This window comes from Adiantum capillus-veneris, chromosome 30 (assembly GCF_014529385.1).
Source record: "Adiantum capillus-veneris isolate H3 chromosome 30, ASM1452938v2, whole genome shotgun sequence".
NCBI lineage: Eukaryota > Viridiplantae > Streptophyta > Polypodiopsida > Polypodiales > Pteridaceae > Adiantum > Adiantum capillus-veneris.
In genome coordinates this window covers 82,942,612-83,086,790 of record NC_140960.1, presented here as the reverse complement: position 1 = coordinate 83,086,790, position 144,179 = coordinate 82,942,612, and the positions used below count along the sequence as shown (strand labels likewise).

The 144,179-nt window shown below is 44.8% G+C and overlaps 1 protein-coding gene and 2 pseudogenes across 1 annotated transcript; 1 reads left to right on the top strand and 2 right to left on the bottom strand.

The window, feature by feature from the left end:
* The first annotated feature begins 51,051 nt into the window (after positions 1-51,051).
* Positions 51,052-52,650, top strand: LOC147418309 (uncharacterized; annotated as a pseudogene).
* Positions 52,651-52,849: 199 nt separating this feature from the next.
* On the bottom strand, positions 52,850-123,450 carry POD1 (POLLEN DEFECTIVE IN GUIDANCE-like protein). Its single transcript, XM_086506841.1, has 12 exons — positions 123,052-123,450; positions 122,523-122,717; positions 56,613-56,767; positions 56,421-56,527; positions 56,216-56,304; positions 55,241-55,314; positions 55,012-55,162; positions 54,758-54,925; positions 54,583-54,680; positions 54,309-54,431; positions 54,161-54,229; positions 52,850-53,301 (listed from the first exon to the last, which is right to left on the bottom strand). The coding sequence occupies exons 1-12, from the start codon at positions 123,194-123,196 to the stop codon at positions 53,098-53,100; spliced, it is 1,578 nt and encodes a 525-aa protein (XP_086362967.1). The 5' UTR covers positions 123,197-123,450; the 3' UTR covers positions 52,850-53,097.
* Positions 123,451-126,636: 3,186 nt separating this feature from the next.
* Positions 126,637-139,227, bottom strand: LOC147418307 (polyphenol oxidase, chloroplastic-like; annotated as a pseudogene).
* Positions 139,228-144,179: the final 4,952 nt, after the last annotated feature.

The following is a 144,179-nucleotide window of genomic DNA, read 5'->3' as shown; positions in this document are numbered from 1 at the left end:
GAAGATGATTTCAGGCCTTGTGAGAGAGCAAGGGTCTGCAATATTCAAAATTTTTATTAAGGCATTGATTACTTATGGTAGTATGTAGCACAACATTTGGCCTGTCTAGCTAAAAAAGGTGTAGTTCTAACAACTAAGGCTTGTTCTGGAGTATGGTCCTTTAGGTAAAACCTAATCTGCTCTAAAATCCTTGTATGCTTCTATGGGTCGTAATTTACTGTCATGCGAGCTACCATTTTAAATTTTTTGTAATTCTGAAAGAAAATATATGTATATACACAATTAGTCTTGCGGGTTGGGCCGGCAATCCTTAAATCGGCAAAGTCAGAGACTATGACAGCCGTGAGCAAGTAACTAGAACCAATCAAGGAATTACAGAGTGTGGGTCCAACTTAGAACTAAGATTCAAACTAGTTTCTAAAGCCAGCGTCCTGGTTTATCCAAAAGGTATGGAAAAAACCTTATATATAGGATGTGTGTGTAGCTATTTTTACTTAAATAATAAGACATGCTTGAACTTTAACATTCAAAAGACATTTGCCTTTAGAGAAAAGGCAATGATAAGTACAAAACCAACTCAATGTTAAAATTATCTTTGTACATAGCTTATGAGAATGAAGCCTCATTCCAATATAAACTGATAGTAGAAGTACTTCCCAAGCAGTAGGAGCGAGTGTAATCATGGATGAACATTTTCTTTAAGCCAAAAAAATTCCAAGAAAGGATTGAGTCCTCACTTGCATCCATCCAAACAAGACAACACATACGTTAGCCTTGGATGTGTTTTACAGGTGTCAATGGACTATATCAGTTGTTATCCATGTCCAACTTACAACTTTTTTAACTTAAAACCAATGTCTAGAGTGTTTCAAGGTATTCCAGATTGTTTGTAAAAAAGTTTTATTTATCCCAAAATTATATTATAAGTATTGTTCCTGTCTTTTAATTGTACCTTAAACCAACCATATTATCATAAGGTCACCAACCTTTCCAATCCAAGTGTCTTATTTTCTATAGCAACTCACTATTCAATATCATAATTTGTCAAATTTGTCAAGCACTAATTCCTTTAGTTTTTTTAAGTACTATGAAGCTATAAAGTAACCAAAAAAAGATCCTTAAAACACCTCTTATCAACCCAAACTTCTCCTTGGTAGTAAAAGATAACCGACACAGCCATGTTTTTCAAACTCAAAAAATATATGAGTCCACTTGGGCTAATTTTATCACTCTTCTTAAGTTTGTATGTCCCAAGCTATTTTTATATTTATACCAATCTTTCCACCAAGTATATCGCATCAACCTATTGAACGAGGTGTCAAACCTTCCAAAAAACAAAAACCAGCATAGTACCCCATCCTTCTATGTCAAAAACGAGCCAGAACTAAGATGTGTGCAGTTGGCCTCGTTATATGAGACTTTTTTATGCCCACATTTAGGCTTATTTGACTTCTTCCTTAGGGGTATCATCCCACGGTGGGATTATCCAAGGGTAGCCAAGAGGGAAACAGGCACCATAACTATTCTTGTTTAGCTAGTTGTTCGCGTGTAGGATGTTACTAACCCCAGTCATAGCATGGGTGGGTGCCCATAGAAAAATAAGGATTAATATGGGGGGGGGGGGGGGGGGGGGGGGGGGGGGGGGGGGGGTTTAATGCCAAGTTATATGTGAGCAAGCCTAGGGGTTTCTTTTATAAAAAATTAAACATAGTTGTTAGGTAACAAAAAAATGTTAGCTACATAAGTAACCATGTGTGTGTGTGTGTGTGTGTGTGTGTGTGTGTGTGTGTGTGTGTGTGTGTGTGTGTGTGTGTGTGTGTTGTGTGTGTGTGTGTGTGTGTGTGTGTGTGTGTGTACCAATAAGTAAATTTTCTAGTAGTTTATGACTGCCAAAAAGCAAGTTAAAGCACTCACAAAAAAGTGTAAGGTTGTATCTAGTCGAGAAATACATTATGGAAGAGATAGTGCATGTAAATAAAGTCTTGGCCTGGAGCCTTTTTGTCGAGGAACCTCCTTCCACATGGGCTCGCAACAACCTGCATGTTTATCAAGGATTACATTTCAAGAAAGTTCCTGATTGGGGAGTTTCTGCCTCTTCCCCTAGTGTAGCTACGAGACTTCCCTCAATTAGAGGAAGAGCTAGGTGTCAAAAAATAAGTAAAAGAGTTGGAAGTAGCAAGAGAATTGGGTCTTTTCAAAGAAGGGGAATCATCTTCATCAATACATAGTTTGAGTAAGCTAGTGATGATCTTTACTCCTCTGTAATTAGCATAAGTGGTTAAATAGGTCCCGGGTTCATCAAATTTTAGATCCTTCAAGATATCCAGCATTAGTCCACGAAAGATGTTAAAGGCAATCTGAGCAATTACTATCTAATTTGCTTGGCCGCCCAACCAAGAACAAATAAGGGAAAGGTGAAAGTCCACGGGTTTTTAGGGAAAAGTAGGTCAAGATGGTTGAGAATATACCAAATGGCACGATCAAACCACATGATTCTGGATTGCAAGAGGCTTTAGGGTCAAGAAATTTGCAGGCACATTTAACATAGGGTCAAAAAACATTCCAAATAGATTTTGTGTAGAAATATGGGTTGCTTTTGGCAAACTCCATGTAACACCATATTAGAGAGTTTGAAACTTTACAGACAATTTGGGAGTCACCAATATCTTGAAGATTTGGCCATATGGACAAATCTCCAAATCCTTCCACAAGGTAGTACTTGAGAAGATATTTTGAGCCATGCTCTCAAAAAATTGGCTAACATTTGACCATGTGGTTGAATCTTAAGCTCCTTTTACAAGTGGGAATTGGGAAGTTCCCAAATTGACTAATATGGTGCTATGTTACCCTTTGTACGGATGTAGAGGTCAGTATTGGAAGAAAACCATATTACAGAGTCTGAGACTTTAGAGCCAATTTGGGAACCAACAATGTCTTGAAGATTTGTCCATATGGATAAATCTCAAACTATATTTTAAGGCCAAAGACTTCCACAAGATAGTACTTGAAAAGCTCTTATGAGCCATGCTCTCAAAACTTTGGCTAAGATTTGGCCATATGGTCAAATCTTAAGCTTGTTTTGAAAGTGGGAAGTGGGAAATTCCCAAATTCACTAATAAGGTGTTGAAGGGCATTTGGAATGGTTGATGAGATTGAGGTTGAAGGGGGCTTTTGTGAGTTCCCCTTTGTTGAGGAATTGTCTACCTTTCAGGATCTTAAGTTTGCAGTCTTCGATAGTAGAGGCAGGGAGATTAGCAAGGTACCCAGGTTTCACTTAGAATTGGTGCTAAAAATGCTTTGTTAGGTAAGACCCAAAGCTGATGGTCTACCCCAAAAGATTCAACTGCAATCTGCCTAACAGGTAGGAAAGGAAATACTTTAGAGATTTTTGGTACCATTTCTAAGAGGTTAGAGTCATTGAGGGAGCAAAGATTACTCTGACGTATTCTAGAGTTGCACTATCCCTACAAAATATGCCACCAATTTGAGGGATAGAAGGGGTAGCCGGGGTACTAATAAAAGATGGATTGAGGACACATAGTTTTTTCAAAAAGTTATAGAGGTCAGTCCCAAAAGAAGAGAATAGGGCAAGCTCCTGTTGGTATTGTATAGAGAGTATGGGAAGCTGGGCTATGTATTGGGAAATCAAATTCACACCCTCCTTGGAATCCTTGTCTAAGGTAGCCAAAACTTTGACCCAATCATTAAAAGATAACATGTGTAAGATACACATTTTTTTTTCTAAGGTAAGAGCCAAGTCATAGATTAGTTGAGATGCATCCAGGCTGCTAATAAATCTGAGGACAAGAGATGTTGCCACAGAGAGGGGTTCAGAGGTCAATTCCAATCCTTGTGAGAGAGCAAGGGTCTCCAATATACAGAAAAAGTTAGTGAGGTTATGACTAATTTTGTAGTAAGTAATACAATATTTGGCCTTCCTAGCCAGGAAAGGTCGGGTTCTAATTGCCAAGGCTATTTCTGGGTTATGGTCTTTAAGCTACAACTTAACCTACTCTAGAATCAATGTATGATTCTTAGGGTTGTGTTTTACTCTCATGCGGGCTGTCAATCTAAAGTGTTTGTGGTCCTGAAAGGAAATATATAAATATAAATAGGATTAGTTACTATAGATTGGGCATGCAATCCTTAAACCAACAAAGTCAAAGACTATAATAGCCGTGAGCAGGAGACCAAAAAAATAGTCTATGAAGGACCACCTTACACTAGTCAACCAAACAAGGGATTATAGACTGTGGGTCCATCTTAGAACTAAGTTTCAGAATTAGTTTCCAAAGCCAGCATCCTGGTTTCTCCATAAGAATGGAAAAACCTTTTGTTTAGGACGTGTGTGTAGCTGTTTTATCATAATAATAAGACATAATTGAACTTTTACATTCAAAAGACAGCAGGCTTTAGAGAAAGGAAAATGATAAGTACAAAAACAACTCAATCTTAGAATTATCTTTGTACAATGCTTGTATGGATGAAGCCTCATTCCAGTATACAGATATCAGAAGTACTTTACTTTGCAATAGGTGTATGTGTAATTCTGTATTGGAGAATTGCTAAAAGCCAAAAAAAAAACCTTCCAAGATAAGATAGAGTCCTTACCTGCATCCATCCAAACAAGCCAACAGATATGTTAGTCTTGGATGTGTTTTACAGGTATTAATGGACTATACTAGTTGTTATCCATGTCCATCTTTTAACATTTTTTTAAAACATTTCAGCTTAGTCCAAAGTAATTATGTTGTTTTCATATAAGGTTTTATTAACCCAAAGTTTTATTTAGTATTTTAGTCTTAGCTTAGAGAGCCATACCCCTACTACTTCAAATGGTAAGTTCCCCAACACAAACTTCATTGAGTAAATTAATGGGGCTCCGACTGTAAAGAAGTTTTAACATACTATAAACGAGTATAAGCCTGATATAGAATATATTCAGAACTGATACAATTAAAGTGGAATCCGATCCTTCCTACTTTCTATAAGTCACAAACTCCTAGCAAGCCAAGTGGTAGAGGCTTTTTGTGGTAACTTTAGCCTGTGCGACTCTCAAACCAAAAAAACCTGGTTAAGTGGTGAATGCAAATAGAGTATTGCATTATCCTGTCCAAGGTCGCCCAAATATGCAACAGCATCGTGTTTTAACAAGCAGAGGAGGGCCAAAAAGATTCCCTAAGTACACCCATCCAGATGTGTTTATACCAATTTTCACAAGTGACAGTTTTATCATGTCAACAAATTATAGTGACAGTACCAAGCATAGAAGCCAATAATCATCCGGGGAACACCCCCATCCCAAAGCTTCTTAGTGTATCGATAGCGACACTTCCATATGCAAGAACTAAAACCCATCTGGGTGTACCTTTCCAACCAAAGCTCCATTGTGCATAGACAGGATACTTACCTTTACAGTGGGGGCAAGGACTTTAACAAACCAGTGAGCCAATTATCACAGAGCAATAGAATAACTTTTAGTGTAAAGTGGTACCAATTTCCAGCCAGAACCTCATCATTAAGTACATGCTTATTTAAACTAATGTGTGTCATCTGTAAAAACCCGAAACCCATCTAAGTCTAGTAGGACTAACTTCTCCAGTCAAAGAGGACTAGACAAGGTCAGTTAAGCAACTAAGTAAAGCTGATAGAACAAGATATGGGTTTTTTGGAAAAATGGAGATGTGATTTAGTCCTTTAGCTAAAATTTTCCGAAATATGGTATCTTTAACTAAATCAAGTTCACAAGTGCAGACATGCTTGCCATAAATATCAAAATCTTTACAAGAAGAGGCATATTTATCACAAGCACGCTCTGAAGCAGAGTTGTGTTATAAAAAATCATTACTGTAGACAAGATTCTTAATAGGTTGTTTATACTTCCAGCCAATGGGCACATTATCAAGTATTTCATGATTGCCAAAGAGTAAGTCAAAACACTCACAGAATATTGTTTTTGGGTGCACACAATCCAAAAGTTCACTTTGGAAAAGACAATGTACATAGATATACTCCTTGCAAAATGTCTTCCTAGTAAGATGCATCCTTTCATACGGGCCAAAAGTAACCTGCAAAGTATCAGTGATCATAAGTCAAGGAGGTGCCGAATAGGAGTGTTTCTTCCCCTTCCCCTAGTAAAGCTACAAGACTTTCCTCTACTAAAATTAGAGGAAGGTAAGAAAGGAAAAACTTTTGACACTTTGGGTACCATTTCCAAAATATTAAAGTCGCTAAGGGAGAAAAGATTTTTTTGAAACTCCTTGATAGCTTCAAACACCGCACTGTCTTTGCAAAATATGCCATTATTTTACGGGATAATCGGAGTAGCAGGGGTACTGATGAAGGATGGATTGAGGCCACATAGTTTTTTGAGAAAGTTAGATAGCTCAGCTCTCAAAGGAGAAAATAGGGCTAGCTCTTGTTGATATTGTAAAGAAAGTATAGGTAAATGGGGTATGTAATGGGAAATTAGAGACACCCAATCTTTGGAGTCCTTGTCCAAGGTAGCCAAAATCTTGACCCAATCATTGAAAGAAAACATGTGTAAGACAGATAACTTTTTATCCGTGGCAAGGGCTGAATCATAGATTAATTGATAAGCATCCAAACTGCAAATACATCCAAACTACAAATACATCTGAGGACAAGAGGGGTAGCCACAGAAAGGGGCTCAGAAGATAATTCTAGCCCTTGCAAAAGGGAAAGGGTCTGCAATAGACAAAAATTTTAGTAAGCACGGGATTACTTAGGGTAAGAGATAACATGGGTTTTCATTCATCGAGCCAGAAAAGGTCTAGTCCTAAGAGCCAAGGCTTTTTTTGGATAATGGTCCTTTAGGTAAAACCTAATTTGTTCTAAAATCCTTGTATGCTTCTTTGGGTCGTGGATCATTCTCATGCGAGCAGTCATTTATAATGTATGTGATCATGAAAGTTAATAGAGAATTATGATTAGTATTGTAGGTTGGACCTGCACTCCTTAAACCATCAAAGCGGATACTATAATAGCCGTAAAAAGGTAACCAAAATAATAGCCTAAGAGGGACCACCAAAATCCATCCAGCCCAAAAAAGAATTATACACAGTGGGTCCATCCTTTCCAAAGCCAGTGTCTTGGTTTTCCCAAAGAGTTCCTTATGTATAGGACATGTGTCTAGCTCTTTTACTTATATAAATGGACATAAATGAACGTTTACACTCAAAATACAGTTGGCTTTAGAAAAGTCACAATGATTAGTACAAAAACAACCCGGCCTGAGAATTATCTTTGTACACACGAATGAATCTCATTCTAATGGAGAATTACAATAATTGATCAAAGAAGTAATCCCCAAACATTAGTAGGAGCCAGTGAAGTCACGAACAGACATTTTCTTCAAGCCAAAAAAAAATCAAGAAAGGATAGAGTCCTCATTTGCATCCATGCAAACAAGACAACACATATGTTAGCCTTGGATGTGTTTTACAGGTGTCAATGGACTATATCAGTTGTTATCCATGTCCAACTATCAATTTTTTCAACTTAAAACTACTATCCAAAGTGTTTAAGTATTTCAGTTCTCTATTGTTTTGAGAAGCTCGTTAAAATAAGAAAGTGGTATTGGTTTCTAACTAACCCCATTTTTTTTAAAAATTTAAGGTAATAGCATACATATGATTCTTGATCAGAAGGCCACTACCCCTTCTGATTCAGGTGTCAATCCCCAAAGAAATCCATAGGTCAATTTTTTACATTTTTCAAATTATATTGCCAGATTTTTAACCTAACTTTTGTTTTGTTTCTCCAAGCACCATAAGTCATAAAAACGTCTCCGAATCCACATCTTTAGAACCAAAAAATATACCATTGATAGCTTCAAGGCAGCCAATTTGGCTAGGCAAAGCCAAATCCTATATGGAATCTACCATACCACAATCAGTAAGCCAATCTAATCAAGTTATCCTTATGTTAAAAACGCTAAAATATCAAAAGTAATCCCATTACCACACTAGTAGCTTGGTAAGAGCTTCGGTTTTTAGAAAAACAAGAGTAGCATCACGGTATGCAATCAATCAGACAATCAGTCACCCCTTGGTGTTTAGTAGTACAAAAACCACCATCTACTTTTCATGGGTAAAGTACACCACCCACCAGTTTTACGACAGCGTAAAGCATGGAAAGAGAGTATTTGGCAAAAAACCAAAAAAACATATAGCGCCAAGAGGGATAGTACAATAATATCCTTAACCATGAGCCAAAACATCATTAATGTGGGATTTTAATCAAGCCAAAAGGTGAAAAAAAATTGCAAGTGAGATAGTAATCAGTGGTGCAAACCCATGTCAAAGAGATGACGCAGACAAACTGCTAATCCAAATAGTAAACGAACATAACCACCATTAACCTACTGATTTCAAGCATGCTTTGTAGAGTATTGCAGAAAAATCATAGCCTTTTAACCAACCTGAGATGTGCCTTGTGTTCCACCATCTCCATTGCAACACATGACACATTAGTTCAAGCACTCAGAAGAGCTCACTTTTTATGCATCCACACAAAGAAAACACAAGCGCCAAGGCTAAGTGAGGGGTAAACCCTCACCTGGTTTATAAATACTGATTTTGGTACATGTTTTGAGGAGTAATATTCACTACAAATTGCAGCCACTATGTTATCATGAGAGGATGCTCCAATGATAGCCTCCACATTAACCCAAGGGGTGGGGGGGGGGGGATGGTCGTGAGCAGAGTGTGGTGACATATATGGGTATTACGCAAAGAGTGGGGGAGGAGGATTTATTGCATGGTATGTTCCCAAGGAGGAGAAAAATTCCACACCTCCCTAAGAGGGGAATTGTATGAGGACCAGAATCCCAAGGCCAACTACCAGTTTAAGGAGAACATCCCACAAAAGGAGTGGAGATTCCTAGCCAATTGAAGTGTCTGGACAAAACCAGGAAGTTATACATGTACCTGTGTGTGTGTGTGTGTGTGTGTGTGTGTGTGTGTGTGTGTGTGTGTGTGTGTGTGTGTGTGTGTGTGTGTGTGTGTGTGTGTGTGTGTGTGTGTGTGTGTGTGTGTGTGTGTGTGTGTGTGTGTGTGTGTGTGTGTGTGTGTGTGTGTGTGTGAGAGAGAGAGAGAGAGAGTGTGTGTTTATTACTAGTAAAACCTTACCAAGTGAAGGAGAGGAGCACAGCGGAAGCGAAAGAAGAATACGCACACACATTCATTCAAACACCACCATATCCACACACACACAGGTTGAATGGGGAGAGCCAACACACACTGTCTGCTCCCTTTCTTTCTTCTCTATCTTATGCACTAAGGCACAATACACATCGTACTTAGTGTCAATGGCTCACACAAGTGTATAGTTGTACACTTAGGGTTAGTAGTAGTTAGTGAAGGGTGGTCAGCCACATGGCCATTAAACCTAACATTCTCCCACTTGATGGCCAATGTGGGAGACCATAAGACTGGAAGGGAACCACTCTTCGTCCAATGCCCATCAAATCACGACAGTGCTAAAACTGATGGCTGGAGAGACTTTTAGTGAGTGTATCCACTGGGTTCTCTGATGTTGGAATATTCACTAAACCAAGGCTTTTGTTTGCCAAGCATTCATGATTGAAGTGATAAGGCACATCAATGTGTTTCGTTCTCGAATGAAACACTGGATTGTTAGCCAAGGCAATAGCACTCTGACTGTCACAATGAAGAAATGGTGTACACTGCTTCAATCCAAGATCTTTCACTAGGCGAGCAAGCCAAATAGCTTCTTTGCATGCCTCACTCAATGCAACATACTCTATCTCTGTGGTAGAAATGGATGTATAGTCTTGAAGAACAGAGTTCCAAGAAATAGCAGAACCAGAAAATGTGTAAATCCAACATGTTTTTGATTTACGACTGTCAATACAACCTGCATAATCACTTTCTATAAATCCCTGAATTGATGACTCTCCACGAACATAGCATAATTGTCCATCTATAATGCCACTCAAGTATCTGAGAATCGACTTGACAGCATCCCAATGCTTTTTACCAGGGTTAGACATAAATCTGCTGACAACTCCCACTGCATGTGCAATGTCAGGTCTTGTAGCCACCATGGCATACATGAGACTACCACAAGTTGAAGCATAAGGAACCTTAGTAATTGCAGCTTTTTCCTCAACAATTTTGGGACAGTCGTTCTTGCTAAGTTTCAAATATGCAGGCAATGTAGTACTCAAAGCCTTCCCCTTCTGCATGTTGAAACAATCAAGAACCTTGTGCAAGTACTCTTTTTGAGAAAGGTACAACAGCCTCTTCTTACGGTCACGAGTAATGCGCTTACCCAAAATGTGATTGGCTTCACCCAAATCTTTCATGTCAAATTGACTTTTCAGCTTGGTTTCAAGTCAGCAATGTCCTTCTTGGAATGACCAGCAATAAGCATGTCATCTACATAAAAGATAAGCATAATAAGTTGTCCATTGGGTTGTCTTTTCACGTAAATACATGGATCCTCATTACTGTGCTTATAGCCTAGGGAACTTATAACTGCATCAAAATTTTAATACCATTGTCTGGATGATTGCTTCAAGCCATAGAGACTTTGAGAAGCTTACAGACCAAATGTTCCTTGCCTTTTAGCACAAACCCTTCAGGTTGCTGCATATGAATCTCTTTCTCAAGATCACCATGTAAGAAAGCTGTAATGACATCCATTTGATCAAGCTCCATATCTTCAGTGGAAACCAAAGCAAGCAACATTCTTAGTGTGTGAACATTGGAGAAAAGATTTGTTGGAAATCAACACCATATCCCTTAGAATACGCTCGCTGTTGTTGCACGCTCCCCCCCCCCCCCCCCCCCCCCTTGCGTCATCGCTGCCCCTCACCCCCCTTCTCTCTATCGCCCTCGCGCCGCCCCCCCCCCCCCCCCCCCCCCCCCCCCCCCCTCCCCCGCGCTGCCCCCCCTCGCCCTCGCGCTGCATCCCCTGCCCCCTCTCGACCTCGTGTTGTTTCCCTCGCCCATCCCAGCCTGCCACCACTGCCCCCTGCTGCTCGCCGCCCTTGCCCCTAGCTGCCCCCTAGCCCGCCCGCTGCCCCCCATTCCTTGGCTGTTTTTTGGCGAAACATCTTGATCTCCCCCCCCCCCCCCCCCCCCCAGCCTTTTGTACCCTCGCTCACCACTTTATCCTTCCCTCCATCCCCCCCCCTTTTCCTCATTGTCCCGGAAGGTTTTCTGCGCCTGGCTCTGCAACACTTTTTCTTCAGACAAGTGTTCGGCGCACTCGGTTGTAGTTTTATCTTCACCGTCCACTTCTTCAACTCAGCAATAGACACAGATGGAGGCTCCAGCTCCGCCACAGAGGGACTCGCCTGAAGCCCCCTCCCCCGACCCCGTTGAGCCCACCATTTGACTTGCTCTTTTGCCGACAGAGCAAGCGAGCCTTGCCGCAGAGGTAGAGCTCTTACAGGCGACTTCTGTCATCTGCAAGGTTCTCGGCACCCGTCCTAGCAGAGGAGAGCTGCGAGACCTTCTCCAGGCCCGCCTTCTCGCAGAGGTAGGCAAGATTTTGGATGTCCAGATCCTCGGACGGGGGTACTACCAGATCGAGTTCGAGACTTCCGAGATGGCCTCCTAGGTCATAGCTATGAGTCCACTGGCCATCCGAGCATCACGCGCCCACTTTCGACAGTGGAGACATGGTTTTGACCCGACTTCGGATGTGCTAGTAGAGGAGGCAGACATCCCCATCTCAGTCTGCTTTCCGGGTTTACGGAGGGAGTACCTTCCACTTCTCTCCAGGATTGGCTCCGCCATCAGGACTATTCTGGAGACACCTCGTACGGCAGCATCAATAGCTGCCAAGGCGGCCGGCATCCCTTCAGTTCGAGTTTTGGTCAGAGATACCCACACGCTCCCGAATGTAATCCTTCTGCCTCCGGTGAGTGGGGGTTGGTTTAGACAGAGTGTGGAGTACTCGGGTCTCCCGAACCAGTGCTTCATTTGCAGACAGATGGGCCACCTAGCGAAGGCCTGTCCACGGAGGAGGCCTCGACCTGCACCTGAGCCTCAGCCCCAACCTGCCAAGGCTAGGCCGCAGCCACAGCCAGCAGCACAGTGCACAGATTCAGAGCCGCCCTCCGAGCCTGGGGCTCCAATGAAGGAGGGGTGGCAGCACACCCGTGGCCGTCGACGCCACGAGCCACAGCGACATCCTAGCACTCAGAGTGGCCCTCAGGTGCCTACTCAGCAGCAGTGGGTTCCCATGGGGAACCGCTTTGGTCCTCTTGAGTAGGAGGAGCCCCCTACGCCAGCCTCCACTTCTGCTTCACCCTCGCCAGCCACCCCACCTTCAGATTTCCCCTCTTCCTCCCCATCCCCTCCCCCGCCCTCTGCTCCCACCCACTCCCCACCTCGCCCCCTTGTCTCTGTCGCCCCACCATGCTTCTCTTCTCCTCCGCCCCCCCCAGTTCCTTCTCCCCCTCCTCCTGCTCCAGTACCACAGTCGACTCAGGAGACCGGTCCCTCGCCGGCGGCTAGGAGATCTCTTGGCAGCGCTTTTGCCACGAGTCGCCTAGCGAGAGAGGGTCAGCCCTTCTTGCGGCCCCCTCTGCAGATTCAGACATCTTCCCTTGCAGCTATCCCTCGTGGTCTGACGAGCATTGACCTCCGACGCCATTCGGATTTCTTCAATTACGGATTCACTCGCTTTCTCGGCGATTCCGCAGCAGACCACGAGGCAGCCTGCTTTAGGGTCCATGCTCTGTTCCTCACCGCTAGGGGGACAGAGGCCTTGGACTCAGCAGTTGGTTTCTCCTTTCCCCTCTGTGGTAGGACCGAGACAGAGTGGTCCCTCGACTCAATGGTGGGATGGTTGCATACACAGGTTCTCGCGTTCTCTCACCACATGGGAGAACTTGGAGTTACAGATTTGCTGCAGACTTTGTGGCCACTGGCCAAGGTTGCGGTGACACCCCCAGACTCAGTAGGATGTAGGCACATTGTGGTGTACTTTTTTGCTGATATGCAATGTTTGCCTTGCTATGTATACATACATGAGGACTCCTGGACATAGGAGGTTGCTTTACGCACGGCTCGCTCTGCTTGGGCTTGGGCTAGGCAGTCACTATAGGCTCGCCTATCTAGAGGACGCTCGGATGCGGATTACTCCCCATCCAAGCCTGCCTCGAAGATAGCCCGTCTTGCTACTATGGCAGCATCTGTTCTCTCTCGCTCCCCATGAGGATCGTCTCGTGGAACGTGCAGGGATTAGGTGGGCCCCAGTTTCAGCGACAACGGGGCCGATTGCGTCAGGAGCTTCAGCGTTGCCTTGTGGGAGGAGAGATTGATCTCCTTATGCTTCAGGAGCACCATTTGTCAGAGAGCCGCATTCGGCGATGTGGTCAGATTTTGCGTGAACGTTATGATACCTTTTGGTCAGCTGCTTTTGGACCTGGAGGCATCCAGGGTGGGGTATGTATGACTATTGCGGACTCATTGCAGCAGGCCATTGTGGGCAGAGGGATTATTGTGCCAGGCAGGGCTCAGTGGATTACTTTGAAGGTTCAGGGTGGCCTTGTGGGCTTCTTGAACATCTATGCGCCCAATGTGGCGGGTGCTCGTGCAGAGTTCTGGTCACAGATTGTTGAGTCTTTGCCATAGGTTGACCATTGGTGTGTAGGAGGGGACTTCAACATGTTGGAGGACCCCTCTGACAGGAATGGAGACAGCCATGCTACTGTGCATGGAGTCGAGTTAGCAACTTGGGAGAGGTTGTGTATGACTTTGAGGGTCTCGGATACATGGCAGCATTCTGGCTTTGTGAGGCCTCCAGAGAGTCTTGCCTTCTCTAGATCGGACCGCAGAGTGGGAGGAGCGAATCTATCGTGGATAGATCGCTTCTACACTAGTGACCACTTCAGTGACTTGGGGGGATCAGTGGGCATCCTGGCAGGGACATCCTTCGCGGACCATGCACCAGTAATCCTCACAGTGGCAGACAGGCAGAGGAGTGGGAGCACGATGCTTCACATCCCAGAGCGGGTCTTGTTGGACTCAGCACTCAGAGAGAGGGTAGAGGCTCTCTAAGCAGAGGGCATGGACAGCCAGGCTCTACCTGCAAACAGAGTGGCCTTAGGCCTAGCTCAGCTTAGCCACTTTTTTCTACAGGAGTCTCTGGCTCGACGGCCTGCAGCGAGAGAGGAGGAGCAGCGTCTCAGATGAGGCATTGCTTCACTACAGAGGATGCAGGAGCAGCATCCAGACAGTCCATGGTTGGGGGAGCAATTACAACAGGCTCGACAGGAGCTTGCTTGCGAAGAGGAGAGGTGAGGCGCGTTTGCCTTTCACCGACAGGCATCTCAGTCAACTCAGGTGGGTGACAGAGTGACAGGTGCTTTTTTTGAGACAGTGGGACCTCGGCACTCGCATGCCAAGGTCAATCAGTTGAGGAGACCAGATGGGTCAGTTGTTTGTGAGCCCGAGGATATGCGTGCAGTTGCTACTGACTTTTACCGTGAGTTACTGTCGGCTGAGCCCCAGTCAAAGAGACAAGATGCATGTAGGGAGCAGGTTTGGGAACAGATGCCTTGTCTTGTGACTGAGGAGATGCGCCAGAGGCTAGAGATACCTCTTCAGCTTGAGGAGTGCACACGGCTCTTAGGGCCCTCCCTCGTCGTAGCTGTCCAGGTGAGGATGGGCTGACTCCCATGGGCTGACTCCCAGCTTCTTCTTGGAGTACTGGGACCTGCTTCGCCCAGATCTTTGTAGTGCCTTTCAGTACATTCTGCACACAGGAGTGATGCCGGATAGCATGAGTGAGGGCCTGATTTACCTCATTCCAAAGGAGGGTGGCTCCTTGGATGAGATTCGACAGTGGCGCCCCATCACCATCCTCAACTCAGCCTACAAAATTCTTGCCAAGGCTCTGAGTTTGAGGATTCTGCCACTTTTGGAGAGCCTTATACATGGGACTCAGACAGGTTTTGTCAAGGAATGCAGTATCCTTGACAACATCTTCACTTTCTGGGAGGCTTCTACCCTAGCACGTCTCCGTGGAGAGGACCTTGTGATTCTTCTTCTCGATTTTGAGAAGGCATACGACAGAGTTGACTGGGACTTTCTAGAGGGCACGCTTCACATGATGGGCTTTTCAGATGCTTGGATCAGAGGGGTGTCAGCTTTGTATAGATAGGCTCACAGTTAGGTGCTTTTGGCAGGAGGTAGAGGTGAGCGCTTCATGCTCACACGATCAGTCAGACAGGGTTGTCCTCTTGCCCCCTTTCTCTTTCTGTTCTATGCGGAGGCGATGAGCAGATTTTTGGTGTCACAGCAGGTTGGTTTGAGGGGCTTAGCACTCCCTATATGGGGAGATGAGCTTCTGGACGCTGAGTTTGCCGACAACTCGGCCTTGTACTTAGAGGGCCAGGAGGCCAATTTACACAGATGTGGGCGGGCTTTGGAGACCTTCTGCTGTGCATCGGGCGCACTGATCAACTGGAGAAAGACAGTGGCTTTCTCGGTTGGCAGTGCTCCTGTGCCAGATTGGATGCCAGGAGAGGGTTTCAGGTGGATTCCTCCAGGGACTGCAGATCGATACTTTGGTTGTCAGGTTGGTTTGGATTTGTCCCCCGAGCAACAGATTGCTCCTCTTCTCCTGTCCATCAGGAGAAAGCTGTTACATTGGAGCTCAGCACGACTTTCGTTGGCTGGTAGAGTAGTAGTTGCCACCCAGGTGTTGTTGGCGACTATTTGGTACATCACTTCCTGCTGGATCTTCTCGAGTTCTTGTATCAGCCAGGTAGAGAGGGTGATCAGGAACATCCTTTGGTCAGGTCACGACACTCAGATTTCCCAAGCCAAGGTGGCTTGATCGGTCATCACACTTCCTTGTTCTCAGGGAGGGCTTGGGATCATTGATCAAGCTCAATAGAGCAGAGCCCTTCTTGGGAAGTTCGTCGTCAGAGGACTTCTTCCAGGCGAGGAGCCCTGGAAGGAGTTCTTGCTGCAGAGGCTTCGTGCCAGGGTGCCTCAGTCAGGAGGCCCTTGGCAACCTTTGACCAGATGGATCTTTACAGAGTTGTGCTGAGTTGGTTTGAGCAGGAGACTTGAGGACCGATTTGCTGTGAGTTTGCTTCGTTCTTGCGAGCTCTTACGGCATGGCCTAGAGCAGAGACAGCCGACGTGCACGGAGGAGCACCTACGGCAGCCCCTCGTCTGGAACCCCATGGTTAGCACTCAGAGAGGCCACTTGGTTGGGAGTAGGCCTCATGTTTCCTGGGGTCCCATGGCAGCAGGTCCAGCGCGCTCTCTAGGTGACTGGCTAGAGTTCACAGGTTTGTCAGAGAAGGTGCAGGTTGTCCAGCTACAGGGCATGAGAGGGGTTCAGTGCATGTGTCAGGACATCTTAGAGTCAGTTCCAGCTGAGTGGCTCACGCCTCTCGAGCCAGTAGCACCCCGATGGATGGGAGCCTTCACACGATTGGAGGTTCTCATTTCAGTTAGGGCTTGTTCAGAGACTATCTCAGCCCTGTTCTTCGAGCTTCAGGGTGGGGGACGATTACAGTGAGTTACAGTAGAGGCCCTGCAGGTAGCAAAGTGCTGTTTCCAAAGGATCCGAGTTGTGGGCATCTGTGGGAGGACTTGCTTCATAGACCCTGACCCAGCAGCTCTTGAGACAGGACACTGGAGGCTATGGGCTTGGGAGTGCTGTCCACTGGCACGAGTATAGTGGGATCCTGGTGAGTGGCTATGGAGGGACCCTTTCTCTTCTGCAAACCTCCCAGGAGTCCCTTTCTTTCAGTACACTGTTCGGCTTGGACGTCATATACTTGCAGCACAGAGAGAGGCCCGCCCCGCTGCAGCACGTCATTGGCAGGAGGAGGGCTTCACAGTCGAGTTCTTGGCAGCTTTTTGGCAGAGGCTATGGGATTCCAGACAGCCGAGGTGCGTCACTTTGTTCCAGTGATTTGTTGCACACAGAGCCACAGCAGTAGGGAGCTGGCTTGTGCATAGTGGTCTCTCGGCCGCATGTACAGCCTGTGACCAGTTGGTGGAGAGTCAGCGTCACTATCTTTGGGACTGTCACTCGGCCCAGCAGGTGTGGCTACGAGTTCTTCGGTTGATGCCTGCCCTCTCCACGGCTCGATAGTACACTTGGGGGGCAGCGGCTTGGTCCACCCTCACGGGCCGGCACTTCAGTTTGAGCTATCTTCCACCAGCAGGATGATAGTGATACAGGGGCGGCGACCTACACTCCAGCCTGCTACAGATCTTACTCCACAGGAGTGGTGCAGTGAGAGAGAGGAGTGTTGGGAGCTCATCAGCGGCCTAGCTCTCTGGTTCATCTGGCGGGCCCGCTGTTTTCGCATCTTTGAGGCTTGCCCTGTGCCACCAGCAGAGACTGTTCGTGACTTTTGGCTAGAGCTGATCCATACTCTTAGAGGACAGCTTGAGGGACTACAGGGCAGCTCCGACCGCATGCGGGAGCGCCGCGAGGCTTTTCTTTGACTCTGGCACCCTGGGCCTTTCTACACCATGGTCCAGGGGGTGCTCAGATGGCACTATTGTCCACCTGTGTGGCTCTTCCCTCCTCCCATCTCTTGATTTAGCCCCATTGTATATATGTTGTTTTTTCATTGGGAGAGTCTCCCCATCATGCTTGTTGTAGCCCTCTCCTGCAGAGGTGGATGTAGCCCTATGGGCAATTTTCATTAACTAATAGAAGGATCTTTTTCTCGGAAAAAAAAAATCAACACCATATTCTTGCTTGAAACCTTTGGCCACTAAACCAGCTTTGTAATTGTCAATCTTCTTCTTGTAAACCCATTTACAAGGCAATGCTTTCCTACCTTTTGGCAATGGAACAAGTTCCCATGTTTTGTTCTTTGTAATACTGGAGAGTTCCCTCTTCATAGCATGTTCCCATTGAACCTTATCATTGGCTAGCATAGCCTCTTTGTAACAAGAAGGCTCACCACTATCTGTCAACAAACCAAAATCCACACGTGGAACAAAACTTTTTGGCGGATGGAGACTCTTTTAAATATCCATGGCTAATCAGAACTCGTACTAGCCTATGTAGTAAGTGGCTCGGGAGATGTCTGGACAGGAGATGATACATTGAAAAACATCACTTTCCAGAATTCAACCTCTTTCACTAGTTGTCTGTGCATCTTAGTCTCATTAAAGACAACATCACTACTATGGATCACTGATCGACTTTACGAATCCCATAAACGATAGCCAAATTGACCATCTACACCGTAGCCAATGAAGATGCATTTCCTGGACTTAGGATCTAGCTTAGCATACAACTCCTTGGGTACATGTGCATAAGCTTCACAACCAAATGTGTGGAGTTTTTCATAAGACAATTTATGTCTTGACCATAACTCCAAAGGTACACAAAACTGTAATGAAGCATGTGGTGATCTATTGATCAAGTACACGACGGTGTACAATGCTTCAGCCCAAAGCGCTTGCGGCAAATTAGCCTATGATAGCATACACATAATGTGCTCTTGGATGGGCCTATTTATTTGTTCCACAACACCATTTTGTGCAGGGGTATAAGGATTTGTAAACTCACGCTTAATTCCCCTACTTGAACAGAAGTCTGTAAACACTTTGGAGACATATTCGCCACCATTGTCTGAGCGCAAAGCTTTCAACTTATGTTCAGACTGAGTTTCAACACTAGATAAGAACTTCTTAAAGCAAGAAAAGGTTTCATCTTTAGATTTCATGGCGTAGACCCAAACATGCCATATTGTATCGTCAATGAATGTAACATAATAGGACGCACCACCATGGGATTTACTAAGGCATAGGCCCACATAAATCACTGTGCACAAACTCTAAGGGTTTTCTTTCTTTGTCAAAAGAATGTGTACGATGTGTCCGTGTTTTCTTTCCATATTGACAGTGCTCACAAAAGGGAGTCATCAAGACGTCTAGCTGAAAATTAGTGCCATCAAAGTTCTTTATGTCATAAATGTCTCGGTCTTTGCTAGTAGACATGGTGACAAAACTACCAAAAGATTCTGGGAAAATTTTGGCAGAGTCTCCTTTGTATTTGGAACTATGTCAACCAAAATACAAGACAAAATGACCAAGTATGTCACTCTCAAAGCATATAAGAGGGCAATGCCTCTCAAAAGCACAATGTATAGAGATCAATCAAGGCGCATAAACTATCAAACTGCGCCAACTTGGCGTCAAAAGCACCTATACCACTCTACACATGTCATATGGTGAGGCCTCGTAAGGGACGCTCCAGCTACCTGTATCACCGAAGGTATCTCTACATTTGAGAATACCCCAGCTCAATAAAAAACTCACGCTATCGACCCTCAACAACGTAGGTTATGCAAAAAAACGTATAGCCAAGTCTCAGAAATGGCTATCATCTAGACCAAGTCTCAAAAATGGCTGGGAAGGCTGCACTAGCCAAAAGATGGCTCCACAAAAGCGTACAATGGTAGTATCCACAAAGACATACAAGTCTGTCATGACGCTCAAACAGGCACCAAACGCATGTGCATGCAAAGAAATATCCCTGCGAGGAGTCGAACTGCTCTCAAAAGAGCTCAAACACTATCAAAAGTTCCAACATATGCGTGTACGCATAAAAAATTGCTCCCACTGGAACCAGAATATTGCAAGCACTAAAACTTGTAGCCTGTGAGTTGATGCCGGTGTTGTAGCCAAAGCCAAGATCGAGGCCGAGAAGTGTAGAGGAAGCTAACCAAGCCGCTCTATGTACATGTACCTGTATCTGTACCTGTAGCCAAAGAAGACAATGCCCTCAAACTCCCACTCTATGTGTGTGTATGAGGCCAGTCCAAAAGAGGCTACACACTCCCGAATGATCCATGGGCTCTCGAAGATGGAAGGACTGCGACAAAGGTACTTGTAATTGCTATAGAAGCTCTGCAGTACAAACTATCAAAAGAGGGCTGAAAAATTCAGCTCCTGAATCGTAGCTCGAATGAGGTTTTTGATGGCACGAATGGCTCCAAAAGGGGGTAAAATCTCAAGGCGCCTCCTGGGAACGCTCTCGAAATGCTGAATTTGTCGATGCCAAAGTCGGAACCCTGTTTGCACTCTTGAAAGTGTGTACGCATGCGAAAGCGATTTTGGGAATGGTCACTCTGATACCAGATGAAGGAGAGGAGCCGAGAGCACAGCGGAGGCGAAAGAAGAATACGCACACACACCACCAAAGCCACGCACACAGGTTGAAGGGGAGAGCGACCAACAATTGTGTGCCCCCTTTCTTTGTTCTCTATCTTAAGCTTAAAAAGGTGCATATAGGGAGTTCACCCAGAGGGGGAACATTTTAGCTCTAATAGTCCCTAATGTAGTGTTTTAATGGCCAACCATCCTCGACATGGCATAAAAGAGTAGTAGTTTTTAAAGGGTAAAGTGTTTATGGTTGTAAAGGGAGGTTCTTTAATGCACAAGCTATGGTAATAGAAAAAAATTGAGATGTATATTTTTTCTTCAATTTGTAGGACAAGTCAAAAACATTTATAACAGATTGACAATGATAAGTGTGTGTGTGTGTGTGTGTGTGTGTGTGTGTGTGTGTGTGTGTGTGTGTGTGTGTGTGTGTGTGTGTGTGTCCTCGCCCTTTCCCAAGCACCATACTCAATGAGTTGACAGGAAGCACATTGAGTGTGGACATACTGCCTAATTAATGTGATGAGATTAGTTCAATTAATTCTCAATTCAGGCCAGTCATTACATGAAATAGCTTTTGTGATAGTATTAATTAGGTCATCTCTTTAAAAACCATTAAGGCAATATTTACTAATGAAGCGATTCATATCCTCCCAAGCTATGAAGCTATCAGAAGAGGAATACTTATACAAGAATTTAGTGCAGCTTTATGTGGTCGATTACTTCTCTTTTTTATAAACTCTGCAGTGGATATTCTTAGGTTATCGCTTTTCCAATTGAAACAGATGTTAAAGTTGCCATTGTAGGGGCTGTGTAGCAAAATTGAGAAGTTCAAAAATTGTAAAGATAGATTGATGTGATTTCATTGTGAAAAGATATATTAGTATGCTAATAATATCATCCATATACCTATAGGTGTTCTTTAATGGGATCTTTGTGCATCTTTGATTCATTGACAATCACATGTGAGATGCAAATGATTTTGTAGGATTTTTGGGTGCCAGAGATAATCTTCCCCAACATCAGTGTCCGCTTTACACATGTAACAATACTGCAATGGGGCCGAGTGAACTGTGGTGTCATATCTATGATCAATTATAAACCTGTTTCCTAGGGGATGTGCTCGACCAGTTACAAGATCCACTCGAATGACAGAATCTTGGAACTGCAAGTAGACATGGTTTTTAGACCAGTCATGCACCATTTTTGCTTCCCTCATGAAAGGACGTCCTAAGATCATCTCATATGCCATAGTGTGCTTGGAGAAATCCATAACAATGAAGGTAACTCTTATTTCATGTCCAAAGACCTTGATCTTGAGATATTCTATCATCCCAATAGGTTTAACAATAGACCCATTGCCCATCTTCACTACTATGGTTGTGGTTGCAAGGTGAGGTCTTCCCATATTTTCCCATCAATTTTTAGTCACAATGATAACCCCAAGGCCACCATCAAGGATTTCCTTCACAGTTAATCCCTTAGTAGTGATTGGGATGGAAGCATGGGATTCATCACCCTCAAAGTATATGTCCCAACTTGTTAACACGTATTTCTACCACAAGGTTCTCATCTCGGTTGGGTTGTGGATCTAAGTGTTCCTCCTCTATTGGCATCTTCCCAGCTTCATCCATCTATAAAAATTGTGGTAGCCCAAACTTTAGTTCTTCATTGAGGAAGGCTCGAAGAGCTGAGACTAGCTCAGGGTCTTTATATAGTTTGGACATGATGGTGGTTCTAACTTCCAAACACATGAAATCCATCAATTTGGCAATGTTTAATGGCACCTTTTGCACTTCAGTCCCTTGATGTGGGGAAGATGGGATCTCCATTTCTTCGATAGGATCAGGTAGTCCTTCTGTAAACATTCTTTCCATCAAGAAGTGAGTACGCTCACTTTCCCATGACTTTAAGTCACTTTCTTCTTGGATGACACTAGGTATGGCTAAGGGTCTGGCTAAGGGTCTATGGACTTGGTGAGGTTTTTGTTGCATAGGAAACACGGTGTCTGTAATCTGGATCTGCCTAGGTGCTGGTTCTAGATCCCTTTGGGTATCTTCTACCAAAATCCTTAATTGTTGGACTCGCTTGATCTCCTCTGTAGGGTTTGTATAAGTTCTTATCTTCTTCTTGGATCTTGGCCATTGTGGCTCATGAAGATCTTCCTTGTTGGTTTCTATCTTAGTGGTCATTTTGGTCTCCATGGTTTCACCTGAATCAGAATCCTCTTCAGCGTCGTTTATAAATACGGGGTCGTCACCAATCCCTATGTTGGTCTTTGAACTAGGGTCTAACTTCGCTGCTCTTTGCGATCTCTTTCTTTGTGTTTTCTTCTTTATCTAAGATTGGCCAATTGATGCCGTGTCTCTACCCTCAAGAATATAATTTTGTTTTTGGAGCATCGATCGTGTGAGTATGTTTATTGGTACCACAGGTGTACTTTGTGATGACTCCTCGGTAACCTCAATCAAGTTTAATGGCGTGATCTTCGGTGCATTTGGATTATTTGGACATTGGGCAATCAAATGATCTATGCCACATCGATTACACATGAGTATCGGCATTGTAGACGTGCTCGCTTGATTGGTTTGCATTATTGTGGTGTTCTTTTGTAGACTAATAGGACACTCGGTCACACGATGTGGACCTCCACACTCATAGCATTGAAGAGGTGGTCTCTTAGCAGTGTAATTGATACTTTAGTCTCTTGCAACAAGAGAAGATACTTGATAGACAGGTTTGACTTGTCCCCAATAGTCCTCCATGTAGTATTGTAGACTTTCTTCAAGTGCATCCATCCCATAGGCAATATTAGGGTCTATATCTTCCTCACAGTCTTACAAACAAGCAATGGATGACTCACAACCCACTTGATTCACAGAAGTGATTCTTGGATGTGGTGGTTGAAGTCCTAGCACTGGAGGTGGTAAGGGTGTTGTTTGAACAACATTTTGGGTCCTAGGGACCATGTGTTGTGACGTTTGTTCAAGAGGTGGGGCCGGCATCAATGCATAGGCACTCGAGGTGTGTCTGTCCATGCTAAGGTTGGTCTAATAGCCATCGCGCGCTTAAATACTATGCAATCCTTAGCTTGATGACCATACCTCCCACAAGCATTACAGTTCCCATTGAATTTTACTCTAAAAGTAGGAAATTCACTGGTACTATGCGGTCCATAGCATATTGAGCACCTTTGCTCCCTTCTTGGATACGTTGATTGTTTTGTGGAGCACGATTGTCTCTAAGACTCTCTTGAATGGCCTTGGTGAGATCTGCTAAAGTCATCTCAGATATCTTTGGCTCCTTAGCAATAGGCTTTAGGGTCATTGGTTGATGCCCCGATGCTTGCGAGCTAATAGATTTAGGCTCAATAGACACTCTTTCTCCTTAAATCATTAAATTATCCTCCAATTGGATCGCATTGGTGGTTACTGCTTCCCAAGTGGTGATACCTCTAATGACTAGGCCATTGTAGATATCTTCATGTCGTAATCCCCTAATGAATCTATCAGGCAATTTATTATTATTAAAGCGCTCATTTGGATTACAACGAGAATTCAAATGCTTCAAGCAACTAATAAAGTCTCTCACCGACTCTCCTTCCTCTTGTTGGGCTTTCTAGAGCTGAGAGGCTACACCCCAAAGCACTCCCTCTTGTATGTATTCTTTCAAGAGCAATCTCCTAAGAGTAGGGTAAATCGTTTTTTCTTCCACCCTTAGGGTTCTATACCAATCCCCAGCCTTTCCACTTAAGGTTAGGCTTAAAGAATTACTCTTATGCAGGTCATTGTGTTCTCCTAGAGAATCACATATTTGTTCAAACACTTCGATATGCTTTCTCACATCCCCATCTCCACTAAATTTTTGTGTGAGCTTGGCTATTTGTACTGCCTTACTTCTAGGTTCTCTATCAGGTGTGTTACGCAAATTCGCAGCAATAGATCGATCGATAGCTTGAGCAAATGTTGCCAAGTCACCTAAGTGAGCAGGCACCGTGGGTGAAGGCGCTCTAGAGACTACATGTGGAGTAGGTATTGGCATTGGGCTTGGCGCATAGGAAGCCCTTGGATTCCACGTTTGGTACGGTGTTGTGCCATGTGGCGGTCCAAAGTTCATATGTGTGGCCCTAGGCATAGCAGACGTCGGATGTGACATGCTAATGCTAGCCGGTATCGTCCCATGGAAATAAGAGCTTGGGTATTGTGGTTGTGGAGCATAGGTAGTTGAAACAATGGGAGGGTTAGGGACTACATGAGTACGAGGACCTATAGGTATATACGATTGGTACACACTTGTAGGTACTGTTGCAGGCATTGAGCTACCATGTAGTGGTGCTTTACTAACAAATGAGGTCCATGGCATGTTTCTTGGCATGCGCATCATTGGGGTAGGCATGGTAGTCGTGACATCATCAAGGGAAAGATGAGCTAGACTTGGAAAAGTAAAGCTATCACTGGTGGGCTCATATTGCACTGAGACCCCTGGCAAAACAACATATGGGGGATCCATCGGACTTACCGAGGGAGTCTCCATTTGCGATAAGGTTAGTTGTTCACCCTCCCTTGTATCCAAGAATCTCATGAGACCCGTTGAAGGCATGTGGATCCCCTCGTTCTGTCTTTCTAGCTCAATAACCCTATGGATGACCTCACAAACTCTTTGTTGTTGATCCTCCACACTAGTAGCACCTGTTGTGGATTGTAGGATATCTAGCCAACCCACATGATAGGTGTGACCTATGTATAGGTCGGTTAAAGTTTCCATTTGTAGTTCGTACTCCCAGTTCTCATTTAGGAACGCTCCATCTAGGCTTGAGGTGTTAGGGGTGTCCTTTGAACTAGATGCAATGTGGCTCTCTATGGGTTGACCATTAGTGGTTGCTAATTCAAGAGCACGCGATTGCTCTCCTAGCAATGATATTGACATAGGAGCTTTCGCTTTTAACTAGCTTCGTTGCTCCGCCTTACGTAAGCTCTCAATTTCCTTTTCTCTAGCCTCAATGATATATTGTTCAACCTCTTGCACTTCGGCAAGGCTTCTACCATCAGGTAATATGACCTCGGAGGAAAATAACTCTCAAGAGTCAGGGGGTGCAGTGAATGGAGTATTCACGTGCACACTCTCTAAGAGCATAGGGTCTACGTTGGTCATGAATGGAGAATTTACTTTCCCACCCCCCTCATTTACATCGTTAGCTCCATGTTCGAAGCGAGTGGCTCTACTAAAGGTTTCCTTCAAGCGGCTAAGCATGCTCGGCCCGGACCGTGGACCCATGGCATGCATGTCTTGGCTTGAGCTATCGGGATTAGGCATTGGGAAACCATCCATGACATCCTAGTCAGAGGAAGAGTCACTAGCCGCTATGTTTGGGTCTTGGTTTGTGGGTCTTGGTTTGTACTACCTTGGGTCCCCGTCGAGGGCCCAGAACCTAAGGTAGGTGGATATTGAGAACTCGCGTAAGTCAAAATGCTCTCTAGCACACGACCAGAGCGCAGATGCATTTGCCTTTGGCACCCTACAAGAGTCAGCAAATAACCTCGAAGGTTAACCGCTTACTTTTTTAGGCGTTTGTTTTCACTCATTTTTTTTATGTTTTTTAATGATCGGTTTTTGGATTAGAGTGTGTGATAGCTCGAAACAAGTGTATTGCTTAGGGGGTCGTGGTGTGCTTTACAGCACAACATTCGGTTATCTGAAGCTCCGTTAGTCCTCAAAAGGTTCAATTTTTACCTACCTATGAGGCTAAACTACGTAATTTTAAAGGGGGACTGAGGCATGAGCCTGAGCATGGGCTTTGGGTATGGGCTTGGGTCTGGGAATATTCTCGATCCCGGTCCTACCTTTAAAATTTTAAAAAAAAAATCTTATTTTTATTTTTTTGGGATAAGGTCGCTGCGGCCGCGTTGTGCGCGCGAGAGCACACACACCTAACCTATCTACTTACAACTAATATAGCTATTGTTACACACTAACACACTACTACAGTAATTCATTAGCTAACATAACTACTTACTGTACTTTACACAGAACTAATATTATGGATCTACTACCTTAATCCTAACACCTTATCACAGAGAAGACACCTTATGAACAGAAACAACACAGTACCTTTCAATACCTTATTAACAAAACAATACACAGCAGCAAAACAAACTCCTTCTCAACACACCCACCTTCCTTCTCTACCTTTCCTACATTTCAAAATGCACCACAAAGTAGCATAGAGTGCTACTCAAGCTTAATGCAGGGCATTCCCCTGGTAGCGGTGCCAAAAATGTGCGCGTCTGTCGCACGTGTCAATGCAAGGGACTTGCCGATACACTGTGTGCGAGCCGCAAATGGCTCCAAGCACACAACTAGACTAATCTAGCAATCTCAAGAGAGCAAGGGTGTGTCACTCACCGCCCTATGCTTGCCTTCGTGGAGGATTCCTCGTCGCAAAGAAGAAGGAGCTGCCGCTACATCGCCCTCAACCGCTTCACCGCCACCGTGCCGTCATCGCAATGCTCGATCGCATACTCTCTCTCTCTCTCTCTCTCTCTCTCTCTCTCTCTCTCTCTCTCTCTCTCTCTCTCTCACACACACACACACACACACACACACACACACACACACACACACACACACACACACACACAAGGAGATGAAGAAGAAGAAGATGGAGATGGAGCAAGAGAACTCTTCAATTGCACAAATGAGAGAATGAATGATTTTTAGGTTTAGGTGACTTTTATATGAGCTCGGCCCATTCACACTTGGGCGCCCATACTTAGGCAACTAACCCTTGAATGTTCTTGTTAGAGTGCGCCTCTCATCCGCGATCACCCTTACCCTTTTCCTATTGGACCGACAAGCCCGGTCCCTGACTCTACTAAATAAATGTTACGGTGTCTATCGTAGGTGATAGGGTGTCCGTGAGCCGTGAGGGTTCACATGTAAAAAACATTGTTTAACCAAATTGGTTAAGTCTAATAGGATTGTCTTCTCCATTTGGAGAGTATTGACTAGATCAATCAAACAGCTAAGTAAAGCTGAAAGGGAAAGGACCGATAGGAAAGGGAAAACTTTAAAGACTTTTGGAACCATCTCTAAAAGGGTAGAGCCACTATGGGTGTACATATTATTTTGAAATTCCTTAACAGCTTTAAGAGTAGCATTGTCTCTACAAAAGAGGCCGCCGGTTTGTGGAACAATAGGAGTAGTAGGAGTACTAATGAAAGCAGGATTAAGGCCACACTAATTTTGAGAAAATTGGCAAGTTTAGCACCAGAGGAAGAAAATTGAGCAAGATCTTGATTGTATTGAAGGGTTAATATAGGAAATTGAGAGATATATTGAGAAATTATAGCCACTCCATCATTAGTATCTTTGTCCAAAGTAGCAAAAATTTTGACCCAATCATTGAAGGAAAGCATATGTAGGATAGATGACTTTTTGTCACCTGCTAGGGTAGAATTATAAATAAGTTGTGATGCATCCAGGTTACTTATACATCGCAAAGGACAAGGGATCTAGCCACAGAAAGAGGTTTTGACCTTGGGAAAGGATAAGGCTTGTAAGAAAAGTTTGAAATATTAGGATGTGTTTACTTTGGATAAGAGATCACTTTACTTTTTGCTTTTCTAGTAAGAAACAGTCTAGTTCTAGATGGCTGGGCTTTTTAGGGGGGGGATCATTTAAGAATTGTGTAATTTGTTCCATCATCTTTGCACATTTCATTGGATCAAAGATGAGTCTCATGTGAGCAGTCATCTTGTAATTAATGTGTACCAAAAATACCAATCAGAGCCAAGGTAAGTAAGCATGGATTAACCTGCAAACCTAAAACTAGCAAAATCTCAAGACTATGATAGCCATGAGCACAAATCCATAACTATATTCTAAGATGACACCCTAACACTAGTCAACCTAAATAGAAATTATAGACAGTGGGTCTATCATAGCTCTGTAGTCCTATAAATTTCTAAAGCCAATGTCCTAGTCTTCCAAAATTTTGAGAGAACATTGTGTTTGGGTCGTGTGTGTTGTTGTTTTTTAACTAATATATATATATATATGTACATACATACACACACACACACACACACATATATATATATATATATATATATATATATATATATATATATATATATATATATAGAGAGAGAGAGAGAGAGAGAGAGAGAGAGAGAGAGAGGGGGGGGGGGGGGGGGGGGGGCCAACAAGAAAAAGAGCCAAGCTAGTGGGAAAAAAGGGCATGGTTGAATAAAGCATGACATTCGTTGGGCGATGCAAACAATTTTCAAAAGATCATCAACACAGGTCTTGTGTAAGTCAAAAATTGTCAGAAGGTTTCTCATTTCCTTCAATTTTACCCTTCACTTTTGCATTTTATTAGATGTTTGAAAGTTTTTTATTTTTTTGAAGTGAGCCAATGTGTGTGTGTGTGTGTGTGTGTGTGTGTGTGTGTGTGTGTGTGTGTGTGTGTGTGTGTGTGTGAGAGAGAGAGAGAGAGAGAGAGAGAGAGAGAGAGAGGAATCCCAAGCTCCGAGCGAACTTTTTCGCGCGATAATAAAATCGAGCGAGTTAATGAGAGACACTTTATCGAAACACATATAGCCAAGAGTTCTTGTAAGTCACTCATTTATATAAATCACCGATTTCTTCACTTGAGAGACTAAATAAATTGGTCCTATACCTTCCTAAAGATGGCGGTCAAATATAAGAATGGATATGCTAAGCAGGAGTTAGGTGCTAGCAAGCCCCTTACTAGAGAGGTAAGGCAAGATTGTTGTTGTGTGTGTAACACTGTTAGGCCTTGCTAGTCGTGGGCTACTATTGGTGAAAGACCATGTGAGAATCAAAATTTATAATCACAAATTTTTATTGACAATAGATGCAATTGTTTAGTCTAAATCTCTCTCTCTCTCTCTCTCTCTCTCTCTCTCTCTCTCTCTCTCTCTCTCACACACACACACACACACTCACACACACACACACACATTGTATAGTAAAACAAATTCCCTTGAAGGATCATAACTGACGCAGAATCTTTGAGGGAATTAATTTTTTATAACACACGGAAGAGCTTTGAAAAAGAAAAGTGTACTCTTTTTTGCATTTTAGTACAAAGAGAGAGAGATAGTTAAAAGAAACTCTATTGGGTCTACTCGCTCCACTCACTCTTGCTAAACAAAATCTCACCAGATTCCTTCTAGCACTGGCCTCTCTCAGAGCTACATCAAAGCTCCCATACATGCACGGCAATTTGAGTTGAAGATGTCCCACTTAGACTCTAAGTTATTGCCATGAGCCAGCTCACCGCAACGGGCTTTGTGTTGACTATATGATAAATTGTATTAAAAAAGAAAAAACTCATCGCAGTTTCAGCCATTTCATTTCCATTGGGTGGAATCTCCACCAAATTCCATCTCTATTTCCCGTGATGGAGCGCAAATCCTTAATGAATAACTTAAATACTGAATTCAAACCCTCCTCCATTGAGAGAAAGGCTCTATCCTCTAACCAAATCACCAATCGCTTCAATCTCTCCACAATATACAAGCAAATATATGTTTTAAAAAATTGCCCTCTCCTCTCGCCTGTCTCGCATCCACATCTCGCGACCCTCCTGTGTCACTTGGTGCCTCCGCTTGCCTTATGACATCTAGCAAGGGTAGCAAAGCAAGTGCATGCACTTAATGTGTTTCCCCCTCATGCCTTGTGTAGCCACCTATACCTATCACTCTCTCCCCTCCTCACCTCGCCCACCATTTGGCATCTCCCACTTTCTTATACATTCACAAGATTGGTATCTCCTGAGATTCGCAACAATGAAAACATTGTGTGACCCCACTTACTTTATATTCACTATACAAGAAAGGGAAGAAAGTTTTTTTAAAACTCTAAAAGAAATCCTCGTTGAAGTCCTAAAGGACTTAGAAAGGAGAGTGTTTAAAAAAAACAAAAAGCTTCCCTCAAGGATCTGTGCGCCGGCGCAGATCCTTTAGAGAAGGTTTTGTTTTTTTTTAAACTCTCTTGTTGTAGTCCTTTTAGAGAGGCTTTCTTTTTTTTTTTTAAATGTCTTGTCATTGAGGAAAAAAAAACTATGTTTTCTCATTGAGTACACAACAAAAAAACTCAACCTCTCTATGGTCGTCCCCCTTTCTCTTTCCTCGTTACCCATACCCACCTCCCTTCACTCCTATTTGTAGCTCTTGCAAGGCAAGACACCATGCAACTCTAGCTGATAGTGCACCATCATCATTACTAGAGTCGAACTGCCATCTTGGAGGTGGCTTCGATCCTCTTGAGCTTTTCAACGATGTCATCACTGGTGCTCGTAATGAACATTAATGCGAACCAAAGTTGGATCGTGCTAGCTCTGACGATCATCAACGAGCAGCCATGCACACTTTGAGCTCCGACAGCTTTCCTCACTGACCATTTCACACGACCCTCGAGCCCCCCTTGTCTTGCCCACTTCACCATCACCTCCTTTTCATGTGAGTTATCTACATGCAAGCCAAAACACACACACACACACACACATGTGATCCAAGCTTTGGTAAATCCCTCTCGCGTGCAGCAAACACAAATATCTGTGAGTCCAAAAATCTGCCAAGATTCTTCAAAATCAAATACTTCAATTTCTCTCCCACGGCTACACTAAACAGAACAAAAAGAACTTGCCTTTTACTTTTCCCTCTACTTCCTTTCCCTGCCTACACGTGCCGAGTCCCTCCTTTTTCCCTTCAAAGCTATGGAAGCATCTCCCAAGATTTTGGTTGAAACAAATGAATGCAAAATTGGCACCACCTATTTTGTATAGTGAAGTAGGTGTGCCAAACGAGCTCACGAAGGGTATCTTAATCGATACCATTTGGAAAAAAAGTAAAAGCAAAGGGACCAATTGAAACCAAAAAGTTACTAAACTTGCAAATTTCTCATTTTTCTTAAAGGCTAGTTCAAAATCTAGCCGTGAGAATTTATAATTTCAATCGGTTAAAATACATTGGACCCTTGTTAGAGTCCGACTTGTTTATTTTTAATTTCTATACACATCCAGAGTTTTAGAAAAAGGATCCATTCACTTTCGTATTTTAGAATGGTTTCTACGTCCCTTGTCACACTACGGCACCTATCCCACTCTCCTTTTGCAAATGGCCATTAACACTGTTGTCACACTGGATTTGAAAACAAAAGCTTTGCATTTTTTGCGGTGAATGGGATTAGCCAAGGTGGTTAAACCTACAGCTTAGACGCGGTCTGTCACGGTTCGACGCATCTGAAATGAACTCCCACGTGCACTTTTTGTAGTTGGCTATTGTTGGAGAACTTGGTCAAGGATGCAAGGCCGTCCCTCTAACAAGGGTTGGAAGCAAACTTTTTGACAATTAGGCTTTCGACAATTTTAAGATTCTTAGAGATGGATAGACACCATCTCAAGGAATGTTACCCTTTTGTGAATTTTAAAATATAATATTGCTAAAAAATTAGGCATCTGACACATGGTGCTTCTCAAACCCTCATTCTCCCTTTTCTCAACGCCCTCATTATCTGTCTCTCTTAATTACAAGAGCTTGATACTATACAAATTATAAAGATTCTCTCTCCCTCATTTTTTTGCCTAACTAATAACCCTCACCCACACGTACGCCTTATCTAGCCTATGCTTCACTGCACCCTGGGGTTTGCCCTACTCCTCTATTAGCTTCCACCTTAGCCTACATTCACGAGCGCATGTGCAATATGAGAGAGAGAGAGAGAGAGAGAGAGAGAGAGAGAGAGACGATCTTGTGTGCTATGGTCAAAGAGAGAATAGAGCACATATGTAGCAAGAGAGAAAGAGTGAGGGGATGCAATAGGAGAGACAAAGAGTATGTGGCATGTCTGTGCCCTAAAACTCTAAGAGCTCATGAGTCGTGTTTCTTGAATAAGGGCGTGCATACAAGAATTGGCACACATAGATCATTGCTCTATCAGGCTTTGAAGGTAGTTCTCCATATGTTATGGGAAAAAGAGAGAGAGAGAATATAGAACAAAATTATAGGCATGGTTCCTAGGTGGCTTGCCCCCCTCTACTTTGTCCTTGATGTTTGACGATGGGGTTGGAATCGCACCACATAGGACAACATGGGCCCATGTTGTCCTTGATGTTTGAGGATGGGATTCAAATTGCACCACATAGAACAACAAGGGCCATGCTATAAAAATATTCTCTCAAATTTTTGTTTGCTTGTAAAATGTGGCTCGGTGTATGGTAAGACTCTGTGTGTGTGTGTGTGTGTGTGTGTGTGTGTGTGTGTGTGTGTGAGAGAGAGAGAGAGAGAGAGAGAGAGAGAGAGAGACGCATGAAAGTGTTGATCTCTCAACATTTTCTCAAGCTCTTTCATAAAGAGTATAGAAAAGGTGTCAAAATTTTGGTAAATTTTCTAAAGAGCATGAATTTCAAAGGAAGAAAAGTTATTGCTTTCAAAAAAAGTGCTCCTTGGAACAAGGATAGTATCAAAAAATCTTTTTGAGGACTAGTTTTATAAAAAGAAAAGGTATTGTTGTCAAAGAAAGTATTTCTTGGAAGAAAGATAGTCTTTTCGAGGACTCGATCTTTCAATCAAACAAGGTGAAGGTTCACTTAGTCATCTAAAGTTGTGAAATGAAAAGACCCATTGACAAACTAAGCAAAAAAAGAATTCAATTGTTCACATAAAAAGGCATGTCCAATCAATAGTGACAACAAGGTGAAAGATCAATTTGGCCTGTTAGGAAGTACAATGCAACAGTAGACAAAGGTTGTGTTTGTAGAAGTTATTTTTTTGGTTTTCTAAAAGAAGCCTTAGAAGAGAGTTGAGTTGAGTTAGGCATACTTTCAATGTTTTCAGTGATGACTGAGGCTTACCTTAAATGTTATTTTGATTTTAGTATAATAAATCTATCTTTTTGTTTCATCTTTCAATGTTTTCAATGATGATGGAGACTTTCCTTAAATGTTATTTCGATTTTAAAATATCAAATAGATCTTTTTGGCATACTAAAAGGCCTTAGTATCCATATGGGTGAAGGTTGTTCAATTCTAGTTGTAAGACATGTATTCCTCAAAAGAGCCTTAAAATTTTGAAAAAAAAAGAATCATGTCCTTTCAAATGCAGTTTCCAAAGCTACATTAACTGGCTTTCTAAAAAGAAGCTTCAGAGGAGAGTTGAGTTAAACATACTTTCAATGTTTTTTGTGATGATTGAGACTTAACTTAAATGTTCTTTTGATTTTAGTATATTAAATGGGTCTTTTTATTTCCCTTTTATTTCAAAGCTTACATCATTGTTTGATCTTTTTTGCATTCTATTATTTTAGAATGCCAAAGTGAAGGTTTACCTTGTATATATATATCTATATGTATATGTATATGTATATGTGTGTGTATATATATATGTATATGTGTGTGTGTGTATATATATATATATATATAGAGAGAGAGAGAGAGAGAGATGTATATATATGTGTGTGTGTGTGTGTGTGTGTATATATATATATATATATATATATATATATATATATATATATATATATATATATATATCGTACACACACATATGCATTTATGTTTGTATACCTTTCTTGCATTCTATTATTTTATAATATCAAATTGAAGGTTTACCTTATATAATTCCATTTAAATTCAACCACGTTCTTTTAAAACAAACGAGAAGAAGAGAGTTGGGTGTACATTTGAAATTTTATTATTTTCTCTACTGATTAGACCTACTTTCATGAAAACAATAAAAATCTTCTTTTCTTTTTTATTACATAAGGCCTTAGTAAAAGGTTGCATTTTGGGTACATTGCAACTGTGGACCATTGGATAAAGGTTGATAATTAGTGTCACATGGCAATAAGCTTTCTTTCTTACTGCTTCTCAATTTGTTACCATGATTCCAAGTATTTTTTTAGTAATTATTTTTGTGCTTTTGGAATATATTGTAATCTAAATAGTTCATTGTTATATTTGCTTTCAAAAAAATTAATGTGATAACAAATATTTTAAAATATTAATGTCGCTTTGTTGTTTTCTCTCTCTCAAAGAAGCTTCTTATTATTAAATTCCTCTCTATAGCCTTACGCAAGCCATAGTGAGCTTTCTCCTTGTTATTTCACCTTCCACGTCACATTCTCACATGGGTTTATTTCTCTTGCATTCTATTCTTTTAGAATGCTAAAGTAAAGCTTCACTTTGCATAATTCTAGTAAATTCTACACACACACACACATATCCACACACACACATATATTCCATACTATATATAATCAAGCTTAAAATTTTCAACGGAGAAGACATCCACGTGTCATACTCTGATTGACTTCAAAAAAAACCCTAAAAAACTTATAATCTAAAATGTAAAAGTGAACAACAAGAAGATTTAAAATACAAAAATGAAGGGTAACATTGCAAAAATGAAAGGCTTTTTGGTAATGGAAAGTCAAAAGACATTCTACTTTACATAAAGTAAATGTAGTAGTTTAATTATAAAGTAAATATAGCAGTTTAAGTACACGTGACCCAAAAAAAGACAATTTTGGTGCAAATTTTGTTATTTAATGAAAATTTGAGTTTTCAAGATGCATTTGGCTTTGTCTTTTGAAGGGGCTTTTTTTAGACCAATATTGATATAGTTTTAAAACAAATTTGTGAAAAAATTATTGACCATTAGGTCTCTATGCTACTATCCCAATTTATCAATTATTGTAGTGAGTGCGTGTATGTACGTGCATGCACATGATAGAGACACTAACAAAAACTCAAACATTGAATATTTTTCTATGAAGATGGGGGATCTTTCTCGCTTACGGCAAAGCTGGGCCATCCACATGCTAACTCTAGATGCAGCTCAAGTATGTCACGGGGAGGGGGGGGAGGGGGGGGGAGAGAGAGAGAGAGAGAGAGAGAGAGAGAGATGAAATGAAATGAAATGTTGTATTAACGTCTTCAAGAGGCCAAAATGACCTATGAGACCAAAAAGTTACAATTGGTGAATCTGATACCATGTCTGGGTACGAAAATTACACGGTTACAAAGAAATAACACTAAACACTAAAACACTAAGGAAAAAGGATGGGAGGGGTGGGTTGGTGGGTTCAGATGAAATCTCTCATTGGTCGCTAGCGGATCTCATCGACCTCCTCCATGGTTAGTATTTTGGTTGGGCGTTTTGCATGTCAGGCTAGGTTAATCTGTATCTTTTGTTGCAGCCTTCGGTAGTGGGAGACCCCCGGAGGTCTTGGGCGTCTGGATCTGCCAAGCTCAGTGGCTCGGTCAAGCAGCGAACCTCTAGTATGAGTAGGCTCTGAGATCTGTTGTAATGACTGCTTTATTGGCTCTCCATTGACTGCTGTAAAGAAATCTGTGATTTGTCTCTGAGACTATCTTTCCCCTGATGTCCTCAGCAAGCTCTCCCTAAGTCTTCGTAGCTCTAGCACGAACAATCCGAGACATCTCTAATCCTTGTATCTCATGACTCTAGAAAAAGGTCTGAAACCTTCTCTGAACACGCAGTGGAAGCAGCCGCGTATTTCATAGTATGTCGGGCAGTGACATGTGTAGTTCAGCTCTGTCTCTGGCTCTAGGTTACATAGGTGACATATCCTGGCCCCTACTAGCACCCCTCAAAATCGGCCACTCTTGATCTGGAGCTGATGTGAGGATGGGCGTATCTGCCCAATAGCGCATCTTATCCCATGAGATAAGTGTGTATCGATGTATGCATGCCTAGTCACAAATCCGTCCTCCGTGAGTTGGGGAAGATGCTTTCTGTAGAAGTCCATCTTCGTGCCCAACTCCTGTGTCGGTTGTATCCATGTGTTCCTGGTATCTAGTTGAATCAAATCCTAGCGTGTAAGTCTGGTGATCTCTGTCCGTGTGAGAGACAGGGAGGGTGCATCCACGGAGTATTGAAAGGGAGGTAATCTATCTATGTTGAGACCATGCAACTGAAACAATGATGTCATATGTCCATACCAACATGATGTATCGCCTTGTAGAGCTAGTTGTCGAGATGACTCCAAGGCAAGCCGAGGGTATCTGTTCCTGGGGAGAGATCCCATAGGCCGTGCATAAAGGACACTGATCTAGTCAATGCCTCCACCACGGGGGGGGGGGGGGGGGGTGAGGGGGGTTAGCTTGGCTCGGATAATCACATGTGGCACTGAGGCCTTAGCTCAAATCATCCGAGCGATCATATAGACCAAAGGTCTCTCCATACATCTTTATCCATCTATGTTGCCATATCTCCCATGGTGGTCTACTGAGGGTCCCCATACCTAAACTCCATAGAGCATAGCTGGAGTCACTAGTGTCAAAAAGCCAGAGCTTTGTTTGCGGTTCCTGAAACTGAACTTGCAAACACATTCTCTCCAATCCTCCCAAAGCTGCATATGCTCTCGTCAGTCTAGTCTCTGATGCTCTCCTTAGTGAAAACACCGGTCCACCGAAGACTACCCCAAGATAAGTATATACTCCACAGTCTCCTAGCCATACGTAAACGTGGGTGCTGACCTCCTGACCCACTATGGTGTTGTAAGAAATGAAAAATACAATAAGGATCTAGTAACAAGGAGAGTAGAGAGAGAAACGATGCAAAGTAGATTAGTGGCAAATCAAAAACTTTAGATTAGCACACTATTACAAAGTGATGCCGTCATCCACCCATGCGCTCTCAAGGTAGATCTTAGATGGCGATTTAAACAACTAGAGCAAGTAGGAATACAAGGGGCTAACAATCCTTACACAAGGATGTGTTGTGTGCCTCAAGTGTGCACACCATTCTACTAAATTACTCATGAGAAGGCCTCCTTATATAGATGTAAGGGAGCCTCTAAACGCCCATGTGCAACCACCCTTAGATAGACAAGTCCAAGTAGGACTTTCCCATGTGCCCATGTGTAGCCGCTTTTGGGTAGACAAGTCCTCCTAGAAATCAACCACCGGCCAAGGAAATCTGGCCACCGACCAAAGACCGCCGCTCGCCGACTACCGGCCAAAGACCACGGACAACCGGCCACCGATCACCGGACGGCCATTTTTCGATTGTCTTTTGGCCGTCGTCCGGCCAAGATATTCTGGCTAAAATAAAAAGTCTCAGGCTTGAATTTGCTCCGTACCATCCACGATCACAAATAGAGATCTCATCAACGTGCAAAGCTGGAATCCACCAAATATATGTGCACAATTGGCTTCTCCTCATATGGAGGCCTTACAAATTGTGCAACATATATTATGGTGGCAAAACTGACAGGTGTGGGCATTGCAAGTATACCAACACCCCCCCCCCTCAATGAACACCCAAAGATGCTCTATGTTGGCCGTGTGCCAACTCCAAGTTGATGAAAATTTTGAAGTAGTTGGTCTTTCCCTAGAGCTTTGGTGAAGATATCTGCACAATTATCTTCAGTAGGACAACACTTTAGCTCCACAATTTCATGCTCTCGAGCATAATGATACTGAACCTCAATATGCTTTATGCATGCATGGAAGAAGGGGTTCTTGAAAATCGCCATGCAACTCTAATTGTCGCATTGAAGTGTTGTTGTTGAATGAAGAGAAACACCTAAGTCCATGAGGACTCACCTTAGCCAAACTGCTTCACAAGGTGCAAAACAAGCATCTTTATACTCTACTTCCGTTGAAGAAAGAGCGACGGTTGGTTGCTTCTTGCTGATCCAAGAAAACGCTCCGAAACCAAGTGAGAAAAAAAATCCAGAAACTCACTTTCTAGAGCCACAATCTCCTGCCCAATCGGACTCACAATACCCACTAAGAGTGTTTGTGCCTATGCCATAGGCAATGCCATGGCCCAAAGTACCTTTGATGCACTTAAGAACTTGCATAGTTGCCTTCCAATGAGATTCTCTTGGTGGGTTGGAAAACCTACTTAAAACACCTTCTGCAAAAGAAGTATCCGGCCTAGTGTTGCACAAGAAAATTAAGCTTCCCACAAGTTTTATGTACTTTTTAATGTTGACTAAGGGAGAAGAATCTTCCATGGAGAGTTTTGCATTTACCTCCATTGGAGTGCTCACAGGTTTGCAATCCATCATGCCATTTAGGACCTCTGTTGCATACTTTTGTTGAGAGATGAAGATGCCTTTTGAGGATTGCCAAACCTCAATCCCCCAAACCGTAATGCAAAAAACCTAAGTCTGTCATTTTGAATTCAAAACTCAAACTCTCATGAGTTTGTTGGATGAGTTCTTTGTGGTCACCTGTGATTATCAAGTCATCGACATACAAGATAATAATGATTTGTTTTCCATTCTCTATAAGCACATATAAATTCGCTTCAAAAGCACTTCTTCTAAAGCCAAGTTTTTAAAAAACTTATCAATTCTGACATACCATGCTCTTGGAGACTGTTTCAGGCCATATAAAGCCATCTTCAATCTACAAACCTTCTGTTTTGAATGAGGTGTCTCAAACCCTAGTGGTTGCTCAATATACACCTCCTCCTTGAGAAGTCCATTCAAAAATGCATCAATTTGATAAACAACCCATAAATAGATAATAGCAAGAGCAAGCACAAGACAAATAGTTGTCATTTGAGTTGTGGGAGCAAAGGTGTCACTAACATCAAACCCTTTGACTTTAGAGAATCCTTGTGCTACTAACCTAGCTTTGTACTTTTGCAAAGAAACATCAGCTTTATGCTTGAGCTTGTACACCCATTTTGTGTTGATGACTTTCTTCTTTGGAGGCCGATCCACTACTTCCCAAGTGTCATTCTTTGTGATGCTGTCGTATTCAGACTGCATCGCTTCCTTTTCCACTTTGGATCAGCCATGGCATCGTCGATGGAGGCTAGCTCCTTCACAGAGCCCACAATTTCTATCATGAGAGCCATGTTGACGATGTGTTCGGAGTCTCTCCTTTGCTCCTCTATTCTCTTTGACCGTCGCAAACCCCCCTCCTCTTCATGAGGATTGTGAACTTGAGGGTTTCGAGCGTCAAAAAGCTGTTGAGCCCACTGTGGTAGTGGCTTTTCTTGTGATGCTGCAACAAGTTGGTTAGATTTATTTGAGTTGTCCTCATCGAACAACTCCTCCTCTTGATGTTTTACCTGACTTTGGTTTGGCACATGGTGAGTTATCTCTTCATTTGATGAGAAAGTGGACGAACCTGGTTTCTCCACCATATGTGGCCCTTCTTCAAATACCACATCTGGACTGGTGAGTATTTTCTTTGCCTCTGGATCATAGAGTCTATAAGCCTTACTCTTCACTATATCTGAGAAATACACACTTCTTGCTTTTGGCTTCTAGCTTTGTTCTTTGTGAATCAGGAATATGTGCATACCAGAAACACCCAAATGTTTTGAAATGCAAGACTGAAGGTTTCTTACCAGAATAGGCTTCTTGAGGCATTTTCCCTTTCAAAGCCTTTGTGTAGCTTTGATTGAGAATGTACAGTGCTGTACTTACTATTCGGTCCAAAAGGAATCTAGCATACCCTTGGCTTTTAGCATACATCTTGCCATTTCTTACCACCATCCGATTGCGAAGCTCCACAACTCCATTTTGTTGTGGTGTGTAAGTTGTAGTAAGGTGTCGTTTTATACCATGCTCATTGCAGTAGTTGTTGAATTTATTTGAGATGAATTCTCCTCCTCGATCTGTGCGAAGCTTCTTCACCTTCTTTCTTGTTTCATGTTCAACAAGATTTTGCCACATTTTAAAATTTCCAAAAGCTTCAGCCTTCTCATGAATAAAATACACCCACATCTTTCTACTAAATTCATCGACTAACAGCAAAAAGTAGAAAGATCCACCCAAAGCGGATGTACCAAAGCGGATGTAGACATTTTTCCATAGAGATCTGCATGTACCAACTCTAGAGGAGACTAAGCTCGATTACTACTCTCTTGTGGAAATTCCTTTCTTTGTTGCTTGCCCATCATGAAAGCTTCACAAACTTCATTCATATCTGAAATTTGAGGCATATGTGCCACCATCCCAGATTTTTGCATCTCTTTTAGCACAGCAATGCTTAAGTGACAGCACATCTCTTTTAACACAGCAATGCTTAAGTGACCAAATCTCTCATGCCATAATTGAGTTGTACCTTTTTCTGTAGTGATCGTAAGTGCAGAAAGGACCGTGATTGCAGCAATGGACAACAAATTCTTCTTGATTTGAGACACGTACAACACATTAGAGAGATCCTTAGTTTCACTTGTAGCTGCGAAAAAAGAAATTGTCCCAGATCCTTCGGTTATACATTTGGCATTATTCCCAACAATTACACTTATGGGTTCCTGTAGAGGCTTCCAGGAACTATACCAATCTTTCTTACTAGTCATATGTCGGGATGCACCACTATGTAGAATACCATCAACAAGCGGAGTTTGTGCTGATGAGCATACCTCTTCTATGACGGCCCATAGTTCAAGGTCTGTTTCAACATTGTTAGAGGATTCTCTTTCCTTCCAAGAAGCTTTCATGGTGTCATTCTTCTCATCTGCTTTCTTCTTTCTGCAGTCTTTAACAGCATGACCCTTCTTGTCACAGTAAAAATAGCTACCTGAAAATTTTCTCTTCTTGGGCTTGTTCTTAGAAGCATTTGACGTAGTCCCCTTGCCTTTTGCATTGACTGTGAAGGCAGCATCACCTCCACCATCCCTGGTCCTGAGTCGCAGCTCCTCTTCAAGAAACATTGCACTCAATTCTTCAAACATAAGACAGGTTGGACAAACTTGAGTGTTGAGTGCCGTAACGAGACCATCATATCTTGCCGGAAGTATGTGAATGCAGCCCCGAGCTAAATCTTTTGGAGAAATACCCACACCAATGGCAGCTAATTGATATTGGAGGTCCTTAATCCGCTTGATAAAGGCCTCCACTTTGCCTACATCATTTGGCCCCAACACGGTATCCAGCAATTCATATGAATCCAGAATTGTAAAAATTTTGAATTTCCACAATGTGTAGTTGGTTCCATCAAGCTTTCCTTCGGTGAATGCTGGTGGACGAATGCGAAGCGGAGTAGCACCGACAGCAGCACTTCAAGACGTCGACATAATTGATTTTGCAAAGTAATACAAGTACGTCTCATACTTTCATAGCTACGAGCACCTAGTGCTCTAATACCATGTAAGAAATGAGGAATACAATAAGGATCTAGTAGCAAGGAGAGTAGAGAGAAATACGATGCAAAGTAGATTAGTGAAAAATCAAAAAATTTAAATAAGCACACTATTACAAAGTGATGGCGTCATCCACCCATGCGCTCTCAAGGTAGAGCTTAGGTGGCGATTTAGACAACTAGAGCAAGTAGGAATACAAGGGGCTAACAATCCTTACACAAGGATGTGTTATGTGCATCAAGTGTGCACACCATTCTATTGAATTACTCATGAGAAGGCCTCCTTATATAGATGTAACAGAGCCTCTAAACGCCCATGTGCAGCCGCCCTTAGATAGCGAAGTCCAAGTAGGACTCTCCCATGTGCCCATGTGTAGCCGCTTTTGGGTAGACAAGTCCTCCTAGAAATCGGCCACCGGCCAAGGAAATCCGGCCACCGGCCAAAGACCACCGCTTGTCGACTACCGGCCAAAGACCACGGACAACCGGCCACGAGACGGCCATTTTTCGATTGTCTTCCGACCGTCATCCAACCAAGGTATTCCGACGAAAAAGAATATTCCGACGAAAGGATTAAAAAGGCGGGCTTGAATTTGCTCCATACCATCCACGATCACAAATAGAGATCTCATCAGCGTACAAAGCTGGAATCCACCAAATATATGTGTACCATTGGCTTCTCCTCATACGGGGGCCTTACAAATTGTCAACATATATTATGGTGGAAAAACTGAGAGAGGTGGGCATTGCAAGTATACCAACAGGTGTGGTGTTGAACACCATAACCTTGGTTTTTCCCAGATTGATCGACAATCCACTGTCACAAGCAACTGTATGCAGAGCATCCAAATGACGTTGCATCCCCTCTGGAGAGTCAAAAATCAGCACAATGTCATCAGCATATAGTAACAACGGAATCCATGTCCCTGCTAGCTGAGCCCCCCTGTCTCCTTTACGCTCTACATAGTCCGAAAACTCATCCACATACATCCCAAAAAGAGTCGAGGATAGGTGGCATCCCTGCTTTACTCCAAAAGTTGAGTGGACCATGTCAAACATTCCCTCAGTGGTGCATACCCGCCCCATCACTGTCCTGTATAGAGCCAGAATACCCCATATCAGGCACACCCATGTCCTGTAGTCTGCGTATAAGTCTAGCTCTCGGCACTGTGTCAAAAGCTTTGCAAAAATCCACAAAGCTGAGAGAGAGAGAGAGAGAGAGAGAGAGAGAGAGAGAGAGAGAGAGATGGCAATGAGAGGAGGTTTGTGCAGATAGTCCACTGCCAAATTTGGTAGGAGCACATCTGCTTACGTGAATCACATTTTGGGTTGGTTTGAAAAGAAATTCTTGAAGTTCTTGAATGAAAAGATGAATACAGTCCAAACCAAGCAATTGAAAAGGCTTAGGTCCTTAAATGAAGGGATCCATTTACAAAGTAAACAAAGACAAAAGAAAAAGAAAGTCAAGAGAGACTTAAACGAAGAGACAAAGTTACATCGAGAGAAAGACCCTTTTAGAATTTCGAAGGAAGATATAACGTTTACAAAAATTTCCTTTTCAACCAAAGAGAACCCTATCCACCATCAGCACGCTTTGTATCAACGCCTCAAAGTTTGCACTTTTTCTCAACCTTCCCCTATGGCCTTCTGCAGACCAATAATAAAATTGCAAATGTCCACCTAATTGTCTTCTCCTCTTAAGAATTATTTTAGAAAGCCAAAAATCAATGCTTTACATGAAAAAGTCAAATGTATGCTTTACTCCCTCCTTCACTAAAGTTGGGTCCAAATGTTGCGGTGGAAATCACATGCAGAGGGATGTCAAACCATTGTGGCTAGAGGGATGTCAAACCATTGTGGCTAGACCTGGTTTGTTGCAGGCAAGCTTTCTCTTCCTCCAGGCCCACCATAGCTCTTTCGACCTCCCTTGCCCCCCAAGACTGCATGCCTCTCTCAACCTCCCCCTCTTTTTTACTTTGCCTCCTCCAAGTTCAGACAAGGCGACAAGAGGCTTGCAGCTCGCTTTTCTTCCTACGAGCTCATAAACCAGTTTAAGGCTTCTTTTAGAAATCCAACTAGTGTGACTTTTTGAGATAACTTACCACATAAAAATCTACAAGCTGAGAATGAGAATAACTTGGTATTGACAATGATTGAGGTTTTTTTCATACAATGAGAGAGAGAGAGAGAGAGAGAGAGAGAGAGAGAGAGAGAGAGAGAGACAGGGAGGGAGAGAGGGAGAGAGAGTAGTGTGTGAGCAGAGAACATTATGTACCTCAACAATTACAAGCGGGCATTCAAAATAACAATTTATTGACTGTAAATACAATCGATTGATTGCGAGAGAGACAGAGAGAGAGAGAGAGAGAGAGTAATGTGAAAACGAAGCACAGACAGATCCTCAAAACTTCCAAAATGAATTCTTGCACTGTAAGGAAATAAGTCAAAAGAGGATATACATTACCTACTATATTTTTTTGTGATACTTCAAAAAATAGTACTTTGGACAATTAGGAGGATGGCCTATCAAATTATTATATCCCTCTATTGAAGTTGCTTGCTGAGCTATGATCTCCTTTTGTTCTAATGCTAGAGCTACACTTTTGCTTCCTGCCACGTGGGTAGCTTCTCGTTCTACTTTGCAGTGTAAGCATCTTACACTGAAAAGGGTAAAAAGACACCTTGAATCTTCTCTAACGTGTTTTTCCATTGATGTCAATGATCAATATCATAAACGCCATAAACTTCGTGCAAGGTATACAAGGTACAAACGTATATATTTTCAAGAATGTAAACTTGCAACTTGTAAGGTCTACTAGATGTCTTTACCGTAATCATCTTCTACGTTGAAGGCCTTTTGTTAGTGTGTTGAGTGTTGAATCAAGATTTTCTTCTTGTAGTATACCTAAAATATGACTCATAACAAAAATGTAGATTATTTAAAACTTCAAAAGCTTATTTATAAATCTTTATGTTGGCTTTTTGCTTTGGGTTTTTTTTTTGGGTGGTGGCTAAAAGAAAGAGGAGAGGGGGGGGGGGGGGGGGGGGGGGGGGGGGGGGGGGGGGGGGGGGGGGGGGGGGGGGGGGGGGGGGGGGGCGTAGATTGTATAATAGTCCTTAAAGTTTAACTATGACCTATTGGATGACATGAAACATGTCACATGCTCTACGTTTAGCTTATCAATCTCTATATACTCAAGGACTATGGATATGAGCCTGGTCACCAAGAGTCCACAAAGTGGCTGGGGCAGAAAGGTATGTTGGAAGTGGTCCACGCTAAACATGTGATGGAAGCAATCCGGAATGTGATCCACAATTGAGCACTCAAGTAGGGTGTGAAGCTCACATCTCGAACTTGCAAGGGGCGTAGTGTGGATACAAGGACTCTTCCCCAGTGCCTCAACACCTTGTCTCCAATTGAAGGGAGAGGGAGCTAAGCCGGATCGATGCTATGGTTCAAAAATGGATAGGCTCAATCATGTACAAGTGTGTGTGTTCTCAAAAGAATATGCTTTTGTAATTGGGGGCAACGTGAGTGGTGTAATGCATAAAGTGTGAACCTTTGCACTTTTCCCTCGCTTTGATAAATCGGCATAATAGGAAAGCCTCATTATTGTAGGGTCTAGTGACGCATCATCAAGTGAGAGTGTTGCAATCCCTCGACCCACTTTCGAATGTCTTACATCCATCCCAAGCTCAAAATTTTGCTTTTATGAGAGAGAAGAAGAAGAAGAAGAGAGTTTTAACGTCGTCGGAAACTATCCCAAGAGACCTTAAAGATCTAGCCAACGAGGAGAGTTGAACTCAAGACCTGTTATTCAAGAGGGAAATGGTATAACCAATCTACCACTTGAGAGAGAGAGAGAGAGAATGACATTTGCATAATACATAAGAATTCATATGGATGGGAGCCTGAGAATCTTTTACAACATGGTCACCACATCCTTCTTGATATTGGTAGCCATAAGAGGTGCTTTGTGTTTGGATGGTCTTTATGGTAGGTATCACTGCAAAGGTCTCTTCTCCAATCAAGGAACATGCACAAATGTGCCTCTCATTACGCGGGCTGTAGGTAAGCCCAAGTGGTTGATCCATCTTACAAAGAAATCTGGACAGTCATCTTAGTTGCATTGGTGTCTCACTCTACGGTAGTAGGCCTTAATTACACCCCATTATTCCCTCACTCTCGCTTGCCAAGACTGAAATCGGGTCCCTTGGGCTTATCAAAGCCCTTCCCTATAGTGTATATGAGGGGTGTGATAAGTGATCTTGCCAAAGGAGCAGTGTCTTGGTTCTTCACAATGAGAGTAAGATAATATCAATAGCATCGGATTTCCTCGCCGAGCGCTGCAACACATTGCTAGCTCGCTACTGTTGCCCCTCCCCCCCCCCCCCCCCCCCCCCCCCCCCCCCTCGTGCTTCCTCCCCTTCTGCCCCCCCCCCCCCCCCCCCCCCCCCCCCCCCCCCCCCCCCCCCCCCCCCTCCCCCCCCCCCCCCCCCCCCCCCCCCCCCCCCCCCCCCCCCCCTGCCCCTCCTGCCCCCCCCCCCCCCCCCCCCCCCCCCCCCTCCCTCCCCCCCCCCCCCCCCCCCCCCCCCTATCGTCCTCACTGTTCCCGAAGGTCTTATACACCTGGCTCTGCAGCATTTCTTCTTCGGACGAGTGCTCGGCGTACTCGGTTGCAGACTTCCTTCACCGTCCGCTTCTTCGACTCAGTAGTAGACACAGATGGAGGCTCCAGCTCCGCCACAGAGGGACTAGCCTGAAGCCCCCTCGCCCGACCCCGTTGAGCCCACCATTCGACTTGCTCTTTCGCCGACAGAGCAAGCGAGCCTTGCCGCAGAGGTAGAGTGCTTGCAGGCGACTTCTCTCATCTGCAAGGTTCTCGGCACCCGTCCTAGCAGAGGAGAGCTGCGAGACCTTCTCCAGGCCCGCCTTCTCGCAGAGGTGGGCAAGATCTTGGATGTCCAAATTTTCAGACGGGGGTACTACCAGATCGAGTTTGAGACTTCCAAGATGGCCTCCAAGGTCATAGCTATGAGTCCACTGGCCATCCGAGCATCACGCGCCCACTTTCGACAGTGGCGACATGGTTTTGACCCGACTTCGGATGTGCTCGTAGAGGAGGCAGACATCCCCGTCTCAGTTTGCTTTCCGGGTTTACGGAGGGAGTACCTTCCACTTCTCTCCAGGATTGGCTCCGCCATCGGGACTGTCCTGGAGACACCTCGTACGGCAGCATCAGTAGCTGCCAAGGCAGCTGGCATCCTTCAGTTCGAGTTTTGGTCAGAGATACCCACACGCTCCCGAAGGTCATCCTTCTGCCTCGGGTGAGTGGGGGTTGGTTTAGACAGAGTGTGGAGTACTCGGGTCTCCCGAACCAGTGCTTCATTTGCAGACAGATGGGCCACCTAGCGAAGGCCTGTCCACGGAGGAGGCCACGACCTACACCTCAGCCTCAGCCCCAGCCTGCCAAGGCTGGGCCGCAACCACAGCTAGCGGCATAGCGCACAGATTCAGAGCCATCCTCCGAGCCTGGGGCTCCAGCGAAGGAGGGGTGGCAGCAGGCCCGTGGCCGTCGACGCCAGGGGCCACAGCGACATCTTGGCACTCAAAGTGGCCCTGAGGTGCTTACTCAGCAGCAGTGGGTTCCCACGGGGAACCGCTTTGGTCCTCTTGAGCAGGAGGACCCCCTACGCCAGCCTCCACCTCAGCTTCACCCTCGCCAGCCGCCCCACCTTCAGATTTCCCCTCCTCCTCCACATCCTCTCCCCCGCCCTCTGCTCCCGCCTACTCCCCTCCTCCCCCTTCTGTCTCTGTCGTCCCACCCCGCTTCTCTTCTCCTCCGCCCCCCCCCCCCCCCCCCCCCCCCCCCCCCCCCCCCCCCCCCCCTCCCCAGCTCCTTCTCCCCCTCCTCCTGCTCCAGTACCACAGTCGCCTCATGAGACTGGTCCCTCGCCGGCGGCTAGGAGATCTCTTGGCAACGCCTTTGTCACGAGTCGCCTAGCGAGAGAGGGTCAGCCCTTCTTGCGGCCCCCTCTACAGATTCAGACATCTTCCCTTGCAGCTATCCCTCGTGGTCTGACGAGCATTGACCTCCGACGCCGCTGGGATTTCTTCGACTACGGGTTCACTCGCTTCCTCAGCGATTCCGCAGCAGACCACGAGGCAGCCTGCTTCAGGGTCCACGCTTTGTTCCTCGCCGCTAGGGGAACAGAGGCCTTGGACTCAGCAGTTGGTTTCTCCTTCCCCCTCTATGGGAGGACCGAGACAGAGTGGTGCCTAGACTCAATGGTGGGATGGTTGCATACACAGGTTCTCGAGTTCTCTCATCACATGGGAGAACTTGGAGTTACAGATTTGTTGCAGACTTTGTGGCCACTGGCCAAGTTTGCGGTGACACCCCCAAACTCGGCAGGATGTAGGCACATTGTGGTGTACTCTTTTGTTGATACACAGTGTTTGCCTTGCTATGTATACATTCATGAGGACTCCTGGACAGAGGAGGTTGCTTTACGCACGGCTCGCTCTGCTTGGGCTTGGGCCAGGCACTCACTGCAGTCTCGCCTATCTAGAGGACGCTCGGATGCGGATTACTCCCCATCCAAGCCAGCCTCGAAGATAGCCTGTCTTGCTGTTGCGGCATCATCTGTTCTCTATCGCTCCCCATGAGGATCGTCTCGTGGAACGTGCAAGGACTAGGTGGGCCCCAGTTTCAGCGACAGCGGGGCCGATTGCGTCAGGAGCTTCAGCGTTGCCTTGTGGGAGGAGAGATTGATCTCCTTATGCTTCAGGAGCACCATTTGTCTGAGAGCCGCATTCGGCGATGTGGTCAGATTTTGCGTGGACGGTATGATACCTTTTGGTCAGCTGCTTTTGGACCTGGAGGCATCCAGGGTGGGGTATGTATGACTATTGCGGACTCATTGCAGCAGGCCATTGTGGGCAGAGGGATTATTGTGCCAGGCAGGGCTCAGTGGATTACTATGCAGCTTCAGGGTGGCCTTGTGGGCTTCCTGAACATCTATGCGTCCAATGTGGCGAGTGCTCGTGCAGAGTTTTGGTCACAGATTGTCGAGTCTTTGCCACAGGTTGACCATTGGTGTGTAGGAGGGGACTTCAACATGTTGGAGGACCCTTACGACAGGATCGGACGCAGCCATGCTACTGTGCATGGAGTCGAGTTAGCAGTTTGGGAGAGGTTGTGTATAACTTTGAGGGTCTCGGATACATGGCAGCATTCTGGCTTTGTGAGGCCTGCAAAGAGTCTTGCCTTCTCTAGATCGGACCGCAGAGTGGGAGGAGTGAATCTATCGCGAATAGATCGCTTCTACACTAGTGACCACTTCAGTGACTTGGGGGGCTCAGTGGGCATCCTGGCAGGGACATCCTTATCGGACCATACGCTAGTGATCCTCACAGTGGCAGAAAGGCAGAGAAGTGGGAGCACGATGCTTCGCATCCCAGAGCGGGTCTTGTTGGACTCAGCACTCAGAGAGAGGGTAGAGGCTCTCTGGACAGACGGCATGGACAACCAGGCTCTACCTGTAGACAGAGTGGCCTTAGGCCTAGCTCAGCTTAGCCACTTTTTTCTACAAGAGTCTCTGGCTCGACGGCCTGCAGCGAGAGAGGAGGAGCAGCATCTCAGACGACGCACTGCTTCACTACAGAGGATGCAGGAGCAGCATCCAGACAGTCCATGGTTGGAGGAGCAGTTACAACAGGCTCGACAGGAGCTTGCTTGCGAAGAGGAGAGGCGAGGCGCGTTTGCCTTTCACCGACAGGCATCTCAGTCGACTCAGGTGGGTGACAGAGTGACAGGTGCTTTTTTTGAGACAGTGGGACCTCGGCACTCGCATGCCAAGGTCAATCAGTTGAGGAGACCAGATGGGTCAGTTGTTTGTGAGCCCGAGGATATGCGTGCAGTTGCTACTGACTTTTACCATGAGTTATTGCCGGCTGAGCCCCAGTCAGAGAGACAGGATGCATGCAGGGAGCAGGTTTGGGCACAGATGCCTTGTCTTGTGACTGAGGAGATGCGCCAGAGGCTAGAGATACCTCTTCAACTTGAGGAGCTGCACACGGCTCTTAGGGCCCTCCCTCGTGGTAGCTATCCAGGTGAGGATGCGCTGACTCCCAGTTTCTTCTTGGAGTACTGGGACCTGCTTGGCCCAGATCTGTGTAGTGCCTTTCAGTACATTCTGCTCACAGGAGTGATGCCGGATAGCATGAGTGAGGGCCTGATTTACCTCATTCCAAAGGAGGGTGGCTCCTTGGATGAGATTCGATAGTGGCGCCCCATCACCATCCTAAACTCAGCCTACAAAATTCTTGCCAAGGCTCTGAGTTTGAGGATTCAGCCACTTTTGGAGAGCCTTATACATGGGACTCAGACAGGTTTTGTCAAGGAACACAGTATCCTTGACAACATCTTCACCTTCTGGGAGGCTTCTGCCCTCGCACGACTCCGTGGGGAGGACCTTGTGATTCTTCTTCTCGATTTTGAGAAGGCAAACGACAGAGTTGACTGGGACCTTCTAGAGGGCACGCTACGCAGGATGGGCTTCTCAGATGCTTGGATCAGAGGGGTGTCAGCTTTGTACAGACAGGCTCATAGTCAGGTGCTTTTGGCAGGCAGTAGAGGTGAGCGCTTCATGCTCACACGATCGGTCAGACAGGGTTGTCCTCTTTCCCCCTTTCTCTTTCTGTTTTATGCGAAGGCGATGAGCAGATTTTTGTTGTCACAGCAGGTTGGTCTGAAGGGCTTAGCACTCCCTATACGGGGAGATGAGCTTCTGGACGCTGAGTTTGCCGACGACTCGGTCTTGTACTTAGAGGGCCAGGAGGCCAATTTACACAGATGTGAGCAGGCTTTGGAGACCTTCTGCTGTGCATCGGGCGCACTGATCAACTGGAGAAAGACAGTGGCTTTCTCGGTTGGCAGTGCTCCTGTGCCAGATTGGATGCCAGGAGAGGGTTTCAAGTGGATTCCTCCAGGGACTGCAGTTCGGTACTTGGGTTGTCAGGTTGGCTTGGACTTGTTCCCCGAGCAACAGATTGCTCCTCTTCTCCTGTCCATCAGGAGATAGCTGTTACATTGGAGCTCAGCACGACTTTCGCTGGCTGGTAGAGTAGTAGTTGCCAACCAGGTGTTGTTGGCGACTATGTGGTACATCACTTCTTGCTGGATCTTCTCGAGTTCTTGTATCAGCCAGGTAGAGAGGCTGATCAGGAACTTCCTTTGGTCAGGTCGGGACACTCAGATTGCCCGAGCCAAGGTGGCTTGGTCGGTCATCACACTTCCTTGTTCTCAGGGAGGGCTTGGGATCATTGATCCAGCACAGCAGAGCAGAGCCCTTCTTGGGAAGTTCGTCGTCAGAGGACTTCTTCCAGGCGAGGAGCCCTGGAAGGAGTTCTTGCTGCAGAGGATTCGTGCCAGGGTGCCTCAGTCAGGAGGCCCTTGGCAACCTTCGACCAGATGGATCTTTAGAGAGCTGCGCCGAGTTGGTTTGAGCAGGAGACTGGAGGACCGATTTGCTGTGAGTTTGCTTCGATCTTGGGAGCTCTTACGGCGTGGCCTAGAGCAGAGACCGCCGACGTGCACAGAGGAGCGCCTACGGCAGCCCCTCGTCTGGAACCCCATGGTTAGCACTCAGAGAGGCCACTTGGTTGGGAGTCGGCCTCTTGTTTCTTGGGGTCCCATGGCAGCTGGTCCAGCGTGCTCTCTAGGTGACTGGCTAGAGTTCACATGTTTGTCGGAGGAGGTGCAAGTTGTCCAGCTATAGGGCATGAGAGGGGTGCAAAGCATGTGTCAAGACATCTCAGAGTCAGTTCCAGCTGAGTGGCTCACGCCTCTCAAGCCAGTAGCACCCCGGTGGATGGGAGCCTTCACACGACTAGAGGTTCTCATTTCAGTCAAGGCTTGCTCAGAGACTGTCCCAGCCATGTTCTTCGAGCTTCAGGGTGGGGGACGCTTACAGCGAGTTGCAGTAGAGGCCCCGCAGGTAGCAGAGTGCTGTTTCCAAAGGATCCGAGTTGTGGGCAATTGTGGGAGGACTTGCGTCTTAGACCCTGACCCAGTAACTCTTGAGACAAGACACTGGAGACTATGGGCTTGGGAGTGTTGTCCACTGGCACAAGTACAGTGGGATCCTGGTGAGTGGCTATGGAGGGACCCCTTCTCTTCTGCAGACCGCCCAGGAGTCCCCTTCTTTCAATACACTGTTCGGCTTGGACGTCATATACTTGCAGCACACAGAGAGGCCCGCCCCGATGCAGCACGTCATTGGCAGGAGGAGGTCCTCACAGTCAAGTTCTTGGTAGCTTTTTGGTAGAGGCTGTGGGACTCCAGACAGCCGAGGCGAGTCACCTTGTTTCAATGGCTGGTCACACATAGAGCCACAGCAGTAGGGAGCTGGCTTGTGCATAGTGGTCTCTCGGCCACATGTGCAGCTTGTGACCATTTGGTGGAGAGTCAGCGTCACTGTCTTTGGGACTGTCCCTCGGCCCAGCAGGTGTGGCTACGAGTTCTTCGGCTAATGCCTGCTCTCTCCACGGCTCGACGGTACACTTGGGGGGCAACGGCTTGGTCCACCCTCACGGGCCCGGCACTTCAGTTTGAGCTATCTTCCACTAACAGGATGATAGTGATACAGGGGGGGCGACCTACACTTCAGCCTGCTACAGAGCTTACTCCACTGGAGTGGTGCAGTGAGAGAGAGGAGTGTTGGGAGCTCATCAGTGGCCTGACACTTGGTTCATTTGGCGGGCCCGTTGTTTCCGCATCTTTGAGGCTCGCCCTGTGCCACCAGCAGAGACTGTTCGTGACTTTTGGCTAGAGCTGATCCATACTCTCAGAGGACAGCTTGAGGGACTACAGGGCAGCTCCGACCGCATGCAGGAGCGTTGCGAGGCTTTCCTTCGACTCTGGCGCCCTGGGCCTTTCTACACCATAGTCCAGGGGGTGCTCGGATGGCACTACTGTCCACCTGTGTGGCTTTTCCCTCCTCCCATCTCTTGATTTAGCCCCATTGTATATATGCTGTTTTTTCATTGGGAGAGTCTCCCCATCATGCTTGTTGTAGCCCTCTCCTGCAGAGGTGGTTGTAGCCCTATGGGCAGTTTTCATTAACTAATAGAAGGATCTTTTTCTCGGAAAAAAAAAATAGCAATAGCATCGAATAGAATTATGTCATACCTATCATAGAATAGATTGAGGAACTAATGAGAAGAATATAGGAAATGTAAATGCAGTGAAGCAATTTTCTTGCATGCATTATCCTAATGCTTCATGTCCAGTGCCCTTTACATTCTTTCATTCAACACTGAGATTATCATTGCTTGTGATTAGAGATGAGCTCTACGAACCAAAAGTTGAAGCTCGATAAATTCTCTGGGAGCAGCTCTCCAAAAAGGAACTATTTTCCATCAAGATCTCTGAGGATTGAGAGCACAATTTTGCTTCCCTTTGCTTATGCCTAATTATTCATGTTTAAGTTCTCATCATAATAACGCATACTGCAAAGCTCACAAACCTGCATGCAAATAAATACAGACACCAAAGTTCCAAGATTACGACCAACACTATAATGCATCGAAAACCTTGCCTTTGATCATCGAGTATATTACAATGTAGCCATTACAATCAAGCCTTCTATCCTAAGTAAGCCGCATTGGGGAAAAAAAAAGCTCATAAATGTACAAGGCTTGATCCCATCCAAAAAGCTAGCATTCTCCGAGTAATCAGCTTCAAGGCCCGCAAATGAATTGGGTAGATACATGGGGTAACCCTGTTGCCACATTGGTGGCACAATATCAAAACTGCCAAGCTTCTTCTAATCAAAGTGCAAGAGCTTTTCCTTCTTCTTTCGTCTAGCAACATACCACCTTGCATGCTTCAACAACCCCAGAGCCACCAAAATCTTAAGAGCAACCAGGAACACACAGGTCAGGATTCCGAAAAAGAGAATGACTACAACCCGCCATAACAATGCTCCGGGAAGATAAGCTGCATATAGAGGAATCACAACACGTATAACCTGCCATCAATGTGAACGTCAGAACCTACAGAAATGCTCACAATATTGCATGACAATTCATGCATGCAGAGTAATTAATGCATGCAATAAATGTACCATCTCAAAAGCTTCTGCAATATCCTGTTACTATACCACATCAAGTACCAACAACTCAGTCACAGGAAGCCATTTCAAGCCGTCATTGATTTGACTGGCCATTTCTTTGTTTTGTCAAAGACAGGAGCGTCTCCAAAGCTTGACGTTTGTTTGCCCATTTCTAAAGCCTTTTACTCTCTAAATTTCACCATCACCATAAAACATTTCAGCACCGCCGAAACATTTCACCCTCGTAAAACGTTTTACCTTTGGCAAAGCTTATAATGAAACGTCAATCGAAACTGCTATTTTCCATGTAAAGATATGTACATACATGTGTAGCAAACACTTCATGGTATGAAATGTTTCACGAGGTGAAGCCGTAGTCGCATGGTACGGTAAAGGAACGAGACTGGCAATGCCATCTAAATTTTATTCAATGGAGCAGACTAAAACGATTATTTTTTAGTGCAACCTTCAGAACTTCCTGAAGAAATGGCACAAAGGACACGAGAAACAGAGGAATTTGGAAACGGAGTTTCCGATCTGATAGGCCCTGAAACAGAGTTCTCTTGTGACTGGGAAAAGTATTTCATGCTTCAACAGTAATGAAACGTGTTTCATGGTGACCACGTTTTTAATTTGTCCCCTTGACCAAGTAGCTGCAGAAAGACTTCATTACATCTATGTTCAAAAATGACCCCGACATTCTTCGAAGCACAAGCATGCATGCACAAGGAACTTTTTCAAAATTGCAGTCTTAGCTCAGAAGCAAAGCGCTCACCACACAAGCTGGTGCAAAGGGAACAAATGACATCGTCTTGTGAAGCTCCCGTGATTGAGATGTCAATGTCTGCATCACCCAAAAAATTCATCAGAGATAGGCCTACAACTTCATCCGAGATTCCTCATTTTTCTGACAGGCAACCCACCTGCTTGCATAAAGCCAGAAGGAACTCTGAATAGGCTGCTGGCTTTATCTCATTGAATTTGGCGAGAAAGGCATGTTTGATAACGTCCACCAGGATCTCACACAGAAACACCATTCCAGCATTCTGCATTATAAAAACAAGAGCGACCTATATTCAGAGCAAACCAAAAGAAAGGCCAAATCGTCCCCATTGAGAAGGTTTTACAGAAGACCGTGGATATTTGCGGTTGGTTCATGGCCATTGCTGCATTCACTCCCAAAAATATGAGCCTTACCCAAGCGAATGCATGTACCCAAGGTTCATGAGCTGCAAGAAAATTCTGGGCAAACACGAAAAAAAGATGTGCCACAATGTGGAATCTTTCCACCGTGTCTGCATCCAAATTTAATTTAGTAAGAAACGAACAGAGAAGACATATTTGGGAGTACCAGAGTCTCTTTGTACATTACCAAGATAGGCAAGCTTGTGAAGATTGTCTTTGGCGAGCCTTTTGAACACATTGCTTTTGATTTCAGCGAAGTTATTGGATATCAGAAGAGTCAATAGGGCATTGTTATGAGATCGGATGGCTGCCGACACAGTAATAGACTGTGCCAATATTATGAATGAATGGAAAAGTAAGAACAATTAAGGCCTCACAACTTATAACAAAACAACTTATAACAAAATTAACTGTGTAAATTGAATTCTACAAGAAGGATATCAAAAGAAACAATAGCAATGCACTCGTCGAACGCAAATCTCAATGCCTCTGGTAGCAATGCAGTTTTTGAACAAGTAGCCACATTCTCTGCCGAATTCAAGACCACTTGAAAGACGTCACTACCAAATGACTGGCACAGCTTGTCAAAAATCTGTAAGACATGGGTTAAGATGCAATCTAAGAGAGTAATAGAACATTCACTTTGTTGCACCCATTCAGAAAAACTGACCTCCAAAACGTTGTAGACAACATACAATTTTATGGTGGCCTGGCTCCTTATCATATGATAGATATAGCTGATATCTGATAGAACATTGCAAATCACTGATCAGCCCAACCTTATGCACGTTGTGAATTCTTAACCATTCTCATAAGATCTGATGAAATTTCTACTATGCATCTTCCCATTCCATTAAACATCCGTTATCGCTCTTCAATACTCAACGTTTCTGTCATATCAAATTTAAACACCTGACTAGTCCACATGACAAGAAAACGTAGCACTGAACAACCATATCCAGTTTTCCAGCTTCATATCACACGCATTGCCACAGCACACACCCTAACACAGATGCCTACATTTACACAATATCCTCCCACATGCATTCCAAACCCAGTCTGAAGCACGCATGAAATCGTAACCTTTAAAGGACATCATTCCTTTATTCCAAACGCAAGGAAATTTACGAAATTTATCAAGCTACGAGAATAGTTCGAGCAGAGAAAGAGTTACTCCTTTCAGGTCAACAGGTAAAAGTGTCAGGCTGCAAGCATCATCTCAAAAGACATAATATCTTCTCCCTCGGGATAAAAGACTGCAAAAGGAAGTCCTAAGGCAGCTACACAGCTTCCTCTATTTTTCATCTCCCTATTCTCCATAACACGTTCACAATACCAGAATTGCATCACTAACGGTATTGTTGTGTCAATTCATAAAATTTAACTTGTATTATCTGGAGAAGACCTACAACATCCCTACTTTTAGTGTTTTTCTTGAGTTTTCAGCCAAATCACAGTATGAACATTCCTTCAGGTTTCTTTTTATTTTAGGAAACGTGAAGTCATCCCTTTCTGGCCTTGTTGAAACATTGTTGAATAATATCTTGTGCTTCTTCTAGAAATAATTGTAACAGTAGTGATAATCTCATATTATAGCATGCCAATACCCATTTTTGAAAAGATACTCAGGAAACATGAGAATCACCTGCTTGCTGCAATAAGGTAACTCCAGCAATTAACACAAGCAATGACCCCAAATCAGAAAGCTCGTCAGCACGCAACCTTCGGAACTGCCTGCCAATAGGTTATCAGACTCACAAATACTCCCACCTAAAAACTCTCCCATATACTAACTTGAAATGTGTGAACTTTAATAACGAGTCCTTAATTGGGCTGCTTCCAAACCATACCTTCTGCTTGTAAAAGACCGCCACACGAGCACCACCACTCTTGCAGGCATTACAGTCAATAATGACAGGAACGAATCCAAGCACACAAAGAACCCAGTAACAATGAGCTGTCAAAAACCATATATCAAAATCAAATACAATAATCACCATTTTAACCAGTAAATGAATGCATTGCAAGAGCAACCCACGTACCAGTTCGCATCTCCAAGGGACGTGAAACATCGTATTGTATACATGCTGACGTTTCTTGTCAGTCTCAGCTGACTGTGAGTCCTGTGAAATGGATGGAGGCCGAAAGACTTCACCCAAAAAGTACTCAAATGGAGATGAAACAACATGTTGAGAGCCTGTTAAGAAAAGGAGCAGCAAGAATTTACCAATAAACATAACATGAGATCAAAAATAAAGCATACTAAAATAAAAAGCAACAATCAGGCAAAGCCTACTCGTACAAAAAAAAGTGCGTCCAACTGTTTCTGCCTCGAACGAAACTCCGAAACACCATTTCTCCGTTTCCGTTTCTACCGTTTCCATTTCGGGTGGTGACTATGGCAGCTATGGTGGATGCAGCCGTGAGGACGAGCCATGGCGAGGTGAGGAAGAGCAGAGGAGGAGGTGAACGAAAGCAACACAGAGAGAGAGAGAGAGAGAGAGAGAGAGAGAGAGAGAGAGAGAGAGAGAGAGAGAGAGAGAGAGAGAGAGAGAGAGAGAAGAAAACGCTATTGTATTATGTGTATTAGACTTTTACATCTATATATAAAATGAAAAATTTCCATGCTAACTTCTAAATGAAGTGAAGTTCTTTTGCATGCCTTATGAGGCGTTTCCCACGGGGAGGGCTTGAAACCTAACAATGATATCTCGAGTTTTTGGTGTACTCCACAACCGTGAGTTTTAGGTTCTCTCACAAACAAGAATTTTGGTGTATCCATAACCTGGTGCTTTTGTTAGGCTACCATAAAAGGGAGTTTTTGGTCCACTGCCAAACCTTGGGTTTAAGGTGTATCCAGAAACCTCATGAAAAGCGGGACAAAAATGAGCTGAGAACAAATGTTTTTGGGAGGCCTTACCACTTACGTATGTGTGGCAATGTCTAACCCGTACAAATTTTTACCATGGCCTGATTGACAACAGTAAAAGAGGCTTTGACTAAAAAAGTGTGTGATTGTTTTGACAATAGACAAAAGAGGACAAATCTATGACACTAAACTGGCAAAAAATAGTTTGTGAAATCTTGTACTACAATCTCGAAGCATATCTTCATGTGTAGCATTTGTTGATGTACCAAGTGCTTGAAGCAAACGGTTGGAAGAGTCTTCACTAGCTTCAATTGGTCGAAATACCTTGATTCAATCTGCATATGTGGATTGACCATCTTCTTGTGACTACTTCGTCTATGCTGTTGCCAAGAATTGTTGATGTCGACTATCCAAACTGTGCCCGTATCACCTCTTGGCAAACACTTTGTAATCGATGAAGCCACTTTTTGCAGCTTTTGAGGGGTTTTGCTTTGTTACAAGACTTGTCGTGGACAATGTTTTAAGAGGCACCCATTGTTCACCCTATGATGAGAGCTTACCTATTATAACCGTTGCAGACAGCGTTTTAGAATGCAAGGAAAACACCAACTTTGTGAGACACCACCTTTATCAAGGCGTTTTGAAAAGCAGCTCTTCACTTGGAAGCGTTTTAGAACGCTTGGGCACCACTTCTCTGCTTGAGATTCTCCACCTAGGACTGCAATCGTGGTCGCCTCTGCACAGGCGTCTTAAAATGCCGTCCAAAAACTGTCTGCACAAGTCCTTGTTGCCGCCAAGGAGGGCATTTTGAAACGTCGTATACAGAGTTGCTGCCTTCACTACCCGCCTGGGAACAGCGTGTTGATATGCTGTAAGGTGTAGCGGAAGTGAATGTTGAACTTTGCTCAAGATGAGTGCTCCGAACTGTGCTCGAGGTTCCTTTTACTTAGGGAAGGGAGAGCCTTTCGTTCCTTTAATGAGAGAGTGCAATGGACACAAGCAAAATGAATAGACACTGTGAATGAAGGTGCTGAGACTGAGAGATAGAGAGAGAAGAGAATACGACACCAGAATGTTGTCAAACCCTCCTCCGAAGGCCCCACTCTCTATGGCGAGAGCGGTCTACTTATGATTGCACAAATCTCTACAATGCTTGGACTTGCTGGCGATGAGGACGACGACAAGACGGGCTGAAATCTGAAAATGCTAAGGGTTGAAATCTACAAATCTTTAACTGCTGAATTCTGACTCTAAACCGATAACGATGTCGGTGACGACGATGCAACGACGACGCGCTGAAAACTCAGATGCTGAAATCTGCGTTTTCCGGGCTGAAACTGTACACTACATTGGATCTGACCGTGCGGCGAGGATCTGCTGCGGGAATGTGAGATCTGCGAAGTTCGGGGGTCTACTGCGGGATCTGACTGCTAAAAACTGAAAACGCTGGTCTATGGGCTGATTCTGTCGCGAAGATCTGCAAAAACGCTGAGGGTGTAAGGTTGATGCAAAAACGCTAGGGCTGAAAATAGGTCCTGCTGCAAAAACGTTGTGAATCTGCTGGTGCAAACCACTAACGCTAGGGCTGATCTGTCCTCTGTTGTCGCCAGATTGATGCAGATGCAAAAACGCTGGCTGATCTGGGTTCTTGATGGAAAACGCTAGCCTTGTGCTGTGTTGCAAACACGCTAGGCATCCAATGCTGATGGGGGTCTTGCTGAGAAGTTGCCTGTTGAACAAATTGTTCCTGCTACCTCTTCTGCCAGAAAGTGCTAGCGCTAGGTTTTCTTATATACAAACTTAGTAAATTTGCCCTACCTAGTTCCCAACAAAAGTCACTTAATAAATAAGTGAAAAATGTCAAAAATAGGAAAACTAGATTTAATGCACTGGAAAAATGCTCCTGATGGGTTCAGATGGAAATCTAATGATCATGTCGTGTGCAATCAGAGGATATGCATCTGATCTAAGTGTCTGGACATGCACTGCGAACAGACTCACAAAAGTACCAGATCACTTCTTCTTCTAGACTGACTTGACTGAACTGAACCCTAGTCATGATGTAGCTTGTCCACGGACACATAGGGTTGGATGTGTCACGTGACATATGCGCCTTATGTGGCGACACCAACTCCCTCTTGGGCTATTGCCCTAGCCAACAAATGATACACCCTCTTGATATGCGTTGCCTACAGCACCAACAATGACCTAGAGCTTTGATAGCGTCTTGATAAGTGCCCCGCTTGGGCTCTGATACCATTGTTCGGTGCGCAGCTATGGTGGAAGCCGGTGAGGAAGAGCCATGGCGAGGTGAAGAAGAGCAGGGGAGGAGGTGAACGAAAGCGAGAGAGAGAGAGAGAGAGAGAGAGAGAGAGAGAGAGAGAGAGAGAGAGAGAGAGAGAGAGAGAGAGAGAAAAGAAAACACTATTGTATTATGTGTATTACCCTTTAACATCTATATATAAAATGAAAAACTTCCATGCTAACTTCTAAATGAAGTGAAGTTTTTTTGCATGCCTTATGAGGCGTTTCCCATGGAGATAGAAAAGCTGATAAGGAAATATCATGCCTTTGTCAACATGAAGCATTGGCATAGTGAAAGGAAAAAGCCGAAATCGAGAAAGAAAAAGTGAGTTTGATCCACAAGTTGACTGGAAAGATAATACGCTCACTTAGAGTCAGCATTGGCATAGTGAAAGGAAAAAACCGAAATCGAGAAAGAAAAAGTGAGCTTGATCCACAAGTTGACTAGAAAGATAATACGCTCACTTTCTCACAAGAGGGTGCCTCTCCCGTGGTCATTCACGGTGAGCATCTTTGCCTCTCATGTGTAGGCTAAGCATGAGCTACGGCGAGGAGCTCAAGCCGCATTCATATATGCCACTTCAACGGCAAAGGACCTTCAACGGCAAACGATACTTGGGTTTGTTTAAGAAGTATGAGCATCTATTCTTGCACGAAGATCTCCCCCCGCCTCTCACTCCCGAGCATCCGGAGGATCGTTGCATCGAACTCATGGAAGGAGTGTAGCCCATCAGCAAGGCTCCCTACCACTTGACCAAACCTCAAGAAGAGGAGTTGGAGCATCATATAACCAAGTTGGTGGCCATGAGATTCATACGACCTGTGTAAGTCCATTTGCGACTATTTGTCTACAAGAAATATGGGTCTTCTCGTTTGTGTGTAGATTATAGGACGCTCAACAAGATGACAATTCCCTATGCCTCGCATTGAGAATATCCTCCACACACCAATGGGGCTAAGGTATTCAGCGAAGTTGATCTTAAGAGTGGGTACCATCAGTGTTACGTCCCCAGACATCAGGATGGGCGCCTGCAGTTATGTCCGACCAGTGTGACCCTGACCCTTTAATTATGAAGTCCTAAATGTACGACTTGAGGCTCATTTGTGAGACATCTTGTGTGATCACCACACTTGGACTCATGGCCCTTGGCAGCTCTGTCCGCACACCCGTACTGGTGTGGGCTCGGTGGTATGGGACACCGGCCCTTGCGACAAAGGCTAGCCCGCTTGGCTGCAACCTCCCACGCTCGGGGGTGAGCATGTATTGGCTCTATGGCTGGGATGTGAGCCTGATTTCCGCTCACTACGTGTGTCTAGGTGTGAGTTTGCCCGCACACCCGTACTGGTGTGAGCTAGTGGTATGGGACACCGGCCCTTGCGACAACCGCTTGGCTGCAGGCTCCCACGCTCGGGGGTGAGCCCGTATTGGCTCTATGACTGGGAGGTGAGCCTGATGTCCGCTCACTACGTGTGTCTAGGTGTGGGTTTGGCTTGTGTCATGTCGTGTGTAGGATGGATACGGCGTGGGACTAACATTGGTATCAGAGCCTCCTTCCTGCTTGTACGAACGACATGGCGACGTGCACAAAACCACTAGAGCTCATGGGGCCGTGATGGCCCAACCCGACAGGCTCTCCCACCCCTCGTATAGGGTGGCATGAGACGCTACTAGTGAGAGAGGAGGGCAAGTGGGGCACATGCTAGCCGGTGGTGGGAATTTGGTGGATTCTTTTTTCACGAATACTCATGTGTGGAATGTTGATTGCTAGAGGCAATCACATGGATGCACGGGTGTCTATTTGTTGATCTCTTTGAGAGCTGTGTGTGTATACTCGGGAACTGCCACTCCGAGGATATGGCAACACTCTCCGTAGGCACACTACGGTGAGAGCGTGTTTTTTACCTTGGAGTGGGTTTTATGAGTGAATTTAGAGATGAATAACGGTTATTATTTGCAAGTTATGTCTCTACCAATGTTGGTTATTTTCCTTGAGTTGCTAGCAGACTGTTTTGTTGGGTTAAAGGCCTAATGCCGCCCTCTTTGTACATTTAACAATGTATAAAGTCATATTTTCAACTTTGGCCATGTTCACATTTGAACATGGCCTAAGGTCATTTTTTAAGACCTTTTAAAAGGTCCAAAGTTAATAAAGGGAACAAGTGAGGCCTCAAGAACCTCACTAGCGAATTTCCCCAAATCGTACGAGCCTCTCTCTCTCTGTGCATTTTCGATTTCCATCGCCACCTCTCTCCCCCTCTTTCGCCTATGCTCAGTGTGCACAAACCTGCACTCTTTCACCTTCTCTTCCACCTGGTGAAGCCCACCTGCTTCAACAACTGGTATCAGAGCCAGATTAGGGTTTCAGAAGCTTTGCGCAGGTGGCTGGACAGCAGGCAAAAGGCTTCCTCTCGCGTCAAATTTCCGCTTTCATCGCGAAGCCCCTTGCTTCCGGTGTCACCTAGGGTGATTAACGTTTCCAAAACAGCCTAAAACAAGCTGAAATTACGTCAAAACAGGGAAAAACCAAAAAATTACAGGTCAAAACAGCAAAACGCAAGTGTTCTAAATCGATTCCCGTGAATGCCCCTTGCTTTTCCCACTCAAAACAGGTCCATTTGATGCAAATTGATGCGCCAAAACAGTAAATTTGCAGAAAATTCAGAATTGGACTGTTTTTATGTACACAAATTGAGGTTTATGTACGGCTTTGTGGGTTTATGCAAGTACGCATTGGGGATACTTGTTAATTGCTGAAATTTTCAGCACATTGTATGCAACGTGCGGTACATTATGATCACTGGAAATTTTCAGATTTTGTGTAGACACTTTTTTGTTGCATTTTTATCCGTGCAAATGGCCTCTACTTCCTCGTCATCTGATGCCAAGAGCTTGATGGAAATCAAGCGATTTGATGGTACAGGTTTCGACCTATGGCAGGACAAGATGCAGGGGATTTTGTTCCTCAAGGCTTGTGAGGACGCCCTTTTGGTTGTAACGCCTGAGGATATGCCGGATGAGGATTGGGCCAAGCTCAACAAGAGGGCAAAGGCCTACATCAAAATGGCTGTGACCGATGACATTCTGGTGGACACAAAGGGCTTGGACAGTACATGCAATTTCGCATAAGTTGAAGGCCACTTATGAGAATGCCACACCTGTGAATCAGGTGCATTTGATGCGCAAACTGGTGAACATGATGCTTGACGAAGCCAAGTCGGCTTCTGAGCACTTAAGTACTTTCACCAGTGTTATGAGTCAGCTACAAGATACTGGGCTTCAATCTTTTGATGACAAGTTGAAAGCCATATTTTTGTTGATGACTTTGCCAGACTCTTGGGAAACGCTTGTGGTTTCTTTGAGTAATAGCCCCAACCTCACATATGATGGAGTGCGAGGCTCCATCTTAAATGAGGAAATTAGACGCAAGTCTAGTGGTGGCGAAGGTGGCAGTTTTGCTTACAATGCGAGAGGCAGAAGTTAGAAGCAAAATACAGGTACCAAGACTCAAAACAGGAGCAAAAGCAAGTCTAGGGATAAGGATGTGACTTGTTATCAATGTGGCAGAAAAGGCCATAAGAAGCCAGATTGCAAGTATTTCAAGAAAGAGCAGGAAAGAAAGAAGGAATCACAGGAGAAGAAGAAGACAGAGAATAAGAAAGGGGAAAAATCAGCAGGTACCTCCTCCAAGGATTCGGAGACTATCAATGTATCCTCTAGTGTGGTTATCACAGAGTTATCCGACAGTGAAGAGATCTTGGTTTTGTTGCACCTCAGATTTTGTTGTAGCAAATGCAGAAGACATGCTTATCTCACGTAGAGATGTCATTGATGCATTGCTAAGTGCAAATGATGGCCTTACACAGTCTTAGATAGTAGACTCGGGTGCCTCATTTCATGTGACTCCATCTGTGGAGTGTTTTGCTTCTTATCATGCAGGCAAGTATGGCAAGGTTTACCTTGGGGAGAACCATGCTTGTGACATTGAAGGAATGGGCACCGTGCGCTTGGCATTAAACAATGGCCAAGAGTTTATGCTTAAAGATGTCAGGTATGTACCAAGCATCAAGAAGAGTCTATTGTCTGTTGGCCAGATGGATACACAGGATTATACAACCATTTTTGTTGGGGGTTCATGGAAGTTGCTTAAGGGATTAATGCTCATTGTCAAGGGATGCAAGAGTGGTACATTGTACTATTTACATGGCAAAGCTTTGCTTGGCAAGTTTCTTGCAGTGGCTGAAGTTGCTTCTCATTTGGAGTTGTGGCACAAAAGACTTGGCCATATGAGCCAGAAGGGACTTGATGTGCTCTCCTCTTTGAAGAGGGTTGATGTAAAGGGCACCAAGTTAGATTTTTGTAATGACTGTTTGTATGGTAAACAAAAGAAGTCTTCTTATTATTCTGCAAAGCTAATGCTCTTGATTTAATTCACTCCCGATGTATGTACAATGCCTGCTAAGTCTTTTGGTGGTGCATTATACTTTGTTACATTCATTGATGATTGCACTAGGAAAGGCTGGGCATATTTGTTAAAGAATAAGAGTGAGACATTTAATGCATTTAAGAGGTTTCATGCTTTTATGACCACGCAAAAGGATAGTAAGCTTAAATGTCTGAGATCTGACAATGGGGGGGAGTACACGTCTGCTGAATTTCAACGTTATTGCGAAGAATATGGGATTAAAAGGGAGTTGACAGCCCCTTATAATCCATCTTCTAATGGTGTGGCTGAGAGGTATAACCGTACTTTATGTGAGAGAGTGCGTTGCATGTTGTCCACAGCTAATCTCCCTCATGGGTTTTGGGGAGAGGCTTTGAAAACTGCAGTTCATGTATGCAATCGCTCTCCTAACAGTACGTTGAAAAATGACATTCCAGAGGAGGTTTGGTCTGGCAAACCTGCCTCTTATGATCATTTGAGAGTGTTTGGCTGCGAGGCTTTTGTCCATGTTCGTAATGACTTGAGGGCAAAGCTAGATGCCAAGTCCATCCAAGGACTCTTCCTAGGTTATGGGGAAGAGGGTGAAATGGGCTACAGGATATGGTTGCCTCAGTTTAAGAGGGTAGCGCAGCCGAGATGTAGTGTTCAATGAGACTAAATTGCTGAAAAATGCTACATCTTCTGAAATTGACAAGAAATCGGTCAAATTTCAGCCTCTCTTGCCACCTACTGATGTTGAAAAAGAGCCTCAAGATGCATTACCGCAAGCTGAAATTGATAATCAGCCGGTTAACCTTGAGCCAGAAGAGGTAGGACATGATTTAGATGCTCCAAATGAGGATGGACAACCACCTGTCATGGCTGAAAATGATTTTCAGCAGCATGAGCATGCTGAAAATGAGTTGCCTCCTGATGTAGAACCTGTGCCTGAGAATGTAAATCATTGGGTACGCAGGTCTACTCGTGTCAGAAGGTTGATACAGCGCTTTGAGCCATCTTTGCATCATGTTATGTTGACAGATGAGGGTGAGCCGCTTACATATAAAGAGGCAAAATCATGTGAGTTAAGCAATAAGTGGGAGCTTGTGATGCAAGAGGAAATCAAATCTTTGCATGCAAACAATACTTGGGATCTTGTGCCATTGCCTAAAGGAAGAAAGGCTCTTCCTAACAAATGGGTTTACAAGGTCAAATGTGTTGATGGAAAGCCCAAGTATAAAGCAAGGTTAGTTGCCAAAGGGTATGCACAGAAAGAGGGGATTGACTTTCAAGAGATCTTTTCTCCTGTTGTAAAGCTTACGACATTGCGTGTCCTTTTTGCTCTCGCTGCAGTGCTTGACTTAGAATTGAATCAAATGGATGTAAAAACAGCTTTTCTTCATGGTGACATTGAAGAAGATATCTACATGAAGCAACCGGAGGGTTTTGTAGTTCCTGATAGAAAGGAACTTGTATGCAAACTAAGAAGGGCACTGTATGGTTTGAGGCAGTCATCACGTCAGTGGAACAAAAAGTTTGATACTTTTATGCTGTCTCAAGGCTTTAAACGCTGCCATTCAAACCATTGTTTGTATACAAAGAAGGATAATGATGGAAGTCCTATAATCCTTGTGCTATATGTAGATGATATGTTGATTGCTGGGAAGCATAAGTCTACCATTGATGCTCTTAAACGTCAGCTGAATTCATCTTTTGCAATGAAGGATTTAGGTGATGCTGAGCACATCTTGGGCATGAGAATCAAGAGAGATAGAAAGCTGAAATTGCTCTTCTTATCTCAAGAAAAGTACATTGCTAAAGTACTTGACAAGTTTAACATGGTTGAAGCTAAGTCACTTGGGAGTACCTTTACCTCCACACACAAAACTTAGCAAAGCCGATTGCCCAAAGGATGATGTGGCAGTGAATGCTATGAAGGGAATCCCTTATGCATCAGCTTGTGGTTCTCTTATGTATGCTATGGTTGCCACTCGTCCTGACATTGCCCATGCGGTGGGAGTTGTTAGTAGATACATATAGAATCCCGGCAAGGCACATTGGGAAGCTGTGAAATGCATTCTAAGATACTTGTCAGGTACACAATCTAGGTGTATATGCTATGGCAAAAGTGACCTGAAGTTGCACGGCTGTTGTGATGCAGATATGGCAAGTGACTTGGATACCAGGAAGTCCACTAGTGGCTATGTGTTTGCTATTGCTAGTGGTGCCGTCTCTTGGTGTTCACGACTGCAGAAAATTGTGGCATTGAGTACTACTGAGGCTGAATATATTTCAGCCACTGAGGCTTCTAAAAAGGCCATATGGTTGGGCAGTGTAACAAACTTGGACACTCCAAGTCAAGAATCAACCGCGACAGCACCAAATAACCACTTCAAAAACAATTCACAGATCACAATAGATTTGCACTGGCCCGGCGGAGTTCCGTGCCTAGAGATATTGGCCCCAAAGACTGGCGCCCCTTTCGGTATTTCTTTTTGTATTAATCAATCATCAAAGTACAAGAGAGCAGTTAGGGTTTCACTCTCAGACTCTGCGTCCAGATGCTCTGAGAAGTGAGGCCCTCACCACTAATTTAAAGGTTACAACGGATGCCCAAAAGCAGAGCCCCAAAAGCTTTTAAAATCAAAAGCATCAGTTCTCTCTCTCTTGAGAGTCTTTTCTCTTTTTTTTTTTTTTTTTTTTTTTCTTTTTTTTTTTTTAATAATCCGCCTCCGCGATTTCCGGAATTTAGGGTTTTTGGCAAAAATTAGGGTTTGCAGGAATTTTAGGGTTTCTGGCAGAAATTAGGGTTTCTGTTGTCCGCCACGTCATCACTTTGTGACATACCCCCCTCTTGAAAGCATTGTAATCGACCGCGATTACGCCTGCAAAACCAACAAAAGCCATAAACCGTCTTAGCAGACACTGACTGTTAGTACCTACGTACTAGGAACACACATCTAGCACATGTACAAAATCGACAGTCACATCACACGACATCACCAGACATCACAGGACATCACATGACATTCAACATTCATTCGGATCTTAGACCATGATTTATCGGCAATGTAGCTAGCAATCACATCTAGGTCCAATCGGGACCTCAACGATGTCCGATTGACTAACCCCTATTGCAACCATGTCTATTCGAGATCAATCGGACCAAAATGCTGCAGTCATTTCGTCTATCAGTTCCTGTACTCACAAGAAGTCAAGAACAAATCAGTATCATAATCAGGAATTCCATTTCATAAAGTCATCCAGCAGAATACTGTCAGCTCTCAGTATCCCTGAAGCTCAAAGAGACATCAGTGACTTTAGTATCAAAATCGAGGCATCTGTTGACAAAGGAGTGGAGTAACTCCCCTCTTGTGCATCCCACTGCACCAGATCTTCGGCCAAGCTGAATTCTGGGTTCCATTTGGAGTAGACTATGCTAAACCAAAAGCATCGAGGTAAAGTTTCACAATCTGAGGAGTATCTGCTAGGTCCTCCTCCTCCATCCACTTCGCATCAAGTGCAGGATAATTCTTGAACTTAACCAAGAACCGCCTTCGAACTTTACCCTTATTCTTCGTATCCTTATGTGCCAAAATCTGTTCAGGAACAAGGATCTCCTCGTTTTCTTCCACTTCGGGTTGCTCATCAGGCTCCCCATCATCAAGCACATCACCTTTAAAAGGTTTCAAGAGATTCACATGAAATGCATTGTGAATCCTCCAAGTATCTGGCAGTTTCAATCGGAAGGAGACTTCATTTATCTTGTCAGTAATCTGGAAAGGTCCGTAGTATCACATACTAAGCTTTGGAAAAAGCCTCTCCTTTCCCTTTTTCTTTCTTAGGCGTGCCTTCTCAAAAGTAAGAGCACCCAATCATCCTCCTTCAATTTCCAGTCGCGACGATGGCGATCCGCTGCCTTTTTCTGTCGTTCTTGAGACTCCTGCAAAGTCTCGCGAACCTTGGCAAAAGCCGTATCCACATCTTGCGAATATTCATCCGCTTCAAATTTCTAATCTTTCGTGCTCAGGAAGGATGAAACCTTCGTAGCAGTTTCAACAATCTCTCATGGCGTCTTCCCCGTCGAAGAGTGTATCGTGTTATTGTAGGCAAATTCCACCAAAGGTAAGTTCTTTTCCCATTGAGTCTTCTGATGCGAGATACAAGACTTCAATAAATCTAAAATCACTGAATTGGCAATCTCAGATTGCCCGTCAGTCTGCAAGTGGAACGATGACGAGAACTGCAACCGCGTGCCAATGTTCTCCCAAATTGCCTTCCAAAACAAACTCATAAATCTGGGGTCTCTGTCGAAGACAATCGTCTCAGACGTGCCATGTAATCGGAAAATCATCGTGATCATTCTGTATTCTCGGGAGATCAAAAAAAATGAAATCCATTTCAATATTTTCCCAGGGGCGGGTGGGTATGGGTAAAGGCTGTAACAATCCCTGTGCCTTATGCCTGTCAAACTTGACCTTCTGGCATACCAAGCAACTGCGCACAAACTCTTCCACATCCTTCTTCAGTCTCCGCCAAAAGAAATCTCTCTCTACCCCTTTCATGGTGATAGCAATGCCGCGGTGACCCGTAAAAGGTGGACAGTGGCAATCAGTCATAACCTTTTCCCTCAACGGCTGTGTAACGCACAACATAGTCTTTTTCATCAAGTAGCCTTCCCGAAGGGTGTATCCAGCTACGGTCTCCCCATCCCGTATCCGTGTGAAAATATCTGCAAAACCTGTATCTGTGGCATACTGATCGACCATATCCTCGAAGCTCCTATGATGTATCGCGGAAATAGCCAGAACCAACGATTTCCGAGACAAAGCATCTGCCACCACATTCTTCTGTCCCTGCACATGGACAATCTGGAAGTGGAACTGTGACAAGATGTTCGCCCACCGCATCTGTTTTTCCGAAAGCTGCTTCTGTGACAAGAAGTAGCGCAAACTCTGATGGTCTGTAAAGACAGTAAAATCCGCTCCGAGTAGGTAATGCCGCCACTGAGTAAGAGCATGGATAACCGCCAAAAGCTCTTTCTCATAGATCTGTGCTGTCATCTCCGGCCTAGAGAACAAACGGCTCTCGTAAGCTATGACATGGCCTTCTTGCATCAAGACCGCACCCAGACTACGACCACAAGCATCACAATATACTTCGAATGACTTCTGCAAGTCCGGCAAAGTCAAAATAGGTCCCGTAGTCAATTTCTCTTTCAATGTCTGAAAGGCAGTCACCTCTGTGGGTCCCCACGAAAAAGGTACTCCTTTCTGTGTCAAGATATGCAAAGGGGAAACAACCTCTGCAAAGTTTCGTATGAACCGCCTGTAGTACGAACACAGTCCCAAGAAGCTTCTAACTTCATGGACATTCCTCAAATCGGGCCAATCACGGATATTCTCTATCTTGGCCGGGTCCATTCGCACTCCTGCTGCTGACACAATGTGTCCCAAAAAGTGTATCTCTGGTAGGAAAAAAAATTCACTTTTCTTTGCATTAATCACTAACGTGTGATGTCGTAATGCCTGAAAGACTTGAAGCAGATGATCTCTGTGTTCTGCCTCATTCTTGGAGAAAACAATGATGTCGTCAAAGAAAGTGCCAACAAATAGCCTGTACTCTCGAAAAATCCTGTCCATCATCCGGTTAAATGTCGCAGGAGCATTGGTTAAGCCAAAAGGCATCACCAAAAACTCAAATAACCCAAAAGTCGTCCGAACAGCTGTCTTGTAGACATCTCCTGGCGCTATCCTGATCTGATGATATCCACTCTTCAAGTCAATCCTGCTAAAGCACGAGGATCCCTGTAACCTGTCGAGTATATCATCGATCCTAGGAATCGGAAATCTGTTCTTGATGGTGATTTCGTTGAGAGTGCTATAATCGATGCACATTCTCCAAGATCTGTCTTTCTTCAAAACCAACAACACTGGAGAGCAATACGGTGAAGTACTAAGCTGGACAAGACCCTTTTCCAAGAGGTCTTTCACTGAGTTCATAATCTTTTCATTCTGTACTCGGCTCACACGATAAGGTGGCCGATTCGGTGGCGTGCTTCCAGATATCAGATCAATGGTATGATCTTCAGGCCCTCTCAAAAGCAATCGGCATGAGCGTGGAGAAAAAAATCTTGGCGTTCTTTTCTTCGGGTCAAAACATATTCCACCTTTATCCATCGTTCAGTTCTCCCAAAAGAATGAGTAAGAAAACTGAAGTTCATCAAGTACAATCTCTAAGCCCTTCATTTATCAAAGTCGCTTTCTCGGCCCGGTAGTCAACCACGGCGTAGTTCTTGTGGTACCAAGGGATCCCGAGTAGAACATCACTCACGTGCCCTGAACACCCCTGTCATTGCAAACGAAGTTTGCCAATGCTCGGTGTAATGGCAACATCCCATCCGGGTGCCAGTCGAACTACCTCCGCCTGTGGCGTCAGTCTGTCGGGCGCAGTTCCAAATCGAGCCGCCAATTCCAAGTGAAAAGAAGTTGGCCTTGGCTCCTTCAAAAGAGCTTCCTGATCCTTCACTTTGCCCCAAAAAAAAACGGCAAAGTTTGTACTTTCATTCATTTGATTCGGTGCAAGTCCCACGCCATGTGGTACCAGTTCTGCTTTTCTATCTGCCTTTTCTGCCACATTCCTCAGCTGCTCTCGAACTCTCAGACCTGTCGTCGTTTTTATCATGCTGTTCTTTCTGTGCCGTATCAGGGCACTTCGCGGAAATATGTCCCTGTTCCCCGCATCAAAAGCACTTTCCCTCTCTGATGAAGCGAGCTCTCTCCTCAGGAGTAAGCTTGGGTCGTGCATCCTTTTTTTTTTCTCTGGGTTGCTCTTTTTCATTCTACTTTCATTCCAAGAAGTCTGTTCGGCTCGTTGTGTCATGGCCTCATCTGTGGGGTAGGTCAGACTGCCAGAGTGAATTGCAAAGCCCCGCTTCGCATGACTCATCAACTCCTGAATAGAAGCTGACTTCTGTTCCAAGCAGTGGTCTCGGATCTCTGTAGGTAAACCCAAGGTAAACCGCTCAATCTGTTCTCTGAACGAGATCTTCTTGAATGAAGAGGCGGGTAGAAAAGAGCTCCAGAATCTTTCACAATAAGAATTCACTGTATCGCTCTTGGTCATCCGGAGATGGTTCCAAGCAGCTCGTATATCTCGCTCAAACTCTTGAGTCAACCAAGAAGAAATAAAAAGCCTCTTGAATTTCAGCCATGTAACTGGCACAGTCTTGCTTAATAGAAGCGTGGACCACCAAGTACGAGCATTCCCCTCAGAGTAAGAGGCAGCTCTCCGAATCTTGGAGTGCTCTGAATAGCGTCCTCCCGCGAAAGCGATGTCAAACTGCTCTATAAAAGACAAAGCCTTCGAAGCATCTGAGTATCCTGAAAAGTATCAAACTTGATCGAGTGGCCACCTTCCTTAAACTCTCGGACTTTCTTGCTTTTATCTTCGAGAAAGTCATACTGGTTGGCTTTGTAAAAAAAAAATTCTTCTTGTTCGCATAAAACTTTCCGTCATCGGAGTCTAAGCTGTAAGTAGACGAGTCCTCAGTAGAACTGTCAATCTCTGGGCGAGATGTAGCCTTCTTTGCCTTTTTCTTGCCCTTTCCGAAGCTTTGTGCCTTGCTTCACTTTTTGCTTTTTTTCTGTCTTCTTCGCTCTAATCCGAGGAGCTAGAAGAACTGTTAGAAGAAGAAGAAGAAGAACTAGGTACTCCTTCAAATCGAACACGCTTCTTCTGTTTCTTTGCTTTGTCGAATGTCGATTGACGACCCAAATATCCCGGGAAGTCAGTGCCTTTCTTCTGCTTTTTGCCGTGCTTTTTGGCTTTCTTTTGCGTGTCAAAAAGCTTAGCAATCCGTGTATCAACCACGTTCTCCAGTTCCTTCTCCGTATATTTCTTGGAGGCAGAAGGTTTCTTGAGAGCGGGTTTCGGGAGTGGTGTTGTGGTTCTCTGCAACTCCATCTGTACCTCTTTCAAAGAGGTCTGGTTCATATATTTTGCCATCTTCGGGTCCTTGGCAAAATTGAGCATCATCATTGTTGCCTCGCTGATCAACTGGCGACGCTCTATCTCTCGCCGCTCCGCCTAAGTAGGCCAAGGCGGGCCATACTCTCTGCCTGAATCTTCGTTGTGATCCCAGCCCGCATCTCCAGATGCAGAGGGAGTCGACTGATCATTGCCTGAAGCCATAGGTGCCGCGGAAAAAAAATTCGGGGATCGGATTTCCCGTAGAAGAGAAATCGGCCGTGCTCTGATACCACTGTAACAAACTTGGACACTCCAAGTCAAGAATCAACCGCGACAGCACCAAATAACCACTTCAAAAACAATTCACAGATCACAATAGATTTGCATTGGCCCGGCGGAGTTCCGTGCCTAGAGATATTGGCCCCAAAGACTGGCGCCCCTTTCGGTATTTCTTTTTGTATTAATCAATCATCAAAGTACAAGAGAGCAGTTAGGGTTTCACTCTCAGACTCTGCGTCCAGATGCTCTGAGAAGTGAGGCCCTCACCACTAATTTAAAGGTTACAAGGGATGCCCAAAAGCAGAGCCCCAAAAGCTTTTAAAATCAAAAGCATCAGTTCTCTCTCTCTTGAGAGTCTTTTCTCTTTTTTTTTTTTCTTTTTTTTAAAAAAAAAATAATCCGCCTCCGCGATTTCCGGAATTTAGGGTTTTTGGCAAAAATTAGGGTTTGCAGGAATTTTAGGGTTTCTGGCAGAAATTAGGGTTTCTGTTGTCCGCCACATCATCACTTTGTGACAGGCAGACTTGTCAAAGAGCTTGGTATGCCTGCTAGTACTCCTGTCTTGGGATGTGATAGCCAGAGTGCTGTCTATTTGGCCAAGAATGCCATGTTTCATGCACGGACAAAGCACATTGATGTGCGACACCACTTCATACGACAGGTATTAGAGGATGGTCTAGTCACCTTGACTAAGATTCACACACATGATAACCCTGCAGATGTTCTCACCAAGAGCCTTGCTAAAGCTCAGCATGAGCATTGCATACAGATGGTGGGAGTTGGATAACTTAAAGGCGCCACTTATGCCTTTAAGTGGGAGGTTGTTGGGTTGAACGCCTAATGCCGCCCTCTTTGTACATTTAACAATGTATAAAGTCATATTTTCAGCTTTGGCCATGTTCACATTTGAACATGGCCTAAGGTCATTTTTTAAGACCTTTTAAAAGGTCCAAAGTTAATAAAGGGAACAAGTGAGGCCTCAAGAACCTCACTACCGAATTTCCCCAAATCGTACAAGCCTCTCTCTCTCTCTGTGTATTTTCGATTTCCATCGCCACCTCTCTCTCCCTCTTTCGCCTATGCTTAGTGTGCACAAACCTGCAGTCTTTCACCTTCTCTTCCACCTGGTGAAGCCCACCTGCTTCAACATGTTTGTGAGCAGTGGACTGACTTGCATAACCCAAGCTTCGCCTTTGTGTCACGTTGGTGCAGCCAAAGTTGGTCCGAGCTATAAAGTGTGCTATGCAGTGCAAAGGGTGCTAACACGTGCATGGTAGAGGGCTAAAGCAAGTGTGGAGACCTCAGCAGGACAGTGGCAACGGAAATGCATGCTTAAAGTGTTTTTTTAGGCCAGGGGGCCTTCGAAGTGGGCTGATTGGGACTGCAAGTCAAAGTGTTCGAGATGCGTGGAATGTGCCTCGAAATGTGGTGTTCAAGATGCTCTAGAAGCTCGTCCAGACGGCTCGTCAAACGGGGCTTCGGTGTGAAAGATATGCCAATCCGAGATGAAAGGCTTCGCAGGTCCCGACGGGCAGAGCAGGTACAGACAGGTGGCCAAAACTAGGATAAGTGGATACACATGTAAAGCTCAAGTTGTGAAGCATGCCGGTCTTTTCGGTTTGCCATTCGGAGCTCAGACGGGCAAGTTATGGCTTGAGGAATATTTGCTCGGGGTCGGATACGTGCTCACCAAGCCGCATTGGGAAACGCGCCATTTGGTGTTTTCTCGAGCTCACCAGGTGTCTAGTGGGTAGCATGCAGCATGTGACGCTAGTCGAAGTCGACGGCACCTAAATCGGAGTCCGGAGCATGGAGATATGCTTGGCCGAGGTCGGCAGTTCGTAGGGAACGTGGATGATCGGATGCTTTTCCCGATGTTTGAGACACGCCGTTTGAGGCTGTCGAGGCGTCATGATGCGGAGCCGACAGGTGGATCTCCCATGTGATATGATCAAAGAGCTGATGGGCGAGCCCGAACACATGGAGCATCGACGGCACATGAATCAAATGCTTAAACTTTCTTTGTTTTGTAAAGTTAAAGGATAAGTGGTGGCTTGACTCCAAGGTTTAACAAAAAAGAATATGGTGATGAACTTCAAGGCTAATTTAAAAAAGGGAATCCTGAGTAAGAAGAGAAGAAAGCCCAAGGCAATAGTAGCGCCGGGCGCTGGGGCTCAAAAAAGAAGTTTTTTTTTCTCCTTAAAAAAAGCTAAGAGGCCAAGAGAAGGAGCAGCGGGCTTAAAAAAAGGGGCGGAGGGTTTTCTTTTTGCTAAGGAAGAGGGAATTGAGGAGGAGGAAGAAGATCTTCATACGCTCGTGCTCGGCGGTCGAAGCCGAGATGCATGGTCCGTGAAGCGGCGCGGAAAAAACAAGCACCTTGCAGAGGAAAAGGCCTTCGAGGGCTCGCTCGTTAGAAGCTGGGGAAAGCTCACGAGGAGCATGTCTCATGGAAACCTTTGTGTATGGCTGGAGCGGGGCTCGCCCTTTGTGCTTTTTTGGTTTGAGCCGGTTGCAGCGACGGTGTTGTACCTATTTCTGGTGTGAATGGAGAAGAGAAGCCCCCCATTACAGTTGATTTTGACGTCGTCTCGCGCCCCTTTCCCCCAGCTCTTCTGCTCTCGTGTGTGTGCGTGTGGGTGTGTGCAACGGCAAGCGTTGCCCCCCCGACGAAGTGGTGCACAGAGAGAGAGAGAGAGAGAGAGAGTGCGGTGATTTGAGTGTGTGGGAGAGCACAGAACCGCTGCATTGGTGTGTGCGTTGTCGTGTGGTGCTCCGCACAGGTGCGCGCGCGTTAAAGCGATGCTGTTTTGAGTCGGTTGGTCGACGGTGCGTCGCTCGAAGTTGGTTTTTCAATGGATTGGGGTGCAGTGTGCCCTGGGCTATAGGAGGCAGCCGTGTTAGCGCGCTGGGCGTGCTCCCCATTCCCCCTCTCCATCTTCTGGTGCCCCCACGGAGGAGCACACTGATTGCTCTCAGTTGAGTGAAGAAAAGCATTTTTTGGTGTTGGTCGACATGGCGTCCCAAAGCTATGGGCCAATTTTTACAGGTGAAGAAAGTCCTGATGAGTGGGTTGCAGACTTTGAGCTGTGTATGTTGTCGTTGCGCATGCCGAACGAGGACAGCAAGATGCAGACATTTCCTTTGGTGATGCGCGGGAAGGCAAAGATATGGTATGAAGCTTTAGAAGGTGAGCCGAGGCATGCTTGGCCGGCTCTACGGGCGCGTTTCCTACATGATTTCCACAAAGAGGCGTCTCCAGTGGAGATGGATGCCAAACTGAAGGCACTCAAACAGAATGTAAGTGAAGAGTTCAGTTTGTTTTTGGATCGTTTTGAAGTGTGCTGAGCAGAGTTAGCGAGTGCCATGCAATTGGCCAATGGCGACTACTTCAAGCTCGATAAATTCATGGCATGCCTGCATCCTAAAGTGAGGGAGAAAGTGGATTTTGAGAGCCCAGAAAACTATAATGGTGCAGTGGCCATCGCAAAGGCAAAAAGCAGGAAAATCAAAAAGAAGATTGAACAAGGCGTGTCGGGCTATGAAGCGGTGGTCCAACCTCAGGGTCCGAGGGATGTTGTTCATGATGAGAACCCTGCAAATAGAGGTGTAGCCGTTGTGCCACAAAATTGGGTGCGAACCGTGCAGGATTTGTCTGAGCAAATGCAAGAATTGCGGCTGAGCGTGATGGATAGAGGTCAACCAAGATGGACAAGGGGCAGGGCAAGGCCACTGCTTGGCCGGTGTTACAATTGCAGTGAAGGACACTACGCACCGGATTGCCCTCATCCGCTAAGAGAAAGAGGCGGTATTTATCCACTGTTTGGCAGAGGTAGAGGCCAAGTACAGCTCAATGGCCCGAGGGAGCAGGTAGTCGAGAATCAAGTGCAGCCAGCTCCTCAGGATGGTGGTGAAGTCCCCAGGGTGAATATCATCGGAGTGGATAAGCAGGATGTCGAAGTTTTGGCCAACAAAAGAGCAAGGATGGAAAGAGAGACAGAAACCGAGCGGGAGACGAGGGCCCGTAAAGGTAAAGAGAAAGTGTACGAAGGCAAGGAGCAGCTGGAAACTAGCAAGAAGAGGAGGCGTCGCAAAATCAAGCAAGCAGACTTTCAGCTAGGGCACGGCTACCCCGAATATGACTTGGTAAGCGATGTTCAAAATCAAAAGGCTAACATCACCTTTGGTCAGCTGTTGGCTTTAAATCCCAAGCTACGAAGACAGTGGTCTACAAGTGTCAGCACGAGGCTGCCAAAGGCTAAGGGAAATGTGCATGCAATACAAAACATGGCATTGAGAGTGGGTAGCCCGACGCATGTCCTTCCTCTAGTGGATGCGGTCATTGAAAAGAGGATGCACGTTCAGGCCTATATAGACGGTGGAGCACAGGTTTGCGTCATGACAGAAGCTGCTATGAAGGAAACAGGTGTCAAAGCAGTAGTTAAATCAAATGTACACATGAGGATGGCTAACCATACCAAAGCGAGGTGTTTGGGCATGGCTCAAGACGTAAGAGTGAAAGTGATGGGCATTGAGTGCCTAATTGATTTCTTTGTGATGAAAGCAGGTGATAATGCTTATCCAATCATCTTGGGTAGGCCATGGCTACTTGCAATAGGGGCTAAGCAAGATTGGGGGAGCAGGGTGTTCACCTTGCCTGACAAGGAGAGAGGGAGACAGGTGGTGCTTGATTTAAAGACCAAAGAGAGCCGTTTTCACCCTGTGGCAGAAAAAGATGAAGGTGATACAACAAGCTATGAATACGAGACCGAGACAGGCTATGATGAGGGCTACACAGATACTGAGGAAGAGGAAAGTGAGGATGATATGCTAAAGATAGATGCCGACTTGTAGAGAAATCCAGTTCAAGCATGTGAAGAGAGAGCACAATCAAGAGGCAGACCAGCTAGCAAGCAGTAAGGTGCAGGTACATGTTGCAGGTATATATGTGGCCCCGGCCACATACCCAGGTAGGGAGCCATTGAAGGAGGTGGAAGATTTCTTGGATACAGGGTGGTGTCCCCAAGGTTTGTCTAAACTGCAAAGGAGGAGGATAGTTCAGAAAGCACGCAAATTTACACCAGTAGGTGAAGACCTAATGACCTACGGCAGAGACGGGATGCTAAGGAGAGTGCTCTATAAAGAAGAGATTAACTTGGTGCTGGAGCAATGTCATGAGGAGAGCGGACACCAAGGGAAAGGTCAAGTACTGTTTCGAGTGTTGAGAGCGAGGTTTTGGTGGCCTTCAGTGGTGAAGGATGTGCACTATTGGTGCAAGACCTGCCATGAATGTCAGACTATAGGAGAGAGGCGTTTGACAGCTGAGTCACAGGGAGCGATTATTGCTCAAAATGCTTTCGAAAAATGGGGTTTGGTGGTCCACTCCCTAAGTCTACAAGTGGTAAGAAGTATGTCGTGGTTGCCATCGACTACCTCACAAGGTGGGTCGAGGCCAAAGCTGTGAAGGAGGTGAATGCACAGGTTGTGGCCCACTTTGTTTTCGATAACATTTGTTGCCGTTTCGGAGTGCCGTGGGTACTCATTTCTGATATAGGGCAAGAATTCAGGAGCAAGCTTATGCATGCATTCGTGGAAGAACTAAAGATTCATCATCGGTTTTCCTCGCCTTATCATCCCCAATGCAATGGTCTTGTGGAGAGTGCCAATGGACAAATCATCAAAATGCTCACGAAGTATGTATATAAGCAGGAGACAGAATGGGAGATCAATCTAGAAAAGTGTCTATGGGCGTACAGGACATCCTACAAAGTGGCGACCAACTTTACTCCATTTGAGTTGGTTTATGGTAAGGAGGCAGTGCTGCCAGTGCATGCACACTTGGGTGCTTTGAAAGGTATGTGGCGCATCAATGCCACTCCACAAGCTGTCTTACAAGATAGGATTGTCGGCCTTGAGGCATTGCAGATGGATAGAGAGGCAGCAGCAGACTACTATGTAAAGCAGCGGGAAAGAAGAATGGCCAAAGTCAATGAGAGTCTGTCAGAAAAAAAGATAGAAGAAGGGGACCTAGTGATGAAGTATGAGAGCTACTTGGACTTCACCTTCCAGAAGAAATTCAAAAAGAAATGGACAGGTCCGTACAGAGTGCAAAAGGCCTTTTCGAATGGAACCTATCAACTGGTGAGAGCCAATGGCAAACTTCTCAGGCATAGGGTAAATGGTGTACTGCTCAAGCTGTACTTTGATAGGGGAATGGTGCCCAATGTACATCAAATGATGACCAGGGGGGTTGGGCAACCCACTTGAAGGGACTCAAGAGTAACAAACATACACTTTTGTACATATTGTACATATGGTGGTGTGTTTTCCAACATACTTGGGTGTTTGCAGAGTGTTGCAAGTTTCAAGTTCAATAAAGCTACTTTTGGTTGAACACGAATGTTCAACAGGGGGGTGTGCAATGATGGTGCAGCCAAAGTTGGTCCGAGCTATAAAGTGTGCTATGCAGTGCAAAGGGTGCTAACAGAGTGTTGCAAGTTTCAAGTTCAATAGAGCTACTTTTGGTTGAACACGAATGTTCAACAGGGGGGTGTGCAATGATGGTGCAGCCAAAGTTGGTCCGAGCTATAAAGTGTGCTATGCAGTGCAAAGGGTGCTAACAGGTGCATGGTAGAGGGCTAAAGCAAATGTGGGAGACCTCAGCAGGACAGTGGCAACGGAAATGCATGCTTAAAGTGTTTTTTTAGGCCAAGGGACCTTAGAAGTGGGTTGATTGGGACTGCTAGTCAAAGTGTTCGAGATGCGTGGAATGTGCCCCGAAATGTGGTGTTCAAGATGCTCTAGAAGCTCGTCCAGACGGCTCGTCAAACGGGGCTTCGGTGTGAAAGATATGCCAGTCCGAAGATGGAAGGCTTTGCAGGTCCCGACGGGCAGAGCACGTACAGACAGGTGGCCAAAACTGGGATAAGTGGATGCACATGTAAAGCTCAAGTTGTGAAGCATGCCGGTCTTTTCGGTTTGCCATTCGGAGCTCAGACGGGCAAGTTATGGCCTGAGGAATATTTGCCGGGGGTCGAATACGTGCTCACCAAGCCGCATTGGGAAACGCGCCATTTGGTGTTTTCTCGAGCTCGCCAGGTGTCTAGTGGGTAACATGCAGCATGTGACGCTAGTCGAAGTCGACGGCACCTGAATCGGAGTCCGGAGCATGGAGATATGCTTGGCCGAGGTCGGCAGTTTGTAGGGAACGTGGATGATCGGATGCTTTTCCCGATGTTTGGGACACGCCGTTTGAGGCTGTCGAGGCGTCATGATGCGGAGCCAACAAGTGGATCTCCCATGTGACATGATCAAAGAGCTGATGGGCGAGCCCGAACACATGGAGCACCGACGGCACATGAATCAAATGCTTAAACTTTCTTTGTTTTGTAAAGTTAGAGGGTAAGTGGTGGCTTGACTCCAAGGTTTAACAAAAAAGAATATGGTGATGAACTTCAAGGCTAATTTAAAAAAGGGAATCCAGAGTAAGAAGAGAAGAAAGCCCAAGGCACCAGTAGCGCTGGGCGCTGGGGCTCAAAAAAGAAGTTTTTTTTTCCTCCTTAAAAAAAGATAAGAGGCCAAGAGAAGGAGCAGCGGGCTTCGAAAAAGGGGCGGAGGGTTTTCTTTTTGCTAAGGAAGAGGGAATTGAGAAGGAGGAAGAAGATCTTCATACGCTCGCGCTTGGCGGTCGAAGTCGAGATGCATGGTCCGTGAAGCGGCGCGGAAAAAACAAGCACCTTGCAAAGGAAAAGGCCTTCGAGGGCTCGCTCGTTAGAAGCTGGGGAAAGCTCACGAGGAGCATGTCTCATGGAAACCTTTGTGTATGGCTGGAGCAGGGCTCGCCCTTTGTGCTTTTTTGGTTTGAGCCGGTTGCGGCAACGGTGTTGTACCTATTTCTGGTGTGAGTGAAGAAGAGAAGCCCCCCATTGCAGTTGATTTTGACGTCGTCTTGCCCCCCTTTCCCCCCAGCTCTTCTGCTCTCGTGTGTGTGCGTGCTGCGTGCGGGTGTGTGCGGCAAGTGTTGCCCCCCCGACGAAGTGGTGCAGAGAGAGAGAGAGAGAGAGAGAGAGAGAGAGAGAGAGAGAGAGAGAGTGCAGTGATTTGAGTGTGTGGGAGAGCATAGAACCGCTGCATTGGTGTGTGCGTTGTCGTGTGGTGCTCCGCACGGGTGCGCGTGCGTTGAAGCGATGCTGTTTTGAGTCGGTTGGTCGACGGTGCGTCGCTCGAAGTTGGTTTTTCACTCGATTGGAGTGTAGTGTGTGCCCTGGGCTATAGGAGGCAACCGTGTTAGCGCGTTGGGTGTGCTCCCCATTCCCCCTCTCCAACGTGCACATCAAACCCTATGTGCATGTGGACAAGCTATTCCTATTTCTAGTGTTTAGGAATCCTAGGAAGTGTTCTAGCAATCTTCAAATCTTGTGAGCCTGTACGCGGGCCGTGCATGTCTAGGCACTTGGAGTAGTTGCATACCCTCTGATTGCGCAGCCCATGATCACTAACATGACATTCAGTACCTAGCATGAGCATTTTTTACCGCCATATGAACACAGTTGCACTTGCATGTGAACCACTGCTATAAGGTCATCTTATTAAAAGTCTTATTAAAAGTGACGTTTTGACTTAAATAAAATCGTGGGGGCTGTCTTGAGGCAGCTCGACCCACTAGCTGGCAAGTATAAAAGGAAGGCCTTGGGCGCTAGGAAGAGCAGAAGACAAGCAAAGAGCACAGTGCCTGTAGCAGGCTACAATGTCACTTTCACAGGACACTTAGTTAGTACAGTTGGTCTCGTGTGAACCATCTGGTCTACTTCACACTGGACGGACTCTCTGGGCTCGGCTGGGCAGTGACACGTGGCAGGCAGGATCAGGACGGTGGTCTAGTGGACATCGTGGCCAGGTCACCACCACCACTCAGTTTGGAGATAGACTTAGCTGACTGGACATTTATGAGCCGTTGGTGGCTCTTTATGGTTGTACATATGAGTAGTCGTTTGAGGCCAGTTGCATGATCTTGTACGTAGTCGTTTAGAGTGAGTCTATACACAGAGCACATCTTCACCATCCCTGCACATCTGAGCCTCGACACCCCCATTGTACCTGTGAGTCCTGGGCTGGAGCTGAGTGTGTTGCCACGCCAGAGTCTGTATCAGTCTTTGAGATAGTCGAGCCATATGTTCTGGTCTGGTGTTCTGTCTTTGTGAGCTCTGTTGACGTCTATTGTTTCCTTTCTGTTCAGTCTGTTTGAGTGAGATTGTCACGCACATTGTACCGAGGACCACCCACTGTAGAGAGCACGACACATTATCCACGCTACAGTGCCCGGCAAGCAGCAGGCCCTCACAGCGTTTTCTCCAGCAACAAACCGCAGCGTTTTCAGCAAGCACAAGCGTTTTTGAAGATTCCAGAGCAGCGTTTTCAGCCCTTGGCATTTCGCCAGCAAATCAGCCTCGCCTTGCAGTACCACACCATCCTGCAACACTTCCATCGCCAGATTCTCCAAGCACTATCAGTTCAGCCATCGATTTCAGATTTCAGCCCATCAGTTTTAACATAGCCTCGCCGTCGTCATCGCTGACAATTGCAGATTTCAGCCCTAGGACAGCCCTAGTGTTTTTCATTTTCAGCCCTCAATCTTCGTCGTCGTCGTCGTCGTTGTCGACATCATTGTCGTCAAGTACCACAGCATCTCGAAGCATTGTACCAGACCTTTGTGGAACCTAAAGCAAATACCTCTCTAGGAATAGAGAGGGGGGCCCTTGGAGGGGGGTTTGGGACCCCATCTGGTGTCATCTCTTCTCTCTCTCTAGCACTCTCTTGCACTCTCACTCATAGTTTGCATTTCACTAAAGCACAGGAGGCTCTCCCTTCCGCTAAGTAAAAGGAACCTTGAGCAACACTGAGCACTCATCTTGAGCCATACACCATCATTCACTTCCGCTGCACATTAAACTTTGTGTGGGAGGAGAGAGTGTGGTCGTGTCGTGTAAGGCAGCAGAACTGTGGCGTTGCGAAGGCAGCAGCGCTGGTACAGTACAGCAGGCGGCAAGTTCTGAGGACACTGGTACAGTACAGCGAGAGCACTGCCCGTGCAATCAAGAGGCTATGCAGTCCAGAGGCGGTGCCTTTTGAGGTGGTGCGCACCAGCAACTCGAATTCGGGCGGCTAACAGGGGCGGTGCAGGTAAGGTGCTGAGGCAGCCAATCGTTTTTTTTTAACACACGGGACACTTTAGTCACGCTGGTTTACTTTTTTCCTATTGGCTTTTTTTTTTTTAAGGTATAGGCCGCCCACTTTAAAACTAGACCGTCCAACTTATAAATAATACCCACTCTTTATTTAAGTGGTGTGAAAACCTTTCAAAAATTACCTACTCCTACAGTGGTCTGTTCTCCCCGCTCTTCTATATAAGACATGCCGAGGAGTAGAGCGCGACACCTGTGAAACCGGCCCGTAGGGCGGTAGGCGTTGGCTTTCACCCGAAATTCTTTACTTTATACACACACACAGAGCACTTTGCAAAGAGAACCTGCGACGGGAGTTAACACTTGAATACACACACGGCTCAGAAGCTAGAATGCTCCGAGCAGACGCCGACAACCTGTAGGCCCCAAAATTGGCGCCCCTTTCGGTATTTCTTTATTCTTTAGGAGGGTAAATTACAAGGTAAGGTCCTGGGAATCCTTCACGTGTATCCACCTAGATACCATTTGATTTGGCCAAATTTCGGCAGCATAACAGCCCCAAAACTTGCGCGAAACCAATTCCCCTGCTGGAACTCGCTTGCACTGTCGTATACCCTCTGATTCCTGTCCAAAAACAGTAAATTCAGCACGCTGTATTTACTGGTTTTTGCCCTGTTTTCAGCCCCAAACAGTCCCCTAACTGTCCTTTGCCAGTGGGGCACGATTCCCAATGATCCTGGCGTCCGTACGGCTGAAAAACAGTGAATTTACAGCGCATACACAGCGCTGATTTTGCACCTGTACGGTGAGGTTATGACCCTCACCAGTGCCTGCTTTGGAGTAGCAGTTAGCTACCCCTGTTCCTGCTCAAGGAAGCTCTTACAAAAGCATGAACCCACACATCTGTACATCAGTCAAATGAGTAGCCCTCTTGTGGGGCATCACATAACTGCACGTAGGGGGGAGAGAGAGCAGTGTGTAGTGTGCAGGGCATCACTCCTAGCACCACACTGTACATGAGAGGGAAAGAAAGCACTCCATAGCTCTTAACCTGTGACAGGTTGCAAATGAGGCCTCTCCCAGCATAAAAATCAGCGCCCATTTTTCTGCAAGAGGAAAGTTCACCAAAATGTGACACTTGGCGCATTTTCAAGCATTTTCCCGTTTCGGGTTCGCCGCTTAAAAATATCCCAACCGACGCGTCAGTTGACTTCGCGGCAGAGTTATAAAGTGTTCCCCTAGTCATACCGGAGGTAATGACGCGAACACATTTCACGGCCCAAAATAGCAGTTCCCTAAATTTTAGGAGATGCTTCCGTTGGGCTCCCACTGGTCTTCTGACCATCTATCCTCATTGGGACCGCATCCAAAAGTGCAATGTGGCCCAACTGTCGGATACTTTTTGTTGGTAGTCCCACCTTGACTTTACGCCTTAATTGAGTTCACTTCCTAGTATCCACCAACTTGCTAAGTGCGACGGGGGGACCTATATGATCTTGCTCTGAGCCTAGACATCCTCTTACCATACGAATTCCAGTGCCGACCACTTCCCGTCTGCAGGTGAATCTACCGTTCACATTGGCCATACAATGTCCGACCGTTTGCTACTTCAAAAAGAGGGTCTTAAACAAATAAAATAAACCCCATTGGAAAGAAACCAATAACCAAGGTTAGCAGTTGCCACATCTCTATGACATGGTTAATAACTGCCACGTCCTCGTGACATACCCCCCTCTTGAAATCGCAAACGTCCTCGATTGCATACCATAAATACACGCCACTGATGATCTTGTGCTATTAACACTCTTTTATCATCGCATGTATCCGCAAGAAAGGTCGTAACATACATAGATACAAATGACTTAATGAGGCCTTCATACTTTTGCCATTTCCATCTATGACACTGAATTCATCTGTACATTTGATGTACTAGCTCTATCATTACCCCTCCTTTGCACACGTTGGGTTGGGGCATAAGTAGGTTGTAACCCAAAGGCTTCAAGGTAAAGCTGCAATACATTTGGTGACTCTGACAGTTCATGCTCTTCCATCCACTTTGCATCCATAGGCGGATAGTTCTTGAACTTCACCAAATAACGTCTTGCAACTTGTCCTTTAACTTTTCTGTCCTTATGTGCCAAAACTTGCTCAGGTACCAGGATCTCATCAAGTTCCTCAACTTCTGGCTGATCCTCAACTGGCATATCTTCTGGCACATCACCCACGAAGGGTCTTAGAAGACTCACGTGAAACGCATTATGAATCTTCCACACATCAGGCAATTTCAGCCTGTAAGCCACATCGCTGATCTTGTCAAGCACTTGAAAAGGCCCATAGTAACGCATGCTGAGCTTAGGAAACAGCCGTTCCTTGCCCTTCATCTTCTTTAACCTTGCCTTTTCGAACCTTAAGAGAACCCAATCACCAGGTGATAGTAGCAATTCACGACGGTGACGATCAGCAGCCTTTTTCTGTTTTGCCTGAGTCTTCTCCAAGGCAACTTTAATCTTCTTATACATCTCATCCATGTTCTCAACATATCGATCTGCCTCAAAGATCTTGTCCTTTGTGTGCAAAATGGGAGGAACCTTTTTGCCGCCTTCAACAATTTCAAAAGGTGCTTTGCCAGTAGACAAATGCACCGTATTATTGTACGCATACTCAAGCATAGGCAAATACTGTTCCCACTTGCCCTTATTATCTGACACATAGCATTTCAGCAGATCTAAGACAGTAGAATTAGCCTCTTCTGACTGTCCATCAGTTTGTGGATGAAACGAAGACGAGAACTTGAGCGTAGTACCCATGTTCTCAAACAATCCTCTCCAGAACAAACTGGTCATGCGAGGATCACGATCACTGATAATCGATTGTGGCATACCATGGTACTTAAACACATTGTACATGAACAAGCGTGCCATCTGATCAGATTTTATCTTCTTCCTGACAGGGATAAAATGGGCCTGCTTGCTGAAGCTGCAGATAATGGTCCATATACCATCATTCCCTGTTGGCGTCCTTGGAAGATCAAAGATAAAGTCCATAGCAATGCTTTCCCATGGCTTATCCGGAATCGGCAGTGGTTGTAACAACCCTGGTGCCTTTTGCCTGTCAAACTTGACCTTTTGGCAAACTATGCATGCTCGCACAAAGGCATCCACATCTCTCCTCAAGGTAGGTCAATAGAAGAACGTCTCTACCGCTTTAACTGTTGCATCAATGCCACGATGCCCTGCATACGGTGGGACATGACTCTCTTCCATGACCTTATGTCGCAGTGGCCTAGTGACACAAAGTCTGCCATGCATCATCATAAAACCATCTCTGAGGAGGTAGTGCTCGTGATGTTGCCCCTCTTGTAACTGTTCAAAGATCCTTGCAAAATCTTCATCAGCAGTATACTGTTCCTTCATGTCATCTAACTCATGATGATAAGGAATTGACACAGCTGAAATTTGTGGCTTTCTTGATAACGCATCAGCCACAACATTCTTCTTACCTTCCACATGCATAATCTGGGAGTGGAACATGGAAAGAATGTTTGCCCATCGCATATGCTTTTCGGATAACTTTGACTGTGTCAAGAAGTATCGCAAGGTCTGATGATCTGTTTGGACAACAAAATCAGCACCTAAGAGGTAGTGCTTCCAGCTAGAAAGCGCATGAATAACGGCCAAGAGTTCTTTCTCATAGACTTGCATAGTCCTCTCTGGCCCTTGCAAAATTCGGCTTTCATAGGCTACTACCCGTCCATCTTGCATTAGCACTGCTCCGATGCTACTGCCACACGCGTCACACTGGACCACAAATGACTTCCTGAGATCTGGCAAAACAATAACTGGATCTGAAGTCAACTTTTCCTTTAAGAGACTAAAAGCTGAAATCTCTTTTTGGGTCCATCTGAAAGTGACCTCTTTCTTTTGCAATGCGTGAAGAGGCGATGCTATCTCTGCAATAAACCTTCTATAGTAGGAACACAATCCCAAGAAGCTTCTGACATCGTGCACAGTCTTCAAGTCTGGCCATGTTTGATAGCTTCGACCTTTGCGGGATCCATTCTAACACCATCCTTTGAGACTATGTGGCCCAGAAAGTGGATCTCTTCGAGGAAGAATTCACTTTTCTTAGGATTGACAAGTAACCTGTGACTGCGCAGCTCTTCGAACACAATGGTCAAGTGACGCCTATGCTCCTCTTCATTCTTCGAATACACAATCATGTCATCGAAGAATGTTCCAACAAACTGTTGATGCGAGCGGAAAATCCGGTCCATCATTCTGTTGAACGTGGCAGGAGCATTTGTTAGCCCAAACGGCATCACTAGAAACTCATAAAGACCAAATGTCGTTCTAAACGCAGTCTTGTGCACATCCTCTGGGCTTATACGAATCTGATGGTACCCACTCTTCAGGTCTATCCTGCTGAAAATTGCAGCACCCTCTAAACGATCGAGAATATCATCAATGCGAGGAATAGGAAACCTATTCTTGATGGTATTCTTATTCAACGCACGATAATCAATACACATGCGCCATGAGCCATCCTTCTTCTGCACTAGGAGCACTGGGGAGCAAAAGGGTGAAGAACTAGGCTGAATCAGCCCCTTCTCTAATAACTCCTCAACCTGGCCCATAATCTCTTTCTGCTGCGCCGCACTAACCCTGTAGGGAGGTCTATTTGGTGGGCTACACCCTGGCACCAAATCTATCCGATGGTCCTCAGGTCTCTCTGGCGGCAATTGCGACGGTAATGAATCAGAAAAACAGTCACTAAACTTTTGCAAAAATGCTGACCTTTCTTTATCTAACACAGATAAATTTGACTGATCCCTATCTGAGACATCACGTGCAAAAATCAAGTACACAGAAAGATGATTCTTTATTACAGAAGTGATAGCAGAAGCAGATACAATAGGGACTGATTCTCCTTTAAGCTTTACATCCAAGATGTGAGTTTTGCCCCTATGCTTTACAGTGATCTTTTTGTTGTAGGCATCCAAGACTCCATGCACTCGGAACATCCACGGGATCCCCAACAAGGCGTCACAACCTTCCAGCGGCATGATGTAAAACTCTTCAGTGTCCACATACGACTGAATATGCAGACGCAGTTTTCCAATGATGGGAGTAACACACTCTGAGTGGCCAGGACATGCCAACCCTGCCTCTGCTGTGTACCCCATCTCTTCAGCTTTGATGCCGAGCTTCATAGCTAACTCTGGTGAGATAAAGTTGGCTTTGGCACCTGGATCAAAGAAGATGAGTGCCGTCTGATCCCTAACTTTACCCCATGCCCTGCATAACTCACTGGCATCTGTGCTGGGTCTGTCACCCACCATGTCTGGCACTAAACCTGCTGTGGGTTTAGGCTTCTTGCCTTTCTGGTCTTCTTTATCCTCTGAGTCAGCTGGCCTTTTCCTTTGTGGACAATTGATAGAAATATGACCAGGCTGCTCGCATATAAAACATTTGTTCTCAGTCATTAGGACCTTCTTTTCCTCGAGCGACTTGCGCACAAAAGGCTTCCTTTTCTGTTTCTTTGCCTGTGCTCCAGAAGTCCCAGCTGAATCCTTATCTTTGGTGGCCTGTTCTGACCCCTGTGACGCATCAGGAGCCGTTTTCACAAAGGGCTTCTTCGCTGAATTTTTCTTTTGCTGCCCTCCTTTATCACTGCTCGGAAATCCACTGTCCTCTCCTTTCAACAAGGCAAGACCAGTGTTCGCAACTTCCATAAGCTGAGTAAGGGTAGCCACTCTATTCTTTGTACAGTAATCGCGAAGCCCTTTAGGCAGCCCACAACAATACTTCTCTATCTGCTCTGTCACTGGCACAAATCTGTAGGAGGTCACTGAGAGTAATGCTTTACAAAACCTCCTATTGTACTCCAGCAAGCTCTTGCACGAAGCTGCCGTAAGCTGGTGCCAATCTGTCAGGACATCGGCTTCAAATTCATTTGATAGCCAAGCAGATGCAAACATTTGCTTGAAGTAAACCCAAGTGGCGGGTGCCTGTCCTTGCATTAACAATGTCGTCCACCATGTAAGCGCATTGTCCTTTAAGAAAGTGGCAGCTTTCCTAACCTTCGAGGCCTCTGTAAAATTCCCTCCAGCATAAGCTGTATCAAACTGCTGGAGGAAAGTGAGTGCCTTTGTCTTATCCTCGAAACCACTGAAGGTACTGAACTTTACCGCTGCACCACCTTCTTTGTAAGCCTTCGGCTTCTCTAGTGCCCCCAAGTTGTCATACGGAATGGTCTGCAACATGGGCACTGTACTAGGCATGATCGGTACGCCTTGGCCATTCACATTTTGCGTAAGAGGTGCGATATCTGGCTGCTGTCCAGAAAAACCAGCCATGCCAAAATGACCCTGTGGCACCCCAAACTGGCCGTGGTTGCCGTGGAAACCTTGCTGCATGCCGATAGTACCATACATGGGGTTTGGCATGATGCCTTGCATACCCCCGAACACTGTTCCTGGCATGTACGGCTGACTTCCAGACGCATAACCAGCCATACTTTGGAACACTGATCCACCCCCGAAATACCCAGGATGTACCGTGGGTGGTGGAAAAACTGAATGCATAGCCTGGTATCCAGCTCCCTGTCCATTCAAGACAGCATGCTGGCTCTGAAAGGTGGCGGGCTGAACTGGCATAACCTGTGGAATAGGCGTTCTAGCCACCTGTTCAAGCACGGGAGTAACCTGCTTTGGAGCCCCCGACTCGGCAACATGCGAGTGTTCCCTTTCCTCCTGCGCCTCATGAAGTACCTGGGCTTGAGCTTCAACAAGCTCCGTACGCGGCGTAGGTTGCCTATTTTGCTGTTGCACTGGTGGCGCTTGCAAGAATTCCATAAACCTCGGATTCTGCACCAGCTGCGAAAAGACATTCACCGCGGCAACTAACTGAGTCTTAAACGCATCATCCTCAAGTTGCCCTGTCATAAAGCCCTGTACTACTGGAGGGACATTCACGTTGACAGGAGGTACATACTGACGTGGCCGTGAGCTCTCGCCAATCTCAAAAACCATAGGAATCTCCTGCCTGTCCTTTGGAGAGGAACCCTCTTCCATAATTCCCTTCCCCTTGTCGGCCATAGTGTAATCCCCGCGTTCTTGCACTGTGTGTCTTTACCCTGAACAATCCAGGCTCACTCTTTGAGGAAAAAGTGATTGATATCCCGGCAATGGAACCATGAAACCGGCCTGTAGGGCGGTAGGCGTTGGCTTTCACCCGAAATTCTTTACTTTATACACACACACAGAGCACTTTGCAAAGAGAACCTGCGACGGGAGTTAACACTTGAATACACACACGGCTCAGAAGCTAGAATGCTCCGAGCAGACGCCGACAACCTGTAGGCCCCAAAATTGGTGCCCCTTTCGGTATTTCTTTATTCTTTAGGAGGGTAAATTACAAGGTAAGGTCCTGGGAATCCTTCACGTGTATCCACCTAGATACCATTTGATTTGGCCAAATTTCGGCAGCATAACAACCCCAAAACTTGCGCGAAACCAATTCCCCTGCTGGAACTCGCTTGCACTGTCGTATACCCTCTGATTCCTGTCCAAAAACAGTAAATTCAGCACGCTGTATTTACTGGTTTTTGCCCTGTTTTCAGCCCCAAACAGTCCCCTAACTGTCCTTTGCCAGTGGGGCACGATTCCCAATGATCCTGGCGTCCGTACGGCTGAAAAACAGTGAATTTACAGCGCATACACAGCGCTGATTTTGCACCTGTACGGTGAGGTTATGACCCTCACCAGTGCCTGCTTTGGAGTAGCAGTTAGCTACCCCTGTTCCTGCTCAAGGAGGCTCTTGCCTCAGCACAAAAGCATGAACCCACACAACTGTACATCAGTCAAATGAGTAGCCCTCTTGTGGGGCATCACATAACTGCACGTAGGGGAGAGAGAGAGCAGTGTGTAGTGTGCAGGGCATCACTCCTAGCACCACACTGTACATGAGAGGGAAAGAAAGCACTCCATAGCTCTTAACCTGTGACAGGTTGCAAATGAGGCCTCTCCCAGCATAAAAATCAGCGCCCATTTTTCTGCAAGAGGAAAGTTCACCAAAATGTGACACTTGGCGCATTTTCAAGCATTTTTCCGTTTCGGGTTCACCGCTTAAAAATATCCCAACCGACGCGTCAGTTGACTTCGCGGCAAAGTTATAAAGTGTTCCCCTAGTCATACCGGAGGTAATGACGCGAACACATTTCACAGCCCAAAATAGCAGTTCCCTAAATTTTAGGAGATGCTTCCGTTGGGCTCCCACTGGTCTTCTGACCATCTATCCTCATTGGGACCCCATCCAAAAGTGCAATGTGGCCCAACTGTCGGATACTTTTTGTTGGTAGTCCCACCTTGACTTTACGCCTTAATTGAGTTCACTTCCTAGTATCCACCAACTTGCTAAGTGCGACGGGGGGACCTATATGATCTTGCTCTGAGCCTAGACATCCTCTTACCATACGAATTCCAGTGCCGACCACTTCCCGTCTGCGGATGAATCTACCGTTCACATTGGCCATACAATGTCCGACCGTTTGCTACTTCAAAAAGAGGGTCTTAAACAAATAAAATAAACCCCATTGGAAAGAAACCAATAACCAAGGTTAGCAGTTGCCACATCTCTGTGACATGGTTAATAACTGCCACGTCCTCGTGACACCTGTGTCGTCGAAAGCCTTGTCTCGCGGGTGAGCTATCTCGCGCTCTATCTATACCCTGCTGCTTACCACTACTACTTGCTTATCATACTAAGCATCTTGGGCGTATCTTCCAATCGAGCTCCTACGACATACGCCCGTAATTGCTCGCACATCCAAGCACCATGGCATCACACGACGCTTCTCCACACGAGAATGGCGCTGCTAGCACGCATCAACGCATGGAGGAGGCATCTCTTTTCCCTCCCGTGTAACAAACTTGGACACCCCAAGTCTAGATTCTCCTGCGACACAGCAAAGATTCACTTCAAAACAATTCACAGAAGACGACAAGGCCCGGTGTAGTTCCGTGCCAAGAGGTATTGGCCCCAAAGACTGGCGCCCCTTTCGGTATTTCTTTTTATATTAATCTTTGAGCAAAGTACAACTACCACGCTCCGCGTCCAGATGCTCCGCAGAGTGAGCCCCCTTCGGTTCATTATAAAGGTTACAAGGGATGCTAAAAGCAGAGCCCCAAAAGCTTCAAAATCAAAAGCAATAGTTCCCAAAAAGCAACTGTTTCAAAATCTGCCAGTAAAACTCCCAGCGCTAAAAAAGCAAATTTCCGAACAACTGTCACGTCAGCCTGTCAACGTAAATTCAAGAAACTCCGTATAGCATGTCAACGGATTTTACGGGATGTCCATACGGTACTGCCGCGTCAGCCTTTTAGCGTATTTTACGGGTCCGTACACTTCTGCCACATGGCATTTCTGCCGCTAGAGTGTGAGTGTGTCCGGGGTTAGCCACGTCACCAATTTGTGACATACCCCTCCCTTGAAAGCATTGTAATCGCCCTCGATTACGCCTGCAAAACAAACAGAGGCCATAAATTGTCTTAGCAGACACTGACTGTTAGTACCGACGTACTAGGCAAAACATATCTAGTACATGTACCAATCGACAGTCACATCACAGGACATCAGAGGACGTCACAAGACATCACATGACAAATCACATTCAAAATTATTCCAAATCTTAGACCATGATTAATCGGTAACGTATTTAGTAATTGCATCTAGATCCAATCGAGACCTCACAGATACCCCATTGACTAATCCTTATTGCAATCATGTCTATAGAGATTTATCAGACAGAAATGCTGCACTCATTTCGTCTCTGAGTTCGTGCACTTAAACAAGTCGAGCACAAATCAGTATCATATTATCGAGAATTTCAATTCATAAAGTCATTACAGCAGAATACTATCAACTCATAGTATCCTTGAAACTCAAATGAGACATCAGTGACTTTAGTATCAGAAATTGAGGCAATCTGTTGACAAAGGAGCGGAGCGACTCCCCTCTTGTGCATACCCACTGCAACACATTCCGCCCAAGTTGAGTTTGGGGTTCCATTTAGAATAGACTATGCTAATCCAAATGCTTCAAGGTAAAGAATTACAATCTGAGGAGTATCTGCTAGGTCCTCCTCCTCCATCCACTTCGCATCCAATGGGGGATAGTTCTTGAATTTAACCAAGAACCTTCTTGTCGCTTTAACCTTTATCTTTCTGTCTTTATGTGCCAATATCTGTTCTGGAACAAGGATCTGTTTTCTTCCACTTCGGGTTGCTCGTCAGGCTCCCCATCATCAAGCACATCGCCTTTAAAAGGCTTCAAGAGACCCACATGAAAAGCATTGTGAATTCTCCAAGTGTAAGGCAACTTCAGTCTAAAGGAGACATCATTTATCTTTTCCGAAATCTGGAAAGGTCCGTAGTATCGCATACTAAGCTTTGGAAAAAGCCTCTCCTTTCCCTTTTTCTTTCTCAAGCGTGCTTCCTCAAAACGTAAGAGCACCCAATCGTTCTCCTTCAATTTCAAATCGCGACGATGGCGATCTGCTGTCTTTTTCTGCCTTGATTTCTGCAAAGCCTCCCGGACCTTGACAAAAGCCGTGTCCAAGTCCCGCGTGTACTCGCCGGCTTCAAAAACCTTATCTTTCGTGCTTAGGAAGGGTGGAACCTTCGTAGCACCTTCAATAATCTCAAATGGCGCCTTTCCCGTCGAAGATGTATCGTGTTATTGTAGGCAAATTCCACCAAAGGTAAATACTTTTCCCATTGAGTCTTTTGATCCGAGATGTAAGACTTCAATAAATCTAGTACCACTGAATTAGCAATCTCTGATTGCCCGTCAGTCTGCGGGTGGAATGATGACGAGAACTGCAACCGCGTGCCAATGTTCTCCCAAATAGCCTACCAAAACAAACTCGTGAATCTGGGGTCTCTGTCGGAAACAATCGTCTCAAGCATGCCATGTAATCTGAAGATCTGGGCCACAAACAGTCTCGCTAAGTGATCCGGCTTGACTGTTTTCTTCACTAGAATGAAATGAGCTTGCTTGCTAAATCTGTCAATAGCAGTCCAGGTACCATCGTCACCACTCTGTGTTCTCAGGAGATCAAAAATGAAATTCATTGCAATACTTTCCCAAGGGCGGGTGGGTATGGGTAAAGGCTGTAACAATCCCTGTGCTTTATGAAGGTCAAACTTGACCTTCTGTCATACCAAGCACCTGCGTACAAAATCGTCCATGTCCTTTTGACAGAAATTCACTTTAAAACAATTCACACAAGATGACACAGCCTGGCGTAGTTCCGTGCCAAGAGGTATTGGCCCCAAAGACTGGCGCCTCTTTCGGTATTTCTTTCTATATTAATCTTTGAGCAAAGTACAACTCCCGCGGCTCGCTCTTAGACTCCACGTCCAAATGCTCTGCAGAGTGAGTCCCCTTGGGTTCATTATAAAGGTTACAAGGGATGCTAAAAGCAGAGCCCCAAAAGCTTCAAAATCAAAAGCAATAGTTCCAAAAAGCAACTATTTCAAAATCTGACAGTACAACTGCCAGAGCTAAAAAAGCAGATTCTCGTACAACTGCCATGTCAACTTGTCAGCGTAAATTCAGGAAATTCCGTACAACGTGTCAACGGATTTTACGGGACGTCCGTACGGTACTACCGCGTCAGCCTTTCAACGTATTTTATGGGTCCATACACTGGGCACAGTTCCCAATGATTCTGCCATCATGGCGGCTGCAAAACAGTCCAAAAACAGCGCGTACACAACGCTGAAAACGCACCTGTTTGGTGAGGTTATGACCCTCACCGGTGCCTACTTTGGAGTAGCAATTAGCTACTCCCGTTCCTGCTCAAGGACGCTCTTGCCTCGGTACAAAAGCATGAAACCACACAGCTGTACATCAGTCAAATGAAGAGCCCTCTTGTGGGGCATCACATAACTGCTCATAGGGGAGAGAGAGCAGTGTGTAGTGTGCAAGTCATCACTCCTAGCACCACAGTGTACATGGAGAGGAAAGCAAGCACTCCATAGCTCTTAACCTGTGACAGGTTCTCAATGAAGCATCCCCCAACATAAATCGAGCACCCCCTCTTCTGCGCTTGACCTGTAATGCATCTGTGAACAAATAGATAAATAAGGGGAAGATTTCCGTGGCAGCCAAAACCTATTTATCGCTTAAAACGCAGCAAAACATCCCTATAAACACGCATCTGATGCCTTCCAATGCTGAAAACGAGCTCCTTGGTCCTAGGTAAAGTCATGGGAAGCTCAAAAATGGAGAGAAATGGCTGAAAATCAGAGTTATCAGACTTCAAAACTGCTCCAAAAAGTCAATTACGAGTTTTGTTCTCCCAAACTTGGTAAATTGACCAAAAAGTGCCACTTGGCACTCATACATGCAATTTCTTCGCATTGGGCTTCCTGCTTAAAAGTCTCTCAACAACTGGTGCATCAGTTGACTTTGCAGCAGAGTAATAAAATGTTCCCCTTGTCATTCCGGAGGTAATGAGGCGAACAAATTTCATGGCCCAAAATAGCAGTTCCCTAATTTTAGGAGATGCTGTGTTGGGCTCCCATTGGTCTTTTGACCGTCTATATAGCCCCATTGGGATGGCATCCAAAAATGCAATGTGGTCCAACTGTAGGGTACTTTCCTTTGGTAACCCACCTTGGCTTTGTGCCTTTATTGAGTTCTATCCACCAACTTGCTAAGTGTGACAGGGGGACAAAGCCTCTTTCGGTATTTCTGTATAAATTAATGCTTGAGCAAAGATACAAAGTACAAGGGTCTTCTCTGCTCAGATGCTACGTGCACATTGAGTTCAGAGTGGCCCTAGTTCATATTTAAAGGCCCTTGGCCTCAAAATCAAAAGCAAGTACATGAAAAGCTCCCAACTCAAAAGCAATTGGTCCAAAAGCAACCAGTAAAAATTGCAAAAATCCGTGCAGCCTGCCACGTGGCACAATGCAAAACACGAAAGTCCGTACTGTTGCCACGTCCAAATTGCGGGCCTTCTATACAATTCTGCCACGTCATCAGCTCGTACAGTTCTGCCACGTCATCAGTTTGTGACAACAACGGGGGTGGGTTGCATACATAGGCAATTCCCAGAATTGCCCTACCTACTGCAAAACGCCACAATCTTGATAAATAGCTAAAAATGCATAAATATGTGAACCCACTAAAAGTGACCTGACACGTATATTTAGTAGCATAACTGCAAAACACTCAAAGACTCTGAACTCCAAGAAACCCTAAGAACGGGGGGTCACACCTCATGCCAGCCTACCGAGTGAGCAACACCATGGAGTGCATCGCCTAGAACAAGTATATCTACCTCAAATACGGTTGGGCACATAACAGCCCTCACTCCCTAATCTACACTTGGGAGATATTGCAACCACCACCAGACAAGAATCTAAACTCTAACAAAACTGAGGTCATCCCGAATTCACTGGCTTCCTAGAAAGTGGTCTTCCAACCTAGGTAGCTGGGATAGTCCTTGGAATGGCTCTTATTCCAAGAATCCTTTGTAGTCTTCATCACTTGGTTGACCTGCTACTCAAGAGCGTCATCAAACTCTTCTTGCGAGTACAGTTTCTGCTTTTCTGTACTCAGGCTTTGCTTTCTACTTCATTGCCGACTTGAGAGGTGAACGGACATCATCTCGCCATCCTAAGTGAACCTTGTCAAGCGGGTGGTTCTTCAGATACTTTGCGTACTTCGGGTCCTTGGAGTACTTGATCATCCTTTTGGCACAAGTGTCAACTTGCATTTGATGTCGGTACTCCACCCTGTCGAGATCTCCCATTAAGAACACGCCATGGTCTTTCCCGATTCCTCAAACGAAGGTCAGCTCCCGTTGGAATCTCCGTTGGTTTCTTCTGCTCCCCACTAGGATTGGTATTTGCTTCATCCCCCTAGAGTCGGATAGTCGATCGATGGGACAGTTTCCTCTCTGCCAGATTCACTGTGAGAATCCATGTGTGTTGCGGGAAAAGGGATCAAATCCTCCGTGGAAGAAGAATCGTCTAAGCTTTGATACCATTGTAACAAGCTTGGACACTCCAAGCAAGAAATCTACAACAACACATGTGAGAAAATTGAATTGAACTTGACTAGAGAGAGAGAGAGAGAGAGAGAGAGAGAGAGAGAGAGAGCGGCTGAGTTCCGCTTCCAGATGCACTAGCCCCAAAGACCAGCGCCCCTTTCTCTATTTCTTTCTTATTGATGCTTCACAAGGTACAATGTTCGAGGGTCCTCTCTTTGCAACGCTCCCAAGCTAATCTACCTGAGAGAGAGGCCCTAGCAATCAATTTAAAGGCCCTTGGACTAAAAGCATATAAGTCCAAAGCTCTCCTCTAAAAGCTTCCCAGCTCAAAAGCGGGAGCCCAGATGGCTGCCCGCATTTTGAGGAAATCCATATGGATGGCCACATTAGCAGTCCACATTTTGCGCTAGCAGTCCGTACAATTGGCCACGTCAATAGCTTGTGTTATTTTTTAAAAAATAGGGGGCTTAGATCACTCGGCCACAGTCAGTAATTTTGGGAGGGTTAGGTTTTTATTAAACCCTAACCCTCTATGGCCTCTCACCTGTAAGTTGCCACGTCACAAACTTGTGAAATCAGCCTTTGCAAATTAGATTAGCCCTAGCATTAGTATTTTCAGCCATGAGATCCAATAGCGTTTCCAGTTTTCAGCCCATAGCCTCGTCCCAGTTTGCAGACCCAAGCCGTCTCCCTAGCGTGTTCAGATTTCAGCCCTAAGCCTCTCCATTCTCTCCAGTGCATGATCCCATCAACATCTCAGCATCTAGAACCATTGTATCGGCATTTGTGCAATCTAAAGCAAATAAATACCACTCTAGCAATAGAGTGGGGGGCCCTAGGAGGGGAGTTTGGGACCCCGTCTCATGTTAAGTCTTCTCTCTCTCCCTATCACTAACAAAACCCTCATTCACATATCTATTCATAGATACACACGCACATACTCAGACACACGCCAACACAAACACAAAAGCAAAAACAAACAAAAACCAAAAGGAAAGACCAAACCCGAAACTGGCAGGGCACCGACGAACCAGTATAACCAACATATGGAGAAACGCCTAAACAAGTGCCAGGAAGTCACCGGCATCAAGAGGGGGAGTAGGTGTGGGAGCAAGGGTGCAGAAGCAGCCTTCTCCGGGTAGAGACAGTTGTCTTGACGGGCTCCATGTTGAAGAAGGTAGGGCAGTAGCTTGGGAATCAAGAATGAAGACGAAGAAGCTGAAGAAGACCACCACGAAGCTGTAAGGTGTAGCGGAAGTGAATGTTGAACTTTGCTTAAGATGAGTGCTCCGAACTGTGCTCAAGGATTCCTTTTACTTACGGAAGGGAGAGCCTTTCGTTCCTTTAGTGAGAGATTGCAATGATCACAAACAAAGTGAATGGACACTTTGCGTGAAGGTGCATGAGACTGAGGGATAGAGAAGAGAATACGACACCGGAGATGTTGTAAAACCCTCCTCCGAAGGCCCCACTCTCTATGGCGTGAGCGGTCTACTTATGATTGCACAAATCTCTAGCGGAAGTGAATGTTGAACTTTGCTCAAGATGAGTGCTCCGAACTGTGCTCAAGGGTTCCTTTTACTTACGGAAGGGAGAGCCTTCCGTTCCTTTAGTGAGAGATTGCAATGATCACAAACAAAGTGAATGGACACTTTGCGTGAAGGTGCATGAGACTGAGAGATAGAGAAGAGAATACGACACCGGAGATGTTGTAAAACCCTCCTCCGAAGGCCCCACTCTCTATGGCATGAGCGGTCTACTTATGATTGCACAAATCTCTACAATGCTTGGACTTGCCGACAATGTCGACAACGATGAGGACGACGACGAGACGGGCTGAAATCTGAAAATGCTAAGGGCTGAAATCTGCAAATCTTTATCTGCTAGATTCTGACTCTATGTCGGTGACGATGTCGATGACGACGGTATGACGACGCGCTGAAAACGCAGATGCTGAAATCTGCGTTTTCCGGGCTGAATCTGCAAACTTCGCGGGATCTGATCGTGCGGCGAGGATCTGCTGCGGGAAGGTGAGATCTGCGAGGTTCGGGGGTTCTACTGCAAGATCTGACTGCTGAAAACTGAAAACACTGATGCTTGTGGGGATTCCGTCGCGAAGATCTGCAAAAACGCTAAAGTGTCTTGCAGATGCAAAACCGCTTGGTCAGGCTGTGGAGAATCTGCTAACGCTAGGGTTGCTGATTGGTCTGCTATCGCCAAGAATCTGCAAGAGCAAAAACGTTGGCTGATCTGGTCCAAAAACGCCAACCCTCTGCTGTTATGCAAAAACGCTAGGCCTCTTGGGGTTCTGCTAAGAAGTTGCCTGTTGAGCGAGTGCTCCCGCTGCCTCTTCTGCCAGAAAGTGCTAGCACTAGGTTTCTATTTATACAAACTTATGAAATTTGCCCTACCTAGTTTCCAACAAAAGTCACTTAAAAATAATAAGTGAAAAATGTTAAAAATAGGGAAAATAGGTCTATGCACTGGAAAATTTCCCTAATGGGTTTTGATGAATTCTGATGGTAATGCTGATGATCATGATGTGTGCAACCGGAGGATATGCATCTACTCTACGTGTATGGACATGCACCGTCTGCGAACAGACTCACAAAGTGCCAGAACACTTCCTATTCTAGACTGACTTGACTGAACTGAACCTTGGTCATACTGTAGCTTGTCCACGGACACATAGGGTTGGATGTGTCACGTGACATCCCCTCCTTTTCAAAGTGAGGTACTGGTACCGAACTGTATGGTGTCGAGGGAGATCGCAAATCACATCAAGAATCCTGGAAAGGACTCTTCGCCGGCCCACTCTGATGTGTGGGTCGTGCGATACTTGAACTTCATAAAGGTCCGCAAAGTCTTCTTCTGGCCAGCCGCTAAGTGCACGGTCCGCTCTCAATGAGTGAAAAGAGGCACAAGGGGAGGCTGGACAAGCCCTTCTTTCTTGTAATTCATGTCACTCTTCAAAAACACGATTAGGAATCAACACGCCCAAGAGGCCTTGGGTTACATGCGACCGCAACAAGCAAAAAAAAAAAAAAATATTGTGGTTCTTTTGGTTCTTTCCTTGAGTGATACATAACACTGCCAAAGTTCTAATACCAATGTAAGGTGCAACGGAAGTGAATGTTGAAATTTGCTCAAGATGAGTGCTCCGAACTGTGCTCAAGGATTCCTTTTACTTACGGAAGGGAGAGCCTTCCGTTCCTTTAGTGAGAGAGTGCAATGATCACAAACAAAGTGAATGGACACTCTTGCGTGAAGGTGCATGAGACTGAGAGATAGAGAAGAGAATACGACACCGAAGATGTTGTAAAACCCTCCTTCGAAGGCCCCACCCTCTATGGCGAGAGCGGTCTACTTATGATTGCACAAATCTATACAATGCTTGGACTTGCCGACGATGTCGATGACGGTGAGGACGACGACGAGACGGGCTGAAATCTGACAATGCTAAGGGCTGAAATCTGCAAATTTTTATCTGCTAAATTCTGACTCTATGTCGATGACGACGGTACGACGACAACGCGCTGAAAACGCAGATGCTGAAATCTGCGTTTTCCGGGCTGAATCTGCAAACTTCGTGTGATCTGACCGTGCGGCGAGGATCTGCTGCGGGAAGGTGAGATCTGCGAGGTTCGGGGGTTCTACTGCGGGGTTTGACTGCTGAAAACTGAAAACACTGATGCTTGTTGGGATTCCGTCGCGAAGATCTTCAAAAACGCTAAAGTGTCTTGCAGATGCAAAAACACTAGGGCTGAATGGTCAAGCTGTGGAGAATCTGCTAACGCTAGGGTTTCTGCTTGGTCTGCTATCACCAGGAATCTGCAAGAGCAAAAGCGTTGGCTGATCTGGTCCAAAAACGCCAACCCTTTGCTGTTATGCAAAAACGCTAAGCCTCTTGGGGGTTCCGCTGAGAAGTTGCCTGTTGAGCGAGTGCTCCTGCTGCCTCTGCTGCCAGAAAGTGCTAGCGCTAGGTTTCTATTTATACAAACTTATGAAATTTGCCCTACCTAGTTCCCAACAAAAGTCACTTAAAAATAATAAGTGAAAAATGTCAAAAATAGGGAAAATAGGTCTATGCACTGAAAATTCCCCTGATTGATTCTGATGGATTCTGATGGTAATGCTGATGAGCATGCTTTGTGCAACCGGAGGATATGCATCTAATCTACGTGTCTGGACATGCACAGTCTGCGAACAGACTCACAAAAGTGCTAGAACACTACTGACTTGACTGAACTGAACCCTGGTCATACTTTAGCTTGTCCACGGACACATAGGGTTGGATGTGTAACGTGACAGAAGTGAAGTTGTACAAGTCAGTGGCAGAGCAACGATAGCGGGTAGGGAGAGCGTTATAGGTTAATAACGTCACTGAGGCGGGATCTACAAAGGATTCCATGTCACAAACTGCTGGCGTGTCAAGCCACTGAAGAACGGAGCCACTGTGCAAATCACCGGCCGAGGGGCCTAAACCCTAAGAAGCAGAAGCAATAGAGGAAGATGGCGTAGCAGACTGTACGGAATCCCGCGTTTCATGTTGATTGCTGACGTGGCAGACTGTATGGAATCCAGCATTTCACGATGATCGCTAACGTGGCAAACTGTAATTTTAGTGATTTGCGTTGAGTCCTGGCAGGTGCTGACGTGGCACTGTACGGATTGCCGTGATTTGCGTTGGCAGCTTTTGCACAAGATGCTTTTGCACAAGATGCTTTTGCACCAGATGCTTTTGAGTTTAAGGCTTTTCATGTAAACTGATTTTGGGCCTAGTGCCTTTAAATATGAGGCCATGGGCTCATTCTCGGACACGCTTCTGGACGAAGGTGCAGAGGATGGAGTACCGGCTTGTACTTAGTGGTTGAAATATAAAGAAATACCGAAAGGGGCGCTAAGGTTTGGGGCCAATACTCTCTAAGGTGGAATTCTGCCATTCCGTGTCGCGTGTCGTCTCTCTCTCACTTCAGTTGAAGTGTTAAAAGTCTGTTCAATCTGTTCTTTTCTATTGGTGCCCATTTTGTGACAGTTCCATCCATGGCAGAGGGAAGCGGAAGCAGGCTGCAAGGGAGAAGGGGAGAGCTACGCCACAAGGGAGAAGGGGAACATGCACGACAGCAAGGGGAAGGCAGCACAGTAGCAAGCACACGTCCATACACTGGCAGACATGCACAAGGAAAAGGCAGCGGCGGCAAACATGCAACGGGGAGGCAACGGGATGTGAAGCAGGCATATGGCCTGAGGTCATAGTTACCAGGAACAGGAACGCGGAACAAAATGCCATTCCATGTTACGAGTACTCACATTTGAAACACAGAATGGGGATTCGGAATGGGAACTTGGAATGGGGACGGGGAACGGCGACCTGAAAACGGTCATTCCCTGTTACTATGCCTGAGGTATGCAGCAGCGCGGGGCACGAGTGGGACGACCTTGAGAGCCATCGCTAGGGCCATAGTTACAAGGGACGGGGGGGACGGGCCCTAGGGCCGGGGGACGGCCGTAACCGGGCCGGGGACAGACGGGGATGCCTTGGGACAGTCGGAAGAGGTGCCAAACGGGCGGGTCGCAGGGGGACGGACCGAACGACCGGGAACGGCAGTTTTCAGGCGGAAAAAAAATAGCCGTTTTTGACCGTTTTAAACGGCTATTTGCAGCCCAACTACCATATTTTGGGGGGGCTTGGCCCTTGGGAGGCTATAAAAGCCCCCTTCGGCCTCTTAATACTTATTCCCTCAAGGCTCAATCTCTCCTCTCTACTCATAGCCTCATTGCTCAAGGCTCAAGCATGACTACGAGCCGTGGCCCGTACGCTCTACACTCTACCCTTGAGTCTCCACTCTCTCCCTCTTCTACCCACTTTGAAGCTCTCCTCTACTCTCTCTCCACACAAGCTCTCCTCTAACTCCTCTAACTTCTAAGCTCTACTCTCTCGAGTCTCTCCACCATCATGTCATCTCAAGCCAACTCCACTTCTCAAGCCGGTTCTTCTCGAAGGAGGCCCGCCGTGCAAACGTGGTCGTGGTGGGATGAAGTCGACTTTAGCACGCGTGGCAAAGATGGCGGTGCAAGACCATAAACATGCAAGCTATGCCCATACAAGAGAACGGGTGGTTCAAACAAAGTGCGAGCCCATCTTCTTCATGAACCCGGTCACGAGGTGAAGTTTTGCCCTCATGTAGCTCCGAGAAGAGGCTGGATCTTCTTGAGAAGCTCACGGTGTATGAGGTTGTGGAAGCGGCCAAGAGGGGCCCTTTTGTTGCCGTTGATCCCTCCGCCACGGCGACACCCCGAGAGCAAAGGGAAGCCAACCTTGACGACATCTCTCGAGGCTTCAAGAGCCATGCATCTACACCGTCCTCTTCCGTTCCGCATCGCCAAAGCACTCTCAACGAAAATTGGAATCCTAAATTGCAGGAAGAGGTGGATAGGTCAGTTGCCCGATTCTTCTTCCACGTTGCCTTCCATGCTTCGCGGTGAGTTTCCCTTGGCATATGCACATTGCAATCTTCCATTTTGTATTCATAATGGGTTATAACTTCTGGACTCTCGACTCTCCATACTAACACAACATGCTCTATTTTGTGTGGATAGGTCTCCATACTTTCGAACCATGGTTACGAAAATAGGGGAATATGGCTCCTCTTATGTGCCACCTTCATCGGAGAGGTTTCGCACCACCCTCCTTGACGAAGAGAAGCTTGCCGTGGAGCAAGCGGCCCGAGCAACAAAGGATTTGTGGGAGACCAATGGCGTCTCTCTCCTTGTAGATGGATGGAGCGACACCCACAAGCGGTGCATCCACGGGGTGGTGGCCTACTCTCGGGGGGAGATGTACTTTGTGGAGTCACATGATGCATCCGATAGTAGCAAAGCCGCCGAGATGCTTGCTGCGGAGTGGACAAGCACCATAGAGATCACCGGCCCGGAGAATGTCCTTTGTATGGTTGCAGATAGAGAGGCGTCAAATAGGACAGCCGTGGCTATCATTGAGGGCATGTATCCCAGCATCCATGTCACATTTTGCATGGCGCATTGCCTCAATAACCTCCTCAAGGACATAGGGAACTTGTCATGGATTTCACCCACCATTCGTGACGCCTCTCGAATTGTCTCCTTTGTGCTCAACCATCAAAAAGTGTGCCATGAATTCTCAAAGGGGAGCCACTTGTCCTTGCTCAAATATTCAGAGACAAGATTTGCATTCAATTGGCTTATGCTAGGCCGCTTGAAACCGGCCTATTCAATCCAAAAAGGGCTGTAGACTTTACTTTAAACCTTGATTTAGCTTCACCCATTATTAGTCGTCTATTATACCTGCACTATAGTGACACAAGAGAGGGGAATGGGATACAGATGCTAGAATGCACCTGTATGAGAAGACCGACACCAGATTGGCCCCTAACTTAGGCGCCCCTTTCGGTATTTCTTTATTGTTCAAAAGAGGGAATAAACGTTGTGGTTCCTACAAGCTGCCCCGCAGACTTTACTTTAAACCTTGATTTAGCTTCACCCATTATTAGTCGTCTATTATACCTGCGCTATAGTGACACAAGAGAGGGGAATGGGATACAGATGCTAGAATGCACCTGTATGAGAAGACCGACACCAGATTGGCCCCTAACTTAGGCGCCCCTTTCGGTATTTCTTTATTGTTCAAAAGAGGGAATAAGCGTTGTGGTTCCTACAAGCTGCCCCGCACAAACTCGGCTGAATTTCCACTGTTCCAGCCCGATCTCGGCAGCATAACTGTACTAGAACCCTTCACGGTCAGTATTCCCACGCATTGGCTGACTTTCCCGAAGCATACGGGCACTTTGCAAAACCTGGCGAGAATCTGCAGCACGCTGAATTCTCTGTTTTCAGCCCCGAAAATGCGCCAGATCACCTGTACATCGGTCCCCTTGCGTCCCCGAACCTCCTGGGGGTATTAGGGTCCGTTTAGGGCCAAAACCCTAAACCTGCAAAAATACACAGCAGGCTGTAATTTGCTGTTTCGGGCTCCGTTTCGCGTGCCGGTCGCATCCTTAGCAAGTCCTCGAGCTCCCGCACCTGTAGGGCTACTTGCCCTTTGAATCAGACAAGATTTCTGGCGTGAAACCTCTCCGAATTCACCTGTACCTGCGGGGGGATTAGCCGCTAGCTAATCCAGTACCTGTACAAGAGGCTCTTGCCTCGGCAATCGCGCATGAACCCACACAACTGTACATTGGTCAAATGAAGAGCCCACTAGAGGGGCATAACATACTGCCAAAGGGGAGAGAGAGGGCAGTGCGTAGCATGCAGGGCATCACTCCTGGCACCGCACTGTGCATAAGAGGGAAAGCAAGCACTCCATAGCTCCTAACCTGTGACAAATCTGAAAATGAGGCTCTCCCCTCTTCAAATTCAGCGCCACTTCTTGTTACATGAGGCAAGTGCACCAGAATGTGCCACTTGGCACATTTACAAGCATTTTCCCGTTTCGGGGTTGCCGCCTAAAAATATCCCAACCGGTTGCCCAGTTGACTTCACGACAGAGTAAGAAAATGTTCTCTTTGTCATTCCGGAGGTAATGACGCCAACACATTTTCAGGTCCCAAAATAGCAGTTCCCTAAATTTTAGGAGATGCTGCCATTGTATCTTTCTAGGTCATCCGACCCTCTTTGTACACTGCGGCCACATCCAGAACTGAAATGTAGCCTCTGTAGCAAAGGATTCCACTTTGGCTAGTCAATGACCCCACTTGGCTAACCATAGTCCTTGTCCAACCTTAGTGCTCTCTTGCCCTCAGGCCTGGACTCCCTCTGGACAGTTCCACACTAGCTATGCAATGCAGGGCAGTTAGATTTCCCGAGGGGTGTTTCCAAAAAGTGAAAGTAAATAGATAATAAGAAAGAAATCAACAAAAAGGATAGATAGTAGTCACACGCTGGTGACATACCCCCCTCTTGAAATCTCAAACGTCCTCGTTTGCATCTATGTCGTACATGCTCACTGTCAACACTGATGTATTCAACACCTGTCGACACATATACGACACATACATGCTCATTGTCAACCCTGGTGTATTCAACACCTCGTCGACTCATGTATTGCCTGCGTGTGAACCCTGTCCCAATGACATAGTGGTAGCTTCGCACTGTGCCATTGGTTTGAGTCACTAACTTTCCAATGACAAAATGGTAGCTGCACATTTTGCCACTGTCTTATAGTACACGTTGGATCCCGAACACTTTCGAGCATACCCAAACCGACAGTTTAAGAATGCAGTTACACATGTACTCTTCAATAGAAGCAATCACTGTATCCTTGACAAACTGACAAGAAATACTCACTTCTATAGCACTAACCAACTTTTAGACATTCCATAAGAGCAATTGCCAAACTGACAATCTGTACAGCTCTAACATTCATGTAACAGGTATTTGATTTGAGCTCACTTTAAATACCATGTACATCATTTGTTTCAGAAGCCATTGTCACACTGACAATCCATGTAGCTTTGAAACTCAAGGGGTCAAGGTAGGTTGCAAATCGAAGGCTTCAAGGTAAAGTGATAACACAGTTGGTGACTCTGCAAGTTCACCTTCTTCCATCCACTTCGCATCCATTGGTGGATAGTTTCTGAACTTTACCAAGTAACGCCTAGCAACCTTGCCTTTCACTTTTCTTTCTTTGTGTGCCAAAATCTGTTCAGGGACCAAGATCTCGTCAAGTTCCTCGACTTCCGGCTGATCTTCAGCTGGCATATCTTCTGGCACATCACCCACATAGGGTCTGAGAAGACTCACATGAAACGCATTGTGAATCTTCCAACTGTCAGGCAATTTCAGCCTATATGCAACATCACTAATTATGTCGCATACTTGAGAAGGCCCATAGTAACGCATGCTGAGCTTTGGAAACAGTCTTTCCTTGCCCTTCATCTTCTTTAACCTTGCCTTTTCAAAGCATAAAAGCACCCAATCACCAAGTGAATATACCACTTCACGACGGTGACGATCAGCTGCTTTCTTTTGCTTTGCCTGAGTCTTTTCTAAGGCCACTTTGACCTTCTTGTACATTTCATCCATGTCCTGAACATACTTATCTGCTTCAAATATCTTGTCCTTTGTATGCAGTATGGGAGGAACTTTCTTGCCACCTTCAACTATCTCAAAGGGTGCCTTGCCAGTTGATGAATGCACTGTATTATTGTATGCATACTCCACCAATGGCAAATACTGCTCCCACTTTCCTTTATGCTCTGACACATAGCACTTCAGCAGATCTAGGACAGTAGAATTTGCCTCTTCTGACTGCCCATCTGTTTGAGAATGAAATGACGAAGAGAATTTGAGCGTGGTGCCCATATTCTCAAACAAGCCTCTCCAGAACAAACTTGTCATGCGTGGATCACGGTCGCTAACAATCGACTGTGGCATGCCATGATACTTGAAAATATTGCTCATAAACAAGCGTGCCATCTGATCTGGCTTTATCTTCTTCCTGACAAGAATAAAATGAGCCTGTTTGCTGAATCTGCAAATAATGGTCCAAATACCATCGTTTCCTGTCTGCGTTCTCGGAAGATCAAAGATAAAATCCATAGCAATACTTTCCCATGGTTTATCTGGAATAGGTAGTGGTTGCAATAACCCTGGTGCCTTTTGCCTGTCAAACTTGACCTTTTGGCATATTAGGCATTCTCGCACAAAGGCATCCACATCCCTTCTCAATGTAGGCCAATAGAAGAATGTCTCAACCGCTTTAACTGTAGCATCGATACCACGATGCCCTGCATACGGTGGGACATGACTCTCTTCCATAACTTTGCGTCGCAATGGCTTTGTGACACACAATCTGCCATGCATCATCATGAACCCGTCTTTAAGAAGATAGTGTTCATGACGTTGTCCATCCATTAGCTGCTCGAAGACCCTTGCAAAATCTTCATCATTTGCATACTGTTCTCTCATATCATCAAGTTCATGATGATAAGGAATCGACACAGCTGAAATTTGTGGCTTCCTTGACAAGGCATCAGCCACAACGTTCTTCTTGCCTTCCACATGCACAATCTGAAAATGGAACATGGACAAGATATTTGCCCATCGCATATGCTTCTCAGATAACTTTGTTTGTGTCAAGAAGTATCGCAAGGTCTGATGGTCCGTTTGGACAACAAAGTGTGCAACTAGCAGGTAGTGTTTCCAACTTAAGAGCGCATGAATCACAGCCAGTAACTCTTTCTCATAGACTTGCATGGTCATCTCTGGCCCTTGCAAAATTCTGCTCTCATAGGCTACTACCTTGCCATCTTGCATTAGCACTGCACCAATGCTACTACCGCAGGCATCACACTGGACCACAAATGACTTCCTAAGATCTGGCAACACAATGACTCGATCTGAAGTCATCTTTTCCTTTAAGAGATTAAAAGCTGAAATCTCTTTCTGTGTCCATCTAAAGGTGACTGCTTTCTTTTGAAGAGCATGTAAAGGTGAAGCAATCTCAGCGAAATTTCGGATAAACCTTCTGTAATAGGAGCATAGTCCCAAAAAGCTTCGGACATCATGCACCGTCTTCAAATTTGGCCATGACTTGATCGCTTCAACTTTTGCAGGATCCATTCTGACACCATCCTTTGAGACAATGTGTCCCAGAAAGTGAATCTCTTCCAGAAAGAACTCACTTTTCTTTGCATTGATGAGCAACCGATGACTGCGTAGCTCTTTGAACACAATGGCCAAGTGATGCCTATGCTCCTCTTCATTCTTTGAGTAGACTATCATGTCATCAAAGAATGTACCAACAAACTGCTGGTGTGGACGGAAAATTCTGTCCATCATCCTATTGAACGTAGCAGGAGCATTTGTGAGACCAAAGGGCATCACTAAAAATTCATAAAGGCCAAACGTCGTTCTAAAAGCAATCTTGTGCACATCCTCTGATCTAATGCGGATCTGATGGTACCCACTCTTTAGATCTATCCTGCTAAACATAGCTGCTCCTTCTAATTTGTCCATAATATCATCAATTCTAGGTATAGGGAACCTATTCTTGATGGTATTCTTGTTCAGTGCACGGTAGTCAATGCACATACGCCATGAGCCATCCTTTTTCTGCACCAACAACACTGGAGAACAGAATGGAGATGAACTGGGCTGAATTAGCCCCTTTTCTAACAGCTCCTGTACTTGGCCCATTATCTCTTTCTGCTGAGCCGCACTAACCCTGTACGGAGGCTTATTTGGTGGGCTACTGCCTGGCACCAAATCTATCGCATGGTCCTCGGGTCTCTCTGGCGGTAATTGAGACGGTAATGAATCGGAAAAGCAGTCACTATACTGTTGTAAAAACATTGACCTTTCTTTATCTAGCACAGATAAATTTGATTCATCACAATCTGACACTTCACGTGCAAAAACCAAGTACGCAGAAAGATGCTTTTTCATTACAGAAGTAATAGCAGAAGCTGATACAGTAGGAATAGACTCTCCTTTAAGCTTTACATCTAGAATGTGAGTCTTTCCCCTGCTCTGTACAGTGATCTTTTTGTTGTAGGCATCCATGATTCCCTGTACACAAAACAACCAAGGAATACCTAACAACACATCACATCCGTCCAGTGGCATGATGTAAAATTCTTCAGCATCTACATAGGACTGGATATGTAGACGCAACTTTCCAATGATGGGTGTCACAGCCTCTGTATGGCCAGGACATGCCAAACCTGCCTCTGCTGTATACCCCATCTCTTCAGGTCTGATTCCCAACTTTGAAGCCAATTCTGGGGAAATGAAGTTCCAGGCCATGCCGGAGTCTACATCAGCAACATGATTGAAATGCCGAGAATAGGCCAACGACGCCGCTTAGGCGGAGGAGGTGAAGACTCTTGACGCCATGGTCAAGCCTATTCTACACCTACTTCGAGTGGTGGATGGCTTGCAGCTATGCATTGGCAAAGTCTACGAAGCGATGGATCAGATGATACAGGCACTTGAGAAGCTTGTGCCTGACCCTGTTCAGTATGCGGAGATTCATGGCTTGTGTGAGTCGAGGTGGAATGAATACTACTCTCCACTTCATGCGGCAGGTTATGTGCTTGACCCTGAGTTTCAAGGAAGGCGTCAAGAGACCGACAAGGAGGTGTGCAAAGGATGGCGGCTTGCATTGGAGCGCCTTGAGCCTAGCAGTGACATTAGGCGCAAGATTAGAGACTAGCTACTCAACTACAGGCAAAAGAAGGGCTCCTATGGATGTGTAGATGCACAGCTTGATCGCAACAAGATTGGCTCGGTTTTGTGGTGGGAGGACTATGGAGGAGATGGCCCACATTTGCAGCGCTTGGCTGTTCGTGTCCTTAGCCAAGCATGTACCACTAGTTGCTTGGAGCAACTATGGAGTGTGTACAGCCACATTGCCTCTAAGAAGAGGAATCGTCTTGGGGTTCAGAGGGCCGATGATTTGGTGTTTGTGAGCGCTAACTTGCGCATGCTTGCCAAGAGCGTCACACTGTAAGGTGCAGCGGAATGAATGTTGTATTTTCTCAAGATTAGTGATCTTTATTGCTCAAGGTTCCTTTTAGTTCTTAGGGAAAGAGAGCTTTCCGTCTGTAGAGTGCTGTGGTCACGAACAAAGTGAGTGGATTGTGCATGCAAGTGAATGAGACTGAGAGAAGGAGAGAGAAGAGATACGACACCCGAGAGGTTGTAAAACCGTCCTCCGAAGGCCCCACTCTCGTCGGCGAGAGTGGTCTAGTTTGATTGCACTAAGGCGTACAATGTGAATGCAATGGACTGATGCAATGGGACTATGCCGATGACGACGACGGTGATGACGACGACTCCATGGCTGAAATCTGAGGTCTTCTAATCGCTGATTTCGGGGACTGTTTCGGTGGCTGAAAATGACTGTTTTGGCTGCGTTTTTATGGCTTAAGTTGGGGAAGCATCTGCAACCAACTTGGGGGGAATCTGCTACGGAGTCTGAGGCTGAAAATCTGCGTTTCTTCAAGGAGCTGAACTGCAGATCAAAAACGCTGGGATGCTGAAAACAAAACGCTGAAAATCTGCTGTTGGCTGGCGTTTTTTGTGAGAAAAACGCTGGCTGATTTGGTGGCGTTTTTGGTAAGCAAAACGCTAGGCCTTGTTCTGAACCGCCGGGTACGATCGCCACAAAGGGGAACTTGCAAGGTGATGGGAGATCTGTGAAAACGCTGAAGAAGGGGGAGGTATGGCGATGGGGGTCATGAGGGGGGGGTACTGCTGAGAAGTTGCCTATTGAGCGGGAAGCTCCTGCTGCCTCTTCTGCCAAAAAGTGCTAACTTGGGTTTGCTTATATATTGACTTAGCAAAATTGCCCTACCTACTTTTGTTGGAAAGTCACTTAAAAATAATAAGTGAAAATACCAATAAATAGGAAAATAGGCTAAATGCACTCGAAAATTCCCCTAACTGATGCTAATGGATTCTGATGGGAATTCCGATGATCATGTTGCGTGCAACCGGAGGATATGCATCTATGCTAAGTGACTGGGCATGCACGGTCTACGAATAGACTCACAAAAGTGCCAGATCACTGTTAATCTAGACTTGACTGAACTGACTGAACCCTGCTATGGTGTAGCTTGTCCACGGACACATAGGGTTGGGATGTGTCACGTGACATCCCCTCCTTTTCAAAGTGAGGTACTGGTACCGAACTATATGGCGTCGAGGGAGATCGCCAACAACATCCGGAATCCTGGAAGGGACTCTTCGCCGGTCCACTCTGATGTGTGGGTCGTGCGGTACTTGAACTTCATAAAGGTCTGCAACGCTTGCTTCTTTGGGCTGCGCCGAAAGAGACAAAAAGTCTTATGAATCTCCTTTCTTGCGTCAACTTCTTCTAGAGTTCTGCTTCTTTCGTCTTCAAGAATCTCCATGGCTGAAAATTCCTGAAACCATCTCCAACACAGAACCATGAACATACCCATTCCATGTAAAGTGAAGGAAAAAAATCTTGTCTTCTCTAAAGACTGTGTATGCAATGTAGATGATCATAAAGACGGAGTGACAACCCGTTCATCAAACACATGCAACCAATGCGGTCGAATCTTTTCTGTGGCAAATCACAATGGAAATGCCCATGCTTCGTGCTCATACAATCATGTGCTCGTTCGGAAACTGTGTCATGCCAAGGACGAGACATGGAATGCGACTTCCTTACATACAAACTTTTCAGCTTTCCATGCAGAATCCGCATACATTTGTGCTCATCCATGAAAGAAACGTGCTCAACATACAATATGTTATGCCTAGTAAAAGGGATCACATTTCGATGCTAACTAAAATACAGGAAACCTTCACGAATGAAACACTCGGACAATGCGTGCGTATCAATCATGCGAACACACAATACTTTCTGTGATGGTTCTTTGGACCAAGGCTCGAGAGCCAAGATCGGTTCTTCCTGAAGGGGTTCTTGGGACCTAGGCTCGAGAGCCAAGATCGATCCTTCGTTATAGATCAAATCTGCAACGAGGTTAGCTTCGCTAGAAAAAGCATCCACTACCACATCATCCTTGTGAACAATCACATCATCTTCATGCAATGCATCATGCTTGTCTTTTCCATCCAAATCATTATCATTCAAATCCTCATGCTTCTCATAATCATGCAAATCCTGTGTGTCATGCTGTGGAGAAAAAGAGATTGAGAGAATCTCCTTATCCCGAATCCTTTCAACCTTGTCCTGCATATTAGCAATGAGAGATGGAGAATGAGCAATGTCCTCTCCATGAATGCCAATAGGAGAATCACTTTTGGCATTGAGAGTTTTAGTGTTAGTCAGAAAATCCATGAGAGCATCATTATCACAAAACCATCGAATGTCCAAAATCATATCACATCCTGAGAGAGGAGAAACAACAAATCTTCTAGTGAAGACAGTCTGTTTAATTGCAAATAACACATCAAGGCATTCCTCGGTGATGAGAGCGTCCATACCAGGACGAAAGCCAGAGACCTCGATAGGAGATCTCGGACTAACTTCGAGGCGGGCTCTCTCAACAAGAGAGGAACTGATCACATCATGCATACTACCTGGGTCAAACAATATGACAAAACGGTGCCCCGACGTACGACCATAACATTTAATGAGAGAATCATCAATGGGAGGGTCCTGAGAAACTTTGGGCACAATCGTGTTATCATTCATTGCATTGACAGATGTAGTGGGTGATGTGGGTTCTTTAGATTCATTCGATTCAAGCTTAGGACATGTTCTTTTTATGTGACCCTTAATGTGACAATGAAAACAACGACCTTCTTTAAAATAAGTGCTTTGTTCTTCCGACGTGATGTATCCTCCTACAATTCCTTGTGCTACCTTTTCATCTGGAGTAAGCTTAGGTTTAGCAGTTGTGTTAGCCTTACCCTTAGATTCATTGGAAGAATTCTTTGATCAGATATTGTTGGTAGATTGGTTAGAAGAGTTATCATTCTTACCGTTTTGAGGGTTCTGAGAAGTCTGCGAGGTACTTGTGGAAGTCTTGTTCTCCTTAGGCTTTCCCTTGTTATGCTTCATCTCCTGTGCGAGAGCAATCGCTACCGCCTTGTTGAGATCGATTGGATCGAATACCTCGACATCGTACTTGATATACTCGTCCAATCCAAATAGAAAAGCCTCTTTGCGCTCTTCATCCGACATGCGTAGTTGGGTACCTAGCTGCAAAACACGATTAGAAAAAGACATAACCGGCATACCATTTTGCTTGAGAGCGCGCCAATCGTCTTTCAATCGTGCGAGATACTGAGGTGGCATAAACCGCGCCTTGAGCTTGTCTTGGAAATCAGCCCAACTAAAAGAGAGGGGCGTGAGATCGTCGGCTGCCTCTAGGTGCGCGGCTAGCTGTGCCTCTTGCCATGCATGGTACCAATTAATGGCATCACCGGCAAGGTACATAGCTGCCGTCAATACTTTACTATTTCCTGTCTTCTTAGTTGTCGCAAAATAAGCATTAAATTGATGCAACCAAGAATGAATAACTGTAGCATCCATCTTACCGTCATACTTACTGAAAGTCAACTTTTCTGTGACTGGATGGTTGGAATCCGCATCGTGGCTTGCGCCACTTGACGAACTCCCACGATCTTTGGGTGGTTCGGTCTTCGAAGCTAGGATGTGGGAAATAAACTCTTAATGACGAATCTCCCTTTGAGCCTCTCGTTCATCGCGCTCGCGTTCGAAAGCAAGTTGATTTTCTTTTTGTTTTGCGGCAAGAGCAATGCGCTCACGCTCCTGAGCAAGGCGATTTTCTTCTTGTTTTGTGGAAAGAGTGGCGTTTCTTTCATCGCGCTCGCGGTCCTTGGCTTCTTGTGCTTCTGCTTTGCTTGCGAGTTGTGCCAATGCAACTCGATTCGTTTCTTGTTGTGGTGCCATCATGTCCAACATCGACTTGACCATCATCTCCATAGGAGTGAGTGCAACTCATGGCGTAGATGGCGAAGGGGGAGGGTCGAAAAAGTCTCCTGGTGGGGAAAAATCTTCGCCGCCTCTCTGATGCTCATCACCTGTATGCGAAGTATCCGTTCCGCTTCGGGTGACGACCATGCACTATGATCTTGGGTTCTGAAGTTCGTGAGGAACTTGGGTTCTTGAGGGTCTTGAGGTTCTTAAGGTCCTTGATTCGTGAGAATCTAGGGTTCTTGAGGTTCTTGAGTCTTGAGGGTCTTGGGTTCTTGGGGTTCTTGAGGTTTTCTTTCGCTTGCAAATCGCATTGAGAAGGATCTTCTCTTCACCGGAGTTCTACCCTTTTCTGCGGGCGCACCCCTTGGCGGCCTTGCACTCACACCAAGGTTGCTTTTTCCCACCTCACGTCATTGGCCAGCCGCTAAGTGCACGGTCCGCTCTCAATGAGTGAAAAGAGACACAAGGGGAGGCTGGACAAGCCCTTCTTTCTTGGGATTCCTGTCACTCTTCAACAAAACACGATTAGGAATCGCCACGTCCAAGTAAACTTGGGTTCGTGCAATCGCAACAAGCAAAAAAACCTCTTGTGGTTCCTGTGGTTCTTTCCTTGAGTAATGCAGAACACTTCCAAAGCTCTTATACCAATGTAAGGTGCAGCGGAATGAATGTTGTATTTTCTCAAGATTAGTGATCTTTATTGCTCAAGGTTCCTTTTAGTTCTTAGGGAAAGAGAAAGCTTTCCATCTGTAGAGTGCTGTGGTCGCGAACAAAGTGAGTGGATTGTGTGTGCAAGTGAATGAGACTGAGAGAAGGAGAGAGAAGAGATACGACACCCGAGAGGTTGTAAAACCCTCCTCCGAAGGCCCCACTCTCGTCGGTGAGAGTGGTCTACTTTGATTGCACTAAGGCGTACAATGCGAATGCAATGGACTGATGCAATGGGACTATGATGGTGATGACGACGACTCGATGGTTGAAATCTGAGGTCTTCTAATCGCTGATTTCGGGGACTGTTTCGGTGGCTGAAAATGACTGTTTTGGCTGCGTTTTTATGGCTTAAGTTGGGGAAGCATCTGCAACCAACTTGGGGGGAATCTGCTACGGAGTTTGAGGCTGAAAATCTGCGTTTCTTCAAGGGGCTGAACTGCAGATCAAAAATGCTGAGATGCTGAAAACAAAACGCTGAAAATCTGCTGTTGGCTGGCGTTTTTTGTGAGAAAAACGCTGGCTGATTTGGTGGCGTTTTTGGTAAGCAAAACGCTAGGCCTTGTTCTGAACCGCCGGGTACTATCGCCACAAAGGGGAACTTGCAAGGTGATGGGAGATCTTTGAAAACGCTGAAGAAGGGGGAGGTATGGCGATGGGGGTCATGAGGGGGACGTACTGCTAAGAAGTTGCCTGTTGAGCGGGAAGCTCCTGCTGCCTCTTCTACCAGAAAGTGCTAGCTTGGGTTTGCTTATATATTGACTTAGCAAAATTGCCCTACCTACTTTTGTTGGAAAGTCACTTAAAAATAATAAGTGAAAATACCAATAAATAGGAAAATAGGCTAAATGCATTGGAAAATTCCCCTAATTGATGCTAATGGATTCTGATGGGAATTCCGATGATCATGTTGCGTGCAACCGGAGAATATGCATCTATGCTAAGTGACTGGGCATGCACGGGCTACGAATAGACTCACAAAAGTGCCAGATCACTGCTAATCTAGACTTGACTGAATTGACTGAACCCTGCTGTGGTGTAGCTTGTCCACGGACACATAGGGTTGGGATGTGTCACGTGACACACACACAAGGCAGATCCCTTCACTGAGTGGGAGATGGCACAAGAGAATCCATCTATGGCTGATACTTTTTTGGAGGAGCTAGAGGAGGACTTCGAGCCTCCCGAGCCCTCATACGTCGCTGACGACCTCGCCTACGACGACGATATGGAGATTCAGCAGGCAAGCACTTCTTGAGTTTGATGATCATTGATCACTCGACTCTCGAGTTTAGACTCTTGAGTTTACGACTCTACCTACTACATAGCCCTTTGTACTTTTTGTTATCCTTGAGGCCTCAGGCTTGTCCTAAGTCCTTTAGGCTTTTTGACTCTTGAGCCCTAGTGGCATGCACTTCTCATTTTGTATCCATCGATCATCAATGTTTTATTAGCACATTTCCGCCTATATGACTCGTGTTCTTTGGTCTATTTAGTGTAAATTTATGGTCAAAGTGATGCTCTATGTGTGTGGCATGTGTGTAGGTCAAAAAATGCCAAAAAAACTCTCTTTTTTTTTGCCGTTCCAAACCCCGTCCCCATTTCTTGACTTTTGCCGTCCCGTCCCCGTTCCCGACCCCCCCCCCCCCCCCCCCCCCCCCCCCCCCCCTCTCTCTCTCTCTCTCTCTCTCTCTCTCTCTGTGGTACTAAGATGCGTGGGCAAGGGGGTGTTGCTATAATGTACAAGGAGGAAATGCAAAATCAGGTTAAGATATGCAAGATAGATGAACACAAATGATATATATGGGCTGAGATATGTACATTTGGGAGATCGATGTTTATTGCGGGATGCTACATCCCACTTCGGGAATCCCCATTCTATGATTTGCATAATCTCTCCAAGAATGACCCTTTTGCCGACCTATATACAGGTATTGCAACCTACACACCACAGGGGGCAGTGATGATACTTGGGGATCTTAATGCTCGCATAGCCAACATACAGGTTCAATTGGTTGACTACTCAATCCATCCCGCAGACAAAGATGGCGATCTCGTATTAGATGCAATGTGGGATCGATGCTCATGCGATCACCTCATGAATGAACAAGGTTCAGCTTTGATATCCATGATGAATTCTATGCAACTTGTAGTCATGAATGGCACCAAGAAATTTGCAAGCTCCGGAACATACACATGCTATAGATCAAACCATGGAAGAAGCACTAATGACTATACGTTAGTTAGCCACAATGCATTGGATTTAATTGGACACTTTAAAATTGGGGCTCGGTCACCGAACTCGGACCATACTCCAATTCATGTATGTCTAGACCTCCCACATATGCCTACACAACGCATCCAAAAGGCGACAAGTTGGGCATATCGAATGCAAGTCACAAAGAAATTTGATTATGCCACTTTTCGGGATAGCCTATTGAGTAGACAATGCATGTCCCAAAACATTTCAGAAAACTGGGCTACCTTTCGTCAAGCAATAGAAGAGGCAGCAGAGGTCACTATGGGGCGATCTAAAAGAAACCACCAACAAGTGAAAGGTCTCCCTCATAACCCATGGTTTGATGAAGAATGTAAAGCAGCCAAACGCAAGTTAAAGTGCTTCAATAAGTCCACGAAGGAGTGGGAAAATGCAGCCAAGGAATACAGAATCCTGAAAAGGGAAAAGAGAAGGATACATGAACTTTTGAAGGAGGAGCAAGAGGTAATCCGATTTAAGAAAGAGCCCAAGAAAGCATGGCGCAACATGAAAGGAAAAAAGGAGGATATACTGGGAAATTTTAGCATGGACGAAATGTATGTATATGCACAAACACTCTATGCTCCCACCGATGCTCAAATAATGATGAATGTTGAAATTCAGGTTGACACTAAGGAACCTATAACTTTTGCAACGGCTTTGAGAGGTTTGAAAAAACTAGCCACTGGGAAAGCCTCTGACATTTTGCACTTCAACTCCGAAATGTTGAAATGGTCGGGTAATGAAGCTAAGAAATGGATACACTACATGATGAATCAAGCTATCCACCAAGGTATGCCTGAAGATTGGCAAGAGAATTGGATCAAAGCTTTGTTTAAAGGAGGAGACCGTAACCTACTCACGAATTACCGCACCATCATGGTGGGCTCTTGCATGGCAAAACTTTTTGGGAGTCTGATAGAAAAAGATATTAGCACATGGGCTGAAAATAGTGGAAAGAGGCCTATCGGTCAAGCAGGTTTTAGAGCAAAACATAGTACCATAGATCACTTGATTACAATCCGGATTATGATGGAAGAGGTGCGACTCAAAGGGGAAACTATGTACTGCTGTTTTGTGGACTTTAAGAAAGCGTTTGATACGGTATCTCGTCATGGGTTATGGTCCCGCATGGAGACCATTGGGGTTCCCATACATTTGAGGGTGGCGGTGGCACGCCTATACCATGCGGTTCGATGTAAACTGAAAATGCAAACAGGCTTCTCCAAAGAGTCCTTTAGCACAATAGGAGTCAAACAAGGATGTCCTTTGTCCCCAACATTATTTGGGCTATGCATAGATGAGCTTGAGGACTTTATCTGCGGCAAGATAATGGAGATGCACCAAACATAGGTCTCATTACTTTGCTACTCCTCATTTATGCTAATGATGTGGTTCTTTTAGCGCATAGCATGTCTCTCTTGCAAAAACTTTTGGATGCGGTACATGCTTTCTACGAAGCTACAGGACTCTTAGTGAATGTCACAAAAATAAAATGTATGGCGACTTGTACACACAAATCAAAGGATCAGCCTGCCCTTATGTATGATGGGCAAGAGATTCAAGCAGTGGACAACTTTAAATACTTGGGCATCATTATACCCTCGAATCATACATGGGGACAATGTGCAAAAACAAGAATTGAGGAAGGACAAGCAAGGTATTACGAGTTTGAAAACATGTGCAAACAAAGCGTCACTAGAAGGTGGGACATAAAGTCGTTGGTTTTCAATGCGTGTGTGGTCCAAACGCTATTGTATGGGGTAGAGGTACGGGGACCAAGTATTCCGGCCAGCACATGGAATGACATTGAGAAAATTCAGAAAAAGCTCTTATGTAGACATATGGGGATAAAAACCACAACACCATACTCAGTGATGCTATTGGAGACTAGACAAAGACCATTGGAAATGCTTGCTTTGCAAAGAATGCATAGATATCTCTTGAAGGTGAAGTTGATGCCTAATAACCATTTGCCTCACATAGCATGGGAGGTAGGATGTAAGCCGCAAAAGAACCACAAAAGCAAGTTTCTCACCTCTAGCCTTGTTGAGGACATCAAGAAATGGTTCTCTAAATGGAAAGTGGGAGCACATGTGGACATGCATGTAGAGGAAGGTACCGAGCATGAGCACGAGCTGAATTTTGAACTACAATTACTTGAGGCCCTTCACAGCAAATGGAAGAATGCAATGCACAGGTCCAAGTTTGAATACTATTGCAAGCACATAAACACGAGATACTGGGAAGAGTACAAAACCGGGGAAACCCAAATATATATCAGGACACCCATGTCCTACCGTGCAAGACGGGCCATCACCTTGATGCGGACAAGATCACACATGCTCAAAAGTGAAACAGGAGGATGGCTGAATATTGGTGCAAACATGAGGAGATGCACTCAATGCAACTTGAATTCATTGGAAAATGAGGCACATGTAACCCTTGAATGTCCAGCATATGCACACATTCGGGTCGACTTTCCCCAACTTATTCAAGGATGTACTACATTTGAGGAGCTTCTCTCAAGTACACATCCCTCTCCACTAGCACTAGGCATCTATCTTGCCAAAGTGCTAGAACACCACACCACACTCACAAACAAAATCACCACAGAATCATGACACGTCCCCTCCTTCACATGGGAAGGGGGGAGTCTCATATATGAGATTTTGGGTCCCATGGGTCATTTTGGCCCCCCGAGGACGTAAATACATCATCATCATCATCATCATCTCTCTCTCTCTCTCTCTCTCTCTCTCTCTCTCTCTCTCTCTCTCTCTCTCTCTCTCTCTCTCTCTCTTACATAAACGCGTGCATATATCAATACAAAGACCTGTGTACTTAGTTTCTATCATAACTCTAGAGATACACAGCAAATGATATAGCCATCAACTCTCTCCTCCATAGTATTGACTAAATGCTACAACTTTCCCCGCTAACATCATCAATGCCCACACGCCCACACACACATTTGGACATACATCAATACAGAGATCTATGTATTGGGTTTCCATCCTAACTCTAAAGATGCAGGGATCTACTTTCCTTGGGGAAAGGGGAATATCAAACTCCTAAACCGAAGGGGAAATCAGGTAGGCAGCACATGGTAGATGAATCCCCCAAATATGGGCTGACCCCAAGTTGTAAGATTAAAGCAAAAGACACTAATAACCTAAGTAGCGTAGGAGTGAGTGGGTTCCCATAAAGAATAAAGAGGATCAAGCCCAACACCGGCAAGATTCTTCTCTGATCCAAGATCAATGCAGTCCCCACAATTGGCCGATATATTAGGTATTGATGAGGTTTTTTCCTTCCAGTACAAATTCAAATGTTTGAAAATGCATAGGATTTTCACATTATGGAGCTAGCCAGATGTGAAGCTTTACTGACGTACCTTGGTCCTTGAAACCTGAATCTCTCTCCAAATTGATCTCTCTCTCTCTCAAGGTTGCATCCATACGTACGTACGATATAGTACAACCATACAGTACGGATCCATACACGGGTTTTTTTTTGTTTTGGTGGAGACTGCTCTATTTCAGCCGATTAGGCCTCTCTTTTCGAAAAACGCCTTGCTGCAGCTCTTGCACATGCCAGCTTTGAGTGCAGTGTGCTTAGTTTCATGTGACCATGATAGCAAACATCTGACACAATTTGGTTAGCTAAGCTCAACTTTGTGTTTCATTGTTCGGTTAGAGTCATGGACTCTAGTTTTTGGCATTTGCATGGTCTATTGTTGATTTGCTAGTCTTTATTAGAAGTCTTGGTTAACGCATATATAAATGTATAAAGTACACTCAGTTTTAGGCTTTGTGAACAAAAGTACGAATTTTTACGTACCTAAAAACTCAATCCATCTGTACTACGTACCTTACGAACCGAACCGAACACTACGTACCTAATTACCTCTCTCTCTCTCTCTCTCTCTCTCTCTCTCTCTCTCTCTCTCTCTCTCTCTCTCTCTCTCTAGGTCGGCTTCTCCATCTTTCCCCTGGTCTCCCCCTCGGAGGGCAACCTTGTGGGGGGGCGTTAACCCACAGCCCCGCCCTGGGACCTAGCCAAAGAACCTAACTCTTGCCCGTTCTTGCTCGCTACAGACAAGAGCCCCTGCATCTGCGTTTTTCTCGTTGTTGCAAACACACAACCGTTCTCTACGAACAAACCAAAGCTATATATACACCTGTTGAGCCGCAACAAGTCCTGTCCCGTTTCGTGACCTTCAACAATTCGTAGTTTTCAAGCCTTCCATAGCTCGTAGTTTTCAACAGTGGTGGCCTTCTACAGTTCGTAGTAACTTTGAGGGTTTGGCCTTCTACAGTTTGTAATCTTCAAGCCCTTGACTTTGAGAGTTTTTCAACCTCTCTAACTTTGAAGGCTTGATCAACCGAGAAGTCCTCCACAGGCCATGTTTGTCATTTCGGAAAGGTAACAAAGAAAGTCTCGATGTCTTCCTTGGGCACCCCAATCGCACGCAAAAGCTTCCTTGCGGTGGCAGCTGCACCAAGAAAAGATCCCTCCGGGCACCAGGAATTAAGGATTGCCGCCCTCGAAGCTCAGATCCAAGAACTCATTGGAGAGAATGAGAAACTCAAGCGCCTGCTTAAGCTAGAGGAGACCGTCTCTTGGATCAACGACACACATAGACACGTGCCACCTGAGCATTGCATCCTCACCTTCAAGGACAAAGAAGAACGGATGAAACTACTACGACAATCTCGCCTCCTCAAGGGCAAACCATTTTGGATCGCTAAAGAATTGACCACAAGTCAACTCAAAGCTAAAGCAAGCGAGCTAAAGAAGGTACATGAAGCACGCAAACAAGGTAAATGGGCAATTTACCGAGGTGGAAAAGCCATTATTCAAGAGTTTCAAAATCCCAAATCAGCTCTTCACATAGCCGACCCTCCCTAGGTTTTGTTTTCCTCTTTTCCTTTTCCTTTTTTACCCTCCCGATTGACCCTCAGTCCTTAACTGGTATGTATTGTCATGTTTTGTTGAGACAAAAACGTTATAATGTTTGTTCTTGGTCCCATAGGTCATATCTGACCTCCGTGAACGATAATTCAATCTATCTATCTATCTCTCTCTCTCCCCCAACAGTGTTCTCTCTACTCCCTCTAAAATCTACAAATTTTTCTCACAGGAATTCTGGCCCTCTGTAATCTCTCTCCAACAGTTTTCTCTCTACTCCCCCTAAAATCTGCAAATTTTTCACAGGACTTCTGGCCGTCTAAAATAACACAGTCATTTTGCTTTTTCTAACACACATTCTCTCTCTGGTCTACTTCCAATGCCTCTCATATGATATCTATTCCCTTCCCATGTTATTATGAAATGGGTCAAATACATATGAGATCCGAGACATGTCTTATCGCTTTTTTGAAATAGCTGTACCTGGCATACATTGTCATACAAAATATACACACTGTTCACACATATTACACATGAAAACTCACAAGGGTGTATAGCTGCTCACACACAGAATTTGCTGACATGAGCTGCTCCCAATCAAGGAGATGAGGAGTTTCTGAATGCATAACTGGAGCATGAGCCAGCCTATCTGGAGTACAATAACTTTGGTCAGCATTATGGTTATCAATTGCTTCAGTGCTCCCTCCGCAATCTGAGCTAGTACATGCTCCAAAGTCCATTCTTTCACTCGAAGCATCGTCTGCATGACAAGTGCATGAAATAAAACTCTCAGTGTCTCTACATAATCACCCAAGCCTAAATACGATCATCAATGGATGGCACAGCTTCCACGCATACAAGTCATGCATCAATACTCATGAAATAGACAAACATCTACAATTGCCCTGTAATTGTGACAATATGAATTTACATAAAGTTAATGGCAAAAACTCTCATTTTTTGAGATCATGGTGCTACGATAATACGATTTACGTTTAGCCAAGCAACTACTGTGTTGAAAACACGAAAGATAGCAAACCCATTAGCATAAAATCTCCTAGTTTACTTTGTAAAAGATGCAATGCAAAACATACCAGGACATGATCCTGTGCCTTCCCAGTTTCCTGCCCTTTCTGTTGGTGATGTTGCAGAGCTTGATGATGTTGTTGTAGATCGTGATACTAAGCCCGAACTTGGGTTTCCATTTGATGCTACGTCTGTTGTAATTGCTGCGGTCATTATATTGCCCTTGATGCTATGCTGCCTGCACGTTTGCAAAACGCGACCCGGGTAGGGCTGTGGCAGCTTCAGATGATGTGCGCCAGGGTGAAAATCTTGAAAAGGAGAGGCATCAACAGGGGTCTAGTCTTCTTGGCGACACTGCCGATGCGAGGGAGAGGGTAGGAGGAGTTGATGGCAGATGAGGGAGGCAATGGGGAGAGTGGTCCACTAACTCCACGAAACAAGAAACGTCGATGGGCCAAATGTAATACTATCGTTCGTTTACTCACACGACTGCTATTCAAAAGTTTAATTCACTCCCAGATTAATGTAACTGGGTCTCGCTCGCTCTAACCAACGGTACAATGACTTATAAGGCTTTTGATGGTGGTTAAGCATGCAAACACTATCTACATAAGCTCTACATTTTGAGAGAAAGAGAGAGAGATGTGTTTGATGCTTTCCTCTCTTGCCCATAGACAATGGCATCCTTTCTTCGTGCATAATCTCACATGCTTACAAAGATGCAAGCATACATGGCTGCATTTGTTTGAAATAGCCTAGAGCTTATTTGAAAACCTAGAAAGCAATCTCGTCTTCAATTTCGAATTTAGATACCCTAGCTTTGTTCGCCTCTCTGTCGGCTCTCATGGATGCGCATGAGCTAGGAGGGCTCCTAGAGGAGGTCCATACAGGGGACTGGACAGTCTGCTTATGTTGGGGAGAGACACCTAGGGTCAAAAGCTTGTCAACAACTTGTTGTGCTACTTCAACCGCACATAGAGACATGTATTCGGCTAGGTCAACTTCTTGCATATCATACATGTCATCAAGATCCAAGCACGTGAGAGAGAGGCCCTCACATCTTTTAAAAACAATAGAGGTTATTTTCTCTCCCATATATTCATACTTGGCAACAAAATGCAATCAAAGGGAGGGGAGGCCATTCCAAACCAAAAGCTAGTGCTTGTGCTAGGACAACTGCAAATGCTAGCATTTGTTTTACCCATATCAATTTCTAGCATAATCTCACATGCCTACAAAGATGCAAGCATATGTGACTGCATTTGAAGAGAGAGATGCTCATTTTGCATGTGTTTGAAATTGCCTAGAGCTTAAAAAGTTAGAAAGCAATCTCGTCTTCAATTCCAAATTTAGAAAGAATATACCTAGCTTTGTTCGCTTCTCTGTCGACTCTCGTGGATGCGCATGAGCTAGGAGGGCTCCTAAACACGGTCCATACAGGGGATATGATAGTTTGCTTATGCTGGGAAGAGGGCAGAATCTCTGTTGACGGTGAAGGCAGGTTCTTGACCGATGGGTGGTGACCTTCTTCCTCTCTCTCGATCAGCTTCTTCACCCAACTCATTTTTATCTAACGGGTGTGATGGTAGCTCTCCCTTCACTCTGGAAGGGTAATTGTTGTCATGGTTCTTTTTCACAGTGTGTCCTTCATCAAGAGGCTTTGTTCGTCTGCAAAATAATGTCAAATTAGGGTTGGTGTTGCAGGAGGTGTGGTACGTTGATTGTAGCACCATGCCACTCCGTGGTGGCAACCTTAAGACACCGGTTCTCCTTGATTCAAAGGTGCACGTCTCACTAAAATAGCATGGCTTCTCGTGTTTATTCTCAATGTGTGGTGTGTTTATTCTCAATGTGTGGTGAGCAAAGGTATTTTTCTTTTCCTTTTTTTCTATTTTGGTTTCATGTCAAATGCTTTTGGGTCTTGGTTTGGGGGCATGTGCGTCTTAAGACAGGGTGACAAACCCCATGAGGGGGTGGCTCATATGGCTCCTTGTTTATTTGCTCGGTGTAGTTGCGGGATAAGCAGTATTGGTTGCATGCTTCCGTGTAAAAAGCCCCACTTTATGGACTGATGTATGTGACATTATGTATTCTAAATCTTTCTATATCACCCATGGCTCATTTTGAGCAACATCTCCAATTTCTTTTATTATTATGATGATACATTTCTCCACTCATAGTTGTGAGTATGTCTTAAACAAAAAAGATGATAATGAATTAGAACTAAGCCTGAGCTTTTTTGTGTTAGAAACAAAAACTACTAAGCCCACAACATTGGGACCAAAATTTCAAACCTCAATGTAAAAAAGAGATTAGAGTTTACAATAACTCGCAACACAAAGATGAAAATCAAAATTTTAAACTCCAAAAGTAGACGATGGGATTCACCTTAAGCATGAAATGGCAAGGTTAGCTCACAATATCACGTACACAATAGACCTTCAGCCCCTCGCAAGAACATAGCAACACTTCTTCCTAAATATGCTCATAATATGTGCAAAGTGCTCCAAGGCAAGATGAGATGTGGCACCTCACACTCCAGGGCATGATCCGACGTCTAACTCAACCACCATAAGACCTACAAATGAGGCACTTGAAAGAGAACCAAACTGAAGGGCTCCTCTATGCATGATTTGATGTCTTGCCATAGTAAATATGCATACACAAATACACATGTATGCACATAAATATTGTGTGGCATGTTGAAGTTTTCTAGAACATGAGTGCTAGGCACTACCGCCTTGACTCAATTCTCAAGCACTCAATGATAGTCAGAATGATGCGAGTCAAACTTAAGGGATTTTTGTATCTCCTAATGGTTTTCCCATGTCATATTCTTGAAGACAGAGTGTTGTACCATAAGCTTTTTTGTACTCATGACCTTTTCCTATGTCACATGGCTTGTGATCATCCCTTGCCAACATGCTAGACACCTAGTTGAACCTTCAATTTGTTGTTCAAAAGAAAATGTAGCCAACCAAAATATGTAAGCCCAGTACATCATGACATTGCAAAGTGAGGCTGCAAATTCTTGAAGAGTTTAATAAGCAACAAAGTCTCTAAAAGTATTAAGGCGTGAATTGATAAAGTCTAGGAAATTGTATACTTCTAAAATAACTTGGAAACGTAAAGCATGCTTAGCAGCCATTACACCTTAAAGTGGCTTTTAAGTGGATCCTCATACATCTTTTGAATGAATGTATTTGCATTATTTAAGAACTCCTCTATGTAACCACATTCCTATTACTAAGCATCCAACTCCTTTAGCATCTCCCCTGAAGTTGGACTTCCTTACACTCCTCCTCTCCCCCATCTTCATCCCCATATGTTGCACAGTCAGAAATGACCCATCATACTTTGGCACATCACACCCTACCTTGTCATCATCATCATCATCATCATATTCTACCAAGTTCACGTACAAATCAAACTGGATCTTCTCATCCGATGCTTCCAGCACTAGTATCTCCTCGTCGAAGTCATCCACCCACATCTTCCTTGACCTCTTCACTAATGCTCTTGTTGTCTTGTCAATCGTATGTGATGCCCTCTCCTTGAATTCCTTAAAACCTACCTTGAACTTCATATATTTCTCTTTGAGCATTTCTTGTAGGTGGCCCTCTCCTTGAATTCCTTCAAACCTACCTTGAACTTCATATACTTTTTTCTCGTAGACGGCCCACCATCGCTGGAGGTGGACCTCCACCAGGCCCAAAATTCAACGTCGAGTCACTGCTTAGATTGCTCCTTGGTGCCGCAATGAGCCATTTATTTAGCACATCTTGGTACTTGTATGCCAATTTGTTGGTATCTAGAGCATCCCTAAATTTGACCCTCACCTGCTTGGCATTCTCATCATTAAAGAGAAATGTTGCATTCAAGTTATCAAAGTGTGTCGGATATTTTCTTCTTTTTCCCAAACTCTTGTATATCTCCCATATGTGGTCGTTGTCTAAACAGTGGGCGTGGAAGATAGGGTCGTGTCCCGCAGAGTAAAGAGTGTCCATGTCCTCATCATTTGGGTTAGCAAGATTTCCAATTCATACATGGACTATCAGGAGGATTTTCAATGGTGCCTGCTCCCGGTTTGGATCACCACCTTGACGATAAGCTTGGCTAAGGAACAAAGAAGGAGTCTTTGTGTTGGTGGCCATTTGTTGATACATGAGGGAGTTTTTCACCGCAAGTGGGCAGTTGTTGGGTAACTTAGTGAACTTGTAGTTGGGATCCACCACATTATATAGAGGTTTTATGCAAGGGATTGCAATTGGCATCATAGAGAGGGATTTTTCTAGCATTATAGATGGGTGGAAGAGTATACGTTGATGTAGAATCCCAATTCCAAAAAGGCAAGGCAAATGTGCCATTATCATCATAATTTGCATCACATAAGGCACAATGGATGTTTGCTTGCTGCAAATACTCGCAAGGATCAATGGTAAGAAGTTGACGAAACTGAAGCTTGTATACTTAGTTATACTTTGCAATGTAAGAAGCGGGGACTTGGTGGGCACAGAGGCGAGGCTGCATGGGTAGGTTTGTGGGGAGCTTGAAGTTAGTGATGGTGGTGGAAACACAAAGGTAGCAATTGATAGATGCAACACCATTGCTAGGGTTCATAGGTATCGTACACTGCCAAGAGCTGAATGTGCAAGCAAAAAAAATGGAAATCTTGCCATGCCAAGTGAGCTCGATCCAAGCAGGAGCTGCCACCAATCAAGCACGACATTAGCCTTGTTGTTGATGTCGCCATCATTTTCATGGAGTGCTGGAGTGACAAGAGATGAGGTCCCGGAACACATCAAGGTGGACAATGTTGATTGTAGCTTGCAGCTAAGTGAAAGGCCGTCAGGGGAGCTGATGTAGATAAGAGAGACGTGGCTGCAAATGAAAGTTGATGAGGGCTTGGGAGTTGATTTAGCAAAGAGAGACGGGGTGTTGTCCCTGATGAGGTTAGTACGTAGGCATCACATGCCGGAGGTGACATTTACCCTCTCTCTCTCTCTCTCTCTCTCTCTCTCTCTCCAATCTGGAATGTAATGAAAATGGCCTATGAACTTTGAAAGTAGTGGAATTAGGAAATTAGGTGAAGCACTTTTAAGAGATTACTTTGTGAGCATAGCGGTGAACTTAATTGATGGTAGCAACATAAACATGGTACTTAGTTAACTTGGCATGAACAATACTTTTGCAAGAGAGAGAGTTTAAAGAACATGACAATAGTTGAGGACCGAATTCATATGGAGCCGGTCCCCCCTCCAATAGGCATCTGTATTATAGTTTCTCCCATCAAGAGAGACTTGGTACAATACAATCTTTGTGTTCCTTGTGACCTAGGTGATGCAATGAAGATGGAAATCTTCATGCATCACAAGCATAACATAAACTTTGTAGAAAGCATTAACTATTCCAAGCCTCAGTCCCAAGGCCTCAAACACCTTCGAAGGTGGAGAGAGCTAGCGGGGAATGAGGACAGGGAAGAGGAAGAAGAAACATTCAAAGAAATAATTCATCACTTATCATCACTCTTCTTGCTAGCATATATAATAGCATAGTAATGAAGATGGAGAAGATGGCAAGCTTACGCACTGAAGCATGGCTCTTGGTTGGATTTGCATTCCATAGCCAAGAGTGTTGGTGTAGGCTCTCACTTCTCACAAGCTTGGAGAAGGAGGTGGAGTTCCTCAACTTTCACCAAGTGAGAATGGCTCTACTAGCACAACCCTTGCTTGCTTGGGGCGAGTTGCAACTTTTCCACATGCTGTAAGCTCATTGGACCCCTCTCCCCCTAGCCAATCACATGCAGCATGCAGTCAAGTACATGGGTAGTCTTTTGACAAGTGTCCTCCTTACTCCTTAGAGAGAGAGAGAGAGAGAGAGAGAGAGAGCTTGAAAATATCTAGATATTTGTTGGATGGAACTAGAAGCTCATTGGACCCCTCTTTAGCCCAACCAATCGCATTCAAACACACCATGTGGTTAAGCTTAGTGAGAGTCTGACATGTGTCCCATGTGCCCTTTTAGAAAAGGGATGCCCTTTGGGTGAGTGGAAGGTTGGGTCAAAGATTCCCCTAAATTTGGTACTTTCATGCATAGGAAGCTTCTCAAGCAACTTCCTCATTAAGTTTGTAGGGCCTCTTTTTGACTCAAGCACCTTACCCCCCATGCATAGGAAGCTTCTCAAGCACCTTCCTCATTAAGTATGACACGGACCTCAAGTACCTTAGTCATCAAGCATGACAAGCACCTTAGGTGGAGTTCCCACCTCAAGCTCATTGCCTAAGGTCAAAGGAAAGTTTAGGTCGGGTTCCCACCTCAAGCTCAGCCCTAGCTTGCCTAAGGTCAAAGGTAAGTTTAGGTCGGGTTCCTACAGTCCTAGCTTGCCTAAGGTCAAAGGAATTTTAACACTAACCATTGGAGGTCTTTAATGAAGCTAACCCTAAGGTCTTTTAAGCTCCATTAGTTAACCTTGCTCTTTGATAGACCATCTCTCATTTGGGCCCCTTTACCATTGGCCCCGTGTTGAGATAGATCCGTAAGCACATGTCTCTATTCTAACCCTTGTTCTCGTTTATTATCCCACATTAAATGGTCAGTTTAATATGAGAAAATCATTTGGGTTGGTTAGATATTAGATTTAATGACATTACCTCTCTCTTGAAATCATAGTCGTCCTCGACTATGAGGTAAAAGAGATAAAGCCATAGTCATTAGTCAATTTGTCTTAGCGGGTAGAGGATCCCCTCTTTACCCTACGACATCATTCCAAGATGGATGACTAATCCATTTGGTGCTTGGGAGACATAGCTACCGCAAGCATGTCTGCTCTTTAGTCCATTTCATCCTCCCAAGTAGAGTGACAAATTCTACATGGTGTTTGAGAGACGTCGTCATCCCAAACATGATTCTTAGTATGCATACTACTTGAATTTGTGCACAATAAAGAGAGAATTAGTCTTATAAGACAAAAACATTGATCATTTAAAAGAAACATGTACATTGGCTTACTCTAATGTAGCATTGTAAGCGTTGACAAGGTTCATACTATCCTTAAGCTGGATTCCTTGTATCCATCTAGCATCTTCAAAAGGATAATTTTTGAACTTAATAAGATACCGTTGGATAATCTTACCATGTCGTAGTACCTTGTCTTCGTGCCGAAGGATAGCTTTGGGTTGTAGTACCTCTTCTTGATCTTCGATTTCGGGAGGGTCTTCAATAATTGGTTCATTTGGAGGCTCTCCTTTGTAGGGCTTGAGTAGGCTCACATGAAAAGCATTGTGTATGAGCCAATGGTTAGGCAACTTGAGTTGATAAGCCACATCATTGATTGGCTTCAAAATTTGTAAAGGACCATAGTATCTTTTTGCTAGTTTAGCATAGTACTTTTGATGGCCCGTAGGATTTTTGCCCGTCGTTTGCCTCAATCGAGCCTTAGGAAACTTAAGTAAGACCCAATCATTTTCTTTGAATGTTAAGGCCCTTTTGTGCTTGTCAGCAGCAGCTTTTTGCCTTAGTTGGGAGATGGATATAACCTCTTTAATCTTTTGAAAAGATGTTTGCAAGTCATGGCTATACTCATCGACAGCGAAGATCTTCCCATGTACTTTAAGTAGCAAGGGACTTTTAGGTCTTCCCTCTATGATTTCAAAAGGCGTTTTTCCCATAGAAGTATGGATAGTATTATTATACGCATACTCTACAAGAGGTAAGTATTTTTTCCATTGTGAACGTTGATCTACTTCTGTAACATAGGTCTTTAGTAGATCAAGAATCGTAAGATTGGCTATCTCACTTTGTCCATCCCTTTGGGGGTGATAGGCCAAAGAGAAATTCAATCTTGTACCTAGATTTTTGAAGAGACCTTTCCATAAATTACTGGTCATTCTAGGATCTCTGACATGATGGATGTTGGCAATCCATGGTGTTTGAAAATCTGGGATATGAAGAGAGTTGCCATTTGGTGTGCCTTAATAGTCTTCTTGACAGGGATAAAGTGTGCTTGCTTGCTAAACCTGTTGACTATTGTCCATATTCCCGTAATCCCATGGATAGACTTTGGGTCATCCAAAGATAAAATCCATGGATATACTCTCCCATGGTGAATTAGGAATTGGCAAAGGCTGAAGTAATCCAGGTTGCTTCCCTCTATTGTACTTGGTCTTTTGGCATACCACACATTTTGAAACATATTCTTGTATGTCCACTTTCATGGTAGGCCAATAAAAGTACATCTCTACTCCTCGAAGAGTAGGTTGAAAGCCTCTATGCCCCGCATAGGGAGGAGCATGGGATTCATACATGACTTTCTCATGAAGGGAGTGGGTAACACATAGCCTATTGCCATGGAGAAGGATAACCATCCTGCAAGGTGAATGGTTTCTCTTTCTTCCCCAAAGCAAGAGCTGACATTATGTCTTTAAAGTCAGGGTCAGTAGCATACTTATAGATCATAGAAGATAGATCATTGTGAGTTGCTATTGACACAACATTAACTTTTGGTCGTCGTGAAAGTGCATCAGCCACTTGATTATGCTTACCAGCAATGTGAGCAATATGGAAATTAAATCGCGAAAAAAAATTTCCCACCTCATTTGTTTGTCGGAAAGCTTTGTTTGCGTCATGAAGTACTTGAGACTTTGATGGTCTGTTCGTAAAATGAATGGAGTCCCCAATAGATAGTGCTTCCATGTGTCTAGGGCATGTAGAACAGCTAATAGCTCTTTCTCATAAATGCCTAAGACCCATTCATCCGTGTTGAGCCTTCGGCTCTCATATGCTATGGCATGCCCTTCTTGAAGCAAGAGTGCTCCAAGGCAATCACCACAAGCATCACATTGGACCTCAAATGGCTTTGAGAGGTTCAGAAGCATAAGGACTGGTTGAGAGGTAAGCTTCTCTTTGAGCTTGTCAAAAGCACTTTGCTCCTTAGTAGTCCATGAATACTTAACGTTTTTCTTTGTTAAGTCATGTAATGGTCCTGCTATTTGAGAGAATTTTTCTATGAAGCATCTATAGTATGCACACATACCAATAAAGCTTCTTAGCTCATGTAGATTCCTTGGATTAGGCCATGCTTTTATTACCTCCAACTTTGATGGATCCATACGGATACTATTTTGAGAGATAATATGACCTAAGTATTGAATTGAAGGAAAAATTCGCTTTTCTTTTGATTGAGAAAAAGCTTATTCTCCCTTAATTCTTGAAAAATCACTTGGAGATGTTGCTTGTGTTCCTCCAAGGAATTGGAGTAGATGATGATATCATCAAAGAACACATCTAGTGAATTTGTGGTAGGGTCTAAAAATTTTCTCCATCAATCGATTGAATGTAGCTGGTGCATTAGTCAAGCCAAAAGGCATGACTAGATATTCATAAAGGCCAAACGTTGTATGAAATGCGGTCTTCAGGATGTCTTCATTCACTATCCTTATTTGATGGTAGCCACTTTTAAGGTCAATCCTATTGAAGTAGGTAGAGCCTTGTAGCTTATCAAACAGATCTTCTACCCAAGGTACGGGAAATCTGTTTTTGATAGTGATATGGTTTAGTGTGCGATAGTCCACACACATGCGGTATGTACCATCTTTCTTTTGCACTAAAAGGACTGGAGAACAAAAGGGAGAGGAGTTAGGTCTCACCATCCCTTTGTCTATCAATTCTTGTACTTGCCTCATGATCTCCTCTTGTTGACTTGTGAAACTCGATAGGGAGGTTTGTTAGGCGGTGAGCTTCCTGATAGGAGCTCAATTCGATGGTCATCATCCCCTCGTTTTGGAGGTAAGTCCATAGGGATGTCATTGATGAACACATCTTGGAAAAAATTTAGAAAGTTAGACAAGTCTAACTCTTCTTGATTCCTACCATTCACCTTTGATGAATCATTAGGACCTTTTAGGGATTCTTTGACAAAAAATCATGTACGCAGAAACTGAGCTTTTTATTGATTTTTTAAGGGCGAGAGGATTTACAAGTGGTATAGTACAACCAGACTCATTAGCATCTATATACATATTCTTTCCCTTGTAGGTGAAGTAGATTCTCCTTTCAGGGAACTTCATGTTGGCAGCCATGCGGTTGAACCATGGTACCCCTAGGATAGCATCCTCATGTTGGAGAGGAGAGATAAAGAAGTCTTCTTTGTGTCATGAAGCCTCAAATTCCTAATCAAGGGAGTAACGAAGGCTTGTTGTCCCTTGAAAGCGGCATCGACAGTTACAACATCTCCCATTCCAAGCATAGGAGAGAGGTGATCCTTTACAATGAGCATCCTTTTTAGGAGCTTCGATAGTGGAAGCTCTAGGAGTCTCATTGCGAGCATTTCTTTTGGGGCAAGAACAATAACCATGTCCTTGCTCCCCACACTTAAAACATTTGTGATCCTTGCGAAAAGTTTCAAGCTCTTCAGGAGAGAGTTTATTCTTACCTTTGTAACCTCCTTTCTCCTTGGACCGATTGTTGTTGTTGTTGTTGGAATGGCCTTGGGAAAATTTTTGGGCTTTATTTTCCACGGGCTTGACATTTCATCTAACCCCTTGTTGGAAATTGATGTGTGAAGCAACCATGGTATGGTGGATTACTTCGCTGGTAGAACCAGGCCGGTTAGAGTTGACATACTCAGCCATCTCTTCAGGTAATCCTGCATAGAATTATTGCTTTTGCTCAGCAAAGTCTATCTTTTGAAAGACAGTAGCCTTGACATGTATATCCCAAAACTTGTCCACATATTTGTGGATAGACTCATGAGAGAGAAGCCTCAAACTCCACCATTTGGTGAGCACTTTGTCCTTTGCATTACTTGAAAGGAATTGCTTCATGATTGAAACTCGTAGAGTTTTCCATGTATTTGGGGCTTCGCCATTGCCACGAGGGCTAGCCCACCATTGACGAGCCGATTTTTGGAAGTGCATAGCTACATGGCGTAGCTTAGAGGACTCCGTGAAGCCCTTGTCTCCAAAGGCCGCATCAAATTGTTGGATGAAGGCCAATACTTTGTCGGTAGCACCAAAGGTGCCATCATAGGTGAGAAAAGATATACTCTTTCCTCCCTCTTTGAACTTCTTGAGCTTTTGTGACCTTCGCCATGCAGGGTAAGATTTACGATGTCCTCCCCTCTTATATTCTCTAGGAGAATAGCCATAGCTTTCATCGGTAGAGGAGGAAGGTGAAGAAGAAGGAGAAGAGGGTGACCTCTTTCTTGCCCTTTTCTTCCTTGGTTTCCTCTCTTCCCTTTTCTTCCTTCTGTATTTCTTGATCGTTGGATTCCTCCTCTCGTATGGGAGAGAGTCTTCTTTTGGGAGTCTCATCAAGAGGCCTCGTAAGCTCTCTCTCCTCTTGGAGAGGAAGGGAAATCCCATAAGCATGAAGTTGTTGAGTAACTTCGGCTTGCAAAGTGGGGTTGCCCATAGCTTGTTGCAACCTAGTGACAAGATAATTAACAAACATGGGAGCATCATCATTGGCACCTTCATGTGCAAAATCAAAGTTATCAATGTTCATTCTACTCTCTTGGTTATTGTCAGCCATGCTAATTAAACTTATGTGTTTACTTAGTGTATGCTTTGGCAATTCAAAACCTTAGTTGCTTCTCCTCTTAGCCTTTGAAAATAGGCACTTAAGTATCTACACCCACGGCTCGAATTGGTAAATTATACAGAGTAGTGGAGTGAGTCTAACATAGCAAAGTTGCCGAGGGATATCTCCTTTCGGACTTCTTATGGCTCAATAATGGTAAAGCCGTAGGCAAGTCTAAAAAGAATCCATTATTAAGACCAAAGCTCTCGAGGTGTGCACCATATCCCACACAGTGGGCTCAGCAAAACCGATAATAGATCCCATACCCACTTACCCTAATATAATTAACAAAAACAACCATTAATAGGCTACGTAAGGACCTCTCTTCTTAAGCAAGAAAAGATAAACCAAATGCTCTGATACCAATGTAATGAAAATGGCCTATGAACTTTGAAAGTAGTGTAATTAGGAAATTAGGTGAAGCACTTTTAAGAGATTACTTTGTGAGCATAGCGGTGAACTTAATTGATGGTAGCAACATAAACATGGTACTTAGTTAACTTGGCATGAACAATACTTTTGCAAAAGAGAGAGTTTAGAGAACATGACAATAGTTAAGGACCGAATTCATATGGAGCCGGTCCCCCCTCCAATAGGTATCTGTATTATAGTTTCTCCCATCAAGAGAGACTTGGTACAATACAATCTTTGTGTTCCTTGTGACCTAAGTGATGCAATGAAGATGGAAAGCTTCATGCATCACAAGCATAACATAAACTTTGTAGAAAGCGTTAACTATCCCAAGCCTCAGTCCCAAGGCCTCAAACACCTTCGAAGGTGGAAAGAGCTAGTGGGGAATGAGGATAGGGAAGAGGAAGAAGAAACATTCCATAGGAGAAAGAAATAATTCATCACTTATCATCACTCTTCTTGCTAGCATATATAATAGCATAGTAATGAAGATGGAGAAGATGGCAAGCTTAATCATTGAAGCATGGCTCTTGGTTGGATTTGCATTCCATAGCCAAGAGTGTTGGTGTAGGCTCTCACTTCTCACAAGCTTGGAGAAGGAGGTGGAGTTCCTCAACTTTCACCAAGTGAGAATGGATCTACAAAATGAGTGTGAGTGTGGTGTATATCCCCCTAGAACCCCCCTTGCTTGCTTGGGGTGAGTTACAACTTTTCCACATGCTGTAAGCTCATTGGACCCCTCTCCCCCTAGCCAATCACATGCAGCATGCAATCAAGTACATGGGTAGTCTTTTGACAAGTGTCCTCCTTACCCCTTAGAGAGAGAGAGAGATAGATAGAGAGAGAGAGAGAGATCTTGAAAATATCTAGATATCTGTTGGATGGAACTAGAATCTCACTGGACCCCTCTTTAGCCCAACCAATCGCATTCAAACACACCATGTGGTTAAGCTTAGTGAGGGTCTAACATGTGTCCCATGTGCCCTTTTAGAAAAGGGGTGCCCTTTGGGTGAGTGGAAGGTTAGGTCAAAGATTCCCCTAACTTTGGGACTTTCATGCATAGGAAGCTTCTCAAGCAACTTCCTCATTAAGTATGTAGGGTCTCTTTTTGACTCAAGCACCTTACCCCCATGCATAGGAAGCTTCTCAAACAACTTCCTCATTAAGTTTGTAGGGTCTCTTTTTGACTCAAGCACCTTACCCCCCATGCATAGGAAGCTTCTCAAGCACCTTCCTCATTAAGTATGACAAGTATGTAATGGAAATGGCCTATGAATTTAGAGAATAGCGGAATTAAGAGAATTAGAGTGAGCAACTTTGAGAGCATAGAGGGTGAACTTAATTGGTAGTAGCAACTTTATCATAACACTTAATTAACTAGGCATGAGCAATACTTTTGCAAGAGAGAGCGAGAGTTTAGATAATATGATAACAGTTGAGAACCGGATTTATGTGGAGCCGGTCCCCCCTCCAAAAGGCATTTGTATTATAGATTCTCTCATTAAGAGAGACTTGGTACAATACAATCTTTGTGTTCCTTGAGACCTCTTTGGCAGTATGGAGATGGAAGCTTCATACACCAAGCTTTTGCATAATATCAACAATCAATCTTAGCTTGATAAACTTCAAGAACTTGTGAACATCATTAGTCTTTGTGTTCCCTAAATCATTTGAGTGCATGAAGATGTATACTTTTATGCATCAACTTGTGCCTAAAGCATCAATTAATCTACCTTGCAATACAATTAATCTACTTGCATTAAGTAACTAATCTACTTGCAATAAACCATTATCCTTCTTGCAATAAGCATAACATGCACTTTGTAGAAAGCATTAACTATCCCAAGCCTCAGTCCCAAGACCTCGAACACCTTCGAAGGTGGAGAGAGCTAGCAGGGAATGAGGGTAGGGAAGAGGAAGAAGAAGTATTCCATAGGAGAAAGAAATAATTCCTCACTTATCATCACTCTTCTTGCTTAGCATACATAATAGCATAGTAATGAAGATGGAAAGCTTAAGCATTGAAGCATAGCTCTTGTTTGGATTTGCACTCCATAGCCAAGAGTGTTGGTGTAGGCTCTCAACCTCTACTTGCTTGGAGAAGGAGAGGGAGCTCTTGCACTTTGCATATCACACAATGAGAGTGTTTCTGAGTGTGTGTGGGTGAGTATACCCCCTAGCTTTCTTGGGTCGACCCCCCCTTGTAGCTCATACTTGAAGCTCATTGGACCCCTCCAGGCCTAGCCAATCATAAGCAGGAGGCATTACAAGCAGCAAGGGTAGCCTTGAGACAAGTGTCCCCCTTTCCCCTTTGAGAGATAGGGCTAGATAAATGCTAAATAAATTAATTAAATCTCCTAAATTATCATTGGACCCCTTGGATGACCAACCAATGGGCTTCAGGCACACCATGAGGGAAACATGATGAGGAACTTGACAAGTGTCCCTTTTGCTTTCTTTGTGCCATGCATGCCTTGTGTGAGTGTGTGGGTGTTCTCTCTCATCCCCCTCATGTAGGGCTCGCCCCCTCCTTGTAGGGATTGAATATTTGACTTTTTGACACCTTCAACCCCTCATGCATAGGCCCAGCTCCCACCACAAGCTTGGTCCTTAAGCACTTTAAGCTTGGGTTGGGTTCTCACCTCAAGTATAGCCCTAGCATCTCAAGCATGTCAAGCACCTCAAGCATCTCAATCATCAAGAACCTCAAGCATCTCAAGCACCTCAATCATCAAGCACCTCAAGCACCTTAGTCATCAAGCAGGACAAGCACCTCGAGCTGGGTCGGGTTCCCGCCTCAAGCTCAGCCCTAGCTTACCTAAGGTCAAAGGACTTTTACACACATTATTGGAGGTCTTCAATGAAGCTAACCCTAAGGTCTTATGCTCCATTTTTTAGCCTTGCTCTTTGATAGACCATCTCTCATTTGGGCCCCTTTACCATTGGCCCCGTGTTAAGATAGATCTATAAGCACATGTCTATATCTTAACACTTGTTCCCATTTATTCTCCCACATTAAGTGATCAATTTAATATGAGAAAATCATTTGGGTTGGTTAGATATTAGATATTAGATTTTATGACAAGTACCTCAAGTACCTTAGTCATCAAACATGACAACCACCTCAGCTAGAGTTCCCACTTCAAGCTCAGCCCTAGCTTGCCTAAGGTCAAAGGCAAGTTTAGGTCGGGTTCCCACCTCAAGCTCAGCCCTAGCTTGCCTAAGGTCAAAGGTAAGTTTAGGTCGGGTTCCTACCTCAAGCTCAGCCCAAGCTTGCCTAAGGTCAAAGGAATTTTAACACTAACCATTGGAGGTCTTTAATGAAGCTAACCCTAAGGTCTTTTAAGCTCCATTAGTTAACCTTGCTCTTTGACAAACCATCTCTCATTTGGCCCCCTTTACCATTGGCCCCGTGTTGAGATAGACCCGTAAGCACATGTCTATATTCTAACCCTTGTTCTCGTTTATTATCCCACATTAAATGATCAGTTTAATATGAGAAAATCATTTGGTTGGTTAGATATTAGATTTAATTACATGGAATGCCCCAGTTCATTGTCGTCGAAGACCAAGTAGAGATGGTGAGCAAGAAAGACCCCTTTCGAGGGTAGGGTAAGGGAGCCAGTTTAGAGACAAAAAAATTTGACTCCCAGGTTAGACACATATCCACCCCCAATTTAGACGCAAGAAATTTGGAATACTCCTAGAGTCTTGCTTATGTGTCATGTTGTGATTTGCTAAAAATTGTACCACTACTGGGCCTTGATTGCCTCTAATGCTTGAAAAAGCCTCAAAAGCTGAATTTTTTCAAATGGAGCATTCAAACAAAATCTTAAAAATATTGATTTTGGTATCATTTGATTTGCCTTTTCATGAGGAGTCTTGTGCATGCATAAATATTAAAAATGATGAGATTTGCAAAATCCCTCCCAAAAATATCACGTTTTCACAAAACGCCTCTAAACTGGCTCCCTTACCCTATATGATTGTAGATTTGTAGCAACACCCTTGAGGAAATGAGTGAGTGCAGGCTCAGCTTGAGAAACAAATGGCATCGGGATTTGGTCTTTGTTTGAGTGTAGGTGAGGCAAGGTAGTGAGACGTAGCCCCTCCCGTCTGCAAGAAACTAAATGGTAGCCTCTGCCACCCTCAACGTGTACTTCATAAGTTTGTGTGCAATGGTGAAAGCCATTGAAGGGTGATGTATGACTGTAAAGTGTGAAATCAAGAGCTTCAAACTTGTGGCTAATGTCCATGGCATTTGGTCTCCTTTTCTCCCTCTCGCTAGTGCCAGGGATGATTGGAATGAAGGAGGTGCTGACACGTGGGAGGGGGAGAACGTCGAAATCCCTCCCCCTATTATCTAGAGCTTATTTAACAACCTAGAAAGCAATCTTGTTTTCTAGCAATACCCTAGCATTGTTTGCTTCTCTATCGGCTCTCATGGATGCACATGAGCTAGGAGGGCTCCTAAAGGCGATCCATACAGGAACATGACAATCTGCTTATGTTGGGAAGAGGGAAGAATTGGTATCTCTGTTGGCGATGAAGGCGGGTTCTAGACTCGTGGGTGGTGACCTTCTTCCTCCCTCTCGATTAGCTTCTTCACGCAACTTATTTTTATTTAAGGGGTGTGATGGTAGCTCCCCCTTCACTCCGGAAGGGTAATTTGTTGTCACGGTTCTGTTTCACAGTGTGTCCTTCATCAAGAGGCTTTGTTCATCTGCAAGATAGTGTCAAATTAGTGTTGGTGCTGCAAGAGGTGTGGTACATTGATGGTAGCACCATGCCACTCTGTGGCAACCTTGGGACACCGATTCTCCTTGATTCAAAGGTGCACGTCTCACTGAAATAGCCTACCTTCTTGTGTTCATTCTCAATGTGTGGTGAGCAAAGGTATTCATCTTTTACTTTTGCTAGTCTGTTTTCATTTCATGTCAAATGCTTTTGGGTCTTGGTCTGGGGGCATGTGCATCTTAAGACGGGGTGACAAACCCCATGAGGAGGTGGCTCATATGGCTCCTTGTTTATTTGTTGGTGTAAGTTTTTAATGGATCTTCTTTTGGGATAAGCAGTATGGGTAGCATGCTTCCGTATAAAAAGCCCCACTTTATGGACTATTTTATGTGACATTAGGTATTTTAAATCTTTCTACGTCATCCATGGCTCATTTTGAGCATCCATGAGTTGCAATTTCTTTTATTATTATGCTGATACATTTCTCCACTCATAGCTATGAGTATGTCTAAAACCAAAATGACACTACTGAATTAGAACTTGTTAGAGGCATGAGGCTTAGCTTTTCTATGTTAGAAACAAAAAATAATAATCCCACAACCTTGGGACCAAATTTTCAAACTTCCATGCAAAAAAGAGATTAGAGTTTGCAATAACTCTCAACACAAAGATGAAAATCAAAATTTTAAAACTCCAAAAGTACATGATGGGATTTACCTTAAGCATAAAATGGCAAGGTTACCTCACAATAGCACGAACACAATAGACCTTCAGCCCCTTGCAAGAACATAGCAATACTTCTTCCTAAATATGCTCATAATATGTGCAAAGTGCTCCAAGGCAAGATGAGATGTGGCACCTCACACTATAGGGCATGATCCGACATCTAACTCAACCACCGTAAGACCTAAAAATCAGGCACTTGAAAATGAGTCAAACTGAGGGACTCCTCTGTGCATGCTTTGATGTCTTTCCGTAGTAAATATGCATATACAAATACACATGTACGCACATAAATATTGGATGGCATGTTGAAGTTTTCTAGAACATGAGTGCTAGGATTGGGGCAACTTGATAGTTGGCCTTCCTTTATTCTCAAGTTCCATTGATGACACCCTACTCCATTTCCACGAAGAAGAGATACAAGCAACAGAAGAGAGGAAGTCCTCTATCCATCGTGATTGTGGTTGTAAGGGTCATACGTCACAAGCCAAGTAAAAAATTAAAGGATTCTAATAGGAGCTATTTCCTATATCATAAAGATAAAATATCACTGGCATACTTAGGTTATATAAACAATGCCTTTTCCCCCGCCTTTAAGAGGCACGGCCGGTATTCATAAGCACTAAATATGATATGAGACTCACTCTTAACTAACTAGTAGTCTTGAGAAAAGTACTCGACTAATCGGGTTCACCCGTCCATAGACATATATCCATCTAGATACTAGTCTTCCACTTTCCACCTCGATTCACTTCTCAAGCACACTCAATGATAGTCGAAAAGATGTGAGTCAAACTGAAAGGTTTTTTGTATCTCCTACCCATGTCACATTCTTGAAGACAGAGTGTTGTATCATAAGCTTTTTTGAACTCATGACCTTTTCCTATGTCACATGGCTTGTGATTATCCCTTGCCAACATGTTAGACACTTGGTTGATCCTTCATTTTTTGTTCAAAAGAAAATGTAGCCAACCAAAATAAGTAAGCCCAGCACATCATGACATTGCAAGTGAGGCTGCAAATTCTTGAAGAGTTTAATGAGCAATAAAGTCTCTAAAAGTCTTAAGGCGTGAATTGATCAAGTCTAGGAAATCGTATACTTCTAAAATAAATTGGAAACATAAAGCATGCTGCCATTACACCTTAAAGTGGCTTTTAAGTGAAAAGGTCCTACAAAGAATATCATGTGATCCTCAAAGGGTGCCTTCCTACACATGCCCCACAGGGCCTCTTAGCTCAACATCACTAAGCTCAAGGAGCTCCTTCCCATGGGGTTGCACCACCAACGAGCCACGCAAGCACCCGTATAGGGACCCCTTCCCGTGACCCTGTTGCATCGAGAAAAATCCCAAGGAGGAGCTCAATCTTGTGAGTTTGCTGCCTCAAGCCTCCGAGACCCTTTAAGGGCCTGCTCCCACCAAGCTGCAACAGAGCAACATTCAAGCTTCATCAAAACCATTCAAAGCCGAACCATCCAAAGGAATTCTCTCTCTCTCTCTCTCTCTCTCTCTCAATTAACCTTAAAGTTTCTCATCCAAGCTGAACAGCTTTTGCAATGCATATCATAATCTACATTTATGGTGATGATTTTATAGTTATGCTTGTGTAAAGAGGTAGACACTGGCTAGGAGAGTCTCCTAAGCTAAGACCCCTCTATTAGCACAATGGAGGAGAAGGGAATTTAATGGGGAAGGGTTCCACACATGGAAAATGAATCTTAGGGGCTACTTGATGAAGAAGACACTATGGGGAGTGGCCAAAACGTCACTAGATGATCAAGAGGGAGTGTGCACTAGGGCATTTAGTGCACAAGCTACAGAAAAGGACGAACAAGCACTTGGGATCATTGCCACCGCACTTCACGACAACTGTGTTCACTTCATTGATGAATGTACAAGTGCACATAAAGCATGAGTTGTTCTCAAAGAAAACTTTGGGGCTAGAGCTAAAAGGTGTAAAGTGAGCCTTAAAAGACAACTTTACAAAACCACAAGGAGAGGACATAGATAGCCTTGTGAATGGACTTAAAAGCATCAAACCCAAAATACTTACATAAAATGTGATATAATAAAGATGATGAAGTGGCCGTGATTTTAAGTGCACTTCCACCCTCTTATGACCACCTAGTCACCATCCTTGAAGAGAAGGAACCAGCTCCAACATTACAAGACGTCATCAATTCTCTTCAAGCAGAAGAGAAGAAGCAAAATGCTTGATCAACATCATCACGAGGAGCTTTTGTCACATCCTCATCATCAAATGTAAAGAAGTGTTATGATTGTAAGAGAATGGGATATGTAGCAAAGGATTGCTACACCAACAAGTCTTGCAACAAATGTGGTAAGAAGGGGCATCCTCCTTCTTGATGCTACTCAAGTGGAGAAAGAAATAGTGGCAATAGCAACAACAGAAGCTACAAAGGCACGAAACCTACAAGAGAATCAGCTCATGTAGTGGACGAAGAAGAAGAAGATGAAGACCAAAGCGAGAACAGCTTGGTCTACTACAACGACATACTGTAAAGATTGTAGCCTCTCTTCAAGGGGAGGAATTTTTGTCATCCTTTGTGGATCTGTCATCCTTAGTGGATATGTATCGACATCATGTGTGGATATTGTGTCATCCTTAGTTTAAAAGAATATTCATTGTATTGTCCTAGTCCAAACCTCAAGGGGAGGATTGTAAGGTGTGAGCTTTGTCCTAGAGTCACTAGAGTACGAGTCAAGGAGAGAAAAGGTGGACTTATCCCACATGTAGTGGTGCAAGGTTGCAGAGCTACTTAAATCTCATTTCATGAATAAACAACCATTCCATGTTTGCATTACATCTCTCTTGTTTATGGTGAGCTTGTGATGGGTTAGCAAATACTCAAGATCCTGTTTATGAGTCCAAGTCAATCTATCTTGGAACCTAATTTGCTTGAGTGATAATCTAGCCTACACACACACACACACACACTCAGTTTTGTGCACAATGTTTGTCTTTCATCCACCCTAGCTAGCATCATCCCATTCCCATCAAGATGTTTGATTGCTGCAAATACTTGCAAGGATCAATGGAAGGAAGTTGACAGAGTTGAAGCTTGTATACCTCGTTGTACTTTGCAATGTAACTGTTACCATATACATGTGGTGGTGATGTGTGTGAACACACTTAGGACCGCCAAGGCATTTTTTGGTTTTCCTCCCCATGCATTGTATATACGCCCATCATTCTAGGGCTATCTATCTTTCCATTGCACACTAAGTAATACACTCTTTGGGTGTGCCTTGAGCTTCCTTCGTCTTCTCCAAGTTGTGTGTGTTTTCTTGCAACCCTAATTACAACAATTGGTATCAGAGCAGGTTTCATCCTCTTGGGCTTAGTCACCAGTAGCTCCAGCACATGCCTGCTCACTTTCTCCAATTTCTGTGAGCTTTGGCAAGCATTCACAGGTCGACAAAAATTTTGGGCTCATTTCGGCCTCTGTTTCCTCTACAGGCGGTATTGCATAGTCTATTTCGTCATTTTGTGCAAATTTTTTGTCAGTGCTATTGCCTACAGAGCATGTCCCTTACAGTCTTCTACGGTTTGTGCTATATAGAACGTGTTGTTTTCGCTTTGTTTCTCCTCTTTTCGGGCAATTTTCACATCTGGTGCATCATTTACCATGGATGACAACAACACAGATGTGTTCAAGATGTTTGTTGTTGAGGACATATTGGATGGAGACAATTACCCTATGTGGGCTTATATGATGCAACATGTT

Bases quoted from the DNA above. Each gene is read 5' to 3' on its own strand.
- POD1 (XM_086506841.1), bottom strand. From the start codon at position 123,196: ATGACCGCAGCAATTACAACAGACGTAGCATCAAATGGAAACCCAAGT. The intron at 56,528-56,612 runs GTACGTGGGTTG...GGTTTTTGACAG, and splicing joins TCCCTTGGAGATGCGAACTG to CTCATTGTTACTGGGTTCTT. The intron at 54,681-54,757 runs GTAATGTACAAA...ATTTGGATGCAG, and splicing joins TCACAAGCTTGCCTATCTTG to ACACGGTGGAAAGATTCCAC.